This window comes from Ictalurus furcatus, chromosome 28 (genome assembly GCF_023375685.1).
Source record: "Ictalurus furcatus strain D&B chromosome 28, Billie_1.0, whole genome shotgun sequence".
Lineage (NCBI taxonomy): Eukaryota > Metazoa > Chordata > Actinopteri > Siluriformes > Ictaluridae > Ictalurus > Ictalurus furcatus.
The window spans coordinates 19,076,661-19,206,660 of NC_071282.1; the positions used below are offsets into that span (position 1 = coordinate 19,076,661).

The following is a 130,000-nucleotide window of genomic DNA, read 5'->3' on the forward strand; positions in this document are numbered from 1 at the left end:
GACGTGTGTATGACGTGTGGATTGCGTGTGGATGACGTGTGGATTGCGTGTGGATGACGTGTGTATGACGTGTGGATTGCGTGTGGATGACGTGTGGATTGCGTGTGTATGACGTGTGGATTGCGTGTGGATGATGTGTGGATTGCGTGTGGATGACGTGTGGATTGCGTGTGTATGACGTGTGTATGACGTGTGTATTGCGTGTGTATGACGTGTGGATTGCGTGTGTATGACGTGTGGATTGCGTGTGTATGACGTGTGTATGACGTGTGGATTGCGTGTGGATGACGTGTGGATTGCGTGTGGATGACGTGTGTATGACGTGTGGATTGCGTGTGGATGACGTGTGGATTGCGTGTGTATGACGTGTGGATTGCGTGTGGATGATGTGTGGATTGCGTGTGTATGACGTGTGGATTGCGTGTGTATGACGTGTGTATGACGTGTGGATTGCGTGTGGATGACGTGTGGATTGCGTGTGGATGACGTGTGTATGACGTGTGGATTGCGTGTGGATGACGTGTGGATTGCGTGTGTATGACGTGTGGATTGCGTGTGGATGATGTGTGGATTGCGTGTGGATGACGTGTGGATTGCGTGTGTATGACGTGTGTATGATGTGTGTATTGCGTGTGTATGACGTGTGGATTGCGTGTGGATGATGTGTGGATTGCGTGTGTATGACGTGTGTATGACGTGTGTATGACGTGTGTATGACGTGTGGCTTGCGTGGGGATTGTGTATGGATTCCTCACCTGTTCCTGCACCGTGTAGCCCCACACGTTCTGAGAGTGACTGGGGTCCCAGTAGCCGATCTGCCTCTTCTGACGGATGAAGCGCTTCGCCTGTTCCGGCTTGGCGAACGGCGCCGCAAACACGCCTAAACAAACCGCAAACATGGCCGCCGTTATCTTCACAACGAAACAGCCCAGTGTTACGTCACCTCACGCTGTTAACACTTTAATCACACAAGACTTTCAACCAAATTATACATCACACATACAAAACATCTCAAACAAACGCTCAGAAATTGTTTATATATACACATATATACATATATATATAAAAACCCAAATATTATACAGGGATTAGACAGACACACAGGTAAATAATAACAACAACAATACTACTTCTATTAATAATAATAATAATATATATACGTGTGTGTGTTCTCACAGGTAACTCACCTCCCAGCAGGACCATCATCAACACAACACGTATCATGGTCTCTCACCTGATGGGAAATAACAAATAAAACAAAATCCATTAAAAAATACATGGAAAAAAAATCAAATCAACAGAATAATTTTCTTTTTTTTTTTAACTAAAGAAAATACATTTCAGTTCTAACTAAATTCCTCAAACCTCACGCACCAGAAGAACTGTTTTCCCCTGAATACGATTTTAATCTACTGAGAGAACGCGAGTCTGTAGTACAGTGTGTGTGTGTGTGAGAGAGAGAGAGCGCTGTAGGAGAAATGGTCAGAGGAAAAAGCAGTCTCTTTCACCACTGAGGTCACACAACATTAATGCGCACACACACACACACACACACACACACACACACAGAGTTGAAAGCAAACACAGTACTTGGAAGGCCAAACACAGGACACTCTGTATGTTTCTGCAAACACACACACACACACACACACACACACACACACACAGTCCCTTTTCCAGGAGTCTGTGTTTTAAAGATCATTTTGTAAAATCTGAATAATCTTTACAGATCTTTATTGGAAAGGGTTTAAACGAAGGGTTCTGCAGCTGTGGAACAGTCCTTAAGACTGGAACAGTTTACAGGCGGAAGGTGATTAATGTCAGTTACAATAAGTCAAGACAGTAAAGGGACCTTTCTACTGACTCTGAACAACACCAGGAGAAAGACACCTAGGGTTCCTGCTCTCCTGCGTGAACATGCCGTAGACCTGCTGCAGGGAGGCGTGAGGACTGCAGATGTGTCCGGAGCGATAAACTGTAATGTCTGTAACGTAAGACGTCTGAGACGGTGCTACAGGGAGACGGGAAGGACAGATCATCGTCCTCGCAGTGGAACCTTACACGTAAGCGTGTCCCTTCAGACGTGATGGAGGACTTGGTGGAAGAGTGGAGGAACATCTCACAGCAAGAACTGACCAATCCGGTGCTGCACTGCAGTAGTTAAAGCAGCTGGAGATACTGACTGTTCCTCCTGATATCCACCTCCACTTTATTCAGGGACTCATTACTCCATTTCTCTTCCTCAAACGTCTGTGAAACTTCTTCAGATTATCTCCGTTGTTCAATCTTTTCATCTTCATACAAATATTTACACATGTTAAGACATTTGCTGGAAATGTGAGCTGAATGTGAGAGGACCTTTCTTTTTTTTTGCTGAGTTTATACTAACTCTCTCTCTCACATATTCACACACACACACTATATCACAGACACACACCAAAAATCACACACACACACACACACACACACACACACACAAATTCACAGATACACACACTATCTCTCACACACACACACACAAAATCACAGATACACACACACACACACACATATTCACAGATACACACACTATCTCTCTCTCTCACACACACAAAATCACAGATACACACACACACACACACACACACACATATTCACAGATACACACACTATCTCTCTCTCTCACACACACAAAATCACAGATACACACACACACAAATTCACAGATACACACACACACACACACACACACACACACTATCTCACACACACAAAATCACAGATACACACACACACACAAATTCACAGATACACACTATCTCTCTCTCACACACACACAAATTCACAGATACACACACACACACACAAATTCACAGATACACACACTATCTCTCTCTCTCACACACACACAAATTCACAGATACACACTCTCACACACAAAAAATCACAGATAAACACACACACACAAATTCACAGATACACACACTATCTCTCTCTCACCACACACACAAACCCACATGCTAACTCTCTCTCTCTCTCTCTCTCTCTCTCTCTCACACACACACACACACACACACACACACACACACACACACATATTATAGACAGATACTCAAACAAACCCAGAGACACATGTTAACTCAGACACACACACTCTCTATCATCTTTCACTTCTTTATTATTAAAATTCCTCTTTATGTCCAGGGGCTACAGAGACACTGATTCAGACACACACACACACACACACACCACTCTTACAGCAGAAGAGCATATGAACAGTGAACACACAGACGTCTCTGAAACAGACTCGCCAACGTGGAAAATCCCAGCAGGAGGAGAGAGGAACATTTTTTAACACAAAAATCCGAGCGCACGTCGGTGGGCGGGCCGTCTCCATGGCAACAGCTTTAACAATAAAACGTGTTTAACTACAATCTGTGGAAATGTGATGATTAAAACCAGGCAGCTGAGTGTATAAGTGAAACTTATAGTGTTATTACAAAATGATAAATCACACACACACACACACACACACACACACACACACACACACACACACTAAACCGTTTACAGCTGTAGTGAAATATATTTACTGATTACTTTTAGAATATACACTGTGACCTAAAAAAAACTATTTTATTACTGACATGGAAAAAAATCACATCAAAAACTTTCCTCCTCAAAAAGCAACACAAAATACTGAATATGTATAAAAAAATAAAGCAAATAAATCACCTACATACTGAAATAAAACATTAAACCGCGATACACAGCACAGCAACCCTGCGCGTTTATTACTGAGCAGCCTCTTAACGCAAAATAATAATAATAATAATAATAAACCAAAAAACCTCATTCCACCTTCTGCGTACAGCTACCTCCTTATAAGTTACACGCACACAAACTCACGTGATAACGTGGAGTCGCGCGCGTTAACACCATGTTACTTCTCACGCGTTTCATGTCGATGTTTTCCTCACTAATGATTTCATTTCGGAGAGAATGTAGACGTAACACAGCTAGGTAGCACTACGTAGCTTTTTTTTCCCCAGCCAGATACTCCGGAGCAGAACCTGAACATGCGTCGCTAGCTAATAAACTTCTGATCTAGATAATCAGCTAGCAACCCAATCCTGTGTGAAAGTAGCAAGTGTTTTTAGCGCTTTTTGCTAGGTAGCTAGTGCTCCGGTTTAACAGTGATAAATATTCACGAGTGGATTTACAAACGTAGCGCTCAAACATGCGTGTAAGAAAACGTGAATAAAGTGTTTGTTAAAGATAAACGCTCCGTAACAAATCTAGCGGTGATATCTGTAGCCCAATCTCCAAGCTAGCAACTGAACAGAACACTCAAATCATGCCCACGCTGAGCCCCGATTGGACCGGACGTCCGTTGCTGTGGAGCAGAGGCCCCGCCCACTGTGTGGTTCACTCCTGCGTGGTGAGCTTGTCGATGAGGTCGTCGATGGTGTAGACGATGAGCTTGATGTCGTCCCTCTCGGACATGCGGTGGCAGCCGTGTTTGCGCAGGACGACGTCGACGTCGCTGCTGAGGACGCGCTCGGCCACCTGCATGGACACGTGCCACGGGACGTCGGCGTCCTGCAGGCAGTGGATGAGCCGCACGGGGCAGGACACGGGGATGGGGCACTGCAGCACGCAGTGAGACCGCGCCTCCCGCAGGAAGTCCAGGCTCAGCGTGTACGAGCCCTCGACGCTGTAGCGGCTGGGGAACGACCAGAACCCGCGCTCCTCGATCTCCTTCCTCGTCTGAAGGACACACGTTAATATTATACGTTTATTTTTGTAATAAAGTTCATCGATATTTTACTTTAAGTGTTATGCTTTCATTCAGTATAAATTTTAGTTATCACCCGGTTTAAAAGAGCTTGGGTGATTAGAGTGTTTTCGCTACACCCGTCCTCACCTGGATAGGAAGCTCGTTGTAGGCGGTGACAAAATGATCTGCAGCTGTGGAGATGCCCACCAGGGCGGCGACCTTCTCCGGTCTCGCCAGAGCAGCGAGCAACATCAGCCAGCCGCCCAAACTGCATCCGACCAAAATCTACAGGCGGCATGACGTCACGTAGGTGAGGGAGAAAGACACGAGAGACATGAGACACGAGAGTCCGATCAACATGATGAGCTCTTTTCACCTAAAAAAAATAAAAATCTCTCTTTTTCACCATAATGACAGCGACCTCACTTCCTGTCTCACCTGAGGTCCTTCCACTAACTCATCCAGCACGTACAAGACGTCCTTCTTCCACGCGCCGATGTTGTAGTCCGTTATTTTCCCCTCCGACGCTCCGCAGCCCGAATAATCAAACCTGAGAGGACAGAAAAATGACACCCGTCACCTTTAATTCCATAAATCACCAGATCGCGATGATTTCAGCTGATTACATTTAAGCCTTAGACTCCAGAAATATCCATCATTAGAAATAGCTTTATTTAAATAATAAAACACTCCATGTCATGCTGTCACAGTTACTGTTACCACACTGAAGTTGATTTTTTTCCTCGAACAGCACGTCCACGGGTGTTTTATTCCTCTTATACCACAGGAACTCGCCAACGCTGATCATTTTGTACATAGAACAGGATGTTAGTTCCTTAAAACAGCTCGTCGTGTTACCGAGAAACCGTAAAGAAGCGTAAACTCCTCTGTCTCCTCACAGAAGACGTCACCATATCCATTTTAATCACGTGCAGCGTAACAGATTGTGAGCTGTTACTATAGAAACGATAAGCGGAGCTGATGCTGTAAACGAGGTATAAAACTCGGCGGGGGTTACCTGAGGTACGAGTGACCCAAAGATTTGCAGAACTCCTCCAGAGCTTCGGCTTTCTGGCCGTTCATGTTGGAGGCGAAGCCGGGGAGGAACACGACTCCGGGGTTTTTCCCCTTCAGCTTCCTGTAGGCGAGTTTGGGCAGGCCGGGACGCGTGGCATACTGGACCGTACTTTTATTTCTGACTCCTGAACAGAACAAACACAGGGCCTTAAATTACAGCACGCTCACGAACCATAGTCACCATGTTGGACCTGAAAATCTGCTTAGTATTTTGTTTTATATTGAGCCACTTTTGTGTCCAATAAATCTAGCTTTGTCGTATTAATGGTATTTTTTGTGGAACTGCTACATCAATAAATTATATATACACACTTATACGTACACATATATACATATATACATTTACACATACACTTACATATACAATGTTGATCTCCTGGGATTTTCACACACACACACAACAGTCTCTCGAGTTTACACAGCATGGTGCGAAAAACAACAACAAAAAAAAACAGCGTTCTGTGGATGGAAATGGCACTGCATAAATGAGCAGGTGTACAGGTGTTCCTATTAAAGTGGACGGTGAGTGTGTGAGTGCATATCGCTATTCAACAGGAAGAAAAAAAGCGTTCAGGTTTATGAACATATCAGAAAACAGCTCAAAAATCTCTCTATCTGCTTCCTTCTGTTCCTGTACACACGTTTATTTATTTATTTATTTAAAGCTGTTGTGTTTATTCGGCTGAACGACGTCAACCTCCGCTCTCCATGACCCCTCACACCACCCCGAGCACTTTCTGAAACTCTCGCAGAACTTTTTTCACAGTTGAACATAAACATACCTGAAACAACCCCCCCCCCCCTCCCCCGTACCTGTGTTTTGTTCTCTCGTCTCACTCTGAAGCTGCACTTTCTTCCACTTCTCCGCTCTCGAAGGACAGAGTCGCTCAGACGCCATTCTGGCTCAAAGTCCCTGAGTCAAAGTTCATGCTGTGCTTATGATCAGACTTCTCAACTGCGCGATGGACGTTTACAGGCCCGGACACGCCTGCTTTCTGTACAGTACTGTTGTTGTGTTAAATAAAATAAGTACGAATGACTTTAGTGATGTTTCACACATGATACGCTCGAGTTACAAAGCTGAAGTCCTAAATCAACTTTCAGACATAATAAAAGCTGAACTGTTCCTTTAAGATCAGTACCTCGATACTATTAAACAAACAAACAAACAAACAAACAAACAAACAAACAAACAAATAAATGTATCGCGATATCGATATGACGGTCACATTGCTCAGCCCTGGTTACACCTCCTTCACACCGCAAATCACCATGGCAACAACACGTACCTCACGTAAACCGTCTCGTGCTGTGGCTTTTTAACGGTCAAATGACCAATGTGACTAAGAAATCAAAAACAGAAAAGATTAAAACTCACCTGAGAGCTGCGACATGAAGGAGAAAGTCCTGCTGTTTATGTGACGGAGTTTACAGTAATTCCGAATAAACGCAGAAGCCATAATCACATAATTATTATCCGTAGAGAATGTTATTAAGGACAGGACAAGTCTTCTTCCTCTTCGGTGGTTTGTGTTGCTTTTTCTGCCGCTGCTTCTTCTTCTTCTTCTTCTTCGGCGGTTTTATGGCCCTGACCTGCTCAACACCGCCACCTACTGCACTGTTAAACAAGCAGGCAGACGGTTAGCATATGTATAAGTAGAAAACTAGCCACAACTGCAGATTTTATCATCGATCTAAACTATTATTTCCATTATATACACTTAAACCTGTACAAAATAGGATAGCATGTCAGATTACTACAGATTACTGATAAACCACCTGTAGAGTACAGTTTAGACTCCATTTGTTTAAAGATTCGCTGAATACCTGAACTGCAGTCATATTTTAAGAGTTTATGTTTTAAATCTGAATTTATGTTTTTAAAGCATGTTGCACTTTGCACTGCGTGGACCTACTGCTAGCAATAAATATCTTCCCTAAAATAAAAGACTTTTCTGAGATGTTTCTTTACGATCGTTAGAGATAAATTCATTATTTTATTTTATTTTTTTTAAAAAAATCTACATCCTGAATTGATATATTTCTGTAAAGTTGCTTTGGGACGATGTCCATTGTACAAATAAAACTGAACTGAATTGAATAAATTGTGATACAGCCAGGCTTTATGTTCATTTTTTTGCGCACAGAAACCATGAAGGACGCAAACATTTGCAGTGTAAAGCGATATATCGGTCAGCAGGTGGCGCTACAGGTCCGGTGTCAGTGCTGTTGCACTCAGTGAGAATTTAATTTATTGTTTTATTAATTACATGATCAGAGGCTGCAGTGGAGAAAGACAGAGACACTCAGATCATCTTCAGGTAACTGATTTAAGCTTTAAATTAACGCCAATTTGAATGGGTGTGGTTTAATGAGATGGGCATTAATGCGGGACTTGTGTTGTTGTTGTTGTTGTTGTTGTTGTTGTTGTTGTTGTGTGACACTGAAATACTAAACGGGTTTGTTCTCATCTGTAAAAACCTTAACATTCTTTCCGGAAGTAGAGTATGTGGATGAAGAGTTTTAATTACATAACAAGTCAATACAGAAGAGTTTCTAGCTGATTGTGTGTTTATGCAGTCACCTGTAGGCGGCGCTATTCTTCTGCGTTCTTCAAAAAAAACCAAAAAAAAAAACAAGTGCACATTTTCATGCAAATCTATGATAATAATGAGCATCTTATAACTAGTAACATCAGTGATTGATGGGTTGTTACAGGTCACTTACTTATTATGGGATAGTCTTCTCCAAAAAGGACACATGTGATGCTTCTTGTCTAAAATAAAGACACCTTAGAAAATAAGGGGATATTATGAGAAAGCTGACTAGGGAGCTTCGTCTTAAATGGTATTTAGTTATAGTGATGATATTTTGTGGGAACGTGTGATACAGTCTATAATAAGATAAGTGAAGAGAAGAGAACAAAAGAAAAGACAACATAGATACGACAATTCAAGACAGACAAGAGAAGAAGTCCAAATAAGAGGAGGAATAAGAGAAGGTAAGACCAGACAAGCATCAAATACAAAGACAAGAGAAGAAAAGATAAAACAAGACAAAACATGATATGACAAGATACGTTACTTTAAATAAAAATGTATTGACAAAAAAAAATAATCGCATGTACATTAGTTAAAGCACTTCGTCGTAATATTAGATAGGATAAGATAGGATGAGATAAAACAAGACAAGGCAAAATAAGAAGAAAAGATAAGACAAGACAGAATAAGATAACATAAGATAAGGCAAGATAAGACAAAACAAGACAAGACAAACAAAAGAAGAAAAGATTAGGCGAGACACCATAAGACAAGGCAGGATAAGATAAGATATGATAAGATAAGATAAGACAAGGCAGGATAAGATAAGATAAGATAAGATAAGATAAGATAAGATAAGACAAGGCAGGATAGGATAAGATAAGATAAGATAAGATAAGACAAGGCAGGATAAGATAAGATAAGATAAGATAAGATAAGATAAGACAAGGCAGGATAGGATAAGATAAGATAAGATAAGACAAGACAAGGCAGGATAAGATAAGATAATATAAGATAAGATAAGATAAGACAAGGCAGGATAAGATAAGATAAGACAAGACAAGGCAGGATAAGATAAGATAAGATAAGATAAGATAAGACAAGGCAGGATAAGATAAGATAATATAATATGAGATAAGAGAAAAAAATGCAACAGGATAAAATAACTTAAACCAATTGTGTAAAATAAGCAAGAATACACCATTACACAAAACAAATGATAATCTGACAAAAAGATACAGAAGTCTTAGTCATTTTTTAAATAATTAAAAACTTCTGGTTATGACATGTCTGTAAAAAGGCTGTTAGGGAGACAGAGAGAGAGAGAGAGAGAGAGAGAGACAGACAGGGGTCTCACACCTCGACACTAAACTGGGAATAATGAATGCGGCGTGGTGAAAAGAGGCCACGACAGTTTGGGCATCTCTGCAGCTCATGACTAATTCCCATATTGAAATGTGACGGAGGCCTATTTAACAGCAGCCAAGCGCACGTGATCACTTCAGAAAGACTTCAATGGCACCGAGGGTTCAGAGGTGATAGGAATTGTTTAACTGTGTTCAAAAATCAATCGAGGAGGGAATTCAGAACATACACGGCTCAAACACTGGCTGCTGCAGCGCTTTGGCCAGGAGTTAGGCCTGCTTCTTCTTTACCAAAGTTAACACTTCTTAGTCACACAGAGCTCATTATTCCTCAGGCTCTTGACATTGCAGGTGCTGCAGATCCTCTGTCTGTCTGTCTTTCTGTCTGTCTCTCTCTCTTTAATTCAGTTAGATTCAGATTTGACATGGAGGTAAAATAGACCATGCACCATAATGCTGAATAAATTTCTCAAAATCAGTGCTTCTGAAATGATTATTAGAGCCATGGTTTCTCATACATCCTGCCTGGACTGCATTAAACAATTATTCCAGGTTTTATATTTATGTAACTAGGCATTTATTCCTAGATAAAGTGTGCATATTTATAGAACTAGGCATTTATTCCAGGTGTAAATTTGCATATTCATGTTACGCAGGTATGATATCAGCATATGTCTGGTATTTTGGCAGTATATAATAAAACCAGGCTACCTGCATATCTGTGACACGTGATCATTTTATATCATGAGACATTTCAGCAGCGGCACTCGTAATATCACAAGCCAATATTTATGATCTTGCGTTCGGCCTCATTATTCCAGGTTACTGTATATTCTGTATATTGTATAATTACACCAAGGTCAAACTAACCCTGTATATCTGTAGCATTATATACACTAATTATACTGGTTTAATTCTGCATGGACCTGCAGCTAGCATAATAATCACATCAAGTTTTTATATAATCTATCTGCAGGATATAATCCGTTTAATCACGTATTGTCATGTGACATTATATGTTATATAATTATGCCAATTTATTCCTGCATGCTTTGACACTGGATAATTAAGATAAACATGCATAGTCTTGTAACAGTATACAATTATAGCAGTTTAAACCTGTATATGTGTGATACGGGATAACTAGACCAGGATAAACGTACACGGTCTTGTGGCATTATATATAATTATACCAGGTTAAACCTGAATATTTACATATTTTATAATTAAACCAGGACAGACCTACATAGTAGATTTAAACCTGTATATTTGCTGTCGACGTGGATGTTACTGGGTAATTAAACTAAGATTAAACTTCTTGGTCTTCTTACGTTATATGATTATACTAATTTAGTTTGATACAAGATAATTAAAGCAGGATTATATCATTGTACCAGTTTAAAACTGCATATTTGCGGTAGTGAAAGGTTATGTTAAACATGTATATTGCAGTGTATTATGCAATTAGACAAGTTTTGATCTGCACAATTGTTACGCTGCATAATTTTGCCAGGTCACCTGTACAATCTAATGGTATTATATAATTGCTTCGGCTAAACCTGAATATTTGCACTGGATCATTTAAACCTGTGATCATATAAACCTGCGATCATTTAAACCCGCGATCAATTAAACCCGCGATCATATAAACCCGCGATCATATAAACCCGCGATCATTTAAACCTGCGATCATATAAACCTGCGATCATATAAACCTGCGATCATTTAAACCTGCGATCATATAAACCTGCAATCATTTAAAGCTGTGTTCAATTAAAGTTGTGATCATTTAAAGCTGTGACTATATAAACCTGAGATAATTCAAACCTGTGATCATTTAAACCTGAGATAATTTAAAGCTGTGATTATATAAACCTGTGATCATTTAAACCTGTGATTATATAAACCTGAGATCATTTAAAACTGAGATTATTTAAACCTGAGGTCATTTAAACCTGAGATAATCTAAACCTGAGATAATTTAAAGCTGAGATTATTTAAACCTGAGGTCATTTAAACCTGAGATAATTTAAACCTGAGATAATTTAAAGCTGTGATTATATAAACCTGTGATCATTTAAAGCTGAGATTATTTAAAGCTGTGATTATATAAACCTGTGATCATTTAAACCTGTGATTATATAACCTGAGATAATTTAAACCTGAGATAATTTAAACCTGTGATTATATAAACCTGTGATCATTTAAACCTGAGATAATTTAAACCTGAGATAATTTAAAGCTGTGATTATATAAACCTGAGATCATTTAAAGCTGAGATTATTTAAACCTGAGGTCATTTAGACCTATGATCATTTAAACTTGTGATCAGTTGGACCTATATGTTGCAGATCATTATCATTATATAATAATACAGGGATGAACATGCACTGAGTGATGGAATCATGTTATTATTCCAGGATAAATCTGCATGTTTGTGGCGCTACAGCTTCTGTTTGCTAAATTTTATATACATAAATGCGCAGTTGGAATGGCATGAGATAATTACCCCACGTTAAGCAAGTAGAGTTTAATCTGTTTATGTTTTTTTTATTATGATTATTTATTTATTTATTTGATAAAGTATACGTAAGTAAAAAGAAATAGACAGCTTGGTGTGTTGGAGGTGCAGTAGCCTATCTGGGGGTGGAAATGCACTTTTTTTTTTTTTTTTACAAGGTCATGATCGATGCCTCCACCCTGTCGGGATGGATTTCCTGACTGGATGCGTCTCCACAATCAGCGCTGAAAAGAGGCTTCTCTTTTCCACACCCAACTTACTGAGATGGAAAGGGGATCGTATTAAACAGCGGCGAAACTGCACTCTTTAACAGGTTTCCCACCGCTAAAAGACGGGCTTAGAAAGCAATTCGGCCAATCCGTGACAAAATCCTGTTTATTACTACAAAACCCACCTCACAGGCCGCGCATTTCTCTCCCACTTCCAGCCGGTTATTAGTGCTAGCGCCGCTTGTCCTGAAATGCGTGACGCTCTCTGGTGTGGAAATAATAATACTGAGGGGGGAAAAAAACTTCTCCGTGAACTTGACACACGTTACAGGCCACAAATTTCACGTGTAAAATGATATTTTATGAACATTTAGAGTTATTGTGCATGATGGGAAAGGAAGTATCCATGCCTAAAAGTTAAGACTATCCAAAACGTGATTCATTCTGTCTGTTCAGGAGCCACAACAGTAGCCTAATAAACTTCTTTTAATAAATACACACTCAGAAAAAGAACTCTTGTCTTGCTTAAAATGAGACGCTGTCAGCATCCTTTCAAATATATTTGATATCGATCCTAAACAACAAATTACATCACAGCGGCAGCAAGCTCCGTTTATATCCTTAACATGTTAATTATGTAAAGCTCAAAGTCATAAAGTCTAAAACATTACCCACTTTACATTTGAGCATCTGTGACATCATTTTCATTTTAAAGAATAACAATAAGGTTTGCATTCTTGTCTTAAGTTGGCTCAACTAAACATCTCGTTTCCATTAAATGACTCTTTTTTTTTTTTTTTTTAAACCCGGTTTAATTAAAAAAAAATAACTTTTCATGATGTAAAGTTTGAGTTTTTAGTAAAGTGTAATAATAATACTAATAATACTAATAATAAAGTTTAAATACATGTGTGAAATGTGTATAGTGTGAGCTGCCACGCGAGTTGCAGGCGGCTCTCATTGAGAGGCCACGTGTGCGTCTCCAAAAAGCCTCTCCAACTTCAACCACCTCCATTGTGCGTCCAACCCACATGGACGGCGTCCCTCCACATAAAGGGATTTGCAATTTCAAGATATTCCAGCTTAAATGTTTTTGACAGTTCCCTCGCTTTTGCCTCGGCCTGCTTATTTTAACTGTGCCAAATGGGTCACCTTGGGTAGCTGCTCCGCGCGCAAAGGGGCCTTTTTGCGCGCATTCAGCCTGAATTATTTTTTTTTCTCTCCCCCAACTTACTTTCCTTGACGGGGAAACCAGCTGCTGGTCGTGAAAAGACGGCTTATTAATTGTCCTTTGTCATGCAGAATTGCTTGATTTCTAAAGAAACGTACAAAGGCTCCTTTTTTTGCCAGGATTCAAGTATTTTGTTTCGTGCGCCATTTTCAAAACCCCATCGCATCAGCTGCACCGTCTACCAGACTCAGGTACTGACGGGCCCTGCCTCTTTTCTTTTCTTTCCTTTTAAAGCTCTTGTAAATCGGACAGACTGATTTGTTACAAGCTGCTCTTTTAAATCCGATAGATAAGAGACGAGTCTAAGAAAAGCCGTAAATGAAAAATTTAGTTGGAAAGAAAGGCGAGGGCCGAGTCTGCTAGATGGGAGCCCTGTTGACTCGAGGGTCACGTCAACAATTCGCCTTTCTTCTCTTAGAAGCTACACTGTAGCCCCCTTCTTTTGCCTTCAATGAATTGATCGGCACAAAATTAAGAATAAATAAATCGAGCATTTTGAGCAGCAGGCTTATATTAAGCTCCCCCTCCCGCCCCGCTCCCTTTGCAGGGCGCACAGCCGAGCCGGGGGCTGCTGAACGGATAAAAGGACGCACGGAGCAAAACGGGACTCTATAGAGCAATTAACAAAATGGTCTAATCCCATATCTTAACAAATGCAAATATTGGAGTTTGGTTAAAAAATGTTTAAGTGAAGAATTAAAGGAGAGTTTACAAGAGCGGCCCCAGCATGGCCAAAGGCACAATAACTGGAATAATTTAGCTCCTAAACGTCCTCAGTGGGCTCATTGTTGTCACCGAGGGCTGATGATAAATTGCCAGAGGAGTAAATACCGTTTAAATCCCATTTCAATAAATTAAATAAAGTTTTAACGCTATATAATGAACACAGGGCTCGCTGCGAACTGAAACGCAGCGCATTTTTTTTTTTTTTTGGGGGGGGACCATGCTTGTTTACGTTGCGATTCCAAAACGCGCGCGCGACATTTAATAAATACCTTTATTCCCTAAAATGTTCTACTGAATAGTGAATTATTCTTAAAATAAGAAATATTACATTTCGGATGTTTATTTTGGTTACAGTGTAAAGATTAGTGTGTGCGTTTTACTTAAATCCAGCGTCTCCAAATCACAGCATTTTGGATGCACGAGGCACTCAGGGTTCACGTTTAGCTTAAATAATTATAGATAAATAAATTACATCCATTTCACAAATGACCTGACTTTTTTTTTTTTTCTTCCAGTTTCATTCCATCCATGTTTAAAGTGATATATGTGCGAGAGCAGACTAATCATAGGCTACTGTAAGTGTTTTACGATGAGAGCAAAAAAAAAAATAATAAAAATATTTTCAATAAAATTCAGAGAGAGGGCTGCAGGACCTCACCAAAGCGCGCGCTGCAATCCTTTTAAATAAATTTAAATATCAACATCGATTAATCTGTCCCATTGACTGGTATATTTTATTCATTTGCGCATTATGATCGTCCTCATGCATTAATAAACTGTGCGGTTTTACAGGGAGGGGGATTATCCTGCGTCCCTGGGGAATGAAATAAAGCCACCGAGGATGGAAAAAAAAAATCCCTGCCTGAATATGCACTTCTGCTCAAGACTGCTGGATGCTGATTGTTATCCGCGTGCGTGCTGTTGACGAGTAACAGTGAGTGTATAAAGATGCTATAAGGCTCGCCTGACCTCCATCCTCTTCACTGCAGACACTTGACTCTGATTTTATCTCTTCTGAACGAAACTAAACTCGGAGCGCGCGCATATCCGTCTGTTTTCGAGCACAAGTGTTTGAGTATCTTGAGGCATTTTGGCACAATACTGACTATAAACTCACTCACAGCGTCATGATACATGTACATCAAAAGTTATACTGTTGCTGATTTATTTATATCTTTACATACGGTTGACATACGGTTGTAAAATGTTGCCAAAGTCGCATGAATATTGGATGCGATTTTTTTGGGGGGGGGGGGGGGGGGGGGGGTGTTTTATTAAAATACAGAGTAGTACATTCCGTGTTTTATACATTAAACCTCTCTCTCTCTCTCTCTCTCTCTCTCTCTGTATGTCTTTACCTCTGTATGTAGCTTTAATGACTTTTTAAAAGCAGGTCGTGTGCGCGCCGCACGCGCGTCTCTGCAACTTTCCCACTGAAGCTTTGTTTTTGGAGAGAAGTTCACTGTTGCACTTCCACCTGTAGTAGAACACACACACACACACACACACACACACACACACACACACACACCATATGGATTTCAAGAATGAACCACCTGGATTTTGCTGCGTACTGTACGGGTAAAAAATAGAAAACATTTCTGCGCGCTTTTTGACGCGTCTCACTACCGTTTAGTATCAGATACGCCAGATAAATCTGGGGAATTAAATTAGCACATGGATGACAAGATCTACCTAAACTGATTTACCGAAATCGAGTGTGTGTGTGTGTGTGTGTGTGTGTGTGCTGAGTGAGCGGACATGCACCAACACCAAGAATTTGCACTTTGGATGAAGCGCACGCAGTGCAACTGTATTTTGACGCATATAGTAGTGCATATGACGCTCATATTTGGGTAAATTTACACACAACGTACATCAGACAGGGAAATAAAATTTTAGAGAAAGCCTTAAACATGCCAAATGAGACAGAAACTGGAAAAGGGAAAGGACAAGAGAATGCTTGATCTTGTAGAACTAATGCAGCAACACCTGCTGCGTCGAGACAGACAGACAGACAGACAGACAGGCAGATAGATAGATAGGTAGATAGATAGCAAATGATATCCAAACACATGAGCTCGCACACAGCAAACCGAGTAAATGACACATCTAGCCTAGCGATAAGAAACCATGCTTAATTAACTCGGATTTCATTGGAATCATTGCATTTATCCCAAAACGTTCATACTGCAAATGAGCATAATTAAATAAAGACTGGCGCTGTAAATGTCTCTGGATAGGTTTTATTAGGCTATATTTGAGATATTGTGATATTTGCTCTGATATTATTGTGATATTAAAGTGAGGTGTGTGAGTGAGCTTCCTGTGCAGAGCTTTTGTTGTTGTTTGGGAAAACTGACGCAGAGACCAAATAGATCACTAGTAAGAAATATTCTTTATTTTCAGCGATAATGTTTTAAATAAATAAATATTTTCCTGACACTGAACATACAATTACAGGTGGTGAGATGTTGAGAGAAACACGAAGCAGCATTCAGAGTTCACTCAAACATTTCAACTGTTATGAATTTACCAAATAAAAAGATTTTTTAAAAAGAAAAGAAAGAAAGAAAGAAGAACAGACTCATTTCCATTCTTGAGTATATACACAGTTATCAAAATCTTTTGGTGGTACATAACAATGAACATGTTTTTTTTTTTTTTTTTTAAGGAGAAAAAGAAAACTACAATCATACAACATGTATACAATTATATACAGCGGTATTAATGGAGTCGCTCGTGCGTTCCCCTAATTTATATAAACCTCTTTTGCTCTCTCTCTTATTTACAGATTTCAGTACTTACACACATACAGTCACTGTATTTGATTTATATTCAGGGAAATATGTTATTTACTAATACTCCTCCTGAAGAGAAACAGGAAATTAGCATAAGGGCTACTATAACAACAACTAGCCGGTTTTGCTAACTTCTCTTCCTTGACGTTCGGGAGGGTTTTGGTCAGTTTAGCCACATTATCTGTGAGGTAAAACCCATAAGTAGCTTTTCATTTTATTCATAAAGTTAAAAAAAAAAATGTTTTGGCACTTAGGAATTTAATACGATAAAGTTGAGAAAACAGCTTCAGTGTGAAACTGATGACTTTCAGTCAGTAGGTGAAATTAGCGAGGAGATCCGAGTAGGTGAAGTGATTTAGCGAGCTTTTATCTCTTTCTGGACAAATAGCACTTGAATAGCACTTGAATAGCACTCCACAGCTAGCCGCGACTAAACTATGAACTTATTATTTTGCTAGCAAGCGAAATTCACCTCTGAGCGTCAGGAACCTCATGAGGAACCTCTTATGATACGCGTCGTTGGAAAACTTGAAGGTTAAAAACTTGTGTTTATGACATGCCAAATTAATTGTCCCAAAATTTGTCCGAAATCGCTTCGTATAGAAGCGAAGAGAAGCCCACTATCGGCTACACTCTCAGAAATAGCCTAAAGGTACCAGAGTGTACTTTTGCATGTCGCTGTCATGGTACCATCAATAATTTAAAGGTGTGAACTTACACCTTAAGGACCAGTGATGTAGGTTTAAAGGTACACCATAGGTACCTTGGCAGGTGAAAGATACACACTAAAGGTACAAAAGAAGCACCTTTGATGGTACTACACCAGTGACAAGATAAAGTACAGGTACAGCTGAGATGTGTACCACACCAATTAAGGGACTAGTTAGCTATTTTCATCCAGACAAGCCTATACTATCTGACTATGTTTTCAGCCATGCTAACGTTTCTTGTTTCTGGAGCACAACTTTGGCACACTCCAGCTCCAAGTTGAGCTCCAACCCCCAAAAACTAGCACCTGATTGGGCTAATCAAAGAGCTATTGCAGGTGAAGTGCTATGGAGTGATCCCTGTGTGTTTACTGAGAGTTCACGGGCTAACAGAGAGATCAGCGTCCTCCTTCCCTGATGATGAAGGTGACATGGGCGTGTCGTCCTCTTCCTCAGAGCAGCGTGCGGAAGAACACTTGCAGTGCAGAGAACCTGTTCTGTGGGAACCCCCCTTGCCTTCTTTCTTGTGCTTGACGCGTCGGTTTTGGAACCAGATCTTGACCTGTTTCTCGGACAGGTTCAGGTAGGTGGCGATCTCGATGCGCCGCAGTCGGGACAGGTACATGTTGGAGGTGAACTCGCGTTCGAGCTCCAGGAGCTGCGTGCTGGTGAACGCCGTGCGCATGCGCTTGCTGCTCTGGAGTTGGCTGTTGCTGTTTTCTGTCAAAAAAATATATGGAGACACACTATTATTAAAAGGGTTCCTTGGGGCGCTTGATGGTTCCATACATAGTCCTCAAAAGTACTCAAGGGTTCATGGGATGGTTGATGGGTCTACAGTCTTAAAATACCCAAAGGGTTCTTCTGATGGTTGATGGTTTTATAATGTTAATAATATAAGGGTTCTTGGGGTTGCTAAAGTGGTCCTGGAAGGGAAACCCCATGTTATAGGATTCTATACAGAAACTTCGGGGTAACAAACTTGTGGCATGTCATTGTTATTCACTTTTGGTAAATGATGAATGTTTACGAAATGATGCAATGCTGAGTGATGAATTAGTTTGAATAATTAACCAATCAGTGTCAGTGTTCACTGATATAAACGATATAAAGGAGTACTCACCGAGCGTCATGCAGTGGAACTGCCGCGGGTCCGCGACCGGGTACGCGCTCTGGTAAAGTCCCGCGCCGTGGTTCACGTGCACGCCGCTGGAGGGCGAGTGTTGCCGCGAGAGCGCGGAAGGGCAGCACTGCGAGCCAAAAGCCGCAGGGAACGAGGCCGCAGCGGCCGCCGCCTTGAGCAGCGGGAGCGCCGGGGGAGCCGGATGGAGCTGCTGCGACGCCGCGGCCGCCATGCACAGCGGACAGAAGCACAGCAGGCCGGCTTTGCGCGCGTGGCACGACGCGGCTGCAGCCGCCGCCGCCGCCGACAGTCCGTGGAGCGCGTGCTGCGGGTGTACCGTGTACGGCAGCAGCGACGGCGGCGGGTTGTTCTCACTGCCTTTCTCGTTGGCCTCACGCAAAATCAACGAATCCACAAGAAATGACCGAGGCATCTTCTTTATATTCTTCTTCTTCTTTAAAGGCGAGGAGGAAAGAAATGCGCAAAAAAAAGTTTCTTTCTGCACGCGGGTTGAATGCAGAAAGTTTTCAAAAAACAGCTCCAGTCTCTCCTGTGATGGACAGCAGAGTGATGCTGCAGAGAAACACCGAGGCTCTTAAATAAGTTCCAGACCACGCATCCGTCTCTCTCTCTCTCTCTCTCTCTCTCTCTCTCTCTCTCTCAATAGGGTTTTGTGCCTTTTCTCTGAGCTTTCACACTGCACGCTTCCCTATTATTTCACTTGTTAACTAAATGAACTGCATAATGTAGTCCATTCTTGTCAGCCCCACCCACACCGCGAGACGCGGCACTGCCCCTTTTTTGTTTTTTTGTTTTGTTTTTTTTAGTCCGCCTCTTTTTTCTTCTTTTTTTTTTACAGCCTACTATTACTCTTTTAGTGTCATTTTAAACTTTATTATTAACACCCCCCCACACACACACCCCACCCCACCCCCACACACACCCATTGATCGCATGGACACTATTGCTCTTTTAATTTCAGATTCATTCACCTGGCCATGAGCTTATTTGTGGGAAGCTTGAAACGAGACGCAGGGAAGAAGGTTCACGCAGATGCACCTGCAGTAAACACCAACACAATGTTTACATGTCAGTCTTATATAGGCTAGATCAGTCACAATGTCCTGTGTTTAAACCCTCCCCCCCCTCCCCCCACAAAAACCCTCACTTTAACATCCTGTTGTTGCTCTACGACACTTAAAACTTTATTTAGACCTTTTAGCATAGAATTATATTCTGAAAACAATCCGAATATTCAAATATTACACTTTATTATTCAAATCTGTACAGCAATATTTTTTGGCTATTTGAGGGAGCTGTACAGATTTCTAATCCTATTCCTTGGGCAAAGGTCCTATATACATTATTTATAGCTTATTGAGATTGGCATTATAATGGTTTCGTAATGGCGTGTGATTTCCTATATAAAACTATATATATATATATATATATAATATCACAGACCCCACTTCATGGAGAACCACTTCTCTAGAAGTAATGGAGTCACTCATACTCACCAATTTATATCAAATAAAACCAAAACACCAACCGACACCCAAATCTACCACATCAAAGATCATCAGCTCTGCGGAATTATATCACGTGACCGAATTAACACCTGTGTTAAATCATTACCTGCATTCATCCCCAGCGCTCCAAAATCGCCAGTGAATTCTTAGAATGTTGCATTGAACTGTTATGACGCTAAACGAGCACAGTGTGCGCACGGTGTCACACCTGAATAAGGTGCTGAATTAAAATCTACTCCGTTACAGTGGCACCTACAGCGTTAAAACTAAACTGCCGCATGAGTTCGTGTCATCTTCATTGAACTGCTGAAGTGCTGAATGAAAATACATCCTGTCTAACTCACAGACTGACTCGTACTGGCCTACATGAACCCCCGTAGTGTTTAATTACATTGTGTTAGTGTTCAATAGATTCGGCTGAGTCTGGCTAAGGGTTTTTAAGGGGTCTTTGTTTGGTTCTCTGAGAGTAAAACCCTCTGTCGTAGGGTTCTACACAGAACCCCAGGGTTCTCCCAGAAGGACAAACTCGATAACCCTTTAGTTCTCATGGTTTAACCTTTTTTTTTTTTTTTCTTCTTCTCCCCCCAGAGTGTCGGTGTTATTATAATATTATGAGCGCTAATAACACTATAAAGAATGAACAAGTTGTACACTGAACTCGACACTACAAAAACGGTAATCGAAAGGCGTTAATGTGTAAGTGTTAATATGATACCACGGGTTTATAGAACGCATTTATAGGAGACCGAATGAAACTCGATCAAAACAAACCGGATATAAAGTTCTCGTCCGGAGAACAGTGCAGCGTTTGTCTGAATATAAAATGATGAGAACCGCACGGGTGTGGCGCGTCGTGTCTGCTCGAGACCGCGTGGTTGTGTGAGGCCGCATGGTTAAACCGTGGTGTTTAATTCGTGCGTGCGGGCCCCCGCCGGCCCCAGGAAAGAATATATAAAAATAACCAGGTTTTCACTGCCTCCGGATTGAATTGAATGTCATTGTAGGGAGTCGTGAATGCCAGAGAAAAGAGGCTCGCATTAAAGTGTGTGACAGCGCAGGACGGACACACACAAAGGGGCCGAATACCCCACCCCCCCACCCCACTACACACACACACACACACACACACACACACACACACACACACCACCCCAACCTGCCTCGCTCTGATTCAATTAAGTAATAGGAAAACATTTTCTTTCAGATTAGCACCAACAAACAAGACGTTCAAAAGGAAGAGAGAGAAAAACAGAGAGAGAGAGAGAGAGAGAGAGAGAGAGAGATTCAAAGCTTTCATACACTTCCACACACAATTCGGTTTATATGACGTTCCTGAAAACTTTAGCGACAGTTTAAAGACTGTGACGTGACGCTCAAGTACGAAGGAAGGCAAAAAAAGAAAGAAAGAAATTCCTGCCCAGTGTTAGCGTTATTTAAACGATTCAATTTATTTATCCAACACAAAGCTGCTTAATATACAATAAACAACATGTAATTATTTGTAATTCAGTTCGGATCGATTTTGTCTGGAACTACTTAATTCATTAATGTTAAATTAATATAGTGTGTGTGGGGGTGGGGGTGGGGATGGGGGGGATTGTTCTCTCTTAAAGTAGAGTTATGTGATCGTGCTGGATGGATCATTTTTCTAAGAAGTTATCTAGATTATTTATTTATTTGTTTATTTATTTTTGGAATGTGTAACTTAGTCAGGAGGTAAAAATTTGAACAGAGTGACTAAGCTCTGCGAAAAACCGAACTAAATAAATGGATGTGGATGAATAAATGATTTAGGACAGAACTGCTCGGTTCGATGAGTTAAAGTGTGGAAAAGTCTGGAATAAACGGCCGATTGACCAGCGTGCTTTACGCCTATCGCCTCGGTGGTCATGCTTCAGTGCTGATGTAAGCCAAGAGTCCTCGACACCTTAAAAGAACAGTTCGGACAAAAATGAAATGTCCACAATGTCCCCTTTCACCCCAAAACGTCGATCGGCCAGGACGTGTTCAGCGTCTGAAGTTTGCTTCTTGCTTTGCACTGGAGCTGCCGGACGAGTGTGTGATGATTTGGGTGTACACCGTGCACCGTTAGCTTTGTATTTCCGATGCAAATCGAAGGAAGCAAACATCGCACACCGAACATGTCGACTACATCAAGGTAAAGAAAAAAAAGGTTGATTTGAGAACAAAGTGAAGTTAAAAATGGATAAGGACGAGGAACGCAGACCCGCAGGTCCACTTCCTGTACTGCTGAAATGAAGGGAAAGTGGTGGAAAATATTTAGAGTGGACAGATGTGTGCTGTTAACATGCTTTAGCAGCAAAAGCTTCAGTAATGGCATTGAACGTGCGTGCACACACACACACACACACACACACACACACACAAACACACGCACAGGCACACAAACACAGACACACACACACACACACACAGAGCCGAAGCCAAAAGCACAGTGGTGTGTTACTACTGCTCATCATCAGTACGGGTGTGAAACAAGTGTGTGTGTGTGTGTGTGTGTGTGTGTGTGTGTGTGTGTGTGTGTGTGTGAGTGTGTGACGTGTTTCCCAGCTCCTGATACAAGTTCTCAGTTTGGTGTCTCTTGCTCTTACACACCTGACTCTTCATGAGGATGAAACAAGTGTGTGTGTGTGTGTGAGAGAGAGAGAGAGAGTGTATGTGTGTGTGTGTGTGTGTGTGTTACAAAATTGACACCCAAAATTCTATCTATCTATCTATCTGTATTTCTATCTATCTATCTGACTGTCTGTCTGTCTATCTATCTATCTATCTATCTGTATTTCTATCTATCTATCTATCTATCTATCTGTATTTCTGTCTATCTATCTATCTGTCTGTCTGTCTGTCTATCTATCTATCTGTCTGTCTGTCTGTCTATCTATCTATCTATCTATCTGTATTTCTATCTATCTATCTATCTATCTATCTATCTATCTGTATTTCTGTCTATCTATCTATCTGTATTTCTATCTATCTATCTATCTATCTATCTATCTATCTATCTATCTGTATTTCTGTCTATCTATCTATCTATCTGTCTGTCTGTCTGTCTGTCTGTCTGTCTGTCTATCTATCTATCTATCTCAGAATTGTGTTTCATCATCTATCTATCTATCCATCCACAATTCATTCATCTATTGTCCATCTATTTATCTATAATACACACTAAAATGCAGAGCAGGGGATTGGGAAAGAAAAGATTATCACATAAATTCACACCCACACACACACACACACACACTCTCATACACACACTCACACATACTTTCACACATACTTTAACACACTGCATATGTGTGTTAATGAGCTGATGAAGCAGGAAACACACTAAACTATGTCTAAGAGGATTGGGGAAACAGTACCTTATAAACACACACACAGACACACACACACACACACACACACACAAACACACAAATACAGACACACACACACACACACTGACAGCCCTGACAATTAGGGCCACAGGCGTTCTCTCGTATTGCACGCAACACTTTTTCAGCGTAGAACCGAGCTGCTGTCCGCTAATGGCCCATCGAGTCCCGAACCGAGCCTTGAGCAGGTAATGGACTGCGAGACACGCCACAGCCATTTGCTTTATTCACTGAAAATGACCAGAGAACCCCAGCTATATCCAAATGTCCATCCATCCATCCATCCACCCCTCCACCCATCCCTCCGTCCATCAGCGCACAGGGAATCACCACTCGACTCATAAAAGGGTGTAATTTGGTCGCAACTTTGCTGCGTCACGTAATAGCGGGTCTTTAGCTGACAAATTAGAAGCAATTAAACCCTTAAACAAGCAGCAGGTACAGAGAGAGAGAGAGAGAGAGAGAGAGAGAGATGAGAAGAGAAAAGCTAAAGAGAAAGCTGAGAGACTGAGATAGAAAGGGAAAGACAGAAAAAAAACAGAAAAAGAAGGAATGAAAAAACAAAGGTGAAAAAGATACACAAAAAAGAAAGAGAGAAGGAAAGGGAGAAAGAAAGCAAAATAAAACTAGGCATAAAACAGATGTTAATAAAGAGAAAGAGAGAGACATGTATGAAATACAGCGAGGGAAATAAGTATCGGACGCTTCAACGTTTTTTTCAGTAAATATATTTCCAATGAGGTTATTCAGGTGAAATTTTCACCAGACATCAGGATTCACTCAAGAAATCTGGAAATATAAAGAATTCACAACATTAAAGGCCATAATTACAGTTATGTGTAATCAAGTGGAATGACACGGGGAAAAAAGTATTGAACACACTAAGAAAAAGCAGTTCTCCAAGACAAGAACCAGCTGAAATCCGTAAGTAATTACACCCCCTATCTGTGTAAATGAATATCAGCTGGGTTAGTACGTTGATGGTCTATAAAAAGGCTTTTCCTTACCAAGGTGTCACACAAGAAACATCTCATGATGGGTAAAAATAAAGAGCTCGCTCAAGACCTTCACAACCTTATTGTTGTGAAACATATCGATGGAATCGGATAGAGAAGTATTTCAAAACATCTGACTCTTCCAGAAAGCACCATCGGGGTCATTATCCACAAGTAGAAGCAACATCACTCCGTCATCAACCGCACGCACAGGAGCTCCTCGCAAGATCTCTGACCAGGGAGTCAGGAGAATAGTCAGAAGAGTAGCTCAAGAGCCAAGGAGCACTCGGAAAGAGCTCCAGAAACACTTGGAGGCAGGAGGAGCCATCGTCACAGAGAAAACAATAGGCAATGCACTCCACTGCTCACGCTCACCCGCTAGACTCCATTACTAAAGAAAAGGCATGTCGAAGCTCGTTTAAAGTTTGCTAAACTCATTCGGACACGCCTATGAAAAACCGGGAGAGTGTAGTCTGGTCAGACGAGAGCAACATTGAACTTTCTGGCTGTGATACTACACACCATGTTTGGTGAAGAAATGGCACTGGACATGATCCTAAAAACACTACACCAACAGTGAAGTCTGGAGGTGAAGCATCATGGTGTGGAGCTGTTTTTCATCACATGGTACTGGCAGACTTCATATAACTGAGGGAACGATGAATGGAGCCCTTTACCGGGAGATTCCTGAGAAGAATCTGCTGCCATCCACCAGGATGATGAACAGACAGAGACAGAGATGGAGAAAGAGAGAGACGGATGGAGAGAGAGAGACACAGAGAAGCAGAGAGAGAGAGAGAGAGAGAGACAAAGAGAGAGCTGGAGAGAGAAACAGAGATAGAGAGAGAGCTGGAGACAGAAACAGAGGAGGGGAGTGAAAGAGTGAGACACAGAGAGATGGAGAGAGAGATGGAGAGAGAGATGGAGAAAGATGAAGAAAGACGGAGGGAGGCAGAGAGATGGAGAGAGGGATGGAGAGAGAGATGGAGAGAGAGAGAGATGGAGAGAGATGGAGAGAGAGAGATGGTGAGAGAGATGGAGAGAGAGAGATGGAAAGAGCCAGAGGTAGATGAAGAAAGACAGAGGGAGACAGAGAGAAATGGAAAGAGAGAGATGGAGAGAGAACGATGGAGAGGGAGCGATGGAGAGAGCCAGAGAGAGATGAAGAAAGATAGAGGGGGACACAGAGAGATGGAGAAAGAGAGATGGCAAGAGAGATGGAGAGAGCCAGAGAGAGATGAAGAAAGACAGAGGGGGACACAGAGAGATGGAGAGAGAGAGACGGAGAGAGAGATGGAGAGAGCCAGAGAGAGATGAAGAAAGACAGAGGGGGACACAGAGAGATGGAGAGAGAGAGACGGAGAGAGAGATGGAGAGAGCCAGAGAGAGATGAAGAAAGACAGAGGGGGACACAGAGAGATGGAGAGAGAGAGACGGAGAGAGAGATGGAGAGAGCCAGAGAGAGATGAAGAAAGACAGAGGGGGACACAGAGAGATGGAGAAAGAGAGATGGCGAGAGAGCGATGGAGAGAGCCAGAGAGACCAACACACCCTCACACAGTAAAGACTCAGGAACAGAAGAATTTTGTAAACCCAGTCAGAATGAACAAATGACAGAAACACTGGAAGTAAACTATTTGTCCTGTTGGGAAACACAAACTAAAGTGTTATTTGGCCCTAAACACACAGTACAGCGCGTCAGATTATCTGAACACGTCACTGATCCAACACTGAGGAACAGCTTGATGAAGTTCCGACTCAGGAGACGGCGACACACAGTCCTGCTGCCCCGAGAGCAGAGACTGTACCAACCGTGTACACTGAATAAAACAGAGACGGAGTTGCACTTCCTCACAGAGTTCACCAAATATAACCACATTCCACCCCAATTCTTCACCAAAATGAAGACAAACTGCCCCACCTACTGGGGGAGCACAGAGAGAGCTGCACACACCTGCCACCAGGTGAGGGACAGGGAGTGACCATGCACGCAGGCACTATTATATATATATATCATTATATAAACATATATGTATATGTGTTTTTTGGTGTATATATGTGTATGTTTATTTATATGTAGGTATACATATATATTTCTTCTCTTTTATTTTTTTCCTCTCTGGGCCTTGAGCCTCATTACTAGTGTTTCTGTATCGTTGAATGTATGTACATTCGTTTCTACTTATTTACTTCTGTAGTTTACATTTATGGCATTTGGCAGACGCCCTTATCCAGAGCGACTTCCATTTATCTCACTTATACAACTGAGCAAAGAGGGTTAAGGGCTGTGCTCAAGGGCCCAACAGTGGCAGCTTGGCAGTGCTGGGATTTGAACTCACAACCTTCTGATAAGCAGCCCAACGTCTTACACACTGAGCCACCACTGCCCATTAACTACTCTCTAATGTGTCTGTATCCAAGCTTGAGCAATACAAATGCTAACATCTGCCATGCCAATAAAGCAAAACCTTTTGACTTTGACTTGAGAGAGATGGAGAGAGAGATGAACATTTCTTTCCACTGCCTTTAATTACAGGTGACTGTTTACTTTATTTACAGGATTGTGAGTCTCTGTGAGGAAAGAGGGAAAAGAGTGGAGGAAAACGGCTCAGTCCGGGCTGCGCCACTCGCGGCGCTAATCTAATCCCTCACTTTGTGATCAGGATGATTCCAGCGAGCAAAAACTGCACTGGAATATTATACTGAGTATATTACACATTTACTGCCTTTCTGCTCATCTAATCGAATCCGCTGCCATCTCTTCATCTTTCTTTCTGTTTAACTGAATAACAACACTGAATGTGTGAAAAGAGAGGAAGTGTAAATATGAAGTGTGTGAGTGAGTGAAGAAGCTTGTGCACACACACACACACACACACACACACACACACAGTGAGAGAGAAGCAGCGAACGTCTGTGAAAGAGAGTGTGAGGTTGAAAGAGCTCCAGGAAGCTCATCCTCATTTGTTCTCTCAACTGGAGGCCGACAAATAGCTTTGACCTTGGCGGCCCGGGGAAGCTCTGCCCTCTAGAGGACGAGTTAAACACAGCAGAATTACTCTGAGCGAGGAGGGGGGAAACGCCCAATTAAAGCTTCAGACGTTTTCTGCTGGAAATAAGTGCACTCTGAGAGACACAGGAAGAAAATGAAGAGAGAGGGAGAGAGAGAGAGAGAAAGAGGGGAGAGAGACAGACAATAAACAGGAAGGGAGTGAGAGAGAGAGAGAGAGACCGAAGGAAACAGTGAGAGAGAGAGAGAGATAGTCAGTGAGAGAGGAACAGAAAGACGGAGGGAGAGACAGAGAAAGTGTGAGAGATAGAGAGGCACACTGAGAGAGAAACATAGGGAGAGAAACAGAGAGAGAGAGAGAGAGAGAGATAACTTCTAAAGTCAGATAACAAGAGCACAGCTATGTGTGGGACAAACCATAACTGATCATCTCCTGAAATATGAATAAAGATTGCAGATCTTTATTATCTGTATCTGATGTCAATTCTGTAGGTTTTATTTTTATCCGATGTAAACGATGGAGGTTTTATTTTATCCGATGTAAACGATGGAGTTTTTATTTTATCCGATGTAAACGATGGAGGTTTTATTTTATCCGATGTAAACGATGGAGGTTTTATTTTATCCGATGTAAACGATGGAGGTTTTATTTTATCCGATGTAAACAATGGCGGTTTATTTTTATCCGATGTAAAAGATGGAGGTTTTATTTTTATCCGATGTAAACGATGGAGGTTTTATTTTTATCCGATGTAAACGATGGAAGTTTATTTTTATCCGATGTAAACGATGGAGGTTTTATTTTATCCGATGTAAACAATGGCGGTTTATTTTTATCCGATGTAAAAGATGGAGGTTTTATTTTTATCCGATGTAAACGATGGAAGTTTATTTTTATCCGATGTAAACGATGGAGGTTTTATTTTTATCCGATGTAAACGATGGAAGTTTATTTTTATCCGATGTAAACGATGGAAGTTTATTTTTATCCGATGTAAACGATGGAAGTTTATTTTTATCCGATGTAAACGATGGAGGTTTTATTTTTATCCGATGTAAACGATGGAAGTTTATTTTTATCCGATGTAAACGATGGAGGTTTTATTTTATCCAATGTAAACGATGGAGGTTTTATTTTATCTGATGTAAATTCTGTAGGTTTTATTTTTATCCGATGTACACGATGGAGGTTTTATGGAGGTTTTATTTTATCCGATGTAAAAGATGGAGGTTTATTTTTATCCGATGTACACGATGGAGGTTTTATTTTATCCGATGTAAACGATGGAGGTTTATTTTTATCCGATGTAAACAATGGCGGTTTATTTTTATCCGATGTAAAAGATGGAGGTTTTATTTTTATCCGATGTAAACGATGGAAGTTTATTTTTATCCGATGTAAACGATGGAGGTTTTATTTTTATCCGATGTAAACGATGGAGGTTTTATTTTATCTGATGTAAATTCTGTAGGTTTTATTTTTATCCGATGTACACGATGGAGGTTTTATGGAGGTTTTATTTTATCCGATGTAAAAGATGGAGGTTAATTTTTATCCGATGTAAACGATGGAGGTTTATTTTTATCCGATGTAAACGATGGAGGTTTATTTTTATCCGATGTAAACGATGGAGGTTTATTTTTATCCGATGTAAACGATGGAGGTTTTATTTTTATCCGATGTACACGATGGAGGTTTATTTTTATCCGATGTAAACGATGGAGGTTTTATTTTTATCCGATGTACACGATGGAGGTTTTATTTTTATCCGATGTAAACGCTGGAGGTTTTATTTTATCCGATGTAAAAGATGGAGGTTTTATTTTTATCCGATGTAAATGATGGCGGTTGTATTGGGAGTTTTTGTAAATGGTGCCTAAAACTCTAATACAGTTCACTGTTTTTTTCTCTCCTCATGATAAAGAAAATAAATAACTATAATATCTTTTTTTCTTTAAATTGAAATACAGTGGCCCCAAATAGTATCTGGACCCTGAAGCCACACCTACAAATGTATGAATTTTACTGCATTAGAAAATAACGTCAAACCCAGTGGCATTTACTGTAGAGAAAGATACCACAGGTACACTTTTCATAAAAACCCGATTAAAGATTCAGTAAAGACAGTTACAGGGTTTTAGTGTTTAGATGGTCATCCTTTTTTCCCACAGAACTTCTTGGGTACGAAATCTGCCAGTTTCGGTAACAGTTACGCTGGAAGTTTCCTCCAAGTTTCAACCAACAAAACTTTCAGAAATTTCTTCTTCACTGAATCCCATAGATGCTCTACAGAGTTTAGGTCAGGGCCCTGGGAAGGGTTCTTTCAGAAGAACCCTCGTTTACACTGGATCGTTATCCTGCTGAACAATCCACTTCTGTCACTTATAGTAATTTCTCCATTGATTTCTGCAGGTTTGTACATGATGCACCAACACCACTGTAGGAGAAACAGCCCCAGCCTCCTCCATGCTTTAATTTACTGCACCTTCATGCCCTTAGTGCAGTTCGGTTGGAAAACCCTCTGCCACCATCAGATTCATCCAGGTAACATTTGGATTCATCTGAAACTAAAAGAGTTCTCCAGAAGCTGCTGTTCTTCTGCAAATGTCACCAACATGCTGTAGTTCATCACATGAACTATGGAGTACTTATAGAACCGTGTCAACCAGAATAGGCTTAAGGGTGCAAATACTTTTTTTTTTTTGTCAAATTATAGACAAAGCATAATAGATATATATTATTGGGAAAATGTTTTGCTTCAAAAGTGAGCTTGTGCTTGGCTTGACATTTTCTAATGCAGAGTAAGTGTGGTTCAAGTGTCCAGATACTTTTGTTTTTGTCTCAGTCCAGTACATCTATTATTATTATATATTTTTAAGTGTCTAAATACTTTTTGGGGCCACATTATAAAGTTACATAATTATACACTTGCACGTTTTTTTGGTCTGAACACGTAGACGAGACAGAAAGAGGAGAAAAAAGTGAACGAGAAACAGAAAGTGAACAACGAGAGATAGCGACATCAAGAGAGGGCGAGCGAGATAGAGAGAAAAGGAAGAAAGAGAAAGAAATGTAAACAAAGTGAAAGAGAAAAGGAAAGCGAGAGAGCAAAAAAAGAAATATGTACAAGAAGATAAAAACAGTGGGAAAGACTGAGAAAAGAGAAAAAAAAAAGAAATTTTCACTCCTCTGTATTTTCTGTTGTTGTGATTCTGTTGCAGCTGCTTCTGTCTCACTCTCTGTCTGTCTGTCTGTTTCTCTCTCTCTCTCATCCTCTCTCTCTCTCTCTCTCTCTCTCACACACACACACACACACACACACGCACGGTTAATAAAATGGAATTAAGTGAGCTCTGTGTTCATCGCTTTTGGGAGTCAATGGTTTCCGTATGGTGTAAATTATTCATGGCTTCGGGACTCTATGGCAGTGCGACAGGTTGAAGTGCGCTCTCTATGGAAAGGTCTGTTGTGTAACGGGATTTAAGGTCCCACTGGGGCCGGACACGGCGGTTTGACCGGGGCCTTCGCCGGGTCCCCCTCCTAATCCTACCCCAGGGGCAACGGCGCAGATTGCAGGTTCCCCCTCTTTCAGAAGAATGAACGCTGAATGGTGCTGATTATCTTTCATACGCTGAGCAGCCACCAGCCTCGGCAGATGACACAGTTACAGCCATCACAACTGGTGATGTATTAAGCATCAAGTGTGTGTGTGTGTGTGTGTGTGTGTGTGTGTGTGTGTGTGTGTGTTGGGGGAGGTATTAAGGGTTTAAGTGCTTTACAGCTTCAATATAACTGGATTAGAGTTTGGAAAACAGTCAGTTAGAGGTGTGAAATACGCTTTTGGACTCACATTAAAGATGATATGCATTACAGATCCAGACTGGACCAACAGGTCTGAAAGAAAGCAGCACAGAAGCCTTATTTATTTACGTTCTCTTCCTTCCTTTCACCAACTCACACGGTTGTTTTGCCCAGCTAACAATTTATATTATAATTTAGTTCCTAAAAAAAGTCGAAATTTTCTGGTTGCGTTTCTTTTTTTTTCTTCTTTTTTTTAAAGAAGTTGTACGTAATGTTCATATGTAGATGTTTCTCCAAAGCCGCTGCAAAATCTTTAGCTGTAGTACCGTTAACACAAACACGATTATCGTTAGTTCGATGCTAGTTTTATGCTACGTTTGAACAAACTATTTCTTGGAAGTTGAAATTTTCACTGGTGGAACTCGTGGAATTTGAGTGTAATGGAGTCTTCTCTTAGTAATTTCCCAACACATCTAAGAGAAAAGTCGGCGTTCCCGATGGTTCTGTCTCTTTTCCGCTGTCACTGTGTCTTTACATGGAATGAATAAAACGTTTCACGCCTATCTAGAATTGTTAGCTACAGTTTATGCTGTGCGTCCATATTTCCTCGCCTGGCAACAAAAAGCTCGGTTTGGGGCGGGGTCAACAAAAAAGTACTTGTTGGTTAAATTTCTGATCACGCAGGCGGCTTTTGGGAAACATCGTGTTAACGTTCCTGCCGCTTGTCTCCTTTCAACCACTGCAGCTGTGTCTACAGTGTCTGGATAAAAAGCTAGCTAGATAGCTAACGTCAGTCATTGGCTCATTTATGCGGGACTTCCAATAGCGCCTAGCAACTTCATCATGTTCCATGGTTCCTGATCTACTTTCTTTCTGATGGTGATCATCTACCCATGAAAGAACCCCCTACAGGGTTCTGGTGGTGCTTATAGCAACTGGTCACCTTCAGGAATCTGATGGAAACCATTAAACCAATTCACATTACGTGATTTACACATTACGTGCTTACAGACTGCGACGGTGTTTCGTTTTAGCAGCTTTTAACGTTTTGCGTCCTACGTGATGACTTCATCGGCTTGACCTGTTACCGAGGAAGCTAAAAGTGTAAACTTCTCTGTCCTGAAGATGTCAGAAAGCTTACAGCTCGACCTCTGAATGTTTCAAAGCACTGACACTGGAGACTCCTTCCATAAATGTTAAATAAACACCTCCTCAACGTATCTTTTTCAGCGTCCGTTGTACGAGTCCCTGTGAATGAGCTGTTACTATAGAAACGGTTTTAGAACGAGCGTGCTAAGGTACAGTAAACCTGCGCTACTGTCAGATGATCCATCAACATCTTCTGAGCAATCAGAATCCAGAATTCTGTGGTATAAATGCAATAAGGCTGAACGCTGAGCTCTCCGTTTAAAAAAAGTGATGACTCTTGTCAGAATCTGGGCCAAGGTCACTCTGACTTCTGGAGAACGTTTACGGTCTGTGCAAAAGAATTTCAAGCTATTTTCAAAACCAAGCGGCTCTGAAGTTGACTTATAACCTCCGAAGTGAAAGCCCAGAGCGCTCATTAGCTCGTCCGGACTCGTGAGTCCGCCCGGCTGATAGATGAGCCTCAGAATGCTTAATATCATATTGTGCATCTTGAATTGGCTTTTGATGTGAATCCATTGGTTATGGTACAGAAACGATTGAGAAGTCGCCCTTTTTCTCCCCATTTCGCCATAAAAAGCTTTGACGTTGGCCTCAAAAGGGGTTTGTCCTCCCTCTATGGAAGTTAGTTTCCAATTCAGTGGACTTCTTGGTCTTTCAAAAACGCTGGGTCAAACTAATGAATTTAATGAACTCTCGCCGACACAAAAGGCACCGTTTTGGCATTTGAACTTTCCCAAAAGCAGACGGGCAGGTCAGCAAACTCTTTCAAGAGGTTTGTACACAAATGTGACAGTGTTTAGAGTGAGGCGCTCTTCAGCGTACCCCTACTGACAAGTTTGTTCAGAGTGTCGCTCCTCTCGGCTATTGTTCATCCATTCTCAAGCAGTTCCTCTTTCACTCCCCAACACACTCCCTAACAACAAAAGTGGAAGAATGCGACCACATTTTCACCAAATTTTCACACACACACGCAAAACGGCCTGCCGAGAGCCGGCCTGGCCGAGCGTTATCTCTTTCTTCTCCTTCCTCTTCACTCCTACTCTCTGTCTTTACCTTTATCTACATCTCCGTATTGTCCTGTTCTCCATCTTCGCTGTGTCAGTCTCGGCCGAGAGGGGCGGAGAGAGGGATAAAAAGGAGAGACGCACAAGACAGGAAGAGGGAGGGATGAAGGGAACAGGGCCTGAAGCACCTGCTGTCTGACGTCTGATGCTTTAATGAATCAATTTCACTCCCCGATTCAAAAGAGGAGAAAAAGTCCATCAGGAATCCAGCTCCTCCCAGCGAGACACGCCAAACTGGTCCGTTTAGTTTTAATTAAATGAACGGCAGCAACCGTCTGTACGTTTACTGGAGAATAAACGTGCTGTTTTTCTCTTTACATCCTGAAAGAACGACAGAGTTTAAATAAAATACAATCATTTCTCCTACTTCTTCTTCATCTTCTTATTTATTCCCTTAGAGATACGTTTTTCTTTGCTAATTCATTCCTTGATGCTTTCTTTTCTTTCAGTGTTTCTTTCCTCCATCTTTATTTTTCTTTGATATTCCCTTCCTTCCTTCCATACATCCCTCTATCCTTTCTTTCTTTTTTTTTAAACTTATTTTCCACATTTTGTTCCTGTCTAATTCCATCCTTTCTTTCTTTCCTTCCGTCCTTCCTATATTCCTATAAAAAAAGTCAGATCTAGATCTCTAAAGGGTTCTTTGGTTGTCATGAAGGTTCTATGTAGAGTGTTTATCAGAAACAGTTCCACTGCAGAACCCCTTTTAGGAGGCGAGGAACCCTTAACTACACCAACAGCCCCTTTTTCCTAAGAGCGCACATCTCTCCATCGTCCCTCTCTTCTGATCTCTCTTTCATCCATTCTCTTTTTAATAACTCACATGACTTTTTGCTGATGATGCTTGTCATTTTCTTTCATTTTCTTCTCTTCTTTTCCTTTAATCTGTTGCTTTTTCTCTTCCTTTTCTTTCTTTTTTTTGAGATCTGTAAACAAAACCAACATTTTAATTACATTTGTAATGTTGTCTTTTTAATAATTTACTTTCAGCCCATTGGATGCGCAGGAAATTTTAGGAAATGTACTTCCTGGTTTAGTTGTCATGGAAAACCTTGTCTGCGAAAATATGGACGATTTTTTTTAATTATTTTTTTTTTCTAGACTTTATCAAACATAAAGTGTAAATCTGACACATTCTCACTCTCTTTCTCTCTCTCTCTCTCTCTCACACACACACACACACACACACTGTAGAGTAAGAAATAATAAAGCACTTTGTGTGTTTGCACTTCATCAATAACGCATTTATTCCCACTTATTTAAACATTTAGCCAGCGGGATTCCAGCTGTTTGATGTCGACATCCAGGTCGCGATTAATGAAGATTAATGACTCCGTTTGTATTCAGAGCATCTGAGTGAAGCGCTAACCGCATTAGCCTTTAGCATCATAACAGCACGGTGGGCCGAGTTTGGCGTGAGAGACTGTACTGGCACGAAGCGAAAGAAAGGCAGTGTTGTCACAGTGAGAACTACACTTGCAGGGTGATGAATAAAAAAATCCCCCCCAGTTCAGGGAAAAAGGGGGCATTTGCATGTGCAAGGGAAGCGGCCTGAATCATTTTCATAACCCAATATCCCCTTTTCTTCCCAAATCTCTATGGAGCGCTTTGTGTTTTGGGGCTGCCTTTTGTTTAAGTTTGCGTTTGATTTTCTTTTTTTTTCCTCTTCCTCATTCAATCTTGCATCTGACTTCTCTCTCTCTCTCTCTCTCTCTCTCTCTCTCTCTCTCTCTCTCTCTCTCTCTCTCCCTCCTCCGTCCTAATGACTGGGGGTGACCATTCTCACTCGCTCTCCATCTCTCTTTGTGAGAGAGTGAGTGAGTGTGTGTGTGTGTGTGTGTGTGTGTGTGTGACATCAGTCAGCTGAGGGCACTGTGCTCGGGGTGTAAAATTTGTTGGGTGTGTTTTTGTGGACGGGTCACTGGGCATTAACGGCGGCTCCCAGCCTTCCTGCAGATGCAGCTCTATTGAGAAGGACGACACGCGGCGGGACGCATCCCAATTCCCCCACCCTTCCCTAACAACGCACTCTAGAAACCAACTTTATACAAAAAGTCATCGCTGTGTATATATATATATATATATATATAAATTCTTTTCAGATACACCACTTATGATACAGTCTGCTTGAAATGCCTCAGCGGTGTGACGGTGCTAATAAATCTAACTTGGACTGAACCACCTCTGATGTCCGCTGTCACGTTTCTACTCAATCTGTCTGACAAAACAAGAGCTGCTGGGTTTTTCTAAACAACTTGAATGCCCTGCTGGTGCCACTCCCACGCCAAGACCACAAAAAAACACTGAGACCACTGTTAAAAAAAAAAAAAAAAAAAAATGCACACAAGTGACAATTACAAACACACCATTGTGCACTGATGACTCTTAACACATGCACACAAAAAAACAAAACAATACTTTTGTATTTTCCTTTTAATAACCATCATAAGCTAATCCAGTTTAATGTCACGCATTTATCACATATACTTTACCGCCGAAAAGCTGCACAAAATAAATAATGATTTCACAGTGCACTGGAATAAAAGTAAAGTGGGAATAGAAGCCGTGGTAGACAGGGGTCGACGGAGTTGGAAGACTGTCATGTGTTAACATTTATTTATTTTAAGCATTAATTCTTGTAGTCTTACTCAAATACATTTCCATGTGGGGAAAAACAGTTCTACTTCTTACATTTCCATTTAAACCTTCCAAATGCACATTATAAACCTATTTTTTTGTTTCAGTCGGATATCGGATTTAATCGGTTTCTGTATATTTTAATTATTTATTAACTAGATTTAAAAGGTCTAAGCAATTCTGCACCAATTTGCATAAACGCTGCCAAAGTTGTTTTAATTTTAAAACAAGTGGTTGGATTTCATTCGATTTCATAAGAACGGAATAAAAACTTTTCGTACAAACTGAGTTGTTCAATTGTTTACAAGTTAATTATAATTCATTTCCGGTCTAATTTCTGTTAAAATAATTCATTTCGCGTTCTCCCCAACGTTGGGAGATCATGAGTTCGAATCCTGATGATGCGACAGCCATCAATGGCTGGGAGGCAAGGAAGCAGAATTGGAAGGGAGGGGCTTTACTCTCTCTCCCGCTGCCAATCACAGACACTCCGGCCAATCATAGGCATCTGTAAGATTGTGTATGTGGAAGAGGACTGATTGCACTTTTTCTCTGAGTGAGTTACAGGAAAATATCAGGACATGATCTGAATCTGAAGAGAAAGCGGGTCATGCAGCAAGACAACGATCCTAAACACACAAATCGTTCTACTAAAGAACGGTTAAAGAAGAATAAAGTTAATGTTTTGGAATGTCCAAGTCAAAGTCCTGACCTTAATCCAATAGAAATGCTGTGGAAGAACCTGAAGCAAGCAGTTCATGTGAGGAAACCCACCAACATCCCAGAGTTGAAGCTGTTCCGTACGGAGGAACGGGATAAAACTCCTCCAAGCCGATGTGCAGGACTGATCAACAGTTACCCCAAACGTTTATCTGCAGTTATTACTGCACAAGGGGCTCACACCACATACTGAAAGCAAAGGTGCACATACTTTTATCCCTCACAGATATGTAATACTGGATCATTTTCCTCAATAAATAAATGATTAAGTATAATATTTTTGTCTCATTTGTTTAATTGGGTTCTCTTTATCTACCTTTAGGACTTCTGATGACATACAGAAAATTCTAAAGGGTTCACAAACTTTCAAGCACCACTATGTCCTATTATAAGACATAGTATGTAGTATGCAGTATACACAGATGGACGGATGAACACATATGTATGCTTTAGCTCTACAGTGATGCTCTTCGAGGTCAAATAGTCAGAGGGCAGTATTTATACTCCCTTCCAACCACACACACACACACACACACACACACACACACACACACACACACACACACAAACACACGGGCCGGGCAGGTGCAGCCCCTGGAAGAGACGGGTGGAGGCCCCTCAGCTCTCCCACCTCTTCACGCTGTTCAAGCGCAGAATAAGAGGGGTGTGAAAGGGTGCTCTCCAAAAAGCTATCACCTGCTCCATGCACACTGCGCGCACACACACACACACACACACACACACACACACACACACACACAGAGACACACACACACACACACAGACACACACACTTTAACCTCACTAACCAAAAGCAAAAGTGTCTTTTTTCCCTTGTTTGGACCAGCCAAATGTTCCCACAGATATTCAGTCAGATATTCCTATCCTTGTGGGGACATTTGTTCTACACCAAGATATAAAAACACACACACACACACACACACACACAAACAAACCCAGATTTAGATCAGAGAAAGATAAAATAGGACTGAGACAGAAAAAATGTGAGTAATTATAAAGCTGTGTCGGCTTCGTCATCATTCACCAAAATGTTAAGTGCAAAACATGACACAAAAAGCTAAAATGGAAAAACAAAAAAAACCACGAAAAAGAAAGAGAGAGAGACAGAGAGAATGCCTCAGGGGAAGAGAAAGCTGCATTTCATTGCTGGCGTACACGCTTTGAGCGTCAGAAACTGACATTGGTCATGGCCATAGAGAGCGGTGAATTGGCTGAGGAGTGTGTATTGATGGACAGAGAGAAAAGAGAGAGAGCGTGATGACAGAATGAGAGAGAGAGAGAGAGAGAGAGAGGCAGAAAGAGGAAAGTTGTGTGTCGACTCCCTGCCCCTCCCAGCACCATTGTGCGCCTGAGTGAGTGTGTCCTCCGCAGGAATGTATCTCCTCCGTCCTCCTGATGGATGAGGCCTTGTTCTTCACTCCTCCGCCCCTCCCTCTGAAAGCTTCTTTCTCTCTTCTGTCTCTCTTTTCGGCCCGCTCCCGCTTTCATCCCGTCCTTTTATGGCCGCACCAATAAAAGTCAACCATCCTTCACTCTTCTTCTTCTTTTTTTTTTTTGTTTGTATGTATGTGTGTGTTGTGGGTTGGAGATGAGAGAGAGGGAGTTGAGGGAGGGAGAGGGAGGGGCAATTGTCTGATACGACACACACACACACACACACACACACACACACACACACACACACACACACACGCACAAAATTTCCTTTATTTAATAAAATCCTGGATGTAAAATTGCAGCTACAAAACAAAATTAGACAAAAAAGGCTTTGTGTACACTGTGTGTGTGTGCGCGTGTGAGAAAGTTTTCACACCCACTAGCCGGCTGCTGAGTCTAAATCAGAGAAAATATACTTTTATACTTTTGCTTTGCATGCTATTTGGTTTATTTTCTCATTGCTCGTAATTAAATGAACCAATAAAGCTGCAAAAAAAAACTTCAGCATGTTTCATTCATTGGTCACTGATGGAAAAAGTAAACGAACCTTTACTAAGTTAGTGCACGTAGTAATAAAAACAAAAGCGTCGAACGTTTGTTTGAGTCGGTTCATGTCGATGAATTGGAGAATCCCGTTGATTAAACCAGTCTGAATGATTCACTCATGAATAGAACCGATTCAATTCTCGAGTTCAACTCACTGATTCAATGATTCTGTCACAGCTAATTTCCACATTTCTTTCTGGAACTGCTGGTGTGTGAAACTTATTATTCCCTCAATGAATAATAATAATAATAATAATAATAGTAAAGTTCATCGTTCTTGGTACTTGGGGAATAAGAAACTACAAGTCGACAGCTTATAAAGATATCCAGACAGAGTTTCTATAGTGTCTGTGTATGAGAGAGAGAGAGAGAGAGAGAGAGAGAGAGTATAATTACAATTAGTGTTAATTACTTGTACTGTATATATAGTTATATGTATATAGTTATAAATGCATAATTTCTGCTAATTTAATAAACTGTTAAAATTTTGTTCTTTATATTCTCTTATTGAATATGCAGTAATTGTTAATGGGTGTATGAGCGTGTGTGTGATTGTGCCCTGCGATTGGTTGGAACCCCGTCCAGCGTGTCCCCCGCTTCGTCCTCCGAGCCCCCTGTGATAGGCTCCAGGCTCCACACAACTTTTAAACTCTGTGTAACTACTAACTATCCTGCATTATTTCTATTCCCAGGATTAAAGGTTCCTCAAAGGGTTCTATGTGAAAACCTCTCTCTTTTAGGGCTCTACACAGAACCTTTCTCAAGGAGTCCTTCAGATGCACAAGCCATTTGTTTGTTCTGTGTATAACACCCTAAACAGCTCTTCGGTTCTGTGTAAAACCCTGTGACAAACCCGGATTCCTTCTCAAAGGAGGTTCTGGACAGTAAGCCTCTAAGGAACCTTTTTTTTCCCTAAAAGTGCAGATGGAAGCTCTGTAGAGGAATTCCGGGAATAACTGAGAAACAGGGCATTTCCGACAAAAGTTATTTGCTTTATTGTTTCTAATGCTCTCATAATATTTCTCTCTCTCTCTCTCTCTCTCTCTCTATCTATCTATCTATCTATCTATCTATCTCTCGTTCTGTGTTTATCTCCTTTTCCAACAATAACAAGTGCTAGCTAATTAACTAGCGGATGATAAACACTCTCTCACAAAAGAATAAATAAATCAGAACCCTGGAGATAAACGAATGAAACGCCACATCGCTGTTAGAGTTATGGATTCTGATTGGTCAGAAGGATTACGTTTCTATAACAGCAGCCCGTTAATGCGCCCGTTCTAACACGTTATCGTTTCTATAGCAACATCTCATTCACAGGAACCTGTTCGGCCGGCGCTCCGATTTAAAAACCGTGTTTATATAACGTTTTCGGAAGGAGTCTCCAGTGTCAGTGCTGTGTAACAGTCAGCTGTAACTTTAAGCTTTCCCACATCTTCAGGACAGAGGAGTTTACGCTTCTTTACTGTTTCTCGGTAAAACGACAAACTGCTTTTTTTTTCCCCCTTTTGTCCTATGAACTTTCCCAGAGAGAAAAGAGAGATACTGGTGAGGCGAACGACTGTTCATATATGACGTAAGTGAGAGCAGGAACTAACTTGTCTGGCGGACGTTTCACAACATTAACTAGGAACGGATCAAAAGTATGACGTGTCGCTCGTTAATAAATAAAACAATTCGAATCGTTTTAGCGTATAATCGGTAAATTGCGAAACTTGAGTGCGTGCTGTTATAGAAAAATAATCACACTCCAGGTTGGTAACAGTATTTCCACTTCATCACTTGAATTATTTCACTATAACATCATCGGTGTTTAATTCGGTACCAAGAGGGAACAAGGTGAGATTTTTTTTTCTCGTGTGGCAACCCCGCCTGCGTTTGTGTTGGAATGAAGTGCTTTCCTCAGGCTGGATAATGCTCATAAATCACAGCTCAGCGTTGCTTTAATGTGCCGCAAGTGTTTTAAAATGCAGTTTTATTGAACTGTGTGTTCGTTCTGTGCGTGTGGAGAAGTTTAGAGAGCGCCGTTTAAAAACTATTATTAGAGAACAGTTACACAACACGGCACTAACAGCAGAGAGACCTTTCCACCGGCGTGAAACTCTGAACTCACTGAGTCACTGCGGGTACACACACACACACACACACACACACACACACACACACACACACACATACACGCACACAGCTTTTAATGTACCCCTGCAGAAGCATCGCGACGGATAAATTCTACAGTTTAGATTTTTGTAGCGAGACATTTTTCTTTGTTTAATGGTCATGCTGTAAAATTCCACACAAACGTTTATTCATCTAAAAATTTTAATTAAATAAAGACACCATGTTGATGATGCAACAGTTCCTTGCCTCGTATAAGCTCGTGTGCTCACGTCGTCCAACCTGATCTCATGAGAAATTCATACCAATTTGAACAAATACTTATGAGGCTGGATTGTTTTTATGTTTTCATACAAACACGGTCATGAGAAAAGGTCGGATTGCTAATAGGGTGTTCACGTAATGGAGTGATTATAGCAAATAAAAACTATCAATGTAGAAAAAACACATTTATGCCTTTAACATAGCCTATAACTCTTTTAAAGATTTAAGTACAATTTTAACTAAAATTCCACATCATAAACAAACTCACGGAAAAACACGGCCCGTTAAAATAGTTAGGAGGTTAAAATGTCGCGGTTTAATCACTGGTACTTAGGCGAGCTTTATCGCTGTACGACGTTAAATTGTTGTTTGCGTTGCCATAGAAACCACTCGTTTCCGAACGTGACGAGATGTACAGCTCTGAGCAGAAGCTTCTTTAGCCATTCTTCTCGCATCACTTCTATTTACGCCAGCCGTATCTTGTTCTTGCGTCTCTCGCAAAGTACCGTAATTCCACCATGACCTGAACTAAAACACGACAGCACCATAACTCCGCCCCCAAAACCCCAACGTCGGGATTCAAAACCGCATTTTTTTTTTAAATACGTAGCTCAATTTTAAGAACCGGCTGCTTTGTTTTGCTTTCTCAGGTGGGAAACATAGTAGAGCATGGATTTTTTTTTTAAAAATTATTTATTTGTTTCAAAGAGAAAAGATCTAAACATCTGACAAAACGTCTAACGGAGAAAGACGGAGTAAAAACAAAAGAAGAAAGGAGTGAAAACAGCACAGTAAGAAAGTGAAAACGGAAAATACATGGGATGATGTTTAAAATTAATTGGGTTGGTAACTAAAACGTAAATTTTTGCATTTTAAAAAATGTTCAAAAGGGTACGAAACACTCATTTAACCAAACAAACGATTTTTCCATGGCAAGTGAGAAATGTTAAAGCTTCATCATGCGTTTGCCATTTCCAGGCTGGGAGCTTATTATATAGCTTTTAAAATGTAATCATTATTTTTTAAACTTGTACGTAAATGTAATTACGTTACATTTAGTTCCACGAAGTTTGTATTAATAATCTTACAACGTCAAATCATCGCGAGTCAAGTGGCCATCGCTTTATCCAGAGCAATCACAGTAAAAATGTTCTGCATGTTTTATGAGAGCAGGGAGTAAAGCAGAGAGGCTTCGGTAACGAGTCCAATTTAAATGAAGTTTCAGTGAAAAGTGGAGAAATCCAGTAAATCGAGTCCTTTACATAATCATTAGGATTGGTTTTAATCTGACCGCGAAGTTAATTCTAACAGAAAACAATCTATTTAAATCAGTTTCATGGTAAATAAATACAGAAATTAATGAATACTCAAACCAAACTTGATATCGGACCTGTTTGGGGTTTTTTTCTTCTTCTAACAACACTAAAATTCTTAATGTATTTTTTATAACCCCAAATTTAAAAATTAATTTATATACTATAAAATATAAGTTTAAGGTTTTTTTTAAGCTGTTTTCACTACTCAGTAACTAATTCAGAAAGCTGAAAAATGTAAAGTCATTTTTATGTTAGAAATAAATACATAACGATAATAAATCAATGTATAAACAAATAAATTAATAAATTACTTTCACTGATCATGATCCTGGACTTTTTTTTTTAATGAGTCTGATTGATATTCTATGCATTTGCTGTACGTAAACAAAGTTTCCACTCTAAGTAGAAACAATTATTAATTTGTTAATTAATCAATGTTTAATTAAGAACTTCTGTCATATTTTATTTTAGTTAATAATGACGTTTGACTATAGTGCTTCTCGGGAAAGCCCAGATTCACTAAGTACTAACAAACGCTATAAAGCTGAAGATTTACATTTTTTAAAAGTTATTTATTTTCACGATGCTGAATATATAAATGAATAAATACACTGATTAAAGGAACAGTTTGGTCAGTTAAAAAAAAAAAAAGTCCATTATGTCAGTTGAGAAATATCTGAGGTGTAAAATCAGTTCATTTCATTTAAAACTGCGAGACTGATGTAGCTAACAAGTAATAATATATATTATTATATATATTCCATTTTAGCACTGTGCACTAAACGTGCTAAAAGGTGTCAGACTCGGAAAGGAGGCGTGGCTTAAAGTTTAAAGGTGGAGATTGTGTATTAGAAGTGATTAGGCTTATAAAATAGCTCTAATAACATTTTATTAAATTTATGCTTTAATGAATTCTGTAACGTTTCTGAGACATTGTCTGTTGAAGGCGCTGATGAGCTTTGGTTACTCGTTAGCAACGATAATTAAAATGAACTAAAAATGTTAACTGCGGCTGATGGACTAGATTTTCATTTTTAGCCGTTAATCCTCGTCTCTGTGGATTTCTGGCCATTTTTAATGCACCAAACTTCCCATTGGAGTCTCGCTCCACATTCCGGCTGAATTTAATTACATGACTCTTGGCTATATTTTAAAAAGCCGCTGGGCTAAAAAACACTACCTCCCATCTGCTCTCAACGCTGCTGTATTGTTCCGAGGTCGCTCTCCGTGCCGGCAGGGTTCCACCGCTGCTGGCTCCCACTCCTACGGCACATAATGAACAGGCAGTTAATTAGATAATTAGCACTATTACGATCTGCATTAAGATTCAATGGCGGTGCAATTAGACCAATTAAACGGCTCATGGAAACATGTTATGCTTTGCATGTTGCAGTGATTATGGTTTTTGGCACGGAGATTAAAAAATGCTACAGGAAATGACTAGAAGATAATTTTTTAGCTCATTCTTCTTGAGGAAAAACATGCTAAAAGTGACTATATTTGAGTTCTTTTTGTACGCAGGATTCAGGTGTAGGAGTGTGAATGAACATACACAAATGGATATACATACTTGACTGCTTAGATATTTGCATTACGGATATTCAAGAAAAGAGCCATGTAAAGCAAACTCAACACAGGTGATATGTCTCTTATTTATTTATTTATTTATTTTAAACATCTGTTAACGTAATCAGGAATTTTTGATCGTATAACAATATTGTTCAATAATTACTGATCAATATTATTTCCAAATACCCTAAAGGAGCAGCAGTAATGCTAATCTAGCTAACATATTTTCACATAGTTGCTTTGCATGGCATCATTTTTAACTAAACAAAAAGAACAACAAATAAATAAAAATCCATATTTACACATTTAAGTTTACAATTTGGGTTCAAATTTAACATGGTCGTGTAAAATGTAATAATCAGACAGTTATCACATCGAAAACTGATTATATCATTTATATATTCCAAACCTATAATAATTTTAAAAAACAAAACAAAACAGGAGGTCATTATTTCCCAACAGTTAAAACTAGTACAGATGCTTTTCAAGATATTACAGACATCTAATATACATTTATAAAGCAAAATAAAAAAGCTTTTTGATTATAAACTGGTTATAAAGCAATACAAATTGATGATTTTTATTGATATTATGGCTTATCTGTAATGTTAAACTCAACTTCCTTAGGTGAAATCAGCGACTCTGTCTTTCATAACATCCCTGTACTACGTTTAACACTCATGAGCTAACAAGCCTTAATGGTCTGAGAGACCTGGTGTCATTTTACAGCTCTTTACTGAGAACAGGAGCGTATAATATCCAATGTTTATTAATAATAATGAATTAGACGTTAGATAGAAACGCTCTCTAACTAAATGCATTAAACTGATTTTTATGCTCCGTGTGTGTGTGTTTTTTATTAAACACACAACTGGATGAAAGTGAGTGCGGAAACTGTTGAAGTGCTGCCCCCTATTGACACTTCAGAGAAGAAGCCGCAGAAGTTTGGACACTAAAGGTTCACCTTTCTACTGCAGGACTGACCCCGAATCAGCTTTTGGTTCTGATTTTACTTTTAATACAGGGGTGAGTCAAAAGAGAACCATAAATTCTTAAAAGCGTGACATATATTTAAGAAACAGTACATTCAAATTTGTAGTTCTGAAAGTAAAAAATGTAGTCGATCAGCTCAGGGAGGATGTTTGGGTGTGAACATTTTCGTACTAAAGTAACGAATGGCTAATCCACGCAGGACATGTAGACTTGTGTCTATAAGCTACAAATCTATGAAATAAACTTGAGAATGTATTGTAAGTGAGTGCTGGAAGGTCATGATGGCGGCCATGTTGGGCAAATTTAATAGTCTTACTTTTCTTGCTGCAATTTGAGATCGCACCATCCCCAAAGCTCCGCCCCAAGAGCAGGAAGGTTTAATTGTAAAGGAGACCCAAAAGTGGCGCACTTTGCACATTCTGGACGATACAAACTTCCATTGCTCTAAAACAGCTCCGGAAAAACAAAAACCAGAGAAGTTAAACGTCAGACACAAATGATCAAGTGCATTTGTGAATACTCTATAGGTTATTTTTTTTTCTTGCTGGACTTTACCTTTAACTTCACCTCTGAATCAGGTGAGCACAGTGACCTGTGCAAATAGACGAACAAATGAGCACCTGCGGATGTCTGTGCTTGTGTGCCTGTGTCAGAATTCATATTATAATGTGTGTGTGTGTTTTGCATGAGTGTACAAGCATGCATAATGTGTGTTTCCGAACTCACTGGTAGGACGACGAGTTTCGGTCCTCGTGCAGCCACTCAAAGCCGAGAGGAACGGACTGCGTGTATTAGAGACGTCAAAAAAAAAAAAAGGCAAAAAAGGGCAGTAATGAATTTGGGGCGAAATGAGCGTTAATGGCACTGGCATTACTCGTAGTCCACATAACAAATTATTGGAAATTTGACAAGCACACCAATTTATCTCTTGATGCCCGGTGGGAGCGCGCTGGAGTCCTCTTGTGCTCGCCACGGCAAGACAATTTCGCCTCATTTTCCTATTTATAACAATAGAACCAGCCATTAAGACAAATTAATGTCATTATCAAGTCGCCATGAAAATGACAACTAGCAGCGTTTCGAGCGGGCTTTAGTGGGCCATTCACCATAATGAAATCCGCTGTACAGCAACTGAAAAGAAACACTCCAAGTAATTATTTTCTAGTAGCTTGTTTGTCTGCCGGCCGTTCGTTTGCTTTCAGCCCAATTATGGAGCAAGCCGAGCCGCGGAGGCGCGCAGAGAGGCCTAATTGGGCAATTAGCGGCCCGTTCCAGGGCTTTTAGCTCCAGTAGAGTGGAGAGAGAGCGAGAGAGAGAGAGAGAGAGATGGTGGGAGGGAGGGAGAGAGAGAGAGAAGTGTTCTACAGAGCTACACATACCTGCTCGCTCAAACACAACACTCCATTACACACACAACTCATATGGAGAGGATACACACACATACATGTGGTCAAAAAACCAATCACAAAACCACAGCTACACCCCAGACACCAGTGAGCAAACGATACACACCACAACAATATACACGATACAACTTGCAGCATCAGTTAGTTCAATTTCCATGTAGAAATATTGGTATTTCAGTTCCCAACCTCACTCGAATGCACAACACTTACTTTTTAAAGTACATCTAGATAAAGACTAGTTTAGACAACTACTTCTTTAATTCATGCCATATGCCTTAAAGTTATCAGGCTCAACACGTCAACTTCGAGAACTGACTGTTCACTTGCTGCCTAATAATATATCCCACCCCTCGACGGGCGCCACTGCGATGAGATAATCCAGTGTCAGCACTTTGTAACAGTCAGAGGTAAAGCTGTAACTCAGGACAGAGACGTCCTATTGCTTTTTTGTTTTATTAACTTTATGTTACACGTCAAGGCGTGTTGTTATTGTAATGTACTGTAATCAACCCTGATGTTGATTAGTTTTCTGTAACAGCATACTGCGTTGTGTTTAATTCCTTATATAACACAGAGACAGTGTGATAAGAGAACAGCCTGGTTAATGTTGAACAGCTCCACTAACTGCTAGTGGGGCCAACAAACGACGTGTGTGTTTGCATACAGAATTACACATTCAGGAAATGTTTTGTGTTCGGCTCACCTTTCTACCCTTCACCCCAAAGCTGTCCATCTCTCTTTCTCTCTCTCTCATTCCCCCATTTTCACATTTCCTCTCCATCACCCTCCCTCTGCAACTACCCACTCTCTCTCTCTCTCTCTCTCTCTATTCCCCCATCACACACACACACACACACACACACACTCTGGATCATAGTGCATGTGTTAATTAAACACTCTTTCAGATCATTCCCTCTCTCAAGTGGCTGCAGAGGCAGAAGCCATTAGGCAGAAAGCTCCGCTATCTGCATTTCCACGCGCAGCTCGCCGTGTATTAAAGTGAAATTCATCCTGTAATTATCCGCCTCTGCGCCTGCCACCTGCCCCTGCGCGACACCTCCGCGCTGTTTCCCATCATGCCACGGGCCCAATTAGACCTTGACGGACCCCGCTAATTACGTTAATACAAAAAAAATCGCGCCTGCCTACAAAACAAGGGTCGTTATGTGCAAAATATATGGTAATGAAACATTAGCCTTGATTTTATTCGGATTAAAAACAGTTAGAGGCATGCTGAAGTGATAAAGTGATGATGTGTGTCACTGAGGGTTTGCTGAGCGCAGTGTGTGGTGCTTTTGTCCCACAAATACAGTGTGTTGATGCTCAAGAAAAAGAATTGATGGAATTTTCATTCAGGAAGGACAGAGATAAGAAAGGGGGTAAAAACAGAAACTAGATGACTAACAAGACAAATGTTATAAAGAGACAGGCCTAATCCTGGTCAGGCTAAAGGTGGATTTGGAGTCTATCCTGGGAATACAGGGCATGAGGTAGGAATACACTCTGGATGTGATGCCAGTCTGTCAGAGAGCACCGACACACACACACAAAAGGGAAAATGGATCAGAAAATCAGATTCCTTCCATTCATACTGCATAAAATCTGGACTTGAGCTGCCTGTGTGAACAGAGCATTTATCATCTGAAAAATAATTACATAAAAGTAGTATGTTGTTATCTGCCTCACCAATGCTGTATGTGACTAGAAAGTGTCATTTCTACGACAGAATCAGCGTTCAACTACAATTCCCAGAATACTGCGAGGCCTACAAACGTGGACTACAACACCCAGACACCACCACAGACGGCAGCCTGGAACCAAGGGAGAGAGCACACCATTTCAATATCCACACGTTGGCTCCGGATAGCAGCTGTAATGAGCCAGATCTGAAGGTTGCCTATCTTCAAGGGCTGAACGAGGACCCACTCCTGGAACTGGCATACTGCGATGACCAAGTAACCCTAACTCCTTGATCGACATGTCCATTCTTCTCGACGCTTTGATCAAGAACCATCGAGTTGTGAATGCGATTGTCATCCCAGTTCCTGAAATCCAGGCAAAAGAACCCGTGCAATATGGCCAGATAAAGCTTGACATTGTGGAAAGCCAACGACGCCGTAAATAGTGGCTTTGTGTTTCTACTGCGGCAGTCCTCAACACCAGAGTGCGAGGTGCTCCTCACAACCCTCCGCCAAGGTTCCACAGCCCACTCCTCAGCGAGCAGCTTTCAAATGCATCACGGTGACTCCTGTCAGTTTCCCACACTCAGGAAACCTTTCCCAAGCTCCACCCAGTAGCCTACTTTTCTAAGAAGTTGTCCCCTGCAGAAAGAAACTATGACATCGGCACCCAGGAGCTCCTCGCAGTAATACTTGCCCTGGAAGAATGGTGTCATTGGCTGGACGGGGCTCTCTACCCATTCACCATTTACATTGACCATAAGAACTTGAAAAATACCAAGACTCTCTCTCAGGACACCCTGGCACTCACAAGACAAACAAAACACACGTTCACGTCCCGAGTGTGGAGGGGTTTCATGGAAAAACTGGGTATCTCTGTAAGCCTGATGTCAGACTTCCACCCCCAAGCTAATGGCCAAATTGAAAGGGCTAACCAGGAGATTAGGCACTTTCTATGGGCTTTCTGTGCCGGCAATCAGGAGGACTGGGTACGATTCCTCCCTTGGGCAGATTACGCCCAAAACACCCTAAAAGTTTGGTTCCAGTGGAGTGAGCAGGTGTTGGAACAAGCCCAACACCTACAGCATGCAGCCCAAGTCACCAAAAAGTTTGCAAACAGATGGCGTGGAGAGACACCCGACTATGGCTCTCCGCCAGACAGCTACGGGTCACAGAGGGAAGCCGAAAGTTGACGCCCAGCTACATCGGCCCTTTCAAAGTCCTCCAGCGAATAAACAACATCACTTAGAAGCTAGAGCTGGCACACCACAGCACCCAGCTCCCTCCTTTCATGTTTCCCACTTTAAACAAGTCACTCCAGGTCCCCATGCAGAAGGCATTCCCCCTTCCACCCCCCCAGCACCTCTACATATTGAAGCTGAGCCAGCTTACACCATAAAAAAGATCCTTTAAACTCACTGCACCAAGAGGGTAAGCTACAGTACCTGATAGATTGGCAGGTATATGGACCCTAGGAAAGGTGCTGGGTACCAGTCCATGATGTGCTCGATCCCCTACTGGCTCCCAGAGGTAGCGCTTCAGAGGGGGTTGATTTACTGATTGTGTTCCTGGTTTTGATCTAGTTTCTGGTTCTCATTTTTGCTCTTGCCTAATCTAGTTAACGTTGGTTGTTCTTTGCCTGACCCTTGCCTGAATCTTTGCCTGACCCTTGCCTGAATATTGACCTTGCCTTCCACCAGCACTTGCGTCCGTACCTGCTTCCTGACACTAAGTTAATGTTCGCTAACTCAGTAAAGTTACCCAAAACACCATCCTGCAGGTAATATTAATTCACTTTTTCATGTAGGGGAAAAAAAACAACTATATTAAATTACTTCACGAAACTAATTCTTTAATGAAACGTGTAATGAATTTCACAAGTTGACGTTCAATGGAAAATTAATTTTCTAATTACTGAATCATTTCCATACCTCAAACTTCAACTTTCAGTGTTTCAGGTCTTCCGATGTTACTTCCTGTAACCAGAATAGGAAATACATCAGCTGTTATTTGGTGTTAGACATATTTGTTTTATGGAAATATGTGCAGAAATGTAAATATACTGAATTAACTTGAACACCTACAGTACAGCACCTAATGACTGACTCAATAATCACTGTTTAGGAGTCGATTAAACACTGTAATTCGACATTATATGTACTAATTCAACAATGAAAACTTAATTTAGTAAGATGTAAAATGTATTGCTGTAAGGCTGGGAATGGATTTGGACGACTCTAAACTATAAACTTACCTCAGCCACTTACCTCACTTCACTTACAGAACAAATTGATCAAATGTTTCTGATGTACATTTTAAAATTTAGGCTATTTCTATATTTTGATACGAAATAAACAGATAAAAAAGTGTTTGTTTGTTTTTTTAAAGACAAGCTGTGTTCTAATAAACTAGTAGCTGTCAGTCAAGCTAATGGCTGATTTACTGTCTCACAAAGAAGAAATGTCTTTACAAACAGATTTTAAAAATAAATATATATATATATGAACAAGTGAAACTGTGGGAGGGAAAGTAAAAAAAGGGGGGAAATGTTTGGAGCTGTCAGTCAGTGTCTTCTGAAAAGAAAACAGAGTGATTTATCGTGTGGTAAGTTAGATTAGCTTAGCTTTTTCTTTCCTGTCAGGTCGGCGGGGTGCCCGCGCGAAACAGAGCAGTGTCCTCGCGCTAATTAGCAAACGCACTGAGGAAGCTCGCGCGACTTGAATGCTCTTTCCGCGAGCGCATCTCTCTCTCTCTTTCTCTCTGTTCATCGTGGTCAGTCAACCGTGTACAATCATCCACCTGCTCCAAACAAACGGTGCGCGCTTTTTTTTGTCCTTTTTTTATTATTATTTTCAAAAGGAAAGTTTAAATGGCGTTTTTATTTACGCGGATCATGACCCCCTCGCGCGCATCCTGACCAAGGTCTCGCGCCTCTCGCCTGTAATGAATGGGCTCGAGCTCTGTCATTACGCAGTTTAGCTGCGTATCATTGTCAGTGTAATGGCCTCCCACGTCTGTAGCACACAAGCTAAACAGGATAAAGGAGAGAAAGAGAAGAAAAGAGAAGCTTCACAGCGAGGCTTTGTATTTATAACTGCATCTCTTTATATAAAATATATTGAGAAACAGTTTTTAAAAAAATACATATTCAGATTTATTGGGACAGTTTTTGTGCATGTATCCTTGCTGTAATAAATCAAAATCAAAGCTCCACACACACACACACACACACACACATCATACATTTCAGAAGTCATCATCATGATAACTGAATCCAAATCCAAATCCAAAACAAGCATGCCTTTTGTCAAAACTGACTGAAAGTTATTTTAATGACATGTTTGCTAATTTGGTCCTTTACTTTCATTCTCAATGACATTGCAGTGTTAGCTCGATGGTTAAAATATTGGACTTCTGATTGGACACCTGAAAATCATACGTGTTCGTTGAACATCACATTCCAGATTTATTTCCCTTTTTGCTGTTATACAGTAACGTGCTCCACTCTTTCTTCCGGGAAGGCTTTCCACTAGATTTTGGGGCGTGGCTGTGGGGATTTGTGTTCATTCAGCTACAAGAGCGTTAGCGAGGTTGAGGTCAGATACTGATGTTGTGATGGTGAGGAGACTCCAGTTCCTCCCAGAGATGGGGTTGAGGTCAGGGCTCTGTGCAGGACCCTCCAGTTCTTCCACCTTCTTCCAACCTTCACACACCACGTCTTCATGGAGCTCGCTTTGTGCACAGCGGCATCGTCATGCTGGAACAGTGTTCGGGCCTCTTAGTTCCAGTGAGGGGAAACTGTAATGCTACAGCGTACAGAGACGTTCTATGCAATTGTGTGCCTCAAACTTTGTAGCACCAGAAGAACCACATATTTTGGTATATGTGATGGTGAGGTGTCCATAAACTTTTGAACATACAGTGTACTAAATAGCACACCTGAATAATGTTCTACATTTTCCAGTCTACTTTATTCCCTGATTATTAAGATGTTTCATAAAAACACCATTTAATGCAGTGAAATCCACCAATACATCATTTAACGATCGTTGTAAGTGTTTCCTGCATCCATTAGATGCCTTCACTTTTCTATTCTCCACGTATAGTGTATTAAGGCTGGCCCATTTAACCTGAACCATGTTTGGTAATTTGGGACAGCATGAAAATGATAAGATACTCATGGTAATTTGAGATAATATAACTGGCTTGAATCATGCGCTTGAGGTTGTGTACAGGCCAGATGTATTTAACACAGGTACAGGACAAAATATTTTGATCTGGAGATGTGCATTGGGACTGAGATATCATGGCACCCCTACAAAAGAAGTTTTCACTCTCATGCGGGAAGGAGCAGGTGGTCAGATACGAAGATCGCATGACAAGAAAAGGCCACGTGAGATGCATGTATTGCACTGCTTTCTCTTATTATATACAGGAGCATCTAAAAAAAAATTAATATAGTGGATTGATTTCCGTGAGCTGTAAGCCGTAATCATCAAGATTAAAACAAAAAAAGGCTTGAAATATTTCACTTTATGTGTAAAAAAAAAAAAAGAAGAACTTTTCCACGATATTCTGAGATTTTTTTGAGATGCACCTGTATGTATTTACTTTTAATTGATCACATCATTGTTTGGTAGGAGAAAAGGAGACGAGTTTTTTTTTTTTTTTTTACTCATTCTGAAATGAAATTTCTTTTTCTCTTTCAGTTCACATGGCAACTGCCTGCACTGTGACCTCTGACCCCTGCCTTTTCCTGTTCTGGTGGTGGGGGCTGCCGGAGGCACCTGTAGACAGGCAGGTGACAGAGAGACTGAGAAACATAGCCGTGTCTCTGTAGCTTTCTGGGTAAAGGCCACAGAAGAAAGCGCAGATTAGGGCCTCTTTGTATCTGTCAACATTAAACAAATTAATCCATTGCTGCTCATCTGAGTGTAAAATCTCTAGATTTACTGTTTCTATAGAATTGAGGCCTGAGGTTGCTCACACTGCCTCGCCCTCTAAAGCCTGAGACATATTTTAAACCCTTTATTATTGCTTAATTATTGAGTCTATGGAAAAGGAGATGCGCTTTGTGAGGGAGTGGGCTATATGCCAGCCAGGGTCAATCTAAACTCCACTGGTAAACATTAAAAAGAAAGCAAACAACAAAACACATTGTCGCCTCCGACTCCAAGCCTTTAAGGGTGGCTTCCTCATACAGACGCTCAAAAGCACTTTTGTGCAGTAGTGAGCTTTTTTTTTTTTGTTCATCACTAAGCCTCAGCTAAACACACTAAGCAGATAAAGGGGTCTTTATAGAAGAAAAGGCGATGTTCCCTTTTGAGACCCTTTGGGAATAATTCAGGTTCAAAGCAGCAAGTTATATTATAGGATTATTAATAATGTTAGAATTTTGATACATATCAATGCATTACACAGCAGGAGACCTCCACAGAAATGTTCTGGGGTTGTTGTTTTTTTAAGAAAGGGGCGGGAGAAGTGGGCCACAGAGCCACACGGTTTGGGTCAAACTGTGTCAACTCGAGTTAGGTACAGCTGAGCGGCTTCTCTAAAACCCGACCATGGCAGTTTTATATTGAGCCCCACGTTCCTTTCATGTCATTATGGTTCTGATTGTTCCTAAATTGAAAAGATTTAAGTTTAAATGTATTTCTTTAGCAGGTTGTGCTTTTTATTTTCAGCTCCATGAGAAAAAAAAAAACAGTCTCTGAAACAACTTTCATGTTTGTTAAAATGGAATGGCGTTTAGAAATAATAATAATAATAATAATAATAATAATAATAATAATAATAATAATAATAATAATAATAAGCGGAAGAAGAAGATAAGACGAATATTTGGGATTTAGGTATTTTTATAAATAAATATACACCTATAATAAATGAACATCACAGAATAATAATAAGAAGAAGAAGAAGAAGAAGATTTGGGATTTAGGTATTTTTATAAATAAATATACACCTATAATAAATGAACACGACAGAATAATAATAAGAAGAAGAAGCAGAAGAATATTTGGGATTTAGGTATTTTTATAAATACATATACACCTATAATAAATGAACACGACAGAATAATAATAATAATAATAATAATAATAATAATAATAATAATAACAAAGGTTAAGTGATTTCCACATTTTTAGATATAATAAAATCTGCTATTCAAATAGGGATACAAAATTAATTAGTTCACACACACACACACACACACACACACACACACACACACACACACACACACACAATTCACATTCAAATAATAATAAAATATATATTTTAAATAAATAAATACTCCACTAGTAAGTCGATATAATAATAACTATAGCTGTATAATAAGAACCTCTTTTTTTCTTCAGCGTTAATGTTTTTCTTATCGGTCCACTGAAAGCGACTCATTTGTAGTTGTGAATCTGTTGAGAAAACTACAGACTCAGAACCGGATACACACGGACGCCATGATACTACGTCATCAACACGCGCCGATGGGCAAAATCTCCCCGTAAACGAGAAGGTTAATGTTTCAAGGCTGGATTACTTCGCAGGGAAGAGGTTTGTGTTTTTCAGTTTGGTCATTTTTTTAATGGAATGAATAGCGAATTAATATGTCTGTCTTTGTGCGGATTTTCTTGACTCTCACGTCATTAAATCAGCTTCTTGAACAGCGTTATGCTTGTGTTTTGACAGAATTCAGCACCGCGCTTTAAAATAACCTGATCAGTTAGGGGTTTCGTTTATTACCTGGAGAGTAGGTTGGGAAAGTAGGGATTTTTATCCATGGTAATGTTAATAGCATGCACGTGTAGTTATTTTACAGCATTAAGTCTGTTCCTCTTTATTGCTTTGCCACCGACTCCAGTGTCTATTGCTGAACTACATGACTTTCCTGTAACGTTTCATTCACGACCCAACATGCACTGACATTGTCTTTGCATTTACATATTTTTTTTTTGGCTTATTTTCTCTAACAATTCAGCTAAAGGTTAATAAAATTCTTTCTCCGGCAGTTCTGGGATTCGAACCCACAACCGTCCGGTCACTAGTACAGAACTTTAACGACTGCCTTACAACACGTTACCCCTTTCTTTTCTTTGTTTTATTTATCTATGTTTTCATATTAGCAAGGGACCATTTTCCAGATTTGACTCATTTTAAGATTTTCTTCCCACCTTTACTCTAAGGAACAGACAAACATGTCTCGTTCTCTTCCACAGAATGTCTTTAGGTTGTTTGAGGTTGGCTCTGAGCCGCGCAACGAGAGCCTCGTGTCCCACGACAAACCCGGTGACACTCCTCCTCCTGTATAAACCCCAGTCTAACAGAACCACATGGGGTTACCTGGGCATACAGCTCCAGCAGTGGACACTGTTCTCCACCGTAGCGGGCGACGATGGAGACGCCGCCAAGGATGAACCACAGGAGAAGAAGAAGAAGAAGAAACAGGACCCGAAAGCTCGAACCACCATCAGCAGCGTGGGAAGGAAGATCTTCCAACGCCACCTGCTCCTCCTGGACGAGGAGGGCGAGAACCTGGGGACCATGCACCGGGCCGACGCCCTGAGGCTCATGGATGAAAAAGGGCTGAAGCTGGTGCCTGTGAATGAGCACGCCGAACCTCCGGTGTACCGGCTCATGAGCGGGAAACAGATTCACGGGGAGCAGATGAAACTGCGGGAGAAACAGAAAACCAAGGCGTCAGGTGAGTGCTGTAGGGCGTGTACATCATTCCCATACTCTAAGAACTGATGTTGATGTAACAGAAATATATTTAACGACAGTTTATATAGGTTTCAGTATATAACGTGATGTTCCTGGGACTGACAGGCACAGAGTCCATGTGCTCTTCACCACAGTCTGAGGGACCCCACTGTGCGTTCAAGTCCTCCTGGGAAGGTCGTATTTATGATTCTGGAAGTCGTAACTACGACGTCAGGTGCGTTCAAGTCATTCTGGTCGGAGCAAGATGGCGGTTCACCTTCTCTTAATTAACTACAAAAAATACAGCGAGGTTTTTAACTCTACTTCTAGAAAAATCAGGTGTTTTGCTTTTTGATGTTTTTAAATCAATTCATGAAGCCACTGTAAACTTTATCGTTACGCATTATATCGTAATTGTACAATGCTGTCGTATGTTGTGTAGGAAATTAACTTTCAACAAGTTCAGCGTCAACTAAAGACGTTGCATCCATTGATTCCACCACGTTTTTGGGCTCAAACAAAATCCTACTCAAATACGACTTTGTGGTGGCGTTCATGTGCGTTAAACTCATAAATACGATATTTCTGACATGACTTGAACGCACCACTGTACTACAAGGGGGAGGGACTTACTCTGCAAGTGGGTGGGGCTAAGGTTCAGGAAGATAGCTGGTAGAATCAAGCTGTACCACCTCTTTGGAGCTGACTCCATGCTGCAGAGATACACGTCTCCCTTCATTACGAATGACGTGTAAAGGCCACACCTACTGTACTCACAAGTACACAGGCCACGCCTTCTTTCACGTGAACGACAAGACTAGTAGCCTGACTGACTGAGGTCTTCCTTGATCGGACCGAAGGGTGCATAAGCCATGCCTTCTTTATAAGGAGTGACCGACACAAAGGCCACACCTCCTTCACGGACACTGACAGGCATAGAGAAGCATGGTGAGATAGTGAGCTGGTGATATTGGACTTAACCGTGTGAGTGTGTTTCCTCCTGCAGGTGTAGTCCAGGTGAAGGACCTGACTCTGTCCTCTGACATCGCTCCACACGACCTGGACACAAAACTGAAACAGGTAACGAGCTGGCTGGAGAAAAAGCACCACGTGAGACTGACGCTGAAGCCGAGACGGGACCAGAGCGAGCAGGCGTTGGTAATCTCACACATTTACAGGCTGAAAATAAAACCATTCATGCTGTGATTTAGGACACAATTAGTAGATAAGGATAAGAATTTATGGTAAATGTTTTATTCGTGAACCGCTTTTTACAATTTTAAGCTCCAGCAGGACTCGGGATAGAGCGTACAGATCATTATCTCTGAGGAGTTTTTAAATAATTATTATTATTGTGTGTCTGTCCTTGAAATAATGTCATAAAATAAACACAATCATAAACCTTAAAGCACAAAGGCAAAAACGTCTGAGATCGTGTCGTGAGCTAGTTAGTTCAGTCTGCTAGCTAGCTACAGGTGAAGGTGTACGGTAATACGGTAATAATCTAATACGTGATGTGAGTGTAGAGTCAGCACACGCTCATGAGATCTTCTCCGTTCATGGTCACAGGACTCGGTTCTGGACGAGATGGTCGGGAGAATAACGGCTCCGCTCGGCTTCGTCAACAAACCCAAACTCATCCGTGAGGGTCGAGCAGCCAGCTGCATCCTGCGTCCTCCGTCCGCTAAAGAGCTGCAGGCCCAGGGGACGCGACCCGCGGCACAGACTCCCTCCAACACCCACGAACCAAACCCCGAGAAACAGGAACCGCCCGGATCTCCGTCAGAGCGGGACAGAGACTCTCAGCAGCAGTGATGTGACGACAATAAAACAGCTTTACACACACACACACACACACTCGGGTGGCATCGATTTATACAAATGTTATTGAGATCGGGATGGAAGCAGAAAAGATAAACACAAACTAACCTCCTACATATCTTGTTTTGAGGTTCATGTTTTATTGGAGACTCAATTTTTCAGACAATTTCTAAACACGTTGCTATGGCAACTTACTGTTTACCCCACTCTGGGGGTACATTTACATATAACCCCAATTCCAAATGCCATGTAAAATGTAAATAAAAACAGAATGCAATTTGGAAATCTCAAACCCATATGTTATTCACAATAAAACCTAGAAAACATATCAAATGTTCGAAACTGAGGAAATTGACCATTTTAAGAAAAAAATAAGGTCATTTTGAATTTGTTGGCCACAACATGTCTCAAAAAAGTTGGGATGGGGCACCAAAAGGCTGGAAAAGTAAGTGTTAGTAAAAAGAAACAGCTGGAGGTTAATTTGGAACAGGTCAGTCAGATGATTGGGGATAAAAAGAGGATCTTGGGGAGGTGGAGTCTTTCAGAAGTAAAGATGGGCAGAGGTTCACCAATCTGCGAAAAACTGCGTCTACAATTTGTGGAACAATTTCAGACTATTGTTTCCTCAACGTAAAATTGCGAAGGTTATGAATATCTCATCTACAGTACATAATATCTAAAGATTCCGAGAATCTGGAGAAATTTGTGCGCAAGGGACAAGGGTGAAAATCAATACTGCACGCCCGTGATCTTCGGGTCCTCAGACGGCACCGCGTTAAAAACAGACCTGATTCTGTGATGGAAATCACTGCATGGGCTCAGAAACACCTCCAGAACTCATCGTCTGTGAACACAGTTCTCCGTGCCATCCACAGACGCTGCTTAAAGCTCTATCATGCAGAGAAGAAGCCGTATGTGAACACGATCCAGAGACGCCGCCGTCTTCTCCGGGCCAAAGCTCATTTAAAATGGACCGAGGCCACATGGAACTGTTCTCTGGTCAGACGAATCCAAAGTTGAAATTCTTTATGGAAAACATGGACACGCGTCCTCTAAACTAAAGAGGACTAAAGTAGAGAGGGACCATCCGGCTTTTTATCAGCGCCCAGTTCAAAACTCAGTTCAAAACTGCGTCTCTGATGGTACGGGGGTGCGTTAGTGCCTATGGAATGGGCAGCTCGCACATCTGGAAAGGCAACATCAATGCTGAAAGGTATGTACAGGTTTTAGAGCAATATATGCTTCTATCCAGATTCCATCCCATCTTTACTTCTGAGAGACTCCGCCTCTCTAAGATCCTCTCTCTATACCCAATCATCTTACTGACCTGTTCCCAGTTCACCTAATTAGTTACAAAATGTTCCTCTAGTTGTTTCTTTTTAGTAACACTTGCTTTCCCAGCCTTTTGTTGCCCCGTCCCAACTTTTTTGAGACGTGCTGCAGCCATCAAATTCAAAACTACCTTATTTTTTCCTTAAAGTAGTACATTTCCTCAGTTTAAAACATTTGATATGTTCATGTTCTATTGTGGAGAACATACAGGTTTATGAAGTTTTCAAATCATTGCATTCTGTTTCTATTTACATTCATTTATATTTTACACAGCGTCCCAACATTTTTGGAATTGGGGTTGTAACAAGTAAATAATTCACAAATTCAGAGAGCTCTGGCTGGTTTCTGCTAGATTATCAGATTTGTTGGATTATCAGATTTCTCAGTTGGACTCTCCAACACAAGTGGCTCGAACATGAGAACAACAGAACTTTCAGACGTCACTGGCTCTGATCGGACGATTCCAGCACCATCGGACATGGCCAGGTTACGTCATCCTTGACGGCTTCTGACGAGATAACGGCCCGATTGCTGTCTGATTTGGACGTTTCTGATTGGCTGGTCACAGAGTTAGGAGAGTCGTCGAGGTCCGGGGTTTTCCGGCGTTTTTTTGACGTTTTGTAGCCGCTCAGATGAGACGCCAGTGATCGTGTCGGACGGGGTTTCTTCTGAATAAAAAAAAAAAATCAATAAAATAAAGACGTTTCATCTCTATCTTGGAGTCAGCAAATATTCAGTGGTAAAGCCGATGACCTGGCCTGCGTTCACGGTAACAAGCAACCAATCGCTGTAGGTTTGTCTGTTGTGGGCGTGGCCCATCTACTTTAGTCAGGAAATTTAAGAAGGTAAACGGATACTGGTTCATGTATAACCTACACATAAAAACCTAGAAAAAAATCTATTTTAAAAATGATAAAACCCCAAAAAAATTCATTTCTTCCCCATGACTGAACACAGCTTAATTGGATGTAACAGTCGGAGACATCAGCTCGAGCTAATCAGTTATTTACTGCCGTACTGTGTCAGAACTCATTTACATTTTGTTCAATTAACAAAATTTCACTTAAACAATGCTGTCAAATTGTTTGTGGAGTCACAGCTCCATGTCGCACAGGACGTAAATAAACCGCCTGCTAGCGTGAACGCGGCATTACATCATCGTGTGAAATGCAGAGTTCTGTCGGGGAAAAACGGAATCGGTCATTACCTGTTTCTTTCTCTCGGGGTCGTGAACCACAGAGTGACGCTGTAAACTTAGCTGTTTAAACAGAAAAATGTATTTATTTATTTTAAATCATTACCATTACACTTCATACAACAAATTACACATTACACCAAAAAAAAAAAAAAGTTGGTACACCTTTTTAAATAAATAAAACTACCCTCAGACTCTCTTTAAGAATTCCAGTGCAGTGGAGTTTTGATGCGTTTTAACTGTAAAGTAACGGCTAAAAATAAAATTAAAAAAATGATTTACAAGTGTAAATTACAAGTTTAAACCGAGGCAGAAAACAAAATATAAACAGATAAACAAGCTCAACTCTAATCTCGAAATAAATTATAAACAAGCTGCATCTTTTAAAATAAATAAATAAATAAATAAATAAATAAATAAAGATATTGGTGCGTATTTTAATAATCTAATATATTACAATAACAGCTACGAAAAATGTTCTTTTCGTACGAGCAGTAATTTGTAAATGATAAATAATAATATTAGTAATAATATTAATGCAGCAGTGACTAACAGTAAACACAGAGTTTTCATCTCGGCACGTCAACAATAAACAACAACAACGAGACACTTTTAGAGTGAAAAAGTGACCCATGCAGTTTTATTATGTATTATTACAGATGCGTATCGTGTTTCACAGAAATTTCTCACGTATCGTGATGTGATTTTTTTTCCCCACCAGAAACTTAGAGGGGAAAAAAATAAATAAAAATTGCAACAGTATAAGTATATATAATATTGCATATGTAAATAAATAAATACCTTCATGGAGAAAGCTTTGGTGCAGCCGGGCTCGGGGCAGCTGAACGCTCGCTGCTGCTCGTGGAAGGACAGGATGTGGCTCTGCAGGTTGAAGGCGGTGGTGTAGGAACGCTTGCATCCGTCTCTCGGACACAGAAACACGAGCCGAACTTCAGCGTGAACGCGCTGGTGCTGCTTCAGGAACCACTGATCCCTGAACGTCTTCTTACACTCATCACACTGCACTCTCACTGCACACACACACACACACACACACACACACACACACACCACTTTAATCACTGAATTTAACCTAAATTTGTTTGCTTGTACCTTTTTTTATTATTATTATTATTATTATTTGACCTTTATGCTCTTTCCTGTGCTTGGTAAGTTCAGTCCAGGTCTTCGCAACGAATGAGCAATCCTCAGCCGGACACGGGTAACCTGCTCACGTTCACAACAACAAACCGTTCAGGAAAGATAAGAAATCTGAACAAAATAACAAATTAAGTCATCACTTTTAACACTGCATGCAGTTTACCCCAAAATTAAAATCCATTTAAATGATATTTAAAAATTTTTTTTTTTTTAAATCACATCTACTGTACCAGTGTGTATGTGTATATTATATATATATTTTTATTCTACCAAGCAATCACACCTAAAAAAAAAAATAATAATAATAATACTATGCTCCTATATAGATATTTTACATATTTATTTATTCATATAATATCATGTTCTAAACATTTATTTTCATGTAAGAATCATGTAGGAAATATCGAGCGCTCACCCTTATGCACCTTCTCATGACGTTTTCTTTTGCTGGGATTCGCAAAGCGTCTGTCGCAGCCCTCGTACGTGCATCTGGAAAAAGAGGCGTTTATAAAGCAGCTCAGAAAGACACTGAACATACGTCTACACGCACAGTAAGATCACGGGGGGGACAGAAGTGGCTTTATTTACAGTCTTCTTTACATTTAATCAGATAAACTGTTGTGGGGTTCTTTACGGTCTAGGGACTATGGAAGTGTGAAGTGACTGAAAGTCTTGATAGTCTGATGAAGACTCTACGTTGTTAAACGTCATTTCAGACGGCCATCATCACACAATCAGAATCTATTTTGTTTCGAGTGCCATTTGGTACGACTCCGCCCCCATCTAAGCTCCGCCTCCCAGTGTCTTGTAGCGTAAATCAAAATAAAATCTACCATCATCAGTCCGTACAGGATTTATTCGTCAGGGGTTTATTCGTCATTGCTGCAGCAAAATTGAGCATTTTTGGCCGCGGGTTTTTCCCCCCAAAATTTGCGACAAAACTTTGATGCGAGTTTTTTGGCCCAAATCTGCGGTCATTTTGAAAAACTGCAAATTCCTCAGAATATCGCGCCGTTTTCTTGATTTGAGGGACTGATTTACTTCAGCTTGAACTACGGCATGTAAATGTCGGTGCTGTTAAATAAAAACCATCATCCTGGAGCGTAACCAGGTCGCCCGTGAAGCGAGAGCGAGAACGTGATGATTTTTTGCCGAACTGTAGAAAAAAGGTAGAAGAAAAAAAAAAAAGAAAAAAATAAGGCAGCGTGCGAGCCGTGCTTACTCGTACGGGAGCTGGAGTGTGTGTGTGCTTTCGTGAATCTTCAGCAGGTTGTTCTTCTTGAAGCTTTTGCCACACCCCTCAAACACACACTGAATAAAGAAGAAAACACACAGACCATCATCATCATCATCATCATCATACTTCTATTCATGTAATACAATATTACAACATGAACGTATTTGAATATCGTTATAATACACGTAGATCAGAATTAACGGCACCTTCGATGGGAAATGAGCAAAATAATAAACACGTGAAACCAGTGATGTTTTGCGCTTACACACATGGGGATGTTTAGTAGTTTTATCTAAAACTGATGGGGTTTTTTCCCATCTCCAAAACATAAAACATTTCAATTAATTAACGCGTTTATTTCCTGTAAAAACACTCATTTCAAAATTATCGGCACCCCTGTAATTCATATTAAATAATTTTTAGGGGTGCCAATATTATAACTGTCACTTAAAATAAAATACAACTTGAAAATATTCATTCAATAATAACTTAAACGGGGAAATAGCATCTCTAGATGAAAATGTAAAGCGTTTTATTATTTTTAAAAAGATTTCTGATTAAAGGTCCAAATATTCTTTTGAACATCACTGTTTGAATGAAGTGTATTGTTCACTACACATTACTCGTTAATCTGACTGGATTACGAGGCTACGATTGCGATACTTTGGTTTTCAAAACATAAATCGCAGAAACGTTACGCTAAAACTACACTTTTTAAGGTTAAAGAAGAAGAAGAAGAAGAGATCACAGTGACTCACGGTGTACATCTTGGCTTCCTGCTTGTGCTTGCGTGAAATGTGTTTCTTCAAGTTAAAGTTTGTGGTGAAACTCTGCGTGCATCCGTCCTCCCCGCAGCTGGTTTGGAGGGGGAAAAAAAGCAGAGGATTATAACCAGCGAAATGAGATCTGGCCATCTTAAATCTACAAATACAGTGCTCAGGTGTTTAGCACTCACCTGAAGGGTTTCTCTCCGGTGTGCGTGAGCTCATGACGAGCGAGATGAGATTTACTGCAGAACGATTTGCTGCATCCGGCGTACTCGCACCCGAACGGCCTCTGCGACACAGATCACCACGTTATTATGACCTTCACAAACAAACACAAAAATAACAGGAAGGAAAACAGCAGCACAGGGCTGACTTCAGGACCGCCGACATTAAAAATGACATTTTGATTACATTTGTTGACGGAATATAATCTAACCAGCTGATTTGACCTGCCCAGATCTAATAATCTGTCCTCGTGTATATTAGGCTAAATGAATCATTAATATTCATAACTTATTTGCGCACACACACAAATTTCCTTCCTAAAACGTACTGTGATTACCATACTGTGTGTATTCTATTTATTATTTATGCGTCTCATTCTGTTATACATTATCTTAATGTCTTTTAACTTTCTCAAATTAACATTACATACTCTGATTCTTAAGAAGCTGCTTTAGTTTTAACATTTTGTACAGAATTACTCATTAAAGTCTGTAAACTTCAAATTTTTTCAGTTTTACTTTGTAGAAACTAAACAAAAGTATCACTGAACGTATTTTCTCGTATTATTTTTCAACACACCCCGACTGTTTTGCTGCTGGTTTGTTACGATATACACTGTGTATCGTGGAAACGTCTTAAAGAAGATGATTTTTTTTTTTTTAACATTTCTTTTCATTATTATTTGACCGAGATAACTTGCAGTTAATGTAGTTAAATTGTTTTCAAAAATTTGTCAAAGTAGACCTTTTAAATCAAATTGGAAATGAGCATTACCAACAATAAAATGTCAATTTAATTTAAAATATATTAATAATATTATATAATAACCAAACATTTACGACTAGTATTATTTGTGTGTGGTTTGGAAAGCTGTATAGATCACGTGTCAAACATTAAGATCCCCAGATGGACAAATACACACATATATACATACATATATACATATACTTATACATATATACATATACACACACACACATACACATATATATATATATATACACACACACATTATATATATATATATATATATATATATATATATATATATATATATATATATATATATATATAAATAACTTATATCCTGATTTTTAATTAAAGGGCAGAATTGTGGGGAAAAAATACAAACCTGAGAGTGGATTCAAATATTAAAATATTTAACACCTGTAATCCATATAATATATATATATATATATATATATATATATATACACACGAATATAAAACATACATGCATTAAATACTGTGTAGAAAAGTTTACATAGTTGTTTTTTTTTTTAATCGAATTTTAACAAAATATTTATGTTCATATAATAACCCCACGCTGACATTGGCGCTCTCTCGACAAGTCCCGCCTCCTACGTACGGCTCGTGCTATGATTGGTTTAGGAGACTCAACAGACAAGCGACGGCTATCCAATCAGTGAGTAGAGTACAGGAGGCGGGATTTGTCAAAACACGAGGAGAGAGAAAATATCGCGTTTAGCTAGTTAGCCATGTCAGCTATCAAAACTCACCACTCCGGTATGTTTACACAGATGCGCCTCAAGCTTCCACTCTTTATCGTACGCTGCCGTGCAGTCGGGAAAAGAGCAGATAAACATCCTGGGAAGTGATTTATTAAATTCCCTCATGATAAAAATGAAAATTGCGACCGCGTAGAAGACAGACCGGGGATACTACGCCGCCATGTCGCGTTATGTATGCGTCACTTGGAAAGTACCAATTGAGGAAAAGGGGTGGGGGGTGTCCAAAAATATGCCCAGATCTTTTCTTAACGTGTAAACGATCAAATTTATCCTATTTAATCCTTTTCACATTTCGGTCACCATTTCAAGGTTTCTTGTGCATTATATAACATCGTACACAACAATGTTAAAACAAATATATATATATATATATATTTATTTATTTTTTTAAAAGAGTACCTTTTTTATCAGTTGCTAAACAAATCTAGCCGTCCAGTTCACTTTCCCCCACATATCTACAATACATAAACATTTCAGTTGTATGTTTTTGTTAATTTTTTACTTCACAGATGGTCTTAATGGTTTGAAGTTCACTAACATTCACCTCATATATAAATCATATATAAATCCACACATCCACTAGAATGTGTCTGAAAGTGAGTCACACACATAAATAAATATATAAATGTGCCTGGTTTCATTCACTGTAGAAGGACACCTGCTTTCACACTGGACCCTCCCTTCTAAACATCTCGGTGCTCCCCAGACACCATCTTCTTCTCCCACTGTGCCATCTTCTCATCCTGAATAAACACACACACACACACACACACTGGGGTGCCACTGTCTTAATCAGTGTCTCTAATCCTCTGTGCCAGTGTTGTGAGCTCACGTGAAATGGAGTTTTACCCAATGTGGGACTCAGCAGGAGGTGGAGGAGTGCCCTCCATGTTCTACTGTAACACTGTAGTAAGGACAACATGGAGCTCATGTAGAGATGAAACCTGGATCGGAAAAAAAAAGGTCAAACAGGTTATCTGCAGCGTCTCTGAGAAAGAAAAAGACTAGAGATCCAGAGATTGTTTTGGGAAAAAAAAAAAAGACATCCATCTTCCCCCAAATTTAAGATGATCGCCCGAGACATCTTTAACGTTTGAAGCTTGCAATTTCAGTTTTGCACTGGAGCTACGAGGCTAATGGAGCTAACAAGTAATGGAAGCTTATGGTTACCAGTTTAGTATTGTGCACTAGATAAAACACTTGACTTAAAAATATCAATGAAAAACACATCAAGAATTTCATAAAATAGCAGAATTGATCTTATAACTTTTGCTTTAAGGGTTCAGTGGTGTCTTTTCTGGGATTCGAACACACAGTGTTGAAAATGTACGAGTCTCTTCAGTGATGCGAGTCATTTGAGTTCGTTCAGTTTAAATGATTCCTAAGTTGGACGCCTTGTCCAAACGCGTAGCCGTATCAGGCAGACGACAAACATTATATTTTTGTTTTGTCCAACGTTAATCATATGTTTGTGTTTAGAAAACATTTTCCATCCAGAACGGAAGATGGAGTGATGTTCATTTCCACCATTTTGGTTGTTTTGAAAACATACAGCACACGTTCCAGCGTCACTTATACGTGTACTATTAAAAAAAACAAACAACAACAACAAAAACAAGAAAATACAAAAACAGTCGAGCATGGAAGTAAACCAACTACAGAAATCTCCATCGCAAAACCCAATTTTTCCAACCATCCTGGAATTCTCCGGATGACATGCCGATCATACTTCAGAGTTTATTGGGGGAAAAAATAGAAAAATCTTTCGCTTATCCACAACAGTACTAAAACAGCTTCTTCAGATTAATGTGTCTTTTAAAGACTGCATTTTAGTGTGTATGGAAAAGCAAATTGGATATTTTTTATATTAGTTTTCAGTTTACAAAGCTACAAGATAATGAAAATTGCTTTGATTTTTTTTTTTTCAATTGGGTTTTTCTCAAATATTCCAAACTGTCATTACTGTGTCATGGGAAAGTTTGTGAGGTGCATTTTCTGGTGTTGTAAAAATAAATAAATAAACGATTTCAGTAGAGTGCAGCGTCCATTGTTGCATCGTCTCAATCCAAGCAAGTGCACTATCTTGAAGGGACACTCTGTCCTCTGCCCGTTGGTGCCCCCTTGCCATCCTGCAATGTGTCCCGGACCACAGGAGCTGGGCTAATCACATTAAAATGAGATGGGAAGTAGACAGCGGTGTGAAAACCGGGATCGCACTGGCACGACTAATCCGGTTAAGACAGGGATGACAAAGCGGCCACGCCGTCTCTCCTCGGAGAAGCTGAGAAAAGAAACACTCCCTTTCCCAGGAGCGTGTTCACCTGTATGTTAACACAGATGCCTACACAAGTTGCCATTTTGATGCCTATTAACGAGGAGACAATTGGCACTTGGCACGTACCATCCTGTTTTTGTTCAGTCTGCTTTTTTCACACCAGCATGACACCCCGACTCGCCCCCTCCGCCCTCTGCTTGGCACAGCTCCATAAACCCGAGCAGTGCCACGTTATTATGGTCGCGTAAAAAGAAACGGCAGACGAGTCAGCGGCATTCCGTTAGATCCCGATCCCGATCTGAGGAAAATCACACGGGGGAGAACGAGCGCCACTCAGCACACGAGGTTTGCGTTATTGCCGATGTTCATAATCCCGAATGCACCCGGGTTCAATCTCAAAGCCACGAATATACTCGCTTTTTTAGTTTATCACTGGGACTTAAACCTAATATACTTTAGCTAACAAGTAAAAGGGAGGTTCATGGCTAGCAGCTTAGCATGAATTTGCACGTGTAACTCCTCCCACAGCGGCGTCTCCTCGGTCGGCTGGTTCGGCGTCTCAGACAGACCTGTTGATGCGTTTTCTGACTCTGTATGACACACGGATATCTACTGTATAAACGAGAACGACGTAAAACAGTCACAGCTTCATCTCAACTCGCTTTCCTCTTCCGGAAATTCAGGGTCACGTTGTAAAGAAGGAAACACCAGAGAACAATCATGTCTTAGAGCTAATCGATCGACTACAGTAAATAAATTCAACCAACGTAGAAACAACCTCTCTAGGACAACGAGACAACGTCGATATCATACATCAGGGTTCTTGCTCTTAAATCATGACAAAAAAATCAGACTTTTTTAAAATTTTATTTCTGGAACCTTCCATGTTGAATTTTTAAAGATCAGGGAATGTGTTACAAAAAGAGCGAAAATAAAAATGTGACACACATCACACATTTAAAAACGTTCCTCAGTCTGGAAACGAGTGCCTTCAAATTCGACACTTTTCCAGACTTACACAAGAACCTTGGGATTGGTGCAGAGAGTTCAGACGAAGAACAAATATCACACACACACACACACACACACACACCTGTTCGAATTTGCCTGTATACACCTGTGGGAAATTCAGGAGAACTCAGATGTGGAAACGGTGGGAAAACCAGCCGTCAGAAAAGATCTGTCAAGAATTTACCCTCGATAATCTTGCCCTCCTCCTCACACACACACACACACACACACACTCAGACTCTCTCTCTCTCTCTCTCTCACCCCCTCCCTGCCTCTTTATGGTTTACTTTTGTATAGGCTGAGGATTAAGTCGAGTGGTAAAACAGTGATTTAATAATCTCGTGCACCACTTAAACCAGCAGCACAAACAGCTCTGAGCCTGTAGGAGATCACGATGGGAAACTTTCAGAGCTCTCCGTCTGCATGTGTGTGTGCAATAAAAAAAAGAAAACAACCCTTAGGGGGTGGGGAAGGGAAGAGGGGTAGAAGGGTAGAGGGGCAACACCAGCACTCGATGTGGCCTGAGTTTTTTAATTCCACTAAAAAATCAATTTACATTTCTTGGAAACAACAGGAGCCGAGTGTGAGAAAGAATGTGAAAGAAGCCAGACAGACGACCAGGTGCAGTGTGTGTGTGTGTGTGCCAGTAAATAAACAGAGTACGGAAACATCCGCTCACCAGATTGTGTTTTGGAGTTTGTCCTTCACTGGTCTCCAGCTATGAAAGAGTATTTATAAGGCTGGGAGTCGTCCGACACGTACAGCCGCTTTATTGGAATATTCAAATACAAATAGCAGAATAACGATCGTGTGATGAAGCGGAATTAATCTCACCACCCTGAAGGTGTTTATTTTCCACTACATCGCCGAGTGTTTCTTCCTCTTATTCTACAGTGATCTGACAAATATTACAAGTTTTTTTTTATCCATTTACAGTTACGTTTAATGTTTTGTGAAAGGAGTTCGCTCCTGTTCTCGCTTACGTTACAGCAGCTACTGAAGGGTGGAGCAACAAAATCTTAAAAAATCTTTCAAAATATCAAGCGATCAGAATGGCTCCTTCATGATTAAGACATTTACAACTTGCCTACTGACTCTTTGTAGTTATCTAATCGGTACGTTTTGGGAAAGTTTCCGGCTCGACCAAATCCGACCCTGAAGAGCTGGGCACTTTTTGCTCACCGGACGTTTAGAGGTGAACAGAGGAGGTGAGCCGACCATCTGACCAGACAGCTGGACGTCCAGATAATCGATGAGGAACTTCTTCTGACTCGCAGCCCATATGTGGACGTTTCCAACGTTTATCTATGCCTGAACTGATCAGAATCGTTCGCCCTGACGTTCTGTCTAGCTTGGCGATCGTGTGGAAGTCTAATCGTGGCTGTAATGGGCGTGTACGCAGAGCGGCCTGCGAACTCCTCGCTGAGGGTTGAAGCTGACTTCTGCTGATGAGACTGCAAACCATTCTTCAGTGAAAATTTCTTCACTGCACTCCTGGTCTTCATGGATCATATCCGGTCCCATCTGGGTCGTTAACTGTACATTCCCTACACTATAAACAGTTGTTCCCTCACCAGACTCTCTTTCTTTTCTCTCTTGAACTTAATAAGCTAAATAAATAAATAAATAAAACACAAAGATGCTCGTCACATCACGGAGAAACCTCTGTCCTGAAAAGTTAACCTCTAACGCACTGACACTGGAGACTCCTTCCATTAATCAGTTGGATTGAGATTAGTTTTAAACAAGTTCCTTTATGGTGCGGCGCTAACAGGACGTCGTTAACGTCTTCCGTTCATGAAAGAGCCTGAGTGCGTCTCTGAGTCCTTATTAGATTTTAATCCTCGGCTTTTGTGTCTCCGCGTGTCTCCGTCTCGGGCTGAGAGAAATCAGAAGCACTCCAGCTCCTGCCTTCATCTGCTCCAGATACACGTCGAGTAAATGGATTAGATTAGTGGATTAGATTAGTGTTAAGTGTTGGTTAAAACGTTCGTCACTCGAAGCGCGAGCGCACTTGACTCTGGATTCTTCAAATAAGAAGAGAGAAAACAAAAGCAGGTGGAAACGCTTCTTCATCCTGGAACTGGTCGGCTAGAACATGCTGAGAACGTTCTAGAATGGCGCAGAACGTTCTGGGATTTCCGCGGGAACCTTCGGTGGGGTCCGGGGACCTCCAGCGGTCTGCGATGCAGAGCGGCAACATCCTAAACTTCTTATAAATAAACGTACGTTACAGCGTCAGACATCAGGATCAGCCTTTAATAAAGCTGTTCTACTTGTTACAAGGAAATGATTATGTTTTATATCAAATGTTGACAATAATGGCAACCAAACAAACAAACAACCAAAGATATATAAATAAATCCACGAATATTTGGACCTAAGATTTGAATAGTAGAATTACGTATGAATATTAATAAAGAAATAAGATCTAAAACATTTCAGAACAAGTAAATAAAGAAATATTTGGACTTAAGGTGTGAATAGCTGAATTATCTTTATTAAGTAAGCAGGCAAACAAACAAACAAACAAACTTGAGTTGGAGAGTGAAGGTAAAGCAGCTCGCATTAGCTCTGTGGACTTCATCAAGGCATGTTTTCTGAACCTAAAATATAAAATAGCTTTTGTTTGGACATTTCTTTATCGTCTCTACGTAATCCTGTGACAGTTCGGATGATCATATCGAGTCTAAAAGGTGGGAAATTATAGGCAAAATATCTAAATAAATAAATAAATAAATAAATAAATATTTGACTGCATGTTGACTTCATAGATGTGAACCCTCCTGTGGAAGTGAAGGAGAAGATCCCGAGTGCTTATATGAACACAAGACACAAAGGAACATTAATAAAATAAAATAAAATAATTATTATAAGCTTTTATAAGCTCTAGAACGCTTTTAAAGGCACAAAATGACTGAATCAGCTAAACTTAGTGAAAGAGGTTAAACTACCATAAAAAGTAAAATAAATATAACGGTGAAATTCCGACTGGATTTACTGAATGAATAATAAATCCTCACTGTTTGTCTTCGTGTATTTAAAACACACTCCTTTTCCGGGCTTCCTAACGTTCAGCCACCCCGTCTCCGCATCTGTGCTCGTGGAAACGCGTTCAGCCGAGAGACCTAATGGCCTTCATTTCCTCGAGTGCTGATAATTGGAGTGTTTAAGCGCAGAGTCAACCTTCTTCAACCCGAGGCGTGTTTACAGCGCGCCGGTGTTAAAGGCTCGGATGTTACAGTGTTGGTGCTGCAGGTGTTTAGACTGCATGTGGCCAGAGGAAGATGCAACGTGATTCAAGTGTTCAATAAATCCTTTTTAATCTCAAAATTACACTCATGCTGTGTGTGCATGTTTGTTCCTGATGCGCTCTGAGATTACACGTACAGTAAAGACGGGTTACACTGTAAATTATTTCACATCCCGAGAAAGAAAATGTAAAGATTAAAGTACTTTTAGTAAAAATAATATCATAATCTGGTGTGACAGAAGTTTGGACATGTTGATATGGAAAAGATTTGGAGAGTTTTCATGTCAGACAGTGCCACTTAGTGGCTAGTTTATTATTTATTAAAATAAAATTGTAAAAATCTCTTGTATTATAATCTCTTGATATATTTTAAATATCAATGAAGTGAAGCATGTTATTGTATTAAAGATGCTACATCAATTAAAATATGTCAGTAAAATCTCTGTATTTGGCGTAAATCTAAATCCGGGATCTTGAGATTGAGAAGAAAGACAGAACATAATATTAAAATGATAACTTGATAATAAATAACTAAATAATCTCATATGATGTGTGAGGGTCGTCCGTCAGAAACATATCTGCTCAGTGCTGGTACAGGGGTGCCAATACTTTGTGCAGCGCAGCAGACAGTAGCTACAGTAGTCACGTAGTTTCTAATGATTGCACTGGGAGGTTTACAGCAGGGCGCCGCCTTCTGGTGAACCTGGGTAAGACCTGATGCTTTACTGTGTTGCGCTGTGTGTGTGTGTGTGTGTGTGTGTGTGTGTGTCAGTCAGACCACTCGTTGACGTCGAGCTCAGACTCGTCCTCAGAGTCACTGCACTCGACGGCGATGCGTCTGGACAGGATGGACGCCACGTCGTTTTCTGAACGTTCCCTCATCGCTCGCTGCTGCTGCTGCTCCTGAACCTTCTTCAGCTGGATACCTGAACACACACACCCACACACACACACACACACACACACACAGAATTCTAGAACCATCCAGAGAATTTTATGAGAATAAGGAATTTTGAGTTGTGACTGTGACAATCTTGAACGCAAAGTTAAAATACTTGAAATAAAGTGAAAATAAAAAACACTTATGAAGCTCAGACAAAAATCATCTCCAAAAAACATCAAGAACCACAAAGTGAAGTCCAGAAGTGAACGGATAATGACAGGAGACCACGGATCATTCCGGAAGCGCAAGAACGATTCCAGACCCGCGCCCCCTATCCCGCACTCTCTAAAACAACACGATGTCTAGTAATAATGTCAGAACGCTAGAAACACAGTGGAAATCCTTGAGGTGTGTATCCGAGAACCACAGGAACAATTCACACACACACACCCATGCGTATAGCCGACAGCAAGTCACTGCGTCCGTCTGTGGTTGTCCGAGACTCCTGGCTCCGCCCTTCCCCTGTTCCCATCAGGTGGGACGGAGCAGGAAGTATCGGTGGAGGTGGAGGTCCTGGAGGGGGCGGGGTTAGAATTGGCCCAGGAAGTGGGACAGGTGGAAGGGGATAGGATAAAGCAGAGCTGGATGGACCAGGATGGGAAGAGGGTGGGGCTGGAGGTGTTAAAGGCGTGGCAAAAGCGGTCTGTGATGAGGGGATGATGGGAGCTGGAGGAGGAGGAGGAAGAGGACCGGAACTGGCATAATATTCCAAACTGAGAGAGAGAGAGAGAGAGAGAGAGAGAGTCAACTAGTTATTGTAAAAAAAAGAAAAGATAATAAATGGAGAAAAGTTATTTACATATATTTATGTATAATTTTTCCGATGTTTCTGATTACCCATAGTCTACAGGTGGAAGTGTGATGTCACCATTAACTCCGCCCCCTTTGGTCATGTGCAAAGAGGAAGATGGATGTAACCTGTATCCAGAGGAAACACTGTCAGCCACGCCTACCGGACCACCAATACTCTGGTACTCATGCTCCGCCCCTTCACTGGAATTGGACAAGGCATGGTCGGGCAGAAAGTGGGCGTGGTCAGGAACGTCCAGACAGTGAGGTCTTCTGTAGAGAAAACGGATTTTACTGATTAAATGATTCTCTGGAGCGGTTCTTATCTTTACTTTTTTGTTTGTTAGGCTTTAATTTTTGCACATGATGATTACAGTAATGAGAATGTTATTGTATTATACGCTATATCTGCTGATATTAACTCTAGATAAATACATTATTTATCATCATTCTTGCTTTTATTTATGGTTCTTTTATTTTTTTTTTTTGTGCTACTCTCACTCAAGTGTATCCTGATGTCTACATTAGTAGTTTTGTGTGTGTGTGTGTGTGTGTGTGTGTGTGTGTGTGTGTGTGTGTGTCCACCTGGCCTCAGGAGACAGTGCGCTATCAGACAGCGCCTCCTGCTGGACACTGTGAGGATTTTGTTGATCTGGACGCAGCTCTTTATCAAACGCCATCATGTTCCACTCCTGACGACGATTCCGCGCTTTCCGCACTTTCCGGACCTCCCGCTGTAACGCTTCTTCCTCAACACACCTCTGCTCCTGTGTGTGTGTGTGTGTGTGTGTGTGTGTGTGAGAGAGAGAGAGAGAGAGCAAGGCAGTGAGAGAGGAGAAGAGAAGATAAGAGAGGAGAAGATAAGTGAAGTGTCTCACTCTCTGTCTCCTCCTCTCTTTCTTCTTGTCCTCGGTGTCCTGAAGCATTTTTTCCTTCCAGAGGTCAAAGAAATAAGACGGATCCGTGTAGAACTTCATTCCATCCACATGATCCTCTCTGTGGGGAGAAAGAGAAATAATCCCTGTGATTACATGATGATGATGATGATGATGATGATGTGTGTTTTTTTTATTTAAAGTAAATGTACAATGATGTATGTCCTAACCACGTTCACGTGTGTGAATATAAACCATTTTCATTCAATTCATTTCAATTTATGTTCTGCTCGAAACGACCCATTTAACATTTTTACTAAAAAGGTCAAACGGTTTCACTTACAGAGGAATATGAGATAAGTTCAATATATCATCATATAAATATCAAATAAAAATGACAAGAAAAGAGAAAGGAAAATAAAATAGTAAATGCTACCAAAACATAACAGATGAAAAGCGGAAGAGCCTACTAAAAAAAGAAAGAAAGAAATATTTGTAAACGGTGACTCAGCCCCTAAGACAAAGACAGGATACTACAAGTACCCCTCACACAGAACCAGTAATCCAGGGGGTGGAGTCAGACCTGATCCGACTCCTCCTATGTGTGTGAAGTCAAACAAATTGTCCAGGGGGGTGGAGTGTGTTTCAGCCTGGATATGTGTGTTTGTTGTCCTGTGTTGTACAGCGTCTCATGAGTTAGGGGTTAGGAGATAGGGGACAAGGGATAGGGGTTAGTGGATAGGGGATTGGTGTTAGGGGTTAGGAGATAGGGGACAAGGGATAGGGGTTAGTGGATAGGGGATTGGTGTAAGGGGTTAGGAGATAGGGGACAAGGGATAGGGGTTAGTGGATAGGGGATTGGTGTTAGGGGTTAGGAGATAGGGGTTAGTGGATAGGGGATTGGTGTAAGGGGTTAGGAGATAGGGGACAAGGGATAGGGGTTAGTGGATAGGGGATTGGTGTTAGGGGTTAGGAGATAGGGGTTAGTGGATAGGGGATTGGTGTAAGGGGTTAGGAGATAGGGGACAAGGGATAGGGGTTAGTGGATAGGGGATTGGTGTAATCAGTTAGGAGATAGGGGACAAGGGATAGGGGTTAGTGGATAGGGGATTGGTGTTAGGGGTTAGGAGATAGGGGACAAGGGATAGGGGTTAGTGGATAGGGGATTGGTGTAATCAGTTAGGAGATAGGGGACAAGGGATAGGGGTTAGTGGATAGGGGATTGGTGTTAGGGGTTAGGAGATAGGGGACAAGGGATAGGGGTTAGTGGATAGGGGATTGGTGTTAGGGGTTAGGAGATAGGGGACAAGGGATAGGGGTTAGTGGATAGGGGATTGGTGTTAGGGGTTAGGAGATAGGGGTTTGGGTTTAGGAGATTGGTGTTAGGGGTTAGAGGATAGGGTCAGGGGTTAGGGTTAGGTCCAGCTCCACCCTCTGGACTTTGGTTCTGCAGCGAGGACCGTCTCTATCTCAGTTTGGCTGCTGGTGAATGAAATATAATCCTGATAATCCAGATTATTGGGGGAAATCCCGAGCTCTTTGACTCGCCTGTAGGTGGAGAGCACACTGAGTGCTGGCGGTTTCTCACAGCTGCTGTACATCTCAGCTACAGGGTTGGAGATGCTGATTCGGGACACGACCTGCTGATCCTCGGCGGTGGAGCTTCTAAAGGCCTTCCACATGTTAACATCCTGCAGAGACACTGCGGCACAGAGAGACGGGACCGTCCTGTTAACGCCAGGGTGGGAGTTTACACAAAAATAAAATGCGATTATTGTCAGAAATGATGTAGCACGTGTGTGTGTGTGTGTGTGTGTGCGTGTTCGTTCCAGTCCCTCCTGACGGTGGTGCTCTTTGATGATGTCATTTCCTTGTTCCTATTCAGATTTTCTTTGTGATTTTTTAATTTTTTTTTTTTTTTGGACAGAGAGATATCTTTACACCCGCCTGCATTATCCTGACCCTTGACCCCGTGACCTTTCTGACCTTCCTCCACACCGGAGTCCAGCTGTGTGACTTTGACAGCGAGGCGGTCGATTCGGTCCTGCAGCGAGTTGGTGCGCAGGTAAAAAGTGTTCGCTTCACTGAACAGCTCGCCGAACACGTCCTCCGCATGCTTACCTGCCAAACGCACATGACATTCATCTTACAAAATACAGAGATAAACAGGAAAACAAACAGATTTATAGATATGCATAAATCTACTTTATGTATTTACTTGAATAATTATTCTCGATTATTTATTTTATTTTTTGTCTATTATGTCTAAAGAAATAATCATTAACACACCTTTCATGAGTTTAAAAGTGTGGACAAATCTCTCTCTCTCTCTCTCTCTCTCTCTCTCTGTTTATCTTTCTGTCTCTGTGTTTATCTCTCTCTCTCTCTGTTTATCGATCTCTCTCACACACACTCAAACACACACACACAGACAGGTGATGAGTGTGTGTGTGTGTGTGTGTGTGTGTGTGTCGTACTGAGGCTGCTGAGTTGGTGGATGATGGAAGACAGCGTGTTGTTTGTTACACACTCCAGCTCACAGCCGACGCTCTCAGGTAGAGCGACCCGACACACATGATGGGGCTTAATGTTCCTCTTCACCATCGGCATGACTGTAGCTGTCTCTCTCGCTCTCTCTCTCTCTCACACACACACACACACACACACACACACACACAATTGTGTGTACCTGTGGACCCATAAATATACATATTCACTTATGAACAAAAAACATGAATAAAAAACAAATAGGACAGACCAACAGAGAGACAAGCAGACAGACAGACAGACAGACAGACAGACAGCAGAGGAGATAAGTAGAAATGAAAACATAAACGTACGATAAATAAAGTCAGAAGCAGAAAGAGAGCTACAGTAACAGTGACATAAAGGAGTAAATCTGCTGTCTGTAAAGCTCATCAGAGGAGTGTGTGCAGCTCAGCACACTCAGCTTCTCAGGATTAAACACACACACACACACACACACACACACAGATTAGTGTCCGTCATGTTCACCACATTAGTAATGATCCTCCACATGCAGGAGTCTTGTACACGACGCTGGATCTGTAGAGTTTTGATGATAAACTGTGTGTACACTCACTAACACAGTGACTAGTAGAATATATCATATATATCTTAATTAAAACTAAAACAGGTCGACTCTAAAGTAGAACTGAACCATGTACGTGTATGTATAAGGACATACGTATGTTTCTATAAATCATTTTTAGTGCTTTATTATAAATTATTATGTCTCGGCACTTTTTATAAAATATTATCATTATACAACACTACAATACATACTGCATTTGTTAGATTGTATTATTATTATTATTATTATTATTACTAGGTATTTTATTCTGTATTTTTAAATATATATATATATATATATATATATATATATATATATATATATATATATATATTATTAATAAGTAAGCATTAAGCATGAATTAAAATGAAAAGAACTATTTACAGTCCAGCTCGACATTAAACACTGTACAGTTCACCCTCAGCTGGGATATTTTAAACCACACTGCGGATTAGTGACACACACACACACACACACACACACAGAGTTCTATTAGTACACACTATATACGTTAAATATAAAATGAATAGAAATGAGTTGATTGATTAATGATTAATTAATTAACACTCAGTCAGTCTGTTTATCAAAACTGCTCTAATGTCCCACATAAAACAGCGAGTGTTGAATAAAACCGGAGTTAAACACTCAAACACGACACTAACATCCATCTCACACCCAGCTGTTTATGCAGAAATGAAAAAGTTTCTCACCGAACGCGAGTTTTTATTTCCAGATCATTCCATATGAAGCGCCGGGAGTGTGCGGAGTCCTGCAGGGGGCGGGGCTTGGAATCCTGAGGAGCAGTCAAGTGCGCCAATCATCTCTCAGCATCAAAGAGCTAATCAGCATATTAAACCGTGTGGACACCGTGTGGACAATCAGATCGGTGCGCAGGGTGAAAACGGTGTGGTAAAAGGTTTGGGGTTGACAATAAAGAAAGAAACAAACAAACAAACAAATAAATAAATATTCGAGCCGACTTTAGCATCACATCACTGTGCGTATACTTTTATAATGCACAATATTTTAGGATAATTCTCTATCCAGCTCCTAACTGTTCACTCCAGCAAGCCTCTTTTAAACTTTCACCTTGAATGATTTTTATTTTATTGTATTTTTTTCATTTCAGAATTCTAAATCCAATTATTCATCTCTGTTCCAAACAAACCGACAAACACAACAAAGGCGGTTTTCTCTACAGGAAGTACTTTTATTTTCCCCCAATCATATCAAATTCAAATCTTCTGCATGCATGAATATTTGCATACATTTGCATATATTTGCATATTATATTTGCACACTGACCATGCTGTCTGGGTGGGAGGGGCATACTGTCTCTCCCCTGCCAATCACAATGACATTAGCCAATCGTGTGCATCTGTGAGCTCATGTGTATGTGGAAGAGGGCAGATAGCGCTCTCCTCTGAGTGTGTGCCCAGGGCCTGTAATGTGAGCAGGAGTTCAGAAAGATGTCGCTGGACGGCTTCACGTGTCTCAGCCTTCAACTGTCCCATGACAGGGGAGATTTGGCTGGTGGGAGGGGAATTGACCAAGACTAAATTAGGCAGAGAATTAGGGCACCATTTTAAATGTCAGTATTATGAGCTCATTTGCATATTACATGTGTTACAGTAATTGGATTTCAGCTCAGTTCCTCAGATAAAAAGTGTGTAAAGCATGTGATTAAAATCTCATCAGGTACAAAATGCATGAAATTGCCACAGCACCTCCAGAGCAATGGGGGAAAGCTGGAATTGACCCTTTGGCAGTTTTCAAACTACAGGGGCGGTGACCCAGCACTTCCCAGACGATAACCCACAGGTCTGACTCGGTTGAAAAACCAAACTAAACATCCTGTTCAGCTGGGAGGCGGGACATTTCTCCTGAAGGGGTCTCCTATGAGTGATTAAGGCGTTAAAAGGTGTGTTGTGCCCTGTTACTGTATTAGAATCAGAGCCTGGCTCCATACAGCGCTAAAAGCTAAATGCATTAGTTAGTCTGTATGTTTCTACAGGCAAATGAAAGACAAAAAGTTTTTGGAGCAGTGGTGCCACCACTGAATCGCCAGATGTAATAATTCACACCTTTCTTAGATATTTGTATATAACACACGACAACATTTCATAATTTCCCCATTTCGTTTGAGGGTTTTAATACAGCGATTCATACCAAAATAGCACACAGCTAAAGGTACAAGAATACAAAGGACACCGAGATGGACACGGGTGATGTTAACAACCTAAACTGGGGTGTGTGTGTGTGTGTGTGTGTGTTTCTCATTTATTTTCTGTCTCCAGTATCAGTCTTCTTAAACACTTCTGTGTATTCTCTGAATTTATTAACTGGAATTCTTAGAGATGGGAACGTCCTCGTTTGTGCTCCTGCTCCTGTCTTTACCTGGGACAGAAACACAGGACAGGAAAGAGGAAAAGTTCAGCTTTAGACTCTCTGTTAAAGCTCTATAGACACAGGCTTTGTATTATTTATTACTAACTCCACACAGGCCAGTTGTCACCTCATTTATTTCCTCTCTCCGTCCCATCTGCACCTCCATCGTTCCCCCGGATTCTCCCATGTCCCGCGTCCTCTCACATTCTTCCTGGTTCTTCCTTTAAACTTGTTCTGCTGACCCATGAAGTTTAAGAGTAGGTGTGGCCAAACTCGCCCAGGCTCCGCTCCATGTTCCGTAGCGTCCACTGGCGCTGCTTCATTCAGCGAATCCCTCTGGTGTCTCATCGGGGACATCATAGCCTCAGCCGAACCCACGTCGTGGAGCACAGGTCTCCTGGCCTGCTCGTCCATCCTGAAGAGGTCGTGGAGAATCTACAGAGGGAGGAGAGGTGCTATTCCTCACACGGAGCTCCAAGATCTAGGTGTAAATCTCATTTCATCACATCTCAAGAAGTATGCAGCTCCGTTATTGGTCAATACGTTTATCACGAAGGCGTAATTTTTTACAACTCTGGAATTAGCCGACAACACTATCTCAGTGTTTTCATTTTTTTTTTTTTTTTAAAGAATTTATATTATAATTAGTTAACAATATTTAGGTTACGAGAACAGTGACTAGATTTGGTTTATAATTTTGTAATTTTAATGTATAATTAAAGCGCAGCTCAACCAGACCGAATCGAGTGATTACGAACCATGCAGCAGGAACAAAAAGTCTTCATTTCCTTTTCACACACTATTCACATCAGTTTCTCACATCCTTCAGTCGGAGTAATATTATTACTGTATTATATCCAAATTAACGATGCAGACACACTCCTACTCAACAGAGGGAAGAAGGAAATGGAGAGAAAACTGAAGATAAAAAGATGAAGGAAAAGAACAGAAAAATAAACTGAGGGAAGGGAATCACGTGAAGGGAAAGAAGGAAAAAAATAGAAAAGAAGAGAATAAAAAAAGAAAACTATTTGGTATTCAAGCTACAAAAAATCAACTTACAACCTAAAAGCTGTAAAGTTTCGTCGCTCTCTAAAGCCACATTTTTGTGTATTTCTTAAACTTTTAATTGTTTACACGAAGCTCGGGTCAATCGATTTACTCACTCTGGCGTCGAGGCCTTGAGGCAGCGGTTTGGAGTCAACCAGCACTGAGGAGGAGAGGACGAGGAGCAGGAGGGAGGAGGAGAGAGATCCAGGAGGAAGAGGAGAAATGAAGAAGAAACCCGTCATCATCACCGGCTTTGAGACACGGAGGAGAAAACGACCGAAGTTTCTAACTAGTGTGAGCGGCTAGAATAAAACTCATCGAAGCAAATTCTGCATCTGAAAATCTTATGGAATTTGCTTCAGTGGAGAAACCTGAAGTAAAAATCTGAAAAAAACTGATTCATGTGTGAGGTTTTATAGTCAGAGGGTCGAGGAACGTGACGTGACCCGAATACAAACCACGTGTTCCGATAAATGTGACGTGCTGTGACTTCGAGAAGATGATTAAGAAAAACAAGACGTTTAATCCTTTATGAGACCAGCACAAAGTATAGAACTAGAGGAAAAAACACACAGAGAGAGAGAGAGACAGAGACAGAGACAGAGAGAGAGAGAGAGACAGAGACAGACAGAGAGAGAGACACACAGAGAGAGAGAGAGAGACAGGGAGAGACAGAGAGAAAGAGAGAGAGAAAGACAGGGAGAGACAGAGACAGAGAGAGAGAGAGACAGAGAGAGAGAGAGACAGGGAGAGACAGAGACAGAGAGAGAGAGAGAGGGAGAGACAGAGAGAGAGAGAGAGAGAGAGAGAGAGAGAGAGAGAGAGACAGAGAGAGAGATAGCACTGCTAGGATTAAAATCCCAGTGTATGCAGTTGAAGGTTAAATCACTGAATCCTGAATCAGTCAGTTGATTAAAAAGTCGGAGTTAACTTTTAAAATAATTATTAACAAGAAACCAAACTTCAGGTGAATAATCTGAGGACTGATCAAAGCAGAAAGATGAATAGCGGCGTATAAAAGGGATGTAATAGCAACAGGAGCGATGTTAAACCCCGTGGAGTCTTTCACTCTCCTGGGTATCAGACCGTAAGAGTGACGCACAGGTCTCTAATATTCCCATCCACAGGAGGCTCCCACATGAAGAGTGTCTGATGACTGACAGCTGCTAAATACAGCCGTAGCATTATGAATGAGCACAACGGCGGTCCTGTGAACTGTACTGAGTGAATAAGGAGCTCACACAGCCGCCGGTTCCTGCCTTTCCCCTCTGACGCCTTTCAGGATTTTCCTTTTAATGCTCCTGAGAGGGTTTTGTAGTCTGTCCATTCACTAATGAACATTTTGTGAGGATTAAAAATGAAACATGAGAAATGTGAAGCCAGAAAAATGAGTCAGAGCACAGACCAAGCTAAAGAGAAGTTTCAGAAGAGAACAAGATGAACAGAGAGGAGAGAAGAGAAGCGATAGAGGAGATAGAAAAGACCTAGACCGGAAAGAAAAAGACCAATCAAGAGAGAAAAACAGAGAACAGGTAAATGGAGAGGAGACAGAAGATAGAGGAAGAGAAGACTGAAAAAAACAGGAGAAAAAAGATACACTGGCAGAAGTAAAGAAATAAGAAGAGACAAAAGGAGAAAAAGATTAATGGACAAAAGATAAAGGAAGAAATGAATCGAGAAGAAATGAGAGGAGGTGAGAAAAGAAACAGAGAGAACTGAAGAAATAAAAAAAAATGACATTACTCGTTTCTTCAGAAAAAGGCTTTATTAATTTTCATGTCTTTGATGTTGTGTGTGTGTGTGTGTGTGTAACTGCAGGACTCCAACTCAAACTGAGCCTCAGTATAAAAAGTGTTTACTGCGAGTGTTTACTGCGAGTGTTTACTGCGAGTGTTCGAGACAGATGGCGACTCGCGTTTCAGTTCACTTTGGGATGACGGAAATCTTTCCCTGCAAACTTGGCTTTGTCGCCCAACTGCTCCTCGATTCTGTGAAAGACAGAGGGAAGAGATGGTGAAGGACGAGTGATGAGAGAGACACTACGAAGGAAAGAAGAACAAAAAAAGGAACCTGACCTCATCAGCTGGTTGTATTTGGCCAAGCGTTCTGACCTACAGGGGGCGCCGGTCTTAATCTGAGGAGGGAGGAGAGGAGGGCAGGAATAAAGAATAAATTACTAGGAACATGATAAATATTAATAAAAAATAATACAAAAGATGTAGATGAAAGAGACATGATAGAGAGAGAGAGCTAGATAGAGAGAGAGAGAGAGAGAGAGAGAGAGTGTACCTGTCCTGTGCAGAGGCCAACCACCAGATCAGCAATGAAGGTGTCTTCAGTCTCTCCAGAGCGATGGCTGACCATCACACCCCATCCATTCTTCTGAGCCAGTTTGCATCTGCACACACACACACACACACACACACACACACACACACACGCACTTTCATATAAGGATAAGCCCTACCGTGGAGCTGCATGAGGGGGCTGTAGTAATGTAAGAATAAGCCCCGTTGCAGATCTTCATGAGAGGGATTAAGTAACGTAGGGACCGGCCCTATCGCTGAGCTATGTGTAAGGCCGGGCCGTATTGCAGAGCTGCGTGAGGGGGCTGTATATGTGTACATATACTTACGCCTGAATGGACTCGGTGACTGAGCCGATCTGGTTAACTTTGAGCAGCAGGCAGTTGCAGGCTTTCTTCTCCACAGCCTGCTGGATGCGTTTGGGGTTCGTCACGGTCAGGTCGTCTCCTACGATCTGGATGTCCACAGAGCCGGTGAACTTCGTCCAGTTTTCCCAGTCGTCCTGGTCGAAGGGGTCCTCGATGGACTGGACTGGATCACAGAGTAAAGCGTGAGAATTCAACACAGGTTTTAACGAACGCTTTAACTTCGATAGACACCGGGTTCATCACCTGATAACACTGACCTGGGTAATTCTTGATGAAGCTCTTGTACAGATCTCCGAGCTGGTCTCCGGTGATGTGGCGTTTGGGATCGTCGGGGGATTTGAAGTCCAGGTCGTATTTTCCGCTCCTGTAGAACTCGGACGCAGCCACGTCCATGCCGACGATGATCTTATCGGTGTAGCCGGCTTTCTCAATGGCTGACTTCAGCAGCTCCAGAGCTGGAGATCCCACACAGACACAAAGATCAGACTAGATCTAGGAAGAACATCTAGAACTAGCACAGGGGACAAAAAGACCTAATAAATTATTCCCTTCTGCGTAAATCCAAAGTTTCTATTAGAATAACACTGACGGAGTGAGGTGTAAATAAAGGCAGAGCCCAAAGTGCTATTGTTGTTCAGAGTAGTAGCCTGAGACGTTCAGAGGAGAACTTTATCCCTCACCCTCATTGTTCTCCAGGATGTTGGGGGCGAATCCGCCCTCGTCCCCTACGTTGGTGGCATCTTTTCCGTACTTGCCCTTGATGACGCTCTTCAGGTTGTGATAAACCTCAGCACCGATGCGCATGGCCTCGCGGAAGTTCGCCGCCCCGACGGGAAGAATCATAAACTCCTGCATGGCCAGTTTATTCCCGGCGTGAGAGCCACCGTTAATCACGTTAAACGCCTGCAGAGGGAACGAGGGACAAACTGGTGGACGGGGACGAGTGAAGGGTTTTGGAAGCTTTAAATGTAACGTTGTAACCTTAAATAATAATATAATGATGACGAGGAGCGTTCATTCTAATCGTAAGATTATTATTTTAAGCATATATAAATATATAGTATTGTTGCTCTAGTTAGAGTACACGTAACTAGAGGTCAACGGTTACACTTATGTGAGTGTTTAATTGGGTGTTGCCATGGAGACAGGCTCACAGGAACGGGCAGAATGACATCAGCGTGGCCGGCGAGGTCAGCGATGTGGCGGAACAGAGGAACACCTTTCTCCGCCGCACCAGCCTTACACACCGCCAGAGACACACCCAGGATAGCGTTAGCACCGAATTTAGCTGAGAATCAAAGAGAAACATGTGACCACCATTTAATGATGTATTCATCATTTATAAAAGTTTATGTACACACACACACACACACACACACACACACACACACACTCACATTTGTTCTCAGTGCCATCGAGTTCAAGCATGAACTGATCGATCTTCTCCTGGTCAACAACACTCAGCTTCTATTAGACGAGAGGAGAGACGATTCATCGATTCTTTAATCATACACGATTCGATTCATCGATTACTTGTAAGACAAAATGGCAGCTTCCTTTCATAATCTAAGTAATAATTATAGCCAAAAATAGTGTGAAAATACGTCATGTTATGGAGCTGTTTCTAATACCGATGCATCGTTCACAAACGAGTCGAATAAAGAGGCGTGAAAGAGGGGTGAAAGAGGGGTGAAAGAGGAGTGAAAGAGGCGTGAAAGAGGGGTGAAAGAGGGGTGAAAGAGGAGTGAAAGAGGGGTGAAAGAGGAGTGAAAGAGGGGTGAAAGAGGCGTGAAAGAGGGGTGAAAGAGGGGTGAAAGAGGAGTGAAAGAGGGGTGAAAGAGGAGTGAAAGAGGAGTGAAAGAGGGGTGAAAGAGGCGTGAAAGAGGAGTGAAAGAGGCGTGAAAGAGGCGTGAAAGAGGGGTGAAAGAGGAGTGAAAGAGGCGTGAAAGAGGAGTGAAAGAGGGGTGAAAGAGGAGTGAAAGAGGGGTGAAAGAGGAGTGAAAGAGGAGTGAAAGAGGAGTGAAAGAGGCGTGAAAGAGGAGTGAAAGAGGAGTGAAAGGGGGTGAAAGAGGAGTAAAAGAGGGGTGAAAGAGGGGTGAAAGAGGAGGTCAGACAGAAGACTTTCTCACTTTCTCCAGCAGCTTGGGAGCGATGTCCTTGTTCACATGATCAACAGCTTTAGCCACACCTTTATTATAAATAAGCACACACACACACACACACACACACACACACACACACACACGTTCATATTTAACCAAACTGTTCTAAAGTGTCTCGTTTAATATAAATACACGTTTGTTTCTCACCTTTGCCCAGGTAGCGAGTTTTATCTCCGTCTCTCAGCTCCAGAGCCTCATGAACACCTGTGGAGGCTCCGCTGGGGACCGCAGCCCTGAACCGACCTGAGAGAGAGAGAGAGAGAGAGAGAGAGAGAGAGAGAGAGAAGGAAAGATATAAAAACATGCCAAGAGGTGGGGAAAAGAATAGAAAACAAATACAGGTAAGAAAGAAAGAGCAAGAGATGAGAAGCAAAAAGAATGAGAGCGAGAGACAGAAAGAGAGTGAGCAAGAAAAGGAAAAGACAGAGCGAGAGAGAGAAACAGAGTAAAAAAGAAAGAATAAAACTGAAAAACGAAGAATTTCTGTTTACTGATATGAGAATTTATTGGCCTTATGTGACTGAATGACTGTGTGTGTGTGTGTGTGTGTGTGTGTGTGTGTGTGTGTGTGTGCGTGTGTGTACGTGTGTGTACGTGTGTGTGTTTGAGACCTTTCTCCGTGTAAAGGTCGACCTCCACTGTAGGGTTTCCTCTGGAGTCGAGGATCTCACGAGCGTGGATCTTGACGATGGACATCCTGGCTGCAGACACTAAATATAATACACATATTAATATAAATCTCACATTAATGTAACAGAATCATAATACAAACATAAATGTGAAAGAAATGTAATAAAATGATCATGTGAATATAATATACTAAATAGGACACTGATAGCACATATGACTGTAATATAATACAGTACAGTCTCTCAATGTCACACTGAGTTTATTCTATAAAAATAACTTTAAAAGGTCAAATTTAAATATTAAAACATGAGCTCTGTCAAATCTGGAGCTATTCCCTGCACCTGTGCTTGTTAATCTGTGCAAAACTGCAGTTATTCCTCTCATTCTTCACAAATCCCCTGTTCTCCTCACAACCACAGGCAACACCGGTCAGGATTCGGAGGCGGGATCTCTGCTCTGATTGGTCTACTGAGCCAGACTCGCGTTCTGATTGGCCAGCACAGACTGTCATGCTTTAAACCAGGAAGTGTAATGCTACTGGTTCTATTAATAGCAGAGGTATGCGAGTGTAATCAGTACTGTACATCACTGAGCTAATCCCTCGTTATTAACACTTAATAACTAAATAATAATAATAATGTTTAGAAAAAGGTCTTATAGTTAACGGTTCAGTCAAAACAAAGAGGTATAAATTCATGTAAACACAGTTATAACAGTTAATTACTCGCAGATTAATAATGGACAGTAACGTGTGATTAATAATTTTACATCTTTCGTTTGCTAGTATTATAATCGTTAATATCTTATTACAGTAATTATATAATTATAGATCACTGGTCATTAATATTTAACATTAATAGCTCATCGTTAATACCAGTTAATTTGTTCTAAGAGTGTTGTTAATTAACAATAATTATAAGATATTAAGAGTTTTCTTAACTTTTATCTTGTAACAAGAAATGCAAATTGGTCCATTAAATGTGCTTTCATGTAATTATTTATTTATTTATATTTGATATGTAAATCACCCTGAGATATCCAATTACACATAAATATTGTATTAATATACATTATTATATTTAAAATTTATCAATAATAATAAGAGCTAAGTAGTTATAGATAATGCTAATAGTTTTAAAATTCTTAAACACAGTTGAAAGGTTATTAAATGGTTTTTAGAAGTTATAGTTATAATTATGATATTACTGATTATCATCTATACACAATAGTGTTAAATAAAAAAATAAAAAAATAAAGCAGTTTATAAAGCAGCATCTCGCTCGATCCTGATCTGGATATCATCATCATCATCTTTCTCTTTCCATCTCTCACACTCGCCCTGAGTAGCAACTCTGAAGTCCTTGACATTTACAGACCACAAATAGTTCAGCTATTTGGGGGGGAAACGCTGTACGAGCTGATCTTTCAACATCAACATCACTCATTAAATCAAGACAAGGTCAGCGTCTCCTCGTCCTCGTCCGGCTCGTCCCCCAGCTAAACCTGTTTCAGTATCCTAACGCTGTTCTCACATTTCCAAATCATTCACTAATTAACATCTATTTAAAAGCTCTTCCAGCTCCAGAGCTATGATTTATAAATAAACGTGAGTATTAAGTATATTAAAGGAGCAGTATGTAATGTTTACTGCGCCCTCTGTGGCCTGTGAGGTGAACTGCGGTTGCAATAAAAAACATGGACGCTTTTTTCCCCCAACCCAGTTGCTCTTCAGTCAAAAGGGGTGGAGCTAAGCAGCTGTGTTCTGCCTGGGGGCGGAGATATTCTTTAAACCAATAAAAAAAAAAAAAGTAAGCCTAAAATGAAGAAACTCTCCACAAGTTTAAGGTGTCTTTGAAATGATGATTATTACACTCTTATTAACACGTTTAAACTTTACACACCGCACCTTTAATGTTTATTCTGAATGACTACTCTCTCCGAAAAAAAAGCATTGCTTTGTAGACCGCTGTGACGGAGTGTTTCCTCCATCCGAAAGCTCAAAGCTAAGAACTCTTAACTATTTAAAGAACCCTAAAAGATCCTTTTTCCTCAGAGCGTTTATATTTATTTAACAGGAGCTTGATATTGATAATGACAAACAATAATCAAGGATTAAGGATGGATTGATAACTGCAACTAATCATATTTATTATAAGTAACGACTGAACTATTTTCATGAGTTTATAATGAATCATATTTAATAACAGCTGCTACTAATAGTTATTAACTATTATTAAGCATTGACTACATTAACATTCACTATTAATAACCACACACACACACACACACACACACACACACACACACACACACAGGAGTGTACAGTATGTGAGTGTACAGGCGTCTGAAAGCAAATACTGCACACAGCATTTAAAAAAAACAAAAACTCATCACACACTTACTGCCTCACAAAAGAGTATCTAACCTCAGGTTAAGCTCCCTCACACACACACACACACACACACACACACACACGCACACACGCACACACGCACACACACACACACGCAGAGTGTTTCACTTGAGTCTTCATGTCTCTGTACAAATCTTCTATAATATACAGTTTAACAGCTTTGGAACCCAAGTTCTTGTCCAGTCCACGATGCTGGACTTTACAGAAGTTTTTTTTTCTCATCAACGTCACCTCCTGCTCGCTTGTTAAAGGTCTGGACCGCTTTGCTAAATGCGCTACATAAAAACAGACATCAAACATACACTTCTGAAGCGGTGTTTTCCTGTTACAGCGACTCAAAACACAGGACTGTTGTACTATAAAAGGATCGATCCGTTCAGAACCTGCAAAAACCTGCATGTGCAATTTTAATAGTCAAGATCACACTTGCACCTACAGCAGGATCACATCGTCTACTAACCCTCAAACATTATCTACAAAAAAAAACAAAACACAAACAATGTAAACACACTCACCTGAGCGTGTGTGTGTGTGTCTAGCTCGACGGCTCCGGCTGAGTGCTCTTCCTGCCCCTCTGGCTGCCTATTTTAAGACGCTCCCTAATGTCAGTCATCAAAAATGGATATGGCACCTCGCTCAAATATGGGACCGTCTCTAAACTGTCCTCCTGCTGGAAAGGTCAGGGATCAGAGCGACCTCGAAGGCGCGTACAATCCCAGACACGCGTGATATAAAAACCTAAACCTTCCCAAACACGGAACGATCACAGATTAAATGTAAGATCAGTGTGGTAGGGATTTAATAATAATAATAATAATAATAATGAGGAATAATTCCAGAGGCGACTATTCATAAAATCCTGGAAAAATGGAAAACCTGGAAACGGAAAGGTCAAGGGTCACTCGTGCATAAGTGGGCGGTAACATGAACCTGAAGGTCATTTCAGATATAAAGGGCAGACGGATACGACCCAGATGCACTGAAGTTCAGGGGTAAAATTAGACTCCTCGGATACGTGACTAAGAGTTTGAACTTCAGCGCACTACCGAGTGAAACGAGATCTTACTATCCCGAGCAAAAGTCTACAACTTTAATGACATTCCACAACCGAGCACGACGTAGAAATATAAATAATCACATTGAGTTCAAATGCCGTCGTTCATCCACGACATGTTTGGGTTACAACAATCACTTACAGGACGCGTGAGCTAACGGCCTCCAGTTTATCATCCACAAAATGATGTACAACAGTCACAGCTCCTCAGCACTAGGGGGCGCAGCCTAATGTCTAAAGGCAAATTGTATATTAGTGTGAGCTGGAGGATAACGCTGCGGCGGAAAATCATTTTTAACAATGATGCAGAGTTACTCTTGCCACCAACACCTTCCGACCAATCAGAATCCAGAATTCAGCAGCGCTGTGAGATTAACACACATTATTAAAGTGAGAAAGACTGCTGCACAGCGAATAGATAAAAATCCTCTTTATGATGGCACAAAAGCTAAACAGTGTAGTACATTAGGAATGCAGTTACACACACACACACACACACACACACACACACCTTTCTAACATCTTGGGAAACCAAAACAAAAATCAACAACAACAACAACAACAACAAAAGAGAACATTACTCAATGAACAGCTCAGGTCCCAGGTGTGTGCCACAAGTGTTCGATTATAGTGTTGTTCAAAAATTCCATTCAGAGACTGAAAGAAAGATAAACAGATTAACCCTGGATCTGTCATTTCTCCTCACTCACACACACACACACACACACACACACACACACACACACTAATGTGATACAATCTCAGTTTCAGTTATACATTTTTTTTTGTTTGTTTTTTTCAAAACATAAAATTACAATCACACAGATGTGGTTTAATAAAAGTCACGACGCTCCGAGCGGGTCCTAAAGAGAGCCGGATTATGGACAGCGTTCAATTCAGGCACAAATTCAATACATTATACATTATTCGTGCTTTAAAATGCACCCTTGTTTACTTCCTCGTTAATCAAAGTAACAGTACAGAGCAAAAAAACAAAAACAAACGAAAAAGTTCTAAATCAACGTTCAAATTCGATTTCACTTTTACCCTCAGGTCACGTCTTTAGTTTCGGACGTAGCTAACAAATGTTTAGCGTCGACCGCGTGACGATTAGCCATGCGTTGTTTGTTTTTTGTGTGTGTGTGCACCGTGCTAAACTGGAGGCCGTAAACGTCTTCCTCTTGTTAGTTACATTAGCTTCGTAGGTCCAGTGCGAAAAATTGCTGATCAGGGGAATACTGAATACTGGACACTGCGTTTCTGGTTGAACTGCTCCTTTACGTGCACTTCACATTAGCGGATACACACTTCTGAGCGGTTAGGGGAAAGTTCTTCAACTTGAGGGTGTTTTTAAATTTAAAAAGAATAATATTACAGGTGAAACTAAACACTGTTTTACAGTAGAGTCATAAACAGGATAAAGAGAAGACGTGTAATATACAGTCAGTTATAGAAAGAAGCCTAGTGTTACTGCACACGTGCGTGTGTGGGCGTGGACAATGTTACAGGAAACAGGAGCCTAAATTACAAACGAAAGAAAGAAAATGATAAAAAGATCAGCAGGGCTGCACAATAGATATCTCATTTGTTAGTTGTTATGATGATACTGCACTCGATCTCAAACAGTCCAGATGTGCGATCAATAATCCCCACAGAAATGATTTCGGTCCAATTAGTTACCGCAGATGTTTAACCCTGACGCCTGACGGCATCGCCAGTTTGTCGAAACGTGTTAAGATTACAAGGCAAATTTCAATCATTAATTATGAATTAATCTAATCTAGTCACGTGTTGTTTTTGTCCGTATGGTGCAGCCTGATTAGACACGGGAGGAAATTTCCAGGGACTTTCCTTTTCGACCTAAAAGAACAACATCATCAAAACAAACTGGGGTCAGGTCCGTATTGCACAATAATCGCTGTGTACACACGTCACGATCTTACAACCACCGGCGCGAAATCCTCCGCACAGGAACCTCGAGACCAAACTTCCTTCCCGCCGTAGCAGCGTGTCCTGAAGGGCGTCTTACCTCCAGGGGGCGCTGGTACACATCGTAGTTCTAAAACTTCACGTTATACCAACTAGCCCAACAACAAAATTAGGTTTAAAAATAAAAAGAACACAAAAAAAAGCCTGAAAAGCTCATGTTTTTAATTCTCCTTCCCACGATGCTTTGCTCTCACACCCTGACGGCTCCGTGCCCGATTAGCTGTGCCGTGTCGTCGTCGTCGTCGTCGTTGTCGTTGTCGTCGTCGTCGTCGTCTTCCGTTTCCTCCGTGTCCTCTTCAGAACCCTGCATGGGGGAGTAGTAACCGTCGTATCCTTGCAACGGCGAGTCATGCTGAGGCAGGCACTGAGCAGAGGTCGTCACCGTAGCGACCGTGGCCTCGTAGGTGCCCGTGGACGGAGGAGATGGGTGTAGCAAAGGTGTGCGCTCAGACTGCTCTTCGCCTGAAGCCCCGCCCTCTCCGTCGTCACCTGTGTGACGCCCCGCCTCCTCCTCAGAGTCAGACGAGTCGGAATACTCAGGGTTGGTGCGAGTGACTCGCTGCTTACACACGGGACACGTCTTCTTGGTCTGCGTGAGCCACGGGTCCACACACCGGCTGTGATAAGCTGAGAACCAGGGGACGGGGACGGACACACACACACACACACACACACACACACACACACACACACACACAACTCAGTCATGTGTCCAAAAACAACATCTAAAAAAAATTTTCAGTTTTTCATTTGAAATGGATAAAACACACACACACACACACACACACACACACACACACATACCGTGTGAACATGGCAGCACCCGCAACTTATCCCCCTCTTCATATTCGTCCAGACAGATCGCACACACATCATACTCATCACCTGAGAGAGAGAGAGAGAGAGAGAGAGAGAGAGAGATGGTTGTATTTTCCCTCTTTTCTCAGCTTCAGAGTGGCTTGCTTTTCTCCTAGACAGCTCTCCGGTCTTCATGTTGGCTTATCCTTTTTAACAAACCCAAATGTCTTCAGTCTACAGCAAAAACAATTTAATTGGCCTTGTCATTCAGTAGTTTCGGAGGGGACTGGAGATCTCAGTATTAGTGTCGGTCTTCGTGTCGGTAAGTCGAGATGAATCATTTTCCCCATTCCCAGCGCGCGCTTCCTCACGTGACGCTTGCTCACATGAACGGAACCGCTGTCCGTTTTGCAACATCCTGATAACAAATTCAATCTATATCAGAAATTTAAAAACAAAAGCGAGCAGTCGAGTTCTAACGTGAGGTCGCACTGTACTAGACGGGGCGCAGAGGTGCATTGTGGGAGTTTATTGTGCTTCACCTTTAGTGAACTTGTGAATGGGGATTTTCTTCAGCTGCTCTTTTGTCAGTCTGTTCTTCCTCAGTCTTTTCCTGTACTGCACACAGCGCACCACCTGCACACACGCGCACACACACACACACACACACACACACACACACACACGAGTTCAAAAAAATCCAATAAAACACTGACAGAAATTGAACTAAAATAACATTTTGTAGTCTGTAAAAGAATTTGGCTACAGGAGATGGTATGGAAGATTCCTGATTGCCATGGCAACTGCAAGATTTCCTGCAAGTTTGTATTTACACGTCACAAATTGTGCTCATAACATATAATAATCTTTAATTCTGCTATAATCATTTTCAGAATAATTCCTGCAGCTACAATCTGTTCGTTTGTTCAGACTTGGAAATCGGCCGTTTCTATGGCAACACAGACAAAGGTAGTTAGCTTGTGTAGATTTTAGCTTCATACAAGTTAGTTTAAACAGTGTGAGAGAGAGAGAGAGAGAGAGAGAGAGAGCAGCTGGGAAGATAACATCCAGGATGAGGATGTGATGAGGTCAGAGGATGAAGAGGAATGTGTTGAGTCAGTGCTTTTCTGTTGCAGGGATTTATAATGACTGAGATTACCGAAAATATGGAAAAATAGTCAGGAAAGAGCTCTCACCACTATAACCACCATGACGATGATGATCAGACCCACGATCCCGGTGAAGGGGATGAGGTAGAAGGTGATAGGGAAGGAGAAATCGGGCTTCAGGATCACGTAGGCCCTGCACATCAAACACAGCAGAGTGAGCGTCCTCGTCGCATCGCGGTACGTCACCTCCTGCACCATCAGGTCCGACAGCAACAGAACCGCAACCAAATCACCGATTGCCAACGCCAACATCAGCACCGCGCAAGAAATACCAAATCCCTGCAGCCTCAAAACAACGTCCAATAATCCGACCAATCACCGGGATGCAGCGCTGAGACAGCGGCAAAGCAGTTTATTCGCCAAGAACGGAACTCCATCGCGTAATAATCCTTCAGGAAATCGTGACAATCCTTCGTGTGTTTAACAGGAAATCTTCACAGCAACATGAGATCATGAAGACCGCCTGCTAAATAAGGCTCTCACTCACACGTATACTTATTTAAGCAAAATCGCACCAGTAAGAGTGCCGTTATACTGAATATTAACACGGCTGTCATTCAGCTATAGACACAAATGCTACAGCTAAATCACAAGTAATCACAACTAATCACAGCTAATCACAGCTAATCCATAGCTAATCCATAGCTAATCCCAGCTAATCACAGCTAAATCACAGCTAATCACAGCTAAATCACAAGTAATCACAGCTAATCCATAGCTAATCACAGCTAATCACAGCTAATCCATAGCTAATCACAGCTAATCACAGCTAATCCATAGCTAATCCCAGCTAATCCCAGCTAATCCATAGCTAATCACAGCTAATCCATAGTTAATCATAGCTAACCCATAGCTAATCACAGCTAATCACAGCTAATCACAGCTAAATCACAGCTAATCCATAGTTAATCATAGCTAATCCATAGCTAATCACAGCTAAATCACAGCTAATCCATAGCTAATCACAGCTAATCCATAGCTAATCACAGCTAATCCATAGCTAATCACAGCTAATCCATAGCTAATCATAGCTAATCCATAGCTAATCCATAGCTAATCACAGCTAAATCACAGCTAATCCATAGCTAATCACAGCTAATCCATAGCTAATCACAGCTAATCCATAGCTAATCATAGCTAATCCATAGCTAATCCATAGCTAATCACAGCTAAATCACAGCTAATCCATAGCTAATCACAGCTAATCCATAGCTAATCACAGCTAATCCATAGCTAATCATAGCTAATCACAGCTAATCCATAGCTAATCACAGCTAATCCATAGCTAATCACAGCTAATCACAGCTAATCCATAGTTAATCATAGCCAATCCATAGCTAATAACAGCTAATCCATAGCTAATCACAGCTAATCACAGCTAATCCATAGCTAATCACAGCTAATCACAGCTAATCCATAGCTAATCCCAGCTAATCCCAGCTAATCCATAGCTAATCACAGCTAATCCATAGTTAATCATAGCTAACCCATAGCTAATCACAGCTAATCACAGCTAATCACAGCTAAATCACAGCTAATCCATAGTTAATCATAGCTAATCCATAGCTAATCACAGCTAAATCACAGCTAATCCATAGCTAATCACAGCTAATCCATAGCTAATCACAGCTAATCCATAGCTAATCACAGCTAATCCATAGCTAATCATAGCTAATCCATAGCTAATCCATAGCTAATCACAGCTAAATCACAGCTAATCCATAGCTAATCACAGCTAATCCATAGCTAATCACAGCTAATCCATAGCTAATCATAGCTAATCCATAGCTAATCCATAGCTAATCACAGCTAAATCACAGCTAATCCATAGCTAATCACAGCTAATCCATAGCTAATCACAGCTAATCCATAGCTAATCATAGCTAATCACAGCTAATCCATAGCTAATCACAGCTAATCCATAGCTAATCACAGCTAATCACAGCTAATCCATAGTTAATCATAGCCAATCCATAGCTAATAACAGCTAATCCATAGCTAATCACAGCTAATCACAGCTAATCCATAGTTAATCACAGCTAATCCATAGCTAATCACAGCTAAATCACAAGTAATCACAGCTAATCCATAGCTAATCATAGCTAATCACAGCTAATCCATAGCTAATCACAGCTAATCCATAGCTAATCACAGCTAATCCATAGCTAATCACAGCTAATCACAGCTAATCCATAGTTAATCATAGCTAATCCATAGCTAATCACAGCTAAATCACAAGTAATCACAGCTAATCCATAGCTAATCATAGCTAATCACAGCTAATCCATAGCTAATCACAGCTAATCCATAGCTAATCACAGCTAATCCATAGCTAATCACAGCTAATCCATAGCTAATCACAGCTAATCCATAGCTAATCACAGCTAATCCATAGCTAATCACAGCTAATCACAGCTAATCCATAGTTAATCACAGCTAATCACAGCTAATCCATAGTTAATCATAGCTAATCCATAGCTAATCACAGCTAAATCACAAGTAATCACAGCTAATCCATAGCTAATCACAGCTAATCCATAGCTAATCCATAGCTAATCACAGCTAATCCATAGCTAATCACAGCTAATCCATAGCTAATCACAGCTAATCACAGCTAATCACAGCTAATCCATAGCTAATCACAAGTAATCCCAGCTAATCATAAATAATAACAGCCAATAATGGCCAATCACATGCTAATCGCATGACTGTGAGAATTTAATATGGAGTACCTGACATCTCACACAAAATACGGCCAAACAGTTTGTTTATTTTTGCTCCGTGAACGGAAAAAGATCCCGAAGAATCTACACTCACTGATAGCGCGTCGGCTAGCAGGCTAGCTACCTCACAACGATTCGTACATTTCTGTTAAGGGTTCGTCCAACGAAACTGGCTTCCCTTCTTCCTTTTCATCTTCATCTGACGAGCTTTCAAATGAAATCCGAAGTTATATTCATGAGAAACGTACCGCGTGCCGTGTCCTCTCACCATGTCGCTGACGCTACTGTAGTAACCGTTTCGGCGTGACGGACCGAGACCAGAACCGGACTGGACTGTAAGGTGGCGAACACAGACGAGCGGAGACATACACAGTGAAACGTCCCGGTGCGGTCAGACGAATATAAGCACTCTAGGAACACTGCTCATCCAATCAGATTAGTGGATCGGAACCGATGATGAAAACGAAATTTGTGCATCATGTGCATCATTTATTGTAAAAACATCCTCGAGTTGTTATTAATAATAATAAACATTATTATTATTATTATTATTATATTATAATTCGTGTCTCGTCTCACCCTTGGTCTGGTCTGATGAAACTGTGGAGGATTTTGGAGGCGGAGTAGCTGGTGAACACGGACGGGATCTCGATCTCATCGGCTAACGTTTCTGCAACACACACACACACACACACACACACACACACACGTTCCACCATAACGGGATCGTTAGGTCAGAAATCAAATGTTCACAAAGTCCAACTTTATCACCAGTGTAGTCAATCAGACCAGATGTGGTTTGTGTGTGTGTATCCGCGTGTGTGTGTGTATAAATGTGTGTATATAAATGTGTGTGTATAAATGTGTCACACCGTTGCTGTAGCTCATGCTCAGCAGGATGTCGGAGTAAACGTTGTGGACGATGGCGGCGCTGTATCCGGCCTGCTGAGCATGCAGCACCTGCGTGAAGAAAAACATTTCAACTAAAACTAAACTCCCATTATTCACTAACAATCACAACATCCGTCAGAACAACCCGTCTGAAAATCGCACCACACTGCTCAGACAAATCCGATCTGACAAAACCAGACAAACGTGTCTGATGTCGTCGCAGCGTGGACTGGGTATTAGGAGCAGGACACTCGCCTTGATATCGAAGTTGCAATCGAAGCGGCGGATCAGAACCACGAATCCGACAGTGCTGTTGGGATCAGAGGAAGTGGGAGGAACAGGAGGAGGATCTATCGGAGTACAGGCATTCAGAGGACGGGACTCGACCAGAATACCCTGAGAGAGAGAGAGAGAGAGAGAGATTTGAATCTAGGTTAATTTACAGAGATATGGAAGAGACAGAGAGAGACAGATGTTCTGCGCGGTTCTGTGTTCTGCTCCTCACCATCAGTCCGTCTCTGGGGAGAGGAGAACCGAAGAGAGCGGGCCAGTCCTCTAACAGCATGGAGCTCATATTATTCAGATGCTGCAACATAAAAGGAGAGTAAAATAAAGTGTAAATAAATAAAGTGCAGAAAGGTTTACAGGAACAGTTCAGACTCTCTTCCTTTACGTGGAGTAAACTGGAGGTGCTGAGGTCCGCACATCACCAACACTGACGCTTACACAAACCACTCACAATGTAGATGTACGAATGTCCAGGGGAAAAGGTCAGTATGGAGCAGAGCGCAAAGGTCAACGTCCTCAGCCGACCCTCCACACACCACACGCACACCATCCTGATACACGGCAGGACTGAGAGAGAGAGAGAGGGGGAGAGAGAGAGAGAGAGAGAGAGAGAGAGAGAGAGAGAGAGAGAGAGAAAGAGAGAGAGAGAGAGAGAGAGAGAAAGAGAGAGAGAGAAAGAGAGAGAGAGAGAGAGAGAGAAAGAGAGAGAGAGAGAAAGAGAAAGAGAGAGACAGAAAGAGAGAGAGAGAAAGAGAAAGAGAGAGAAAGAGAAAGAAAGAGAAAGAGAGAGAGAGAGAGAGAGAAAGAGAAAGAGAGAGAGAGAAATAACATTGTGTTTTTCCTTTTCATTATTATTGCATTAAATGATGACACACAATCAACAGACAGAATAAAAACCACGACACGCCGTCACCGTATCCTCCGATTAACTATAAAGGAAAAGGGGCGGGGCTTATCAGCTCTGTTCCAGCAAGGGGCGGGGATCATTACTGGCCCAAAAAAATAAAAAGAAGTTTAAACGCTTAAAATAATAATAATAATAATAATAATAACCCGGTCTACTGCATCCTGAATTCCAGAGTCAGTATTTTCTAAGGTGTATTTTAAGCGGTTGTGATTTTTACTCTTTTAAACACTTTTAAAATCCACAACCTGCACCTGAACAAGACACCTCTGAAGTTTATTTACAGATAAAACAGGTAATCGTGTCCGTACATCATCACGATGTCACTATTACCGTGATCTCGCACGCAATTTGATCGTTTTAAACACAAAAGTAAAACCAACACAAATCTGGACAATTTAAAGAGGAACACATAATATATGAACTCGTGCTGTGAGGTCATGAACATACGCGGGTCGGGTCGGGTCGGCTTGTTCAGGCTGAGAACCTGCGGACTGAAACAGGTTCACGTCTCGCTCAGGACGCCGCTCGGTCACGTGGTGGCGTTATCTGCGCCCCTGTCGGAGCATTATCGAGCATTATAGAGTGTTATAGAGCATTATAGAGCGTTAAAGAACGTTATAGAGCATTAAAGAACGTTATAGAGCATTATAGAACGTTACAGAGCGTTAAAGAACGTTATAGAGCCTTAAAAAACGTTATAGAGCATTATAGAGCATTATAGAACGTTATAGAGCGTTATAGAGCATTATAGAACGTTATAGCGCATTATAGAGCATTATAGAGCATTATAGAACGTTATAGAGCCTTAAAAAACGTTATAGAGCATTATAGAGCATTATAGAACGTTATAGAGCGTTATAGAGCATTATAGAACGTTATAGAGCGTTATAGAGCATTATAGAGCGTTATAGAGCCTTAAAAAACGTTATAGAGCATTATAGGGCGTTATAGAACGTTATAGAGCGTTATATCGATGTGTCGGAAGTTCAAACAGAACCCACGGCGCATTAGGAAAGTCTTTATCTACAACCAAATACATGACAAAAACACTGTGTCCTTCAGAGCTGCTGATGTGATACACATGAGATACGCTACTGCAAAGTCCATCACCACTCACAGCTGGAGGACCAGACGGAATAAATAAATAACAAACAAACAAAAACAAACTCAAGATTTTTACTCTGTGATGAAACAAACCGGGACGTCTAGGCGTACAGAAATAACCTTGCTGCATTTGATCATTTATTGAATCGCAAGACGGTATTACTCAGTCGTGCTCAAATTTTTATTTATAATCACTCAGACTACAAGTACATACACTATAGTGTGTAGCTTACTACATAAGTGTGTAAAGTAAGCTAAAAAGAGTAAATAATTAAGTAAACAAGGGAAGGAAAGACGTGATTAAAGTAATAAATAAGTAATAAGAAAGTAATTAAGCACGTAAGTAAATAAGGAACGCAAGATCAACAATAAAGAAGCCAGAAAGAACAAGAAGTGTGTTTAAATACTGAAATAAACAAGGAAGTAATTAAAGTAAACAAATAAAATCAAAAAAGTAAGTAACGTAAGCACTTAATCACAAAATAAAGTAACTATATATAAAGTAAGCGAGTAAATAATTAAGCAAACAAGGAAAGTAAGTGATTAAAGAAATAAATAAGTAATAGAAAAGTCATCAATTATGTAAAAATAGAGTAAATAAGTAATGCAAGTACAATAATAAAGAAGAAAGAAAGAAAATAAAAAGTGTTTAAGCTATTAAATAAACAAGGAAGTAATTATTATTTATTATAATTGAGTAAATTAAGCCAGTAAGCAATTAAAATAAACAATAAGTCATTAAGTATGCAAAGCAGGCAAAAGTAAATTTAGTATGTAAAATGAGTAAAATAGTAAGTTACTAATCTAAAAAACAAGAAAAAAAAAGCTCCATAATTTCTTTAATGTCTACAAATTTTTGAACACTTAAAAAGTAGAAAGATTTCAGTTTAAAAACGATATAATTATACATAAATGAGAAAACTTTTTTTTAAATCTCCAAGTATGCCATTTCCATTTTAAAGGTTAAATACGAAACGTTGACGTAACGTCAGGTTTCTAATCGAGTTTATAGAACAGACAGACAGACAGATAAAAAAAAAAGATCTCTAAAAAAGAGAAGTGTGTTGTGACACACTCTATTTATCACGATACTCATCCCACAGTGTCGTCACGCCCGGCCTTACAGAACGGCGAGTACACAGAAACGTTACAGCGAGGAAACGTAAAGCTTTTCTCTTAAGCAACACGTTATTTCCTAATTACTGACCCCCCCCCCCTCCCGTGACAAGGATGAAGACTTCTGAGAAAAATGAACACACCCTGAACACGCCCTCCTTTACTCACATGACAGGAGGAGCGCATCACACTGACGCAGGCCTTAAATACGCACAATAATAATAACAAACATTCAAAAGCACTAATCGCTGATTACTCATAACCAACCATGCTTTAAAAAAAAAGATGATGTCAGAAAATGTAAAGTTACAGCTGACACCGGAGACTCCTTCCGTAAATTGAATAAACACCATTAGACACGTTTTTTTGAATGAGCTGTTACTATAGAAACGCATTCGAACCAGAGCATTAATGTAAACCTGGGATTATTATCATTTAAATATAAACCTGAAATACTTATATGACAACAAAAGATTCGCAATGATCCATTCGAATAATTACTCTTAGGCGATCGTGTAAACGTAATAACCGTGACAGGTCGAGTCTCTTTACAGTGACTGATCATTAATAACCGGATCCTCCACGTCCGCCGTTCCTTAAACCAGACCTTCTGGAGACGGAGTCCGGAGAGCCGCGGGAGCGCGTGATGAATAGCCAAGGGGGCCGTGATCGTGTTTATTACGTTACGTGGAATAATAATCCACCGTTGTCTGTGAGTTCTGTCTTTACAAAGATCAGGAATGAAGAGAAAAATAAACCTCCAGGGTGCCAATGAAAAAAATAAATGAATCAGAATATTACTGTGGTTGTTTGTGCACCGAGTCTAATATTTAAAATAGTTGGATTATGTTCTTAAAAGAAATCTGTGCTGGTCCCTGGAGATCTGTGACATTATTTTACAGTTAGAGTCTCAAAAAAAAATTAAAAAAAGAACTGCAGCCTTAAAGCACATTTCATCCTTAAAATAGGACAAACTCGATCATTTCCCGATGGCTCTCTCGGATCCTCCAGGCTCGCTCCGGATCTCAGAGCGTTCATGTCTAAGCAGGTGCTGAACATCTGATAAACTATATAAATATCAGCATCCTGGAGGTTTCAAAACATCCTGTTCAGGAGGAAGTGTTCGAGTGCCCGCTACAGCGACAAGGACAAAGCCGAAGGAGCTTCGTATGAATCCTTCTGTCACACCGACTGAGAAATACGTTCACAAAAGGTAAGAAGGAAGGAAATCTTATTTATGAGGATATTGTTTCTGCACTTATCACCCAAGCCCCTAATTGTAAAGAGGTAAATAATAGAAGCAATAAAGTAACAGGGGGAAAAAAACCCCAGAAAATAATAATGTTGTAAACTACAGGTCGAACGATTGATGGGTTTTGATGATTAATCGCACCGATAACTGATCCCTGGGTCTCGGCAAAAATCCACACCGACGGTGTTTCCTGACGCGGAGCGGCTGAGAAGAGTCCGCCGTCGTTATACAGCACGAGAGCGGCCTCTAGAGGCGGAATAAAAACCATCACTGACTTATTTTGTTGTGTTATTTGAAGTGGTTTTTTTTTATTATTTATTTTGGACATCTATGTTTTTATTTGTTATTTGAGGTGTTGCTTTGTGGTCCAGTGTGTATCTTTTTTGGATGTGTATCTTTTATTTACTTAAATATTTAATAATTGTTAGTAAATATTAATATGTATATATTTATTTCATTTTAAAAAAAAGTACAGTACATTTTCACGGTACAGTCAGTACTGTTTATCTTTGTAAAGTGTTACGTTTTCATTCAGTATCAATTTTAAAAACTATCAGTTGATTAATGGGTTATCAGCAGGCAGGTACCGCTCGACTCGGTTATCGGTTTCAGTAATACGCACTATCGCTCGACCGCTAATGTTAACGTAATACAAATGAAGTAAGCAAATAAAATATTGAGTGAGGAAGTACTTAAAGTAACCGGGTAAGTACAGTAGGATACGAAGCAAATAAACGTCAGGTTTCTTTATTATAATGGAGAGCTATTATAATGAACGCAGCATAGATTGTGTACGACAGCATTCCTACAATTCGGTTCACGATTCACACGCCTCGTTTCTACGTTTGTGCCACTAACCTACTTTATTAATCAGGCATTAACGCTGAAATAGGATTTTATTCTCAGACACACAAAAAATTCCAGTGATTTAGAACACAACCTTATGATAAGATTAGTGCACTGTGGGGTTTGTACTGTGTGTGTGTGTGTGTGTGTGTGTGTGTGTGCGCCCACAGCATGGTTCAAGCATGTGATGTTTTTTAACCACAGGAAATTCTTCTAATATTATGAAAGGAAGTTAAAGAGGAAAAGACAGAACAGGATCATCTTCTTCTTCTTCTTCTTCTTCTTCCCTGAACACACTGTGCACTCCTACGGACTTTCTGAATCTCTTATCAGATTAGCAGATTATATCCTGGTACATTTCATTTTTTTTTTTTTTTTATGGTGGGTTGTATCAAGTCATATACCAAAGGAAAAAGCCAAACACACAAGGTGCAGATTAATGACAGAGGGGTCTGTGTATGCAAACTGTGCAGTTTAAACATAAACAGTTCAACATGGACCCAATGCTGAGCGAGTTAGTGAGGACAGTGAAGTGACAGCTCGTTTTTCATGTCCTGAAAACAAGACATTTAGAAATCCACTTCAGGTGAAGTTAAGGAAAAGAGCTGCGTTTCTATTCTCACTAATCTAAACGAACCTAATCTAATCTACATGAAGTCAAAGCGCTGTCATGGTGAACTATTATTAACAATGACAAGCCACAATACTAGTCTTCTTTTCTTTTCTTTTTTTAAAACCCCATATTTAAATATAAAATGTCGTGATAATTCAGATTTATGACTGCTTACAGAATGTCATTCACAGCTGCAGGTTATAAATATAATGTGTGTAAATAAGGCTTACTTACTGTCCAGCTATATTCCCTAATTATATATTTTTTTTTAAAACCACAAATCCTTGTCGTCGTCCTTCTACACAACCACTCGTTTCGAAACAAAACCTACTTTTAATTCCGCACAAGAAAAGGAAACAAAACTTTACAGCTTCGTCATGCTCAAACGTCGAAAATCTTCTTTTGTTGTTTCCGTGTGTTTACGCTGCTTCACCAAGGCCAACCTAGAGGCGCAGTTCTCGCGAGATCTCTCCTATGCACGACGTCACCACGGCACTAATTCTCGCGAGATGATATTTATTACACAGCCTGCAATCAGCTGATAGACGGACCCGGACATCTCGCGAGATGTTAGCTTCTAAATTTAAAAGCTAACATCTCGCGAGATGTATACTGACCGCTGTGATGTGTATATGTTTGATAGAATATATGGTAAAAATCTTAGAAGTGGGGTTGTATTTATTTTAGTTTATTTTTTGTCTTTAATTTATTTACTCATTTTCATATGGTTCATTTACATGTGATTCATTTACGTATGATTCCTTTACATGTGATTCATTTTCATGTGATTCATATTGAAGTGATACATTTTCATGTGATTCATTTACTAATTTGCTTCTCTTTAAATCCAGTTTTAGACTGTGATATTACAAAGGTTTGTCCAGATTATTACTTGCTACACTGTATGAGATAACCCCAGTAAAATTGCCTGAATTCTATAATATAATTTGTTCGCCATGTTAGGTTTAAATCATCTAAAAACAGATTCGCAATTAAATAACATTACATCCTTCATCCTTCAACATATTTTAGTTTATTTTTTTAAATAAACGTAGTGTCTAATAGTTTGAGTTAAAATCTGTAGCTTTATCAGCCGAGTGATTAATAGTCCAGTAGGTGGAGATTTAATTTATAAATTTCTGTTCATTAAAATTCATATCTAATTTAGTGTATTAATATATGAAATAACTCCTTACACACACACACACACACACACACACACATTATAAAGCAAACAAGTTTGTACAGTACAGTAATTTAGACATACGAGTAGTTTCTTAAATCCATCCATGTTGTTTATCTTTCAGCCCTCGTTATTGTGTTTTATAGAGTTAAAGTGATGAGAAAAAGACTTCCATAGTCACTTTAAAGCTATTCTACATGATTTGCCTCCGTGGGTAACCGCTCCACGCACCTCATTTAACATCCAAATCATCCACTCGATTTCAGTGACCTGAGAAGGAAGAGCTCGTGATTACACTCCTGGACAAAGTGTGTGTATAAAATAAAAAAGAAAAAAAAGAAGAAAAAAAATCAGTGTTGAGAATGTACTGCATATTAAATAATAAACTGAAGTAGCACCGCCACAGAACTGTTAATAATCTTATAGATAAATCTAAATTCTGCAGACCAGAACATGATTGGCTCTTATATTTTATGACGCATTAACTGCAGTTATTAAATAAACACAAACCACAATGTTTCATCGTTTAATCCTTTATTTAAAACCCCAAACGCGAGTAGCCTTAACAGTCGAGTCTGTTAGAACACCAGGCTTCTCAGATACAGTGTGTAAAATGTGGACAGTTACAGGATTCATTACTGACACAGACTATTTCAGCTTTATATTTATTACATATTAAAGGTGGTAAACAGTAACAAGGCTTTAAAATGCTATAAATAGGAAGGAAATTCAGTTCCACGTGTGTTTTTTTAGGATTTACTTACTGTATGAAATATGAACAGAGCACAATTTAGTGATGAACACAGACTCACCAATGACAACAAAGAGTTTTATTCTACTACACCAAACGGTCTGCTTCATATCTGAACATGCACCATCGATTAAAATCCAATATTTCTAGCACGGGAGCTATCTGAAGTTGATATAAAGGCTGGTCTAACTGAGAGACCAGTTAGCATTAGCGTTTTGTAAAATGATGCACACTTCACATGAACACACTGCAGGCCGTAACTCCAGAAGAGCGAGTTTGGATAAAAAGTGGTTTGAACAGTCATCAACACTCAATACAAAAACACAAAATCGATTTTTTCTATTGGAGTGGATCTGTCCGAGGACAGACGGGTGGGCGTGTCTTTGTCCTTATATGACTTCAAATATGTTTGAATATGACCAAATCTTAAAATACTACTTTTTTACATCAGTGCCATTGATTTCCTTATACTGCCATATAGGGACTCAAAGACACACCCACATTTCCATATATGGTCCATACTGACACACCCACATTTCCATCTGCAACCTTCATATATCATGGGCACTTGGACACATCTGCATTTCCATATATGGGCCCTCCAGTGACACACCCACATTTCATTTCTTAGTCATGATTTCCCAAGTGCATTTACTCCTTTTCCAAAAAACTCGTGGCCCCACCCACATTCCCAAATATGGACAAGGATCCGCACGCACACCTTCATGGCCAAATTTTGCCTTTACATGTCGCTTTATTTAACAAACTCACTAAAAATAAAAAAAACGTGTCTTAACTTCACATCATGAAGACACGCGGAAATAAAATCCACTAAACTAACGAGCTTTAAAACAAAAACACACACTATGAGGAGGGTAGAAGCAGCAGACAAGGCCAGAGTGACCGCTAAACAATGTGTGTGTGTACACACACGCACACACACACCCTCAGGGAAATATTGCTAAAGAGTACAATACTGTACAGGGACACATCTATGAATACACACCCTGATTCTCTTATACACATACCTACACACACACACACACACACACACACACACACACACACACACACACACACAGCAGTCTCACAGGCCGCTGGCCCCCGTGTCCTCTTCTCCTCTCTTGAGGCGTTTTTTAGCCCGGATGTCGTTCATGGCCTCCTCGATGGAGCGCGTGTCTCTCTTATTGGCCACGGGGACTATCAGAGTGAGAAAGAACCAATCAGAAATCAGGAAACAGACTAATCAATCATTTTAAAACAAGAGAGGAAGACAGTGACGGGAGTGTGTGTGTGTAAGGAAGAGTGAACTGCAGATTTTACTCTAAAATGTTCACTGAAGGTAGTGAGGACGGGATCTTTCATAAACACTTCAAAACTCATTTAAGGTTGAATCAAAGTCGGCAAGTCGTGTAATTTTTCAGTCAGCATGTCGATCTCCAGGATTCTGCGACCGCAGAGACGAACGCAAAATCAGGCAAACTCCGCAATATTCGCAGGAGCTGCAATCTTTCACAATTACCACAGACTATCCGCAGATTCGGGCCGAGACGCATCACGTGACGTCGTCACGACGCGTGTTCAGCCGAAGCCGTCTCAGATTCACCTGCGTCGAACACGAGTACAGCTAAAAGATCTCGTTTACCAACAAACATCACTGTGTAACTATTTTGTGCGATTACGATTTCACCAATTTCCACAAAAAAAAATATTAAAAAAAAAAAAGCACGAAAAGCTCCGCAAGTTGATCGCAAATTTTTGGCCACAACAATCCCAAACAAAATAAACCTCCCGGAAATCCTTCATAATGTTTTGAAATTTTGACAGTTCAGAACTAAAATATGGCCCCAAACATATATTATTATAAATATTATATCTCACATATAAGTTCCACCAGGGACAAGGTTTATTTATGGAATAAACTATTTGGTTTAATAGTCTTGTGCACGTCTGCGTGTGTGTGTGTGTGAGAGAGAGAGAGAGAGACTCACCACAGCCGTACGCCTGGTTGGCCTCCAGCGTGTGGGCGGCGTCTTTAGCAGCAGACGTGCCAATCAGATGGCTGTATTTGTCTCTGTAGTTGGAGCTGGGAGACGACGGCCTCTTCTGACTCTGACTGGCTGCTTCCTCCTCCAACGCCGCCTGTTCCTGAGGGGGGAGTGGGCGGGGCAATGTGATATGAGCCAACTGGATTCATGCTAATCTAATCAACACTCGTGTTTGATGTAAAGCGTTCCAGTTCATCCTGTTCGGTTCAGTTTATTAGTAACGGATCAATGAGCTTGGTCTGGAAAGATTTCACTTATCTACGATTACACACCTTCTGTTGGAAAATACGAAACCGCAGACTAGGACTGTTTAATTTGTTTAAAAACCGGATTTGGATGTGTGCACTGCTGCAGAAACAGCAGGAAAAGGGGCTTAAATATGACATTTTTGCCTTTGAACACACAAATATTTGCAGAATTTAGAACCACTTGAGTGTGAGGGTTTCTCAGATATATGAGCTCCGAAAGAAGTGAAATTGGAATTGTGCTTTAAACAGATTATATCCTCTTCAGCCTTATTTTTTTTGTTGTTGTTTTAAGTTTAATTTCACTTAATTTGTTAATAAAAAACTTCCAATATTAGGTTTTAAAAACTGCAGTTTGAGGCTCCTCCTCTTCCTCTCGCTCGTGTAAAGACAGAGCTGCTCACCCTCAGCTTGCGTCTCGCCTCCGCTTTGGCGTGATCCCACTCCTCTCCTCTACGGTACGCCTCCAACTCCTCATCCGACGGGGCGAACTCCTGCGCGCACACACACACACACACACACACGATCAGTTCCTACTGCGAGTGTATGATATGTAAGCGGGAGCAGATAGATATCAATGCTTACCTTTTTAAAGAGCATCACGTATCTGCTTTCTTCATCCTCCCCGAACGAGAAGGAGGACAGACCCGCCACTTCGGCCACATCGTGCCTGGGTGACGAGAGAGCAGATAAAACACAGAGTCAACTCTAGAAGTATTGGCACCTTGCAAATAACTGAAGAAGAAGAAGAAGGAAAAAGAAGTGCTTGACTCACAGGATGCTCCTCTCGATCTTCCCCATGGGTGCGTACTTCTTCTTCTGCAGACTGCTGTCCTGGATGAAATCCGACACTTCCTTCTCCATCTGATCCAAACATCATCAACGAGATCATTTAGTCAATTAAAGTTCAACACTCTGACGAACACCAGGTTTCTGTTTGCACACAAAACCACTCGTACCTTCTTCCTAAACTCTGCTTTCTTTCTCCTCTCGTCCTCCTGCATCTTCTTCATGCGGGCGGCCTGCTCTGTGACGCCCCACAGGAAGTGAACACGGACATTTAGAAACCATTATGTAACACGCTAAACATGGAACTAGCCCAGAGCTGCTCTTAACAGATGTAAAGTGGACTTTAGGATGTCAGAGGTGGCAGTTTGTACCCTTATAAAGAGGGCACAGGGCTGAATCCTGAATTCTTAATGCCTCGTTACTGAAAGCGTAGTGCACTAAACAGGAAGCATATTCTATTATTTTCTCTATGTAGTAAATCAAAATGTATTTATTTATTTTTGTACATCATTTGTGATGATGACTGGCCACGTCCCAAACCGCAGTCTACCCTAGACTATTAAACACTACATTAACTCTATGGCTAGTCTTTAGGTGATCTTAGGTATTTTTTTTCTCTTGTAAATAAAATATACATATTAAAATCAATGAACAATATATATATATAATATAAACTAATGTTTTAACACAGATCAACAATAGAGATTTTTAAATTTATTTTTATACATCACTATTTATTAGGACCCGCGATTTGGGACACAACCCCTCCAGTTCCCAATGAACGCGGAGGGCTATTTAGAGACAGCCAATCAGAATTCAGGGCAGCAGTGACGTCACCAGTATAACCTCATTTCTTCTGCTGCGATTGGAAGAATTTTTCCCCTTCAGCGCGAGCGCTACAGACTGGGGCAGCGGCGGCTGAACAAACGTCGATAAAAAAAAATATATATAAACTCCATAAATGTGACGTCTTCACGAGTATAATGTGTTTAATGACTTAATTTCCACGGTATTAAAGTGTTTAAAACTGCGTACCTCGAGCTTTTCGGCGGCTTTCCTGGTCGCCGACTGTTGGAGGTTTTTCCATCGAGCTCAAGATTGAGCCCAGGAGGTCCGCCATCTTGGACTGAATGATTCTAACCGGAAACCGGAAGTCTTATGAGTAGCGGCGGCGTTACTGCAAGGGTTTAACCGCTAGAGGGCGTGCTCTCTGTATATAAAAATATAAATAAATACAATACGTCTAGTTTATTCAAATAAAACGAGACTATTATATAATCGTAATTAATAATAAATAATTTCTAATCATAATACACATTATATTATTTTAAATAAACACAATGCTTTAAAGGAGCATTTTCATTATTCCCTTTTTTCATTTCTTCGCTCTCTTTCTCCATTCCTGCATTACATTTACGGTCTGTTTTATAAAAAAAAGAAAAAAAAACTGTGTTTTCATCCTAAATGAAAACATTTTCTTTTAAAAAAAAAAAAGAAAAAGAGGAAAGCAAGCCGAAATCTGAATTTGTTCCAATATTAATTATATTTTAATATCCTTAACTTGTCTATGGGTGGTATGCCAAACAAAAAAGGGGAAAACAACAAAAACTAAAACACTGAGAATGACAACATTGAGAGGTTTTACACATGCTTTAAAACCCTAGTATGAGAACAGGTAAAAAAATAAAGAAAAGGAAGAATTAATGACTGAACTAGGCAGAAATCTGAACTGTTTGTTTTCAGAAAGAAATAAAGATGCACTGCAGGATTCACATTTAGTGTTGAGTCTTAAACATGACACGTTGCAAGAAACTGCTGAAGAAAAAGACAAAAAAAAAACAAAACTGCAGACATGTGCTGATATAACCTCATATCACAACATTTTATTTTATTTAATTTATATATATAAATTTATTTAGAACACATAACCCTTTATCAGATTATTTATTAGGACACTACAGTGCTGTATTTCTGTTCTTCTCTGAGAAGGACACATGACGCTGCCTTTAAATGAATCCAGATGAAAAGAAGACAGATTTGATCCCAGGACAAAACGCTGCCTCCTTCTCAAATGGAAAATTTTATAAACGATTTTTACCTCCAAGCAGCTACGAGGAAATTCAGCCTCTCTCAATAATCTCTAAATACAAATTTTATTTTTCATTCTTATTCATGTCTTGGCCGAGATATCCAGTCCAATCCATGTTCGGCTTATAAAAGTATAATTACAGTGCACAAGCGGATCATGTTATGTTAAATTTAACGTTTTTTTTACCCTGTGCGCTGATTTAACACTGTTATTTTTGTACAGTATGTTGGTAAAACTAACAGCAGAGAAACTTGGTTTCTCTCTCACACACACACACCATCACTAAGATCGGATTCACACCAAGAAATTCTGATTCAGTCTTTAATTTAGGAGCAGAAAATAAAGTGAGAAATGTGTCGATGAGTAGCTTCATGTACAAGACAGGAACTTTTTCTTCTTCTTCGTATAGGTTGTACTGAAAGTCCGATAAACGGCGCAGGGTTCTGAGCCGAGTCTCTCGGGGTCGGCGTGTGAAAGAAAAGGACACACAGCTGATGATGAGAAGATCAGTGGGAGAGTAAGACTAGAGGCTGTGTTCCAAATGCCTTTTCAATCACGCCCTTGCTGACTTCCCCTTCGTCTTCAGAAGCGTTACGTTACAGTGTGAGAGATCGACACAACTTTACTTTCCTAGCAGGGGAAAGTCGGCGGAAGTCAAGGAGGGCGTGTTAGAACACACTCACACACACTCACACACACTCACACACACTCACACACAGACCCCCGAGAACGGCTCAGAACCTCGACCGACCCGAGCTGCTCGGGTTCCCGTTAAGACTCTACGAGTCCAGGAAGTAGATCTTGTAGAACTTGTTCATCTGCTCGAGGAAGATGAAGGTGAGGACGGTGTGTGGGCCGAGACGGGCGTAGTACGGCGTGAAACCCTTCCACAGGCTGAAGAAGCCCTCGTTCCTCACCACCTTCACCAGCACGTCCTGCACACACACAAGACACGTGTGTAAACAAAGTGAGACTCTCGGCCTCTATTTACACCACACTGACCCGAATCCGGAACCACGTCCGGGTCACGTGCACACGCATACGTTATCTCTGTCTCTCTCTCCCTCACACACACACACACACACACACACACACACACACACACACACACACATCTACAAAACCACTCACGAGTCCGTTCTTGTACTCTGGCTTGCCGTCGATCATGCGCATGTTCTGGATCCTGAAACACAGACACGAACTTGAGCTCGACTTCAATCACCAAACACACACAAAACACCAGCCCTAAATACCGTCCACATCGGCTCCGTCCTAAACACCGCACCGCATTCTTACACTGTACACTGCGTAGAGACAGTCTGATTCCTGGATATTTGTAGTGGTGTAACGTCTCAAACCACACACACACACACACACACACACACACACACACACACACACACACACACACACACACACACACACACGTGTGAACAGCGTCTGGGTGTCAGTGCTGTATAGCGAGGAGGCGCTCGACCTGGTTTTAGCGATGTCGACTGGCATGGAGGCGGCTGTGGTGACGAGCCCGCTGATCATACTGGCACAGAAATGACACAGGATATCATCGGAGAAATAACCTGCCAACACACACACACACACACACACACACACACACAGTGTACTGAACGGTCAATGTTTAACCTCATGTGTACCAGTCAGAGCTGATATCACACTTTTACAATCATGATTTACAGCATCACATTAATATATTAAAAGCGTTTAAAATCAAAACCAGGGATGGAATCAGACATCCGGAAAATTATTAAACATGCATGAGACGCGAGACGTGATGTGGAAACTCGGGAACTCGCAAGGCAGTAAAACTGGAAGACCAAGAAAATCCGGTGGGGAACGGAGGAAAACTAGTGCTGCGTCCCACCCGGCCTCCGATCCGTCCTGAACAGTACCCGAGATGAGAATCAGCGCGTCCCAAATCATAGCACGTCGAGTTGAAAAGAGAATCCCACCCAAAGGTACCCGGACGCTCTACTGTTACCAGGAGCTTTTCAAAGTGTGGATCTGTGAAGACTTCTTCAGATAATATTACCCACAACTGCTTGCATGAGGGAAGAGGAGGAGTTTCATGACGGTTTGCTTTGCCGAATTCACCCTGCAAACATGGCGGACGAGGGACCGGTATAAATCAAGGGATAGGTAGTCTAAATGAAATGACACAGTATAGTTACAGTATCTCACCACAGTGAGTACACCCCTCGCATTTGTGTAAATATTTGATGAGATCTTTTCATGTGACAACACTGAAGAAATGACACTTTGCTACAATGTAAAGTAGTGACTGTACAGCTTGTATTGTACCCTACTGAGCATCTGTGGGGCCTCCTCAAACGGAAGGTGGAGGAGCACAAGGTCTCCAACATCCACCAGCTCCGTGATGTCATCATGGAGGAGTGGAAGAGGACTCCAGTGGAACCTGTGAAGCTCTGGTGAACTCCATGTCCAAGAGGGTTAAGGCAGTGCTGGAAAATAATGGTGGCCACACAAAATATCGACACTGGGCCCAATTTGTACATCTTCACTTAGGGGTGTACTCACTTTTGTTGCCAGCGGTTTAGACATTAATGGCTGTGTGTTGAGTTATTTTGAGGGGACAGTAAATTGACACTGTTACACAAGCTGTACAGTCACTACTTTACATTGTAGCACAGTGTCATTTCTTCAGTGCTGTCACATGAAAAGATATAATCAGATATTTACAAAAATGTGAGGGGTGCACTCACTTTCATGAGATACTGTATATACGGAATAATGAATGAAGAAAATCTGAAACGCAGCGAGGAGTGTGTTTACGGTGACAGTGCGTGTAACTCGGCAACAACAACAACAACAACGTTCTCTTCCGTTACATGATGTGTTTGTTAGTGTGTCCCAGGACTCACATTCTCCTTTATTACACACTCAAAAGTACGTATTTTTTCCTTCATAAAAAGAGTGTGTACTTTCAGTGCATAGAACAAGTACGCGAATTGGGACGCAATTAGCAAATTTTGCTATTGCATGTTATGTCTTGCAGAACTAAACAAAAGCGTTGTATACGACTACCTGTAAAAACCGGTCGGGTGACACTGCGTGTAAGGAGGACGCTAACCTCGGATAACAGCCAGAAAGGAAATGCCCTTAAGCTCCTCGATTGAAGACGCAAATACATGAGTGAAATCAGACAGACTGGACTGTATTTGACGTCGTGGATCCGGATTAGACGTGTTCCGGTTTTTAAAACGATCACGGCTTCACAGTGTCATGATATTAACTGAGCATTTTTTTTAAATCACAAACAAAAAAAACCCGAAAGGAAATATATTCTTCTTCCTGAGAAAGATATTTTTTTGAGCTGCGATGATGTCACAGGTGGACAAGTCAGGTTTCGTTCCTAAAAATAAAAGAAAGAGAGCTTCTTTTCTCACTGGCTTTCCATTCTCCAGCGATGCTCAAGGTCATATTAATGAGAAATGACAGACTAAAGCGCCGCTGCATCGCTCTGTTTAGGTGGAGATGAAGTGAGGGAGGAATCTCAGTTTAAACCCAAAAAAAAAAAAAAAAAGCACTGCCATTTATTTACATAGGGGTGGAGTTCGAGTTTAACAAAGATGCGAAGGTGGAGGTCGCTCGAACATGGAGGTGTAGCGTCTCACCTGTGTCCAGCAGAGCCTGTTTAGATTGTGAATAAGAAGCCAGCTGTGCTGCGTTCACTACCACTGCCCTGGCCATGGTGGGTATACAGCCCTGTAACACACACATACACACAGATTATTAACTTATTAACACCTACAGCCTCTCATTAACACGAGCACTAAAGGGGGCGTGGCCTCTATGACTGTCAGTCCCAGTGAAGGAGGCGTGACCTTTGTGCTTGTCAATAGATGCACATGGTCTGCACGAGCTGGAACTGTAGCAGGAGTGGGCGAGGCTTTCCGATTAAACAGGCCAGGTTAATGTTTAAAAATATTACACACTCCTCTCACACACACACACACACACACACACACACACTCACCCTCCACAGTGTTGTGAGTCCCTCCTCCCTGGTGATCCGGATGAGGGCATTAAAGACATTTGTGTAACCCCTCCTCTGATCAAGGGGAAGACTGGCACATGAAAAAAGAAACAAAGAGAGAGAGAGAGAGAGAGAGAGAGAGAGAGAGAGAGAAAGATTATTATGCACGTACACACACACACACGCACAGTTTTTCTTCAGTTTGGTGCTCACCGTCCATCTGCGGTCATGCGGATGAGCGCCACCTCAGCCGGAGTGCCGACGAACGCTCCCGTTGCTCCGGCCGTCATTCCGATCAGCGCCTTCATTAAGAAATTCGGAGGAGTTCCGTCTGCTTTTGTCAGTTTCTCGAACAGAATTGTGTAAATCCCCAAACGAGTGGTGGTGTAGGTCGCCTGCCTGAGGAGACCGGCCGAGAGACTACAGAGACGCACACAACGATGGGGGGGGGGGGGGATAACGTAAGGTGGACTAACAACAAACAGTGTACATGCTCCATATCCATAAATACCTCCTTCACAGAAATTCTCCCTTCACATACCCCCCTCACCAAATGTATATATGCCCTCCCCTCTGCACTAACTGCCCCCTCACCCTGTGTAAATGCCCCGAATTCCTTCGTTGCGCAGGATGCTGGCCACAGCGTGCAGACTCGTCTTATATTCACGAGCCTTCGAACCCTGACCGCTCAACTGCATCCTGTTCTTCACCAGGTCCAACGGCTGAACAAACACCGTAGCCCCCATCCTGAGAGAGAGAGAGAGAGAGAGAGAGAGAGAGAGAGAGAGAGAATGTCGATCAGTAAGTGACCCAGTAACTCAAAAGGTGTCTGTATTTAATCTAACCACTATCTCTGAATAAATGTTTAAAATTTAAATGACAGACACTTAAAGCTGCAGTCAGCAACTTCAGCAAAGCTTATCTGAAGTTACGGAGCTATTTCAAAACAAATACAGCCTCTGTTACGCTGTAAAACCGGTTGCTGGAGCTGAACTGATCTGAATTAACAGCCAACATGATTATCATGCGAAAGTACGTGCTTGTTTTGACGATGGTGGTTCACACGGCTCGTTCGTTTTTTCCCCCCTCTTCCTTTACTGTGTATAGTGCCACAGAAAGCAGAGTTTTTCCCTACTTAAATATTCAAGCCAGACTCGAAGAATGAATAAATTAATGAATAAATGAATAAATAAATAAATCACTGACAGCACCTTTAATCTACCGAATGTGTATGCTGGGCAAAGACAAAGACAAATATTCACCACAAACACACAGACATGAAAAGAAAAATAAAAAAAACCCACTGCGTAAGAAATGATGTCACAAACAGCCTTATCTCAGTTTGGACCCAAATGACAGGGGCTGACTGTAAACAAACAGCACACGGCTGAACAAACGTCATAACGAACTCCCGAATATCCTGGACCACATGATGACCGAGACAACGCTTGAACCATTCTGGACATGTTTACGATTTAGATCAGATGTTCCCAACACTGGTCCTGGATGCAAATGCAGGACAGCAAGAACCTGTTATGTAGGAGACCTAGATTTGGTTATTTATCATCAACATCATCATTTCGTGCACATGTTGGACCAGGAACTGTTCGAATCGTTGCTTCAGTACTGTTGATCTGGGTGTTTTTGGACTCTGACAGCACATTCCTAGCATCTGTGACCTTTAAGGTGGAGGAACAGATCAGTCTGAAGCACATGCTTGCTTTGTGGTAGAAGTCTGGCCTCCATACTGGTGTAGAAGACCTTCAGCATTGCCAAGGTTCCTCAAACTTAAAAAAGAGAACAATGAGCATCTAACTAATTTAATTTGGAAGCCATGTTTCTAAGTGGAAATGATGGGTTCCCAGTTATATTTGATAGCAATTTCCATGGATCAGGGCAGTTTTAAAGCCGTAAATAGACACTGAGCAAACTGGAAATCCTGCAGCACATAGCAGAAGATAATAATCTAAAAAAAAACACAACAAATTTTTTGAAAATTTGTTCAAAATTTTTTTTTTTTAACAAAATTTTAGCCCCCCATATGCAACGTTTACAAGCTTTAACAACACTTTGTCCTTTACATACCCAGCCAAGCCTCCGAACAGGAACTTGATGGACTTTGGGGAGCTTTTGGGTTTTACTGACTGCGACGCTTCTGCCATGTCTGCGGTGTTTTATTCTTCTTCGGGCTTCTCAGACACTCGGATCCTCCACCACCACCGTGTTCAGCAAGGTGACACACCGGCGAGCGCGCACGTAAATACTCTGAACCAATCAGAAGCAGGAAATATGGTCACGTGAACAGGGTGCGCGCACGTAAACGCGAAAAAAACCCAACTACGCTAACAGCTACAATAAAAAGCCCCAAATATCCGCACTAAATTATACGTCAGAATAGCATTACTACATACGTAGTAAATGTATTTATTATAATATCAGTATTTTAGTAGTATAGTGTGAAATTGTGAAACGAGAAAGAAAATTTTAGTCGCTGAAGCGGACCACGTAACCGTGTACCAGCCAATGGGATTCAACTATTTTGGTCACGTGACCACAAACTGCTCACGTAATTAGCAAGTCTGTGAAGATTTAAGCTAGTCGTTTAGCTGTTGTTGTTGTTGTTGTTGTTTAACATACTACTACATGAATAGAACGCAGAATAGTTCGCAATGCTAACATTATAAATAATGCTATATTAATAATTATGAAATAGTGCTTACTACAGTACTATTAAAATTGTCGAAAGGACAAGGCAATACAACGGAAAGAGTTTAGTCACGAACATGGAAACGGTTGATCCAATGAGAAGCCAGGGATTCGGTCACGTGATGTGAGGCGTTCGTCGCGAGGGTTTACTCTTAAAGGGGCATGCACACGTAAAAGTAAAAGTGAAGGACTGATTCTACAGACGGATTACGTAATCCTGCACCGCAAATAAACATCATGTCCTTGCGTGTGTCCTGTATGTTCTGAATGAAAACATGACCTTGGGTGACCTTAAGTTGAATAAAGATTAGTTAATTAATATATAATTATAGCACAGTTATTTACATTGACTCATTTAGCTGATGCTTTTATGCAAAGTGGCCTATAACTGAGAAGGGGGTGTCCAGGATAGAACCAATCAGTGCGTCCCAAATTGCACACTTATGCACTATTCTACGCCATTTTGTAGTATGAATAGTGAGATTAGTGTGTTCACACTGAAACACCCCAGAAACAAAGTGCACTTTAAGTTCACAGATGATTAACATAAATAGTAAAATGTACCAATTCATTTTTGTTATCTGTTTGGCTATGCCGCTAATGCTGGTGCCAACGCATTACGTGCGTCTGACATAATTTGCCCTTGACCGGGAAACAGCATATACTTCCGGTTAGTACAAAAACGAAAGTGTGCCATTTGAGACGATACTACCATTCTAAAATTCATACACTAGACGCCAGAGTGTATAGTGCATAGTATAAGTGTATAGGATGTCATTTGGGACTTTTCTGGGGTGGAAATCTAGTGTGGAGTAAAATACTAATCTGCATCCATAAAAAATAACATAATGTGGCTCCGCCTATCTGTGTAATGCCCGAGTAGATCCCCATCAGGCATAAAACACACACACAGCTAAGCAACATGTATTTGTTGTCTAACAAGCTACAAAAAAGTCATAGCTAAGATAAGATTAGGCCACATCTTCTTCAGTAGTGTTGAGAATTCAATATCACTGTTAGCTAACAACAGCTAGAAGAAACGTCTTGAAGAAATCCAATGTTATGCCTCCAAGTTATTTCTTTAGATTGTGAAATGTTTGCTCACCTGTTTGTCGGTTATAGGTAAAAGTTTGCTTCTGTGTGTTGGCTAGCTGAACACGCTTCTTCCTATGTAACATTACACTCGAGGGAAAATGCTGGAATTAATTTTAAAAATTGCCGAGGTGTTGTAGTGCAAATTCCGTTATTATTCAGATTAGCCTATCACAGAGATTTACTAAATCGTTCACTTTCGCATCATATGACATTGGTATTATTATTAGTAGTAATGTTGTTGTTGTTAATAATAATAATAATAACCACCCCTAGCCTTAATCAAGGACCCAGCAGGGGCAGCTTGGTGGTATTATGGGATTTAAACCCACAACCTTCTATCAGTAGTCCATGACCTTAACCACTGAGCCACCACTGCCTGGAATGCAGCATCATACAGTGATTTGTGTGTGTGTGTGTGTGTGTGTGCACGTATAAAATTGAGACGCTGGTGAAGGGAGAGTGTGCTTGTCAGAGAGAGAGAGAGAGAGAGAGAGAGAGAGAGAGAGAGAGAGAGAGAGCTGTGGTTGTGCAGGCTGCAGTAATGTGAATGCTGATTTGATGATAATTCCTGCAGTCAGTCTGCATTGTTTAATTCATGCAGTGCGTCAACTGCCAACACCCAAAACCGCCACATTTCTCATGCACACAGACACACACACACACACACACACACACAGGACTGAGAGCACTAACATACTGTACTCTGTGTGTGTGTGTGTGTGTGTGTGTGTGTGTGTGTACCAGCTCTACTCCCTGAAATGTTCTGTTATACAACAAACAAAAATCACATACTGTAGAAATATATAAAAACAAAACATAAACAAATGATTAATGAAGTATAAATTAGCTTATTTTTAAAAAATGAAGAAAGAAAATATCTGTGGACTCCTTTTGAATTTTATTTTGTCACTCTTCTGTGCTGTATTAGTATATATGTATTGATGTGTATGCAAAATGTGTGTGCGTTTGTGTGTGTGTGTGTAAGAAAAGCAGTTAGAGCATCTGTGAGCATATGTCATTATCAGCAAAGTCATTTGGGCTCGTGTTCTACAAATCCCACAGCACTGCACCTATATTTACCCATGATGCTTTGCTGCCAGGGGCAACTTCTCTCAGATGAATGAATAGCTCATTAACTAACCACACACACACACACACACACACACACACACACACACACACACACACACATACAGTAAGCCTGAGAGTGGATTTCTTCAGCCTTGTAGTTCCATTGTCTATACAGTGTAAGTCAGATGTGTGTGTGTGTGTGTGTGTGTGTGTGAATATATAACGCTGTAACTGTGACACAAAAATATGATCTAGTTGTTATACTATACTAATATTAATAATCATGATGAAATGCATTTCTTCCAGGTTGAAGGCATCACACAGACATTGCTGTCACAAGGGGCGGAGCTTAAGGTCATTTGGATCAGCCAATCACAAACTTGATCATGTGACATCACCACTAGCTTCCGTCTTCACTTCTTCAGCTTGAGTGCTCAGAATAAAGAACTGTTTTTCATGTTGATCCATTTTGAAAAAAAAAAACACCTTAAACTCTGTGTTGTATGCTAGATGCAACACAACTCCAGAAGTATTGGCACCCTTACTGGACAAAAATGATTGTACAACACAAAACTGATACAAATTATGCACGCCGAGACGTGGTGAAATCACTGTATTGTCAATGAAATCATATTTGGGAAAATTATCGGCACTCCAAAAGAATATTTTAAAAATATTTTCAGAAACTCTTGCACATGTAAAATCACATCATCATTCATCAGCATGGGGGGAAAAAAAGACAAAGAGCTTTCAAAACATAACAGACAGATGGCTGTTCGCTGCAAGTGGAGCGTATAAAATTGATTTCATAAATTTTGTTAAAAACCCACCAGGAATTAGACTCATGACCAAAAGTCATAATCAGACTTTTGGCCTTGAACACCATCAGCATGTTCTGCACGAGTTCTTCTCTCCAGAAAACACGGAGCGTCACAAAACACATGTATTACTCGTAATGGTGCCAATACTATTGAAACAAGGGTTTTGTAAATAAGTTTTTTGAAAATGCACATCTTAGGAAAATTTTATGTTTAAAAGCATAAAGTACCTGTAAGCTGAAAACAGCGCTTGTCGCATGTGCTATTCATTTTTGCTCATTATCCGTGAAGGGTGCCAGTAATTCCGAACGTCCGAAAACGGTGCAAATGTGTGTACTTACACTGAGGTGCACAATCACACGACACATCTGACATTGATTAAAGAGCCTAAAAACATTGCAGTGAGTTTCTTCAGACATTTTAAAGGCAAGCATGAATACATTCGATACAGGGTTTGAGTGAATCTTTTTTTTTTTTCTTGGTGCAAGACATTAAAATAGAACAGACACAGGCAGAGTTACGGAGGATTTTTTTTCTGTGCTCTAAACGTGTATGTACGCTGCTCAGGTCAGATCTTGGTCTTCGTATAACTAAGATCTTGCTAACTATAATACATCACATGAAAAAAAAAAAAGAAACCATTCAAAGCATTCGCGTTTGAACGTGAGTCCGGCTTCTCTCAGGTCCAGCTCAAGTACAATGTTTAATTTTTTAAAATAAATAAATAAAACGGTTGAGGTTAGTGACATAATCATGAACGTGTCCTTATTGTAGAGCGGCCACTCGAGCTGTGGATTCTCTTCAGCAGTAAAGGGATTCATATCACTGCCCTGAAATACAGGATTAATACAGGATTCTACATCCAAAGGCTGATTTTTGATTCATTCATTGATTGTTTGATTCATTGATTCGTTCATCTTTAGTCAGCACTTCATCCTGACTTGATTGCTTTTATAAACTGGCACTGAATGAAATTGAACTCAGATGTGCACCATAAGACGGCCGTCTTGAATCTCGGCTGTACGCGGCACAACTTGTGAGCAAAGAGTTCACAAAGTGATTCGAGTCAATTCACAAATGAACACATCGAATTTTTCGACTCTCCACACCATACCAAGATTGTTCTTGAGAACCGTGAAACTGTGTGCATGAGATACTGGAGGTGGTCCACGTTTTTTTAAGCCTGAAGGATATTTGTGGATCGTCACTCCGAGTGGTGATTCGAGTGAATCAAATGAATCATATCGTTTGAGTTGCTTCATAAGAATCAAACAGCTTAGAATGGTTTGAACGGAGTGCAGAGGAGAGGAGCACCAGACCACCAGACGCTGCCTTGCGTCTGCTGTTGCCGGGCAGATTTGCGGCTGTGTCCCAAATCACAGTGGTCCATGAGGGAACATTGAGTGGAGTGACTCAGCAAATGAAATTCCATCACAACCCATCAAAGTGAGTGACAGCGAGTCAGACACGGTCATCTGGGTGCGAAAACAAACGAAACTTTCTGATTACATTCCCGACTTCTTGCTGGAAAAAACGGATCCTCCAGTGTCATTAAAAAAGCTTCACTCTCTTTCTCTCTCTCTCTCTCTCTCTCTCTCTCTCTCTCTCACACACACACACGCCTAATAAACAGACATGCTCCGCTACGTGTCCTGAAAGCTAAATCCACATCATAACAGTCATAAATAAATCTCACTGCTCGAACTGTAGTGTGTTTCCCATCCTTCCATCCTCATGCTAATGTCTATGCTAATCTGTGGTGTGAAAGTTAGCGTACGGATGAAAGCAAGTTGTCCAAATAAACGATGATGTAGCAAATGTGTGCTGTATCCCAAACACTAGCAACTAGCGTTACTACAATTCACTCTAAAAATAAAAAATAATAAAATAATACATACAGATCGAGACATACAGGTGTGTTATACGAAAGAGTCGCTAGTGCTAAACACTCAGCTATACCTGGCACGAGATGCAGGAATGCTAAACGTCTTTTGTGTCACAGTAAAAACATACTTTATGATTTATTTCATTTGTAAACGGGGACTTGGTCGAAACACACGAAAGCAGAAAATAAAAACACGTAAATCTTGAAAATTAAGCCTTTTTTTTTTTTTTTTAGAACAAAGTTTGTGCATGTTAGCATTTGGGAAGTCGAAATGGCCGCTATTGTGGCAGGAACGCTAACTATTGCTTGGGATAAGTAGAGAATAGCGCAACATTTCACACAGGTCCAGTCGCTGAAAACTGAAACCCATCACATGGTCACGTGTTGCGTACCCGCTTCAAATGATTTCACAGAAATGTCAATTATGGAAACAAACTGGGTAGAGTCGCTAAAGCTAGCTAGCTAGCATGCCTCCGTTTTTTGCTATTAAAATATTGCAGAAAAGTTGTGAAATAGGGCAGTTATTTAATCAAAATAAAAATGGGAAGTTAAAAATAATAAAAATAGATATACCTAGCCTGGGTTGTCAGTGAAGTAGCTAAACATGTATAGCTAAAGAGCGGGAGCGTCTCTATGTTCTCCAGATTGGAACATGGTTTTGTGAATAAAGTAAAGTTGCAAAGTAAAAACACTTTTGTTTAAAAGACATTTAAAAGGGCACCACTTCTCCCACCTATACCTACAACATGCTCATGCACGAATGCACGCTCTGTAATAACTTAAGTGCAAAACGTGAAAACGTCCCAATTTGAGGGGCGATGATGTGTGCCTCATCATCCATGACATGTGACTTGGGGCAAAAATAAAGTGGATTGATTATTTTTCCTGCCTCTTTAATTATGTAGGATGTGGAGGGACTTGGAGGCCCGACTAACCAGAATAAAAACACGGTATAGTCAGGGCTTCAGACCATTTCCTCCACACGGGAGAGCTGTTAGCCGGTGCATCCTTGAAATGATATAGAGCAGGTGATTTAAAGCTGGAGCGATACTTTACCGGGACATGTTCATCCTTAACATTTTGTTCCTTTTATGACTGTTTCCTGTGTTTTATAGGCCACAGTCCGGCGTTTCTGCAGTTTATTGTGAACAGTTCGGTACTGTTCATGCACGGAATTGAGCTGTATGGATGTATGAACCTAGACTTTTTTTTTTACCGTTTTTAGAGCAGCACAAATAACTTTCACACATTTCAAGTGTGGATGAAGGATGGATAGTAATGTATGTTTAAACTAATGTATGCTGTTATTCATTTAAAATGTGTTTTTGGTGTTTAACGTTAAAAGGTAATAAAGTTAATAGAGCCCTGGGAGTCCTGACGACTACATAAAACCTTTTGAAAAGTTTACTTAATGTGAATATTGAACTGGGGAACATAGGACCCTGGGAACATGGGAATGACCCTAAACAGCCATAACAGCTGATGGAAACACACCACCACCTGCACTGAAACTTTTTTTCTTCAGAAAAATGAGCAAGAGTCAAGCTTTATGGCATCTAACGTCTTCATACTGACCAGCGTCCACACACACACACACACACACACACACACACGATGGAAGTTTCTCTTCATGTTATCATTGTCACTGATGTCTAGAATGATTTCTCTGGTCTCCCTGACCTTTGACCTCTGACAGTTTTTGCTTCAGAGATAGAAAAAGAGTTATCGCAGGAGTCATACACACACACACACACACACACACACACTCACACAGAGAGAGAGAGAGTGGGGACTGTCTTAAAGGGCCATGCGCACAGTTTGTCGACCACAGTGACACTATGGAGGAAGAAATAAGTTCATACATTCGCTCCATTTCGCACACCAGTCGTCGCCATGGCGATTTGTCCATCCGCCATTCCGGGGATGTGAATAATGGCGGGAGAATGATTACGAGGAATAAATGACACTGAGTCGGTTCTGTGTGACTCCTATTGCAGGCTATGAGAATGAGTCAACACACACACTCACACACACACACACACACAATGCTTTTCCACCGACACAGCAGCAGAACATTAATCTAGAACCGTCCTGTGATTGTCAACCAACAAATTTCCGGTTCTGTTCTAGCACCACAAATCTGTTGGCCTTCAATGAATCAAAAATTTTAAACAACTCCTTTAAGTGAATCAATTGACTTGATTCACAGGCATGAACAAATCATTAAGGTTTTTTTTTTTACCTAGCACATTCTTGATTAGCCAAACCTGTGAGTTTGCGCTAGTTCTGGAACGAAAGCGACAATGCTAGCGATGTTAGTAGCCTTTGTGTGAACGTTAATATTAACGTAAATATTCTTCAGCACTACCGACTCACTAGTTCATGAGTTGACATTCTGTGCTAGCTCTATGAGATGTAATTAAGTTACGTTACGTTAGCAAATACAAAATATGAACGTTAAACTAAAGGTAGCCAGCTACGAGACAAATGATTAGCACAGTGCCACTCTCTGTGCTATGTATAAAGTATTCAAAAAAACCACGGTTGTTTTTTTTTACGCCTACATTAGGCCACACCCACATCGGATTATTCAGCTCTTAAAATGGTGGAAAAGTGGGAACGGTTCATAAAAAGGTTCTGTGTTGGCGGAAAAGTGGGTTAACACACACACACACACACACACACACACACACACACGAGTTGTGTTTTGCTGCTTGGGGTTGGGGTTAACATCATCGGCAGTGAAGAGCAGCTACACATACGCACACAGACACACACACACACACACACACACACGCACCAAAAGCCTGCTGCACGGCATCCTGGGAAAAGGAACTGAGTTTTTTTTTGTCAACTCCGCCCCCTTCTCCGAAGTGTTTCACCTGGAAGACATGATGTTCTCTCTTATTCAGATATTAGTCTGTCTGTATTTTTTTTTCTTGTGGAGAGGAAAATCTCTCCTTTTGTTTTTAACGGTGTAGCGATGTGTCTGTGACATGTTTATAAAAGATCGAGAGTGGGTTTGGTTCGGATCGTTCTGGAAGCCCGGTGGTTTGCAGGAGCCATGCAGGAAGATGGAGTACACAGGAAGGGGAGGAAGCGAAAGCCATCCTTTTGTCCCGCTCGCACTCGGCTCTCGTCGTTGCGTTCTCGTCGTCTCGTTTCCTTCCTCACGCGCGGGACTCTTTCTTGGAGTGAGGCTTGTTGCCCAGCAGCGCGTCGATCTCGTTTACCGTCTGAGGAGTCATCTGAGAGAGAAACTGCAGAAGAACAGAGGTGTGACCATGTGTGTGTCAGAAATAATGCATTATACGCGCCATACACAATAAACCTCAACCAAAAGCAGCGTGAGAAGGTGTGGCCTCCGTACGTGGCAGTCACAGTGAAGGAGGCGTGGCCTCCGTACATGGCAGTCACAGTGAAGGAGGCGTGGCCTCTGTACATGGCAGTCACAGTGAAGGAGGCGTGGCCTCCGTGTATGTCAGTCACAGTGAAGGAGGCGTGGCCTCCGTGCATGTCAGTCACAGTGAAAAAGGCGTGGCCTCCGTGAATTTCAGTCACAGTGAAGGAGGCGTGGCCTCCGTGCATGTCAGTCACAGTGAAGGAGGCGTGGCCTTTCTGACTTAACAAAGTAAAGACGCCTCAAAAGTAAGGTGGCTTCAATTAATGTTTATAAGTGTGTATATCCATGTATGTGTGTGTGTGTGTGTGTGTGTGTGTGTGTGTGTGTGTGTGTGTGTTACCCTCAGCGCTCCCAAGTTTTCCAGTAGCTGATCTGCGTTTGAGACTCCCAACAATACAGAACTAACACCTTCACTGCGCAAACACCAGGCTGAAAGAAACAGAGAAACATGCAATAAATGAAAATAGTAGTTATAAAATTATTATTATTATTATTATTATTATTATTATTATTACCAATAGCGAGCTGTGCGGCGGTGCAGCCGAGTCGGTCAGCCAGTAGGTGGAGCTCTTTGATCTTAGCCAGCTGTCTCCGACCTTCTTCACTGTGAACACGCTCCTTCAGCCACTGATAGCCCTGACACACACACACACCACACACACACCACACACACACACACCATTTGAACTTAAGTGGTCGATCCTTAAAGTATAAAGCGTTGTAAACGTGTGCTCTTATGGTTGGATCACACTGAGCACTCATCCACTTTAGGTTTGAGCCTCCATCAGCCAGAGGAATACACACACAGACACACACACACACACACACACACACTCACACACATGAGTACCAGCTGTAAAAGGACCATATGGAAAAACAGAGAGCGAGTGAGCGAGAGAGAGAGCGAGAGAGCGCAAGATGACTCACTTTCATTGCAGCTCTAGAACATTCTGGAACGCCATCACTGTATTTCCCGGTGATCAAACCACACGCCAACGGAGACCAGGTCATCGCCCCCACACCTGACAGAGGGAGAGAGATGGAGAGAGGAATGAAAAATGCTTTGCAACTGATGTTTGATGCTCCATTCAGCTAGAAAATCTGAAAATCAGTCTCTGACTGACAGAGGGGGTGGAGGAGGTGAGCGATAGAGAGAGAAAAAAGAGAGAGACAGACAGAGGAGGGACAGAGAGAGGGAGAGGGAGAGAAAGAGAGATGCAGAAAGATGGCCTTGTTTTAAACAGGCCTCATTCCAAACACGGAAACTCCAAATGTAGATACTAATTGCTCTGTAATGACTTTTCGTTTGAGGGCAGAAATGTGTGTGTGGGTGTGTGTGTGTGTGTGTGTGTGTGTGTGTGTGTGTGTGTGTGTGTGTGTGTGTGAGAGAGAGAGAGAGTGATATCAATTTCCAGCCATCAGCAGAACCCTTGCCAAATTGCACTATAATGATTATTATACGTTATATAATCACATCACTGGTGGGCGGGACGCTCTTCCTCTCTGACTGTCAATCAAACCGACTCTGGCCAATCACAGTTAGCTCATGTATATTATAGACTATTTTTCATCTCAGTTTGAGTTTGTAACTAATAATATTTACACCACGGCGCTGCTGAGTTCTGGATTGTGATTGGTCAGAAGGTGCTGATTAATTTTCTCTAACAGCAGCTCTGACACGAGAGACTGACGTTATCGTTTCTATAGCAACAGCTCAGTCACAGGGACTGGTACGGTGGAAGCTCGGCGTAAACGGATTTTTTAAAAAATCGCTGCTATGGTGAGAAGAACATGTATGGAAGGAGTCTCCAGTGTCAGAGCTTTATAACAGTCAGAGGTGAAGCTGTAACGTTCAGTTTTCAGGACAGAGGAGTTTACGCTTCTATAAAGAGATATAAAGAGAGAGAATAAAGAGAGAGAATAGAGAGGGGGCTGGTGAGGGAACGAGTGTTTATAGCTCCTATAACGTAAGAGAGAACAGGAACGAACTCATAGTTATAAATGGATAAAAGGTAGGAGCGGTCTACTTTAATAATGCTGTAGTAGAAGAGGAATAAAACACTACGTTACGTGTGTTTCAGTGAGTTTTACAAACCGATTTTGTGGTAGAGCTCAGGCAGCTGCACTTCCACTTTGTCCCTCTGGAAGTAGTGATACTCGGCCTGTTCACACACCGGGGGGATCAGATTGAACTGCCGAGCCACCGAGTACGCCTCCTAGTGGTGGGAGGACACAACAACATAATAAAGAATAAGAAAGAGGGATGCGGAATAAGGAGATCGATTCACAATAAACAAACCCGTGAAACAGAAACGGATCATACCATTATCTCCATAGCGCTCCAGCGGGACGTCCCCCAGTACATGGCCATGCCTTGGTTTATGACAAACGTCATCGCACGCACCACCTCTGCAACACACACACACACACACACACATAAATGAGCGCTCAGTCTTTATCAAGGTTTAAATACGCAAAATGACACACTTAAGGTCATTCAAAACTCACCTTCCATCGGACTGTTGACATCGTTTCGATTTGCAAAGACAATGTCCACGTAATCCAGCTGCAGTCTTGACAAAGAACCTCGAAGACCTGCCAGTGAATGACATCATCATCATCATCATCATCATCAATAACTCATTATAATAATAACGCATCAATAATTACTTAAATAAATAAAATGTCTTTTTATACTGGTTACTGTATGTTAGGTGGCTTGTTGGATTTATCAAAAGATCTGGACGTGTACGAGCGGCCATTTGCAATACAAAGGAATGATGACAAGGCAAAAAAAAAAAACCAGTGGGATCAGTCAGAAACCTGGTGAATTCTGACTGATCGGGTGAAGATACTACAGCATATAAATCTGCGGCGTTTAAAAAAAAAAACTCTTCCAGAAAGCGCAGAAAGATGGATGCTTTTACAGCTGTAGCTGCTGTGGTTTGCGTTATGTCAAACAGAACAGTCCTGCAGGCTGAGTGAACTCAAAGCGCCTTTAGGGACGTGCTAAAAGGCTTAACATGAAAAACAGCGATTTTCACACTGATTCTGAGGTGTGTTATTTAATTTCGGTCTAACTAGTCAGGTTTCGAAGCTGAATCTGTATAGCTACTACTGTTTCTCACAGGAGCTAAAAAAATATGCTGGACAGGCCACGCCCACAAGCGACAGCAGTGAACGCGGCGTACAGACACAAATATACTTTAAAAACTTTTTTCAAAATGCAGCATCCACAACATCTTCGTCCATCTGGTCTCTGTAACGTTTACGATAAACACACTGACGGCTCTTTAAAACTTTCCGCCGCCATCGTGATTGTTGTCATGATCTGCGTCTCGAATCTAAAACCCCTCACTGCACATTCAAAAGTAGCGATGAATTCGAGGAGTCGAGGAAGACTGGTGCTCAGTAGGCCTGAGGGTTATAAAATTCCTGGACACTAGCTGTGATCGGAAAACAATCTAGTAGTAGTTCCTACAGTAAGTATGAGATTTGATCACATGGTGCTATATAGCAAGTATAAATCAGCCTTTACGCGTATGAAGAGTCAGGAGAACAACCTCGTGCTGAACGGCAGCAAGGTCGTGGACTTCAGCACGACGCAGGAGAAGCCCTACCACCCCTTTAAGATTAACGGGGCCTCAGTGGAGAGAGTGGACAGTTTTCGGGTGCCTCGGTGTTCACATCACGCAGGACCTGTCAAGGACCTGTCACGTTAACACCCTGGTGAAGTCAGCGTCTTTACCACCTTAGACGCTTAAGAGACTTTAAACTGCCCTCTAAGGTGTTAAGGAACTTTTACACCCGCACCGTTGACGTCGAGAGCCTCCGGACGAGAAGCATCACAGCCTGGATAGCATGAGAGGTGAGCTCTCGAGAGGGTGGTGCGATCAGCTGAGCGTACCATCCTCACTGAGCT

The 130,000-nt window shown here is 41.0% G+C and overlaps 11 protein-coding genes and 1 long non-coding RNA gene across 13 annotated transcripts in view; 1 reads left to right on the plus strand and 11 right to left on the minus strand.

Annotated features, from left to right (window-relative positions):
* tagln3a (transgelin 3a) overlaps positions 1–3,048 on the minus strand; it is a 13,379-nt gene extending 10,331 nt beyond the window's left edge. Inside the window, exons 1-2 of the mRNA XM_053617942.1 lie at positions 1,188–3,048; positions 756–880 (exon numbers count right to left, since the gene is read on the minus strand). The gene's annotated coding sequence lies outside the window, so the exon portion shown is untranslated. The remainder of the gene's footprint in view (positions 1–755; positions 881–1,187) is intronic.
* A 91-nt stretch (positions 3,049–3,139) lies between these two features.
* Positions 3,140–7,419, minus strand: abhd10a (abhydrolase domain containing 10, depalmitoylase a). Of its 2 annotated transcripts, XM_053617940.1 has the most exons (6): positions 7,215–7,419; positions 6,650–6,841; positions 5,778–5,961; positions 5,198–5,309; positions 4,907–5,044; positions 3,140–4,749 (listed from the first exon to the last, which is right to left on the minus strand). In XM_053617940.1, the coding sequence occupies exons 2-6, from the start codon at positions 6,732–6,734 to the stop codon at positions 4,408–4,410; spliced, it is 861 nt and encodes a 286-aa protein (XP_053473915.1). In that variant the 5' UTR covers positions 6,735–6,841; positions 7,215–7,419; the 3' UTR covers positions 3,140–4,407. The 2 variants fall into 2 exon arrangements, with proteins under 2 accessions (XP_053473915.1, XP_053473916.1); XM_053617941.1 differs by lacking the exon at positions 6,650–6,841 and having other exon boundaries at positions 7,215–7,418.
* A 10,783-nt stretch (positions 7,420–18,202) lies between these two features.
* gsx1 (GS homeobox 1) lies at positions 18,203–19,978 on the minus strand. Its single transcript, XM_053618405.1, has 2 exons — positions 19,059–19,978; positions 18,203–18,655 (listed from the first exon to the last, which is right to left on the minus strand). The coding sequence occupies exons 1-2, from the start codon at positions 19,489–19,491 to the stop codon at positions 18,315–18,317; spliced, it is 774 nt and encodes a 257-aa protein (XP_053474380.1). The 5' UTR covers positions 19,492–19,978; the 3' UTR covers positions 18,203–18,314.
* Positions 19,979–34,587: 14,609 nt separating this feature from the next.
* Positions 34,588–47,349, minus strand: LOC128603744 (uncharacterized). The gene is made up of 3 exons (XR_008385058.1): positions 45,937–47,349; positions 44,239–44,321; positions 34,588–34,928 (listed from the first exon to the last, which is right to left on the minus strand). It is a non-coding gene; the product is annotated as an uncharacterized LOC128603744 (long non-coding RNA).
* A 7,838-nt stretch (positions 47,350–55,187) lies between these two features.
* On the plus strand, positions 55,188–58,221 carry mtif3 (mitochondrial translational initiation factor 3). The gene is made up of 4 exons (XM_053618316.1): positions 55,188–55,260; positions 55,923–56,407; positions 57,413–57,564; positions 57,976–58,221. Exons 2-4 carry the CDS (start codon positions 55,924–55,926, stop codon positions 58,219–58,221), a joined length of 882 nt encoding a protein of 293 aa, XP_053474291.1. The 5' UTR covers positions 55,188–55,260; position 55,923.
* A 1,778-nt stretch (positions 58,222–59,999) lies between these two features.
* gtf3aa (general transcription factor IIIAa) lies at positions 60,000–65,913 on the minus strand. The gene is made up of 9 exons (XM_053618315.1): positions 65,665–65,913; positions 64,108–64,208; positions 63,911–64,007; positions 63,138–63,226; positions 62,331–62,404; positions 61,901–61,981; positions 61,556–61,785; positions 60,767–60,817; positions 60,000–60,227 (listed from the first exon to the last, which is right to left on the minus strand). Exons 1-9 carry the CDS (start codon positions 65,779–65,781, stop codon positions 60,000–60,002), a joined length of 1,068 nt encoding a protein of 355 aa, XP_053474290.1. The 5' UTR covers positions 65,782–65,913.
* A 4,798-nt stretch (positions 65,914–70,711) lies between these two features.
* wasf3a (WASP family member 3a) lies at positions 70,712–78,725 on the minus strand. Its single transcript, XM_053618314.1, has 9 exons — positions 78,627–78,725; positions 77,300–77,511; positions 76,809–76,943; positions 76,371–76,524; positions 74,826–74,943; positions 74,533–74,714; positions 73,996–74,220; positions 73,549–73,871; positions 70,712–73,141 (listed from the first exon to the last, which is right to left on the minus strand). Exons 2-9 carry the CDS (start codon positions 77,430–77,432, stop codon positions 72,984–72,986), a joined length of 1,428 nt encoding a protein of 475 aa, XP_053474289.1. The 5' UTR covers positions 77,433–77,511; positions 78,627–78,725; the 3' UTR covers positions 70,712–72,983.
* Positions 78,726–83,128: 4,403 nt separating this feature from the next.
* Positions 83,129–90,582, minus strand: LOC128603325 (beta-enolase). Its single transcript, XM_053617634.1, has 12 exons — positions 89,749–90,582; positions 86,802–86,900; positions 86,338–86,433; positions 86,158–86,216; positions 85,426–85,495; positions 85,183–85,316; positions 84,709–84,931; positions 84,286–84,483; positions 83,990–84,191; positions 83,644–83,752; positions 83,430–83,488; positions 83,129–83,342 (listed from the first exon to the last, which is right to left on the minus strand). The coding sequence occupies exons 2-12, from the start codon at positions 86,884–86,886 to the stop codon at positions 83,273–83,275; spliced, it is 1,305 nt and encodes a 434-aa protein (XP_053473609.1). The 5' UTR covers positions 86,887–86,900; positions 89,749–90,582; the 3' UTR covers positions 83,129–83,272.
* A 120-nt stretch (positions 90,583–90,702) lies between these two features.
* On the minus strand, positions 90,703–104,431 carry rnf167 (ring finger protein 167). The gene is made up of 10 exons (XM_053617636.1): positions 104,218–104,431; positions 98,597–98,712; positions 98,363–98,443; positions 98,113–98,253; positions 97,839–97,926; positions 97,546–97,636; positions 94,271–94,376; positions 93,617–93,710; positions 93,081–93,161; positions 90,703–92,903 (listed from the first exon to the last, which is right to left on the minus strand). The coding sequence occupies exons 2-10, from the start codon at positions 98,693–98,695 to the stop codon at positions 92,467–92,469; spliced, it is 1,218 nt and encodes a 405-aa protein (XP_053473611.1). The 5' UTR covers positions 98,696–98,712; positions 104,218–104,431; the 3' UTR covers positions 90,703–92,466.
* Positions 104,432–105,683: 1,252 nt separating this feature from the next.
* spag7 (sperm associated antigen 7) lies at positions 105,684–110,158 on the minus strand. Its single transcript, XM_053617639.1, has 7 exons — positions 110,035–110,158; positions 109,170–109,237; positions 108,986–109,074; positions 108,796–108,880; positions 108,615–108,704; positions 107,909–108,065; positions 105,684–107,117 (listed from the first exon to the last, which is right to left on the minus strand). Exons 1-7 carry the CDS (start codon positions 110,117–110,119, stop codon positions 107,005–107,007), a joined length of 687 nt encoding a protein of 228 aa, XP_053473614.1. The 5' UTR covers positions 110,120–110,158; the 3' UTR covers positions 105,684–107,004.
* A 361-nt stretch (positions 110,159–110,519) lies between these two features.
* Positions 110,520–117,435, minus strand: slc25a11 (solute carrier family 25 member 11). Its single transcript, XM_053617637.1, has 8 exons — positions 117,186–117,435; positions 115,695–115,847; positions 115,314–115,520; positions 115,101–115,191; positions 114,739–114,829; positions 112,566–112,665; positions 112,220–112,271; positions 110,520–112,023 (listed from the first exon to the last, which is right to left on the minus strand). The coding sequence occupies exons 1-8, from the start codon at positions 117,260–117,262 to the stop codon at positions 111,868–111,870; spliced, it is 927 nt and encodes a 308-aa protein (XP_053473612.1). The 5' UTR covers positions 117,263–117,435; the 3' UTR covers positions 110,520–111,867.
* Positions 117,436–121,192: 3,757 nt separating this feature from the next.
* The window catches only part of LOC128603328 (voltage-gated potassium channel subunit beta-3), an 11,141-nt gene continuing 2,333 nt past the window's right edge, over positions 121,193–130,000 (minus strand). The window contains exons 6-12 of the mRNA XM_053617638.1: positions 128,587–128,673; positions 128,402–128,487; positions 128,174–128,294; positions 127,006–127,100; positions 126,594–126,714; positions 126,419–126,507; positions 121,193–125,935 (exon numbers count right to left, since the gene is read on the minus strand). Coding sequence (XP_053473613.1) covers positions 125,846–125,935; positions 126,419–126,507; positions 126,594–126,714; positions 127,006–127,100; positions 128,174–128,294; positions 128,402–128,487; positions 128,587–128,673 — 689 coding nt within the window. The 3' untranslated portion in view covers positions 121,193–125,845. The remainder of the gene's footprint in view (positions 125,936–126,418; positions 126,508–126,593; positions 126,715–127,005; positions 127,101–128,173; positions 128,295–128,401; positions 128,488–128,586; positions 128,674–130,000) is intronic.

What these genes read in the sequence shown, in the direction of transcription:
- abhd10a (XM_053617940.1), bottom strand. Translation starts at nt 6,734, where the DNA reads ATGGCGTCTGAGCGACTCTGTCCTTCGAGAGCGGAGAAGTGGAAGAAA. An exon ending in GACGAGAGAACAAAACACAG is followed by an intron (nt 5,962 to 6,649) that starts GTACGGGGGAGG and finishes TGTTCTGTTCAG; the next exon opens with GAGTCAGAAATAAAAGTACG. An exon ending in ACAACGAGCTTCCTATCCAG is followed by an intron (nt 4,750 to 4,906) that starts GTGAGGACGGGT and finishes TGTGTCCTTCAG; the next exon opens with ACGAGGAAGGAGATCGAGGA.
- gsx1 (XM_053618405.1), bottom strand. Translation starts at nt 19,491, where the DNA reads ATGCCTCGGTCATTTCTTGTGGATTCGTTGATTTTGCGTGAGGCCAAC. An exon ending in GTTCCACTGCATGACGCTCG is followed by an intron (nt 18,656 to 19,058) that starts GTGAGTACTCCT and finishes TTTTTTTGACAG; the next exon opens with AAAACAGCAACAGCCAACTC.
- mtif3 (XM_053618316.1), top strand. Translation starts at nt 55,924, where the DNA reads ATGTCTTTAGGTTGTTTGAGGTTGGCTCTGAGCCGCGCAACGAGAGCC. An exon ending in ACAGAAAACCAAGGCGTCAG is followed by an intron (nt 56,408 to 57,412) that starts GTGAGTGCTGTA and finishes TTCCTCCTGCAG; the next exon opens with GTGTAGTCCAGGTGAAGGAC. An exon ending in ACCAGAGCGAGCAGGCGTTG is followed by an intron (nt 57,565 to 57,975) that starts GTAATCTCACAC and finishes TCATGGTCACAG; the next exon opens with GACTCGGTTCTGGACGAGAT.
- gtf3aa (XM_053618315.1), bottom strand. Translation starts at nt 65,781, where the DNA reads ATGAGGGAATTTAATAAATCACTTCCCAGGATGTTTATCTGCTCTTTT. An exon ending in GCACAGGAAAGAGCATAAAG is followed by an intron (nt 61,786 to 61,900) that starts GTCAAATAATAA and finishes GTGTGTGTGCAG; the next exon opens with TGAGAGTGCAGTGTGATGAG. An exon ending in CCAAAGCTTTCTCCATGAAG is followed by an intron (nt 60,818 to 61,555) that starts GTATTTATTTAT and finishes CTGTTTAAACAG; the next exon opens with CTAAGTTTACAGCGTCACTC.
- wasf3a (XM_053618314.1), bottom strand. Translation starts at nt 77,432, where the DNA reads ATGCCGATGGTGAAGAGGAACATTAAGCCCCATCATGTGTGTCGGGTC. An exon ending in AAGAGAGGAGGAGACAGAGA is followed by an intron (nt 74,715 to 74,825) that starts GTGAGACACTTC and finishes ACACACACACAG; the next exon opens with GAGCAGAGGTGTGTTGAGGA. An exon ending in GCACTGTCTCCTGAGGCCAG is followed by an intron (nt 74,221 to 74,532) that starts GTGGACACACAC and finishes TTTTCTCTACAG; the next exon opens with AAGACCTCACTGTCTGGACG.
- LOC128603325 (XM_053617634.1), bottom strand. Translation starts at nt 86,886, where the DNA reads ATGTCCATCGTCAAGATCCACGCTCGTGAGATCCTCGACTCCAGAGGA. An exon ending in CGACCTTTACACGGAGAAAG is followed by an intron (nt 86,434 to 86,801) that starts GTCTCAAACACA and finishes TCTCTCTCTCAG; the next exon opens with GTCGGTTCAGGGCTGCGGTC. An exon ending in ATGTCATTCTGCCCGTTCCT is followed by an intron (nt 84,932 to 85,182) that starts GTGAGCCTGTCT and finishes TTCCCTCTGCAG; the next exon opens with GCGTTTAACGTGATTAACGG.
- rnf167 (XM_053617636.1), bottom strand. Translation starts at nt 98,695, where the DNA reads ATGGTGTGCGTGTGGTGTGTGGAGGGTCGGCTGAGGACGTTGACCTTT. An exon ending in GAGCATGAGCTACAGCAACG is followed by an intron (nt 97,637 to 97,838) that starts GTGTGACACATT and finishes TGTGTGTTGCAG; the next exon opens with AAACGTTAGCCGATGAGATC. An exon ending in TCGTCATGGTGGTTATAGTG is followed by an intron (nt 93,711 to 94,270) that starts GTGAGAGCTCTT and finishes GCGTGTGTGCAG; the next exon opens with GTGGTGCGCTGTGTGCAGTA.
- spag7 (XM_053617639.1), bottom strand. Translation starts at nt 110,119, where the DNA reads ATGGCGGACCTCCTGGGCTCAATCTTGAGCTCGATGGAAAAACCTCCA. An exon ending in AAGCCGCCGAAAAGCTCGAG is followed by an intron (nt 109,238 to 110,034) that starts GTACGCAGTTTT and finishes GGGGCGTCACAG; the next exon opens with AGCAGGCCGCCCGCATGAAG. An exon ending in AGGCGAGACGCAAGCTGAGG is followed by an intron (nt 108,066 to 108,614) that starts GTGAGCAGCTCT and finishes CTCCCCCCTCAG; the next exon opens with GAACAGGCGGCGTTGGAGGA.
- slc25a11 (XM_053617637.1), bottom strand. Translation starts at nt 117,262, where the DNA reads ATGGCAGAAGCGTCGCAGTCAGTAAAACCCAAAAGCTCCCCAAAGTCC. An exon ending in CGCATGACCGCAGATGGACG is followed by an intron (nt 115,192 to 115,313) that starts GTGAGCACCAAA and finishes TTCATGTGCCAG; the next exon opens with TCTTCCCCTTGATCAGAGGA. An exon ending in GACTCACAACACTGTGGAGG is followed by an intron (nt 114,830 to 115,100) that starts GTGAGTGTGTGT and finishes TGTGTGTTACAG; the next exon opens with GGCTGTATACCCACCATGGC.